At 43.4% G+C, this 144,179-nt stretch overlaps 1 protein-coding gene across 1 annotated transcript; it reads right to left on the minus strand.

The window, feature by feature from the left end:
* Positions 1-51,802: 51,802 nt before the first annotated feature.
* Positions 51,803-117,418, minus strand: LOC126282322 (uncharacterized). The gene is made up of 8 exons (XM_049981979.1): positions 117,299-117,418; positions 104,921-105,131; positions 93,010-93,289; positions 80,010-80,181; positions 71,923-72,186; positions 64,585-64,812; positions 55,806-55,971; positions 51,803-52,181 (listed from the first exon to the last, which is right to left on the minus strand). The coding sequence occupies exons 1-8, from the start codon at positions 117,416-117,418 to the stop codon at positions 52,042-52,044; spliced, it is 1,581 nt and encodes a 526-aa protein (XP_049837936.1). The 3' UTR covers positions 51,803-52,041.
* Between the last annotated feature and the right edge of the window lie 26,761 nt (positions 117,419-144,179).

Genomic DNA, 144,179 nt, shown 5'->3' on the forward strand with positions numbered 1-144,179 from the left:
GACAACTCACATGGCCATTTTCCACATTTTACATTTAAAAATTGGCTGAAATACAAAAAAATTGTAATGTATGTAAGGGATGTAAATTTATAAGTGTATGCGTTTCTTTCAAAACAAATTGCTACGCTTTATATTCTCTCAGCTTACCTCGAAATAGGCAGTAGTCTTTCTTGAACTAATAAAGTTTCCCCGCATTCTGTGTTCTTTTTTGTAATGATTAAGCGATGATTTTCAGCCATCTCTGAGAACAGTTTCTTGTATATCTACAAATTCCTTAGAACTTCGTCTTTTTCAAGTCCTCACGCTAATACGAGAGCTCAGCGTATCTGACTAATTCGAACAAGTGGATGCATTCAAAATACACAACGAGAATATTACGAATTCAGTGGCTTGCCATTGTGGAGCATACGCAGATAGAATTAGCACTTTTGAGTCGGTCGCCAGTCGAAAAAGCGGTACACCAGTGGTCTACGAACGTGCAACAGGGCTTTCATACACGGTGACAATTATTGAGCTATATGAAATAAAATCGTCACAACGTCTGAACGGTTTGCGTTAGGACGTTCAAACTGCACGGTTGGCCACGGGACATGATGGGAAGTAGAATGCGCTGTATGGTTAGGTTCAGTGGCGAAGACCACTTTCATTTGAAGGATTCGTTACTTAGCAAATTTGGCGCATTTGGGAGACTGAAAACCCGCACTTCGCGATCGAGTGACTACGGGTGACTACGTGGTGTGAAATGTGCGGTCACGGAATAATCTATGCGATATTCCTTGATGGCACGGTGACCACCGAACGGTCCGTGAAGATGATTTCATCCCCACTGCGCAAGGTTACAGTGATTTGGACAACATGTGGTTCATGCAAGACGAAGCCAGACCCCATCGAGGCAGGAAAATGTTTGATGTACTTGAAGAGGACTCTGGGGACTGAATTCTGGCTCTGGGGTTCCCAGAAGCGACTTTCATGGTCCTCGATTGGCCGCCATATTCTCCGGATCTGAGCACAAGCGACTCCTTTTTGTGGGGCCATATTAAAGACGGGGTTTACAGCGAAAACCCCAGAACCATTGCAGAGATTAAGACAGCCGTTCAGGAGGTAATCAGCATTATCGATGTTCCGACACTTCAGCTGGTCTTGCAGAATTTCGCTATTCATCTGCGCCACATCGCAAGTGGAGGCAGGAACATCGAACATGTCATAAACTAAATCCGAATAACTGTAGTAACGTTTACGTGTTGGTTGAAGTATGCGCACGGCGTAGTGAGTAAATAAATTATGTTATTTTTTTCAATAATTATCACCCTATACAACTTTATCTAAAAGGTTGCTTTACGGTAGCGTTGCTGTCCGTGGAGGTTGCGTTGCGCCTATGGGCGGATAGCTGTATTCAATCTCGTAATGATATACACTACTGGCCATTAAAATTGCTATAAAAAGAAGAAATGCAAATGATCAAAGCGTATTCATTGGGCAAATATATTATGCTAGAACTGACATGTGATTACATTTTCACGCAATTTGGGTGCTTAGATCCTGAGAAATCAGTACCCAGAATAACCACCTCCGCCCGTAATAACGGCCTTGATACACCTGGGCATTGAGTCAAACACAGCTTCAACACGATACCACAGTTCATCAAGAGTAGTGACTGGCGTATTATGACGAGCCAGTTTCTCGGCGACCACTGACCAGCGGTTTTCAATTAGAGAGAGATCTGGAGAATGTGCTGACCAGTGCAGCACTCGAACATTTTCTGTGTCCAGAAAAGGCCGTATAGGACCTGCAACATGCGGTTGTGCATTATCCTGCTGAAATGTAGGGTTCCGCAGGAATCGATTGAACGGTAGAACTACGGGTCGTAACACATCTGAAACGTAACGTCCACCGTTCCAAGTGCCGTCAATGTGAACAAGAGGTGATTGAGACGTGTAGCCAATGACACCCCATACCATCACGCCGGGTAATACGCCAGTATGGCGATGAAAACTACACGCTTCCAATGTCCGTTCGCCGCGTTGTCGCGAAACACGGATGCGACCATCATGATGCTGTAAACAGAACCTGGATTCATCCGAAAAGATGACGTTTTGCCATTCGTGCACCCAAGTTCGTCGTTGAGTACACCAACGCCGGTGCTCCTGTCTGTGTGATGCAGCGTCAAGAGTAACCGGAGCCACGGTCTCCGAGCTGATAGTCCGTGCTGCTGCAAACGGGTCGAACTGTTCGTGCAGATGGTTGTTGTCTTGCAAACGTCCCCATTTGTTGACTCAGGGATCGAGACGTGGCTGCGCGATCCGTTACAGCCATGCGGATAAGATGCCTGTCATCTCGACTGCTAGTGATACGAGGCCGTTGGGATCCAGCACGGCGTTCCGTATTTAACTCCTGAACCCACCGATTCCATATTCTGCTAACAGTCATTGTATCTCGACCAACGCGAGCAGCAATGACGCGATACGATAAATCGCAATCGCTATAGGCTACAATCCGACCTTTATCGCAGTCGAAAACGTGATGGTACGCATTTCTCCTCTTTAGATGAGGCATCACAACAACGTTTCGCCACCTAACGCCGGTCAGCTGCTGTTTGTGTATGAGAAATCGGTTGGAAACTTCCCCATGTCAGGACGTTGTAGGTGTCGGCACCGGCGCCAACCTTATGTGAATCCTCTGAAAAGCTAATCATTTCCACATCGCAGAATCTTCTTCCTGTCGGTTAAATTTCGCGTCTGTAGCACGTCATCCTCGTGGTGTAGCAATTTTAATGGCCAGTAGTGTACATCGTGTATATTTTCCCAAGGAGGAATAATTGCACTTTTCTCAGAATTTTGTTCCTTTAGCGAGACACTCTTTCGCAGCACTTCGGCACTGATACGGCGCTCATTTTGCCGCTGCGCGCAACGATCGTCTGCCAAATTGGCGGCGCAACGGGAGCCCGGGGCCCGGAGCCGGGTTGCCGCCTCGTCGACCCCATTCCAGCGTGAGTGCCGCCGCCGCCGCCGCCGCCGCCCCGCACGCGCCTCTCGGCGTGTGCTATGAATTCTTGAACAGCCTATCAGCCTGATGTATTACAAGAGCTGCATAGCGCGCGAGCTAGCGATGCCCACAATGAAATATTCAGCGTTCAATAAACGTAATGGGGGTCAGATTCAGGGGTGGCTGGCTGGCGCCCCTGACGAGGTGAATAGGATGGGTCGCGCTGCAGGTAGGGGGCCCGCGGTAGCGCTGGAGTTTGACACAGAGCGGGCCGCGCCCCCCGGCAGGTAACTCGAGGCGACATCCCGCCGCCAGCCCCAGGTCTTGTCTGCCGTGACGTCTAACGTGCAGCCGGCTTCCCGAAGAACCTGCCTCCGACTGCTTCCGCCAAATCAGGAAGTCACGAAGTGAGCAGAGAGTTACACGGCTGTCTCCTTGGTATAATACCTCGCCCTGTCTCGCAGTAAATCGGTGTTCTGAGAGACCTTTGTCTTCTTCAGATCTTCCCGAATCTGTGTAGAATCATTATCCACATGCTGACGATAATGTTTATCTAGCACCCTTCATTATTTCCGTCTATCAACCTCAATGATTATGACTCACCACGGAAGAATATAGACAATTATATCATGGGCCAAAAAGTTATTGGTCGCTACAGAAATCATTACTTTCATCATGCAATCCGCCCCTGGACTTGATAACCGCCTGCATTCGGTTAAGAAGTGTGGCCATAAGGTTGTGCAGGTACACTATGCGATCAAAAGTATCCACACACACACATGAATATACGTTTTTCATACACTCCTTGAAATTGAAATAAGAACACCGTGAATTCATTGTCCCAGGAAGGGGAAACTTTATTGACACATTCCTGGGGTCAGATACATCACATGATCACACTGACAGAACCACAGGCACATAGACACAGGCAACAGAGCATGCACAATGCCGGCACTAGTACAGTGTATATCCACCTTTCGCAACAATGCAGGCTGCTATTCTCCCATGGAGACGATCGTAGAGATGCTGGATGTAGTCCTGTGGAACGGCTTGCCATGCCATTTCCACCTGGCGCCTCAGTTGGACCAGCGTTCGTGCTGGACGTGCAGACCGCGTGAGACGACGCGTCATCCAGTCCCAAACATGCTCAATGGGGGACAGATCCGGAGATCTTGCTGGCCAGGGTAGTTGACTTACACCTTCTAGAGCACGTTGGGTGGCACGGGATACAAGCGGACGTGCATTGTCCTGTTGGAACAGCAAGTTCCCTTGCCGGTCTAGGAATGGTAGAACGATGGGTTCGATGACGGTTTGGATGTACCGTGCACTATTCAGTGTCCCCTCGACGATCACCAGAGGTGTACGGCCAGTGTAGGAGATCGCTCGCCACACCATAATGCCGGGTGTTGGCCCTGTGTGCCTTGGTCGTATGCAGTCCTGATTGTGGCGCTCACCTGCACGGCGCCAAACACGCATACGACCATCATTGGCACCAAGTCAGAAGCGACTCTCATCGCTGAAGACGACACGTGTCCATTCGTCCCTCCATTCACGCCTGTCGCGACACCACTGGAGGTGGGCTGCACGATGTTGAGGCGTGAGCGGAAGACGGTCTAACGGTGTGCAGGACCGTAGCCCAGCTTCATGGAGACGGGCACGTGCACCTTCCGCCGACCACTGGTGACAACATCGATGTACTGTGGAGACCTCACGCCCCACGTGTTGAGCAATTCGGCGGTGCGTCCACCCGGCATCCCGCATGCCCACTATACGCCCTCGCTCAAAGTCCGTCAACTGCACATATTGTTCACGTCCACGCTGTCGCGGCATGCTACCAGTGTTAAAGACTGCGATGGAGCTCCGTATGCCACGGCAAACTGGCTGACACTGACGGCGGCGGTGCACAAATGCTGCGCAGCTAGCGCCATTCGACGGCCAACACCGCGGTTCCTGGTGTGTCCGCTGTGCCGTGCGTGTGATCATTGCTTGTACAGCCCTCTCGCAGTGTCCGGAGCAATTATGGTGGGTCTGACACATTGGTGTCAATGTGTTCTTTTTTCCATTTCCAGGAGTGTATTAAGTGCACTGTGCTGCTACGTACTGCCAGGTACTCCATATCAGTGACCTCAGCAGCCATTAGACATCGTGAGAGAGCTGAATGGGGCGTTCCGCGGAACTCACGCACTACGAATGTGGTCGGGTGTCACTTGTTTCATACGTCTGCACGCGAGATTTCCACGCTCCTAAACATCCCTAGGTCCACTGTTTCCGATGTGATGGTGAAGTGGAAACGTGAAGAGACACGTACAGCGCAAAAGCGTACAGGCCGACCTCCTCTGTTGACTGACAGAGACCGCCGACAGTTCAAGAGGGTCGTAATGTGTAATAGGCAGACATTTATCCACAGCATCACACAGGAATTCCATACTGCATGAGGATCCACTGCGAGTACTATGACAGATAAGCGGGAGGCGAGAATGTTTGGATTTCATGGTCGAGTGGTGCTTGGGGGCTTAATTATATAAAAATGCAAATAATTTTAGTAGTAGTATATCCGGTTACGACGTCTCGTAACCGGTTGTCCCTGAGTAGCGTTAGTACGCAATCTGACTGCATAGAATAACAATAAAGAATGAAAGGAAATTTTCGTTAACACAATTAATTAAATAAATACCCAGCAACTATAATAGCTACGAAACAACGAAGCACAAATGTAACTGTTCTGTGTGTGGAAGTGTGATTCCACGTACACATCTGGCACGATTTTTCCTCAGTACGACAAGATATTTTAAACACCATTTACAATGAAGTAATTGAAAAACCAGAAATACTATAATTGCACATAGAAACCAGAATTACAGTCTAACACTTGAACACAAGCCAGATGCTTTGTAGACTGAACCTGTGACCAATCGGCATTCTTATTTAGGAAATTTGAAATAAAATAATTTATTACCTTCATATATATTGACGAAAAATACACTGTGATCATTGCAACATCCACAATCAAACAGCATCTGCTGCCTCGCCCAACAGAACAACTGCACACGACATGCCCTCAATTACGAGGGTCGGTCAAAAAGGAATGCCTCCCATTTTTTTTCTACTTAAAAAAATTAAGTGAAAAATTTGAATTTGGCGCCATTCCTCAAACCTTCTTCTGCAATCCACTGCAGCAGTAACTTTCTGTGTCAACAGGTGGCAGCACAGCAGAAGTTTGTAAGATGGCCGACATCGATGTTCGTTTGAGACAGCGTTGTGTGATTGAATTCTTGAATGCAGAAGGTGAAACGCCCATACGCATTCATGAAAGACTGAAGAAGGTGTATGGTGTTGTGACAGTGGATGTCAGCACTGTTACACGATGGGTTCGTCGTTGTAAGGAAGCTGAAGGGCAAACACCGTTGACTGACGAAAAGCGGAGCGGCAGGCCGGTGAGTGCAGTGACTCCACACAACATTCAGCAAGTTGATGACATCATTCGTGGTGACCGTCGGGTGACTGCAGATGAAGTGTGTCGCATTATTTCTCTTAGTAAAGGCAGTGTGATCACGATTATTAAACAATTGGGGTACTCAAAAGTTTGTGCACGGTGGGTTCCAAGAATGTTAACCGATCAGAATAAAGAGGCAAGAAAACAATAGCCTCCCAACACTTGCAGCGCTTCCGTTTGGAGGGAGATGAGTTTCTGAAAAAAATTGTGACCGGGGACGAAACATGGGTGCATTTTTTTGAACCCGAATCAAAGAGGCAGTCAATGGAGTGGCGTCACACAAGCTCGCCGAGGAAGAAAAAATTCAAAACTGAGCGATCGGCAGGGAAAGTTATGGCAACAGTTTTCTGGGATACAGAGGGTGTGATTCTGGTTGATTTTTTGGAGCAGGGATGCACAATAAATTCTGTTCAATACGTCACAACCCTCAAAAAACTTAAAGCACGTCTTCAGCGAGTTCGCCCAACAAAATCAATGGCAGATGTTCTTCTTTTGCATGAAAATGCAAGACCACACACCAGTCGTCACACCTCTGACGAGATTGTCAAAATTGGATGGGAAGTTTTGCCTCATCCCCCATACAGCCCTGACCTGGCACCATCAGACTTCCATCTGTTCGGGCCACTAAAAGAAGCTCATCGTGGGATTCATTTTGAAGATGAGGAGGCCGTCAAAACATCCGTGCGTCAATGGCTTAGGAAGCAGAGCTGTGATTTTTACCGTGCTGGGATACATGCCCTTGTTCAAAGATGGACCAAAACTGTAGAGATGGGCGGAGATTACATTGAAAAATGACAAAATGATCCTCAATGTTGTGGTTTTCAACCTATGTAATTGCATTTAAATTTCCTGACAATTAAACGTAGAAAAAAAATAGGAGGCATTACTTTTTGACTGACCCTCGTAGTACTGCTATCGACATCCTCTCAACAAGCACTGCCCACGGCAACCTCTGAACTACTACTGCAGCAGTGGAGGCGGCGGAATCATACTTATTGGCGCAATCTCTGGCGCTGTGACTCAGTGTAGCCACCTTTCAGTGTCTGCTCATAAGCCACGCGTCACGCCGGTAAATGCCAAACGACGCCTCGCTTTGTGTGAGGAGCGTACACATTGGGCGACTGAATAGTGAAAAAACTTTGTGTTGATTGACGAATCACGGTACACAATATGGCGATCCGATGGTAGGGCGTGGGTATGGCGAATGTCTGGCGAACGTCATCTGCCAGCGTGTGTAGTGCCAACAATAAAATTCGGAGGCGGTGGTGTTGCGGTGTGGTCGTGTTTTTCATGGAGGAAGCTTGCAACCCTTGTTATTTTGCGTGGCACTATTACAGCACGGGCCCACACTGATGTTTAAGCACCTTCTCGCTTTCCACTGTTGAAGAGCATTTCGGGGATGGCGATTGCATCTTTCGACACTATCCAGCACCTGTACACATTGCACAACAGTAACACCGCTGTAATGGACTGGCCTGCACAGAGTCCTCACCTGAATCCTATATAACACCTTTGTGATGTTTCGGAACGTCGGCTTCGTGCCAGCCGTCACCGACCGACATCGATAGCTCTCGTCAGTGCAGCACTCCTTGAAGAATTCCGTAAGAAACCTTCCAGCGGCTGATTGAACGTATGCCTGCGAGAGTGGAACCTATCATTGAGGCCAGGAGTGGACCAACACCATACTGGATTCCAGAATTACTGATGGACGGTCCCGCGAACTTGTAAGCCATTTTCAGCTAGGTACCAGACACTTTTGATCACATACTGTATGTCCCATCCAGATTAAACCACTCACTGATGACTTCAAAGCCTAAATTGCGGGGTGCTAACGTCGGTGTTTTATCCGCTGTTCCTACATGTACCACACATTTTCTATGGGATTCAAATCAGATGATTTTGCAGACCAGCCGAGACGTAATAGCGTGAGAAAGTGTTCAGAAAACCAGTCGGAATTCTTCCACCCCGATGGACATTGCCGTTGTCTTTATGTGTCTTTGCAAAAGATGGCCTCTCGTGAGATGATCGACTCGCAAATGTTCATTGCATGCAGTTCCCGTGTCAATGTTCTCTCGCTAACAGGTCGAAATGGTCCATCATTCACTGCCTGCACCAATTCCTGACGGGCTTGGAAACGATTTCGATTCAAAAGCCGCGAAACGGTCTCTGGACCCTCCCAGTCATGCTCTTTCACCGACCACAATTCGGTTATGTTCGGTGGTCACGTGTGCTACGCCACCGCTAGTAGACACTTTGAACTAGCTGCCGTGAAACACCAATAAATCCACCAAGTTCACACACTGCATGGCCACGGGCACGGCCAAACACGGTTGCCCCTTTCTCAAAACCTGAACGTTCTTACATTTACTCATGTTTCCGTACAATGTCCGTTTGAAACATAAATGTCGCAGAAATGGCTGGCTCTGAGCACTACGGGACTTTACATCTATGGTCATCAGTTCCCTAGAACTTAGAACCACTTAAAGCTAACTAACCTAAGGGCAGCACACAACACCCAGTCATCACGAGGCAGAGAAAATCCCTGACACCGCCGGGAATCGAACCCAGGAACCGGGGCGTGGGAAGCGAGAACGCTACCGCACGACCACGAGCTGCGGACGAAATGCCGCACTGAACGCCACGTTCTTGTGGTCACATAGAGGCAGTACGCACATTCTTGAGCACGTGACTCGATCGCTGCGCTATCTGTAAGGATTTAACGACGCAGCTATGAGTGCACGCGGGGGTGAATAATTTTTTATCTGACGAACTTAGCTGAAAGATGGAAATGGGAAACGTTCTAAGTTCCAAATCTGACAATCGTCGAGAGAACGAAAAGACAGTGCATCTCTGTTTGTACATACTGATAAATTGAGACGGTATTCTGATACCACAGAATTATACTACTCACCGCATCCCCACAAATAGATAAATGAAACGAATTAGAAAATAAATATTTTATTAAGAAAGTTCTAATTCCACACCAGGCTCGAAGTGCCAATAAGAAGGTTTTTACAAGGGGATTCTTCCAAAGAAAAAAACAGCAACTAGCCAGTTCTAGTAATGTTATTTATTTACACATATATCGCTGTTACCAATTTCGAAATGACAAGTTCATCCTCAGACGGTCCGTTATGTTCATATTACTTTTTTTTTTGTTTACATTATTTGCTGGAAAAGACAGTTCAGTGAGATACACTAAACATCTAGCTGCATCACTGTTGCACATTCATGCTAGGCACAAACAAAACATCACCATGTTGAAAAATGGTCTAATCTGTAGCTGACTAAGCGTCCGTTTGCTACATCCATCGATAGCGCCACGAGTCGCTATCGCCAAGAGTCGATAGCGCCAACAATTTTCTCACAACATCGCACCTCCAGATGTGGCTGTTTCTTTTATTCTAATGGCTTATGACGTCGTTTCCAAGGTGTCAATATCTACATCAGAATTATAATATGTCTTATGAAAAAGTTAAGTTTAATGTAATTCTAAGACGATCAAGTGATCAGTCATACCACATAATGAATCAGTGCGACCAGAAGACTTCGAAAGCCTCTCAAAAACTGCCGATTCTGTTCCCTGCAATCGTGAGTCAGATTGATAGGGCTGAAATGACTTCACACATACAAAAATAAAAAACGTCAGAATGTTCTTATGATACGCAACAAATGAGCTGTTAGATCAGAGGGTTGAGAAACTCACAGACTGGGTATTGTCAAAACAAAGTCTTATAAGAAATATGTATGTTTCTTCATCGGTTCCAGTTAATTAATACTAATTAAATACTATCTATAAAATAAAACTGATAACCTCGTGCTTCAATTAAAATACCTTAATTACTTCAAAAGGATTTTTTTTTAAAAAAGGAGTCAAAATGAAAATGATCTGCATTCTCGGATCAGGTTTGCAGAATTAGTCCTCCCCGGTTCCAACATCCAGCATATGTGTGTGTGAATTCCTAAGAGACCAAACCGCTGAGGTAATCGGCCGCTAGACTTACACACTATTTAAACTAACTTATACTAAGAACAACACACTCACCCTTGCCCGAGGGAGGACTTGAACCTCCGGTGGAAAGGGCCGCCATCCATTATATGTTAGTCACGCTGGGGATAATTTCTAAAATGGGAAAATGAAAACGAAAACTTAACAACACGGAGAAAACTGGTAAGGTAAATACAATAAAAAAAGTCTATATGGGAAGGGACGGACAATTTTAAGCAATTCTATGCTATTTTGTGCTGGCTGAAAGTGTCTGTTATGTAACCAGAACCGACGTTCAGCACATAGAATTTTAGGCTGCAGTTTACAAAGTAGATTTTATGTGAAGCATTCGATCTGAAAAGATCCAGAAGTCGCAATCGATAGTTTATTTGTGAAAAAAGCGACTATTTCGGTACAATTATATAACTAGCTTATCTATACTCGCAACCCACAATCGTCCAATTCATTGGACTAAATCTCGATTAACAGCGTGCTAAACATCCAAAAGAAAGCCCAAGATACACTAAAATTTCAGACTGGCGACACACGGGGACAGAAGCCCAAGACATTGATACACATCTGTAGCACCAACGCAGTTCCATGCAAACGTATGCAAGAACTCCGTTCCTCCCAAGTTCTACCACTCCCTTCAGATTCTTGATCCTATTTCACTCCTCCTCGCCTTCCCGTATTCGTTTAGGCTTCTGCACAAGTATCCTGTACCAATTTATGTAGTTCGAACAGCTCCTTAAACACATGTAATATCTTTGCCGGTTCCGTGTCGCCCCCTAATACCACGTCACACTTTCTTCACATCTCTACACACTTGCCATGGGTAATTTGCACCACCTTCGCTCCCCACAACATGAAATCCAATCATTCTGGCTATTAACAACTACCCTAGTTGTTATACTCTAAATAGAGACTAAAAGAAGGTCTAAACATTCATGGTGGTGTCTGATTGTACTATATCGTGTCTCCCTACCACTTTCGCGCAACGATGCTCTGAGCGTGCTTTTTTAGGGAATTGACTAGTTTGAACCTGGGACTTGTTGCTGGTAAGGAGACGCCAGACCACACATGACATGTAGAATTCAGAAGAGTTCAGTGAGACTAGCGATGATATAACCAAATACTTAATGATCTCAGCGTCAGCTGCACTGCACTCCCTGTAAAAGAATCTTAATACTAACTAAATTTAGTGGAAGGGGTTCAAGACTTTCCTATTTTCAGTTAGCTGGTAAAATAACGTCGAAAAAGCAGTTGCTCTTACCATTGGAAATTTTATTCTACTCACAAAACATTGTTTATAAATTGCACTATTGATAAAAGGAAATGTTTTAATACAGGATGGTAAAAACCAACTGCGTTCAACAAAAATGTGAACAAATATTCCCTGAATGGGTTTCCAAGTTCTACAATGGATCGAAGGATGACCTATGCCATATCACGTCTATAATCTAGGTTTAAATTAAGTTTCACAAAAGAAAAAACTATCAAAATGGTCTACAGTGACCCTCAATTATCTTTAATTACTTATGTAACTTGTCGTAAGTTACAGTGGCTTCTCAATAACTATATAACAGAAAAATCATCGCGTTTCAGATTACTACTTCAAGTGGCAAATGTGAACACCATGAGCTTTAATTGACGATCGACACTAGTATTACGCAAAAAGTGGGTGTAACAGATGACACTTCTGCAATCCTGAGTGAAGCTTTATGCGCTGTTATGTGGCATCGCGTGCGTTCATTACCTTGTCGGTGTTCGTCAGGGGGGCGGTGGCCGGCGCAGCAGCCATCCAGCTCGCCGTCTCGGAACTCACTAAATGTTTTTACCTAACTTCTCCTTACTACAATTTACCGAAGTTGGTTTTAAAAAAGGTATCTGGCTGTGTTTTCATCTGACCAGTCAGGGCCTCAATGTTAACCGTAAGCTCCGCCTACAAAAATTCTGTCTATCCAATGAGAAACGTGGTGGGGCAATGTTTTTAAAGGTTGCAACGTAACAGTGATGCGAAAAAGTCTCACGCTAAAACCGGCAGCTGGTGTGGTCCTTTTAGCGTTATTGTAAGATCTATACTGTTCTTCTGGAGAGCTCTAGCTTTTAACATGGGCTGGAGGGTGGTCCTTGACGTAACAGAGACGCGAAAAAGTCTCACGCTAAAACGTGTGGGTGGTAGTGGCCCTTTTTGTGTTATCGTAAGATCTATACTGTTTTTCTGGAGGGCTCTAGCTTTTAACATGTGCTGGGGGGTAGTCCTTGACATAACAGAGACGCGAAAAAGTATCACGCTAAAACGTGCGGGTTGTGTGGCCCTAGTGGTTAGCTGGCGACGTGGGTATCCAGTCCGTCCCTTATCGTAGGGCCTTCTAGGTTAACACGGTTCTGCTCTCAGCTTCTGTTCTCCTTTCTCCCCTCGGAACTGCGTCTGTCTCACGGTTGGAAGGTACAGCATGCATTTAGGCATTCATGTGTAAGTCTGTGGTATCCCATTTGTTCACTCGTTACTCGTATTACTTTGCTTAATTTAATGTCACGATTAATTCGGAGCTATGTGACATACTACTGGATTTGCTTATTACGTCAGGGTTTTCGTGGAAGGTATTGGATTTGCCTGACGCCTTACAAAGGAAGACAGGAAGATGTCGTTACCCACTGTCGATGGTTCATTGTGTGAAGTTGCAAAATGAGTCCAAGAGTTACAAAGAAGAGACAATGGCAAATTCAGCGCCTTCAACAAAGTAGTGGAAAATTAACGAAACTGTCTGATGAGGACAGCCGTGAGATCAATCAGTGGAAGAAGAGTGAGAGTATGATACGAGGATTAAGGGGTATGATCGGAGACTGAGGAAGAAGGACTCATTGACAGTAATAAGAGAGCAATGCTGTCTGAGCGGCATCTTTTTCGTCAGATGAATCAATGAGGCTCATGCAAGTGATCTGTGTGCTACTTCGCACAAAGCATTTAAACTTTGCCATCAGTAGGCATGGCGACACCACGTCATATGCACCCGCTGCACATGACACTGACTTGGTTAAGTGGTGAAATGAGGGCGTAAATGACCTCTTACTTACCCAGTTACTGAGTCATTTCAATTCCCAGTCATATCAGCCCTGATATTATATTTGAATTGTTGCTCTGTGAATGATAATGACAATAATAAAAATAAATGTAAATATTTCCAACTATTTATTACTTTTTAAACTACTTTATTACATTTTTGTAACCCAACGTTGGGCGACGTTGTTTGCGTATTAATACCTCAAACTGTTGTTTTGCCGCAGTGGTAACACCGGTTCCCGTCAGATCACCGAAGCTAAGCGACGTCGGTGAGGGCTAGAACTTGGACGGGTGACCATCCCGTGTGCCGAGCGCTGTTGGCAAGCGGGGTGCACTCAGCCCGTGTGTGGCAAACTGAGGAGCTACTTGACTGAGTAGCGGCTCCGGTTTCTAAAACTGACGTACGGCCGGGAGGGCGGTGTGCTACTTACACGCCCCTCCATATCCGCATCCAGTTACGCCTGTGGGCTCAGGATGACACAGCGGCCGGTCGGTACCGTCGGGCCTTCGTTGGGCGTGTTCAGGAGGAATTTTAGTTGTTTCTTTACATTTTCGCACCTAGTGTGGGACCATTTGCATATTAATCTCTCAGTCTGTTTGGTTAACTACAATGTAAAGACAAACACCACTGAGGAAGTAATTCTGTTTACAAAAATAAAGTTTATATGAGGTAACATAACCATACAGTATCTCGTCATCAAGAAATACTGTATTTTACTGACATTGCTTTAGAATATACGAGTGCCGGTCAAAAAGGAATGCCTCCCATTTTTTTTTTCTACTTAAAAAAATTAAGTTAAGTGGAAAATTTGAATTTGGCGCCATTCCTCAAACCTTCTTCTGCAATCCACTGCACTAGTAACTTTCTGTGTCAACAGGTGGCAGCACAGCAGAAGTTTGTAAGATGGCCGACATCGATGTTCGTTTGAGACAGCGTTGTGTGATTGAATTCTTGAATGCAGAAGGTGAAACGCCCATACGCATTCATGAAAGACTGAAGAAGGTGTATGGTGTTGTGACAGTGGATGTCAGCACTGTTAGACGATGGGTTCGTCGTTGTAAGGAAGCTGAAGGGCAAACACCGTTGACTGACGAAAAGCGGAGCGGCAGGCCGGTGAGTGCAGTGACTCCACACAACATTCAGCAAGTTGATGACATCATTCGTGGTGACCGTCGGGTGACTGCAGATGAAGTGTGTCGCATTATTTCTCTTAGTAAAGGCAGTGTGATCACGATTATTAAACAATTGGGGTACTCAAAAGTTTGTGCACGGTGGGTTCCAAGAATGTTAACCGATCAGAATAAAGAGGCAAGGAAAACAATAGCCTCCCAACACTTGCAGCGCTTCCGTTTGGAGGGAGATGAGTTTCTGAAAAAAATTGTGACCGGGGACGAAACATGGGTGCATTTTTTTGAACCCGAATCAAAGAGGCAGTCAATGGAGTGGCGTCACACAAGCTCGCCGAGGAAGAAAAAATTCAAAACTGTGCGATCGGCAGGGAAAGTTATGGCAACAGTTTTCTAGGATACAGAGGGTGTGATTCTGGTTGATTTTTTGGAGCAGGGATGCACATTAAATTCTGTTCAATACGTCACAACTCTCAAAAAACTTAAAGCACGTCTTCAGCGAGTTCGCCCAACAAAATCAATGGCAGATGTTCTTCTTTTGCATGACAATGCAAGACCACACACCAGTCGTCACACCTCTGACGAGATTGTCAAAATTGGATGGGAAGTTTTGCCTCATCCCCCATACAGCCCTGACCTGGCACCATCAGACTTCCATCTGTTCGGGCCACTAAAAGAAGCTCATCGTGGGATTCATTTTGAAGATGAGGAGGCCGTCAAAACATCCGTGCGTCAATGGCTTAGGAAGCAGAGCTGTGATTTTTACCGTGCTGGGATACATGCCCTTGTTCAAAGATGGACCAAAACTGTAGAGATGGGCGGAGATTACATTGAAAAATGACAAAATGATCCTCAATGTTGTGGTTTTCAACCTATGTAATTGCATTTAAATTTCCTGACAATTAAACGTAGAAAAAAAATAGGAGGCATTACTTTTTGACTGACCCTCGTATGATGGTGAAATTAACATTGTTTCTATACAACGAATTCTTGTCTAACTACAGAGGCGGTTTTTCGAACAAAGTTTTCTTTTTTAAATGTATGCAATTCTTAAGCTTTTTAAAACTTAAAAGCTAGTCCCTCTGAAACAATGAATATATTTTAATTGAAGCACAACGTCATTAGTTTTACTTCAGAGATGGAATTATATGGTATTAATTAATTAAAACCAATAAATGTACATCGTTATTTGTCATAGTACTTTTCTTAGGCAGTACCAGTTTCACTTCACAACCCTCTGATCAACCGGAATCTTATTGATGTTAATCACAATAACAATCTCTTTGATATTTATTTCACATTTTTCTATCTATTTTTACATAGTGTGCCTGTAGGCCTTTCACTTACAATAACCACAATAAAATCACAGATAATTTGGAAGAGTTACAAGCGACATTTACCAAAGAGCAAAAGCAGAATTGAATATTGTATAAAAAAGAAATCCATCACTTGCACCCATCACAAGCAAATTATCTTGCGAAATAGCGGATATTTACAGATCACGTAACATTTACATCGCTTTCACAAAAAATTAGTTACTGGTACTGAATAAACAAGAAATACCAAATACTCATACTATTTAGTATGTCCCATGACAGAGATAAGCTTATATAAAAAAGATTGTATTTTGGTTGTTTATTCTGTCGCAGCAACTGAAATAAGTTTATCTTACTCGTTAAGAGTATTTTAAATGTAAACATCTCACTGTCAGTTTGCTGACTGTGATGATATGGTTATTACTGTAGTCTGGGTGCCAGACAAATAAGTTTCGACCAAAAATGTAAGTTAATACAGCATTGAAATACATTAAACATAGGACTGCAACTCACATGAGGTACACAAGAATACAAATTAATCTTTCAGTACATAACCTCAGTGGCACACCGAGCAAATTAACTTCATTACACTTCGGATAAATGTACACGTAACACCGAAACACTTGATAGTGGCATCTTGCTGCCAAAATACGTCATACTAATAAATGTTAGTAAAAAGTCACTGAAGCAGTAGAAATTATTTCATAAAAATGAATCTGTTAAATCGTTTTACTGGGGTCTTTCGTTTATACCTACTTTAGTATGTTTACAAGTTTTGTGTGCTGCGAGTAACTAAATCACTTTCTACTGATGTTATCCCTTTGTATATTAGTTGTGTCTTGATGGTGATGATGATAATGATGATGTGGTGGTGTTGGTACAGGGCAGCAAGCTCTTCAGCGCCTGTAGGAAATTTTATGAATGTCGATGGAATACAATTCACAGAATTATAATATATCAACTAGAATTAAAATTAATAAAACGCAGCAAACGTGTACACACACACACACACACACACACACACACACACACACACACACACCACACATATACACACACACACACACACACACACACACACACACCACAAGGAAACACGAAAACCATGTATTACATCAGGGCTAAAACTTAGTGTCAGAAAGGAGAAAGTGGTGGCAAAACTAGCACAGAATGTAGCCGTGGTTGGCTGATCGCTGGAACAGAATGGATGAGCCTGCTACTATTCAACACATTGGAATATCCAGCTGGAAATGTTAGGATGGGGCTCAGACACTTCATAAAAGTTCAGAACCTGCACCGCACTCTTCTCGTCATCAGCCAAGAATAGAAGAATAGAAAGGAAATATGCAGCCAAAATCGGCATCTGCATATTTATTACAATATAAATGCGGTCAGTTAAGAACTGGAGTATAGTGATTTGCACGCTGCAGGCATCACAGAAAGGGTGGCTCTCTCGCCGGAGTATAAATCAGTATGTGTGGGAGACAATTGCCAATTCGAAGGTGGGTTAGGGCTAATTAATTCCTCCAGAGTGGCCAGCAGGAGGAACGGATAGCTGGCTTCACCAACCTCAGCTTATTTTCCGTCACTGACAGCCATTTCTCCTCCCACAAATGCTTGGATCTCCGACCCACCAGCGAAGTGACAGCCTGCAGAGGAATACCGACAGGATCCATTTAGGCCTCCTTGGCGACTTAGTGTGCCTGTTGGTTTTCCCGAATCCTCGTTTACTTTGGTATGCAGCAGAACGATACCTGCTTTCCTCGCTGTTGAAGCAAGTACAGTTGTCCATGTATGAGCTTGGCGATTTCCTCTGCTCGTTACATGTGCTGTGACCGTTGCAGCACGCTTAGGGAGTTGGAGCAGATGAGATGCTGTTTGCCCTGAAGACACTTCTGTTCCACTGCTTTCAGGATTGTAAAACAGTTAAGATCCTTAGACGCCAGAAAGGAATCTGGCCCGGACGGGATCCTCGTAAGATCATATGTCGACTATGCTACAAATATAGCACCATTGTTATCCATCATCTATTAGAAATCATTGGAACAGCGGAAAGTTCCACGGGACTGGAAGAAGACCAGGTCATAGCAATCTATAAAAAGGTTAGAAGGCCCAAGTCATAGAAATCTATAAAAATGTAGAAAATCGGATGCACATAATTACCGGCCAGTTTCACTGACATCGATTTGTTGTAGAATCATGCAACATATTTTGTGTTCAGACATAATGACCTTTCTAGATTCTGAGAAGCTCATCTGCAGAAGCCAGCACGGTTTTAGGAAGCAGCGCTCATGCGAGACACAGCTGGCCCTCTTTGTGCATGATATACAACAGGCTCTAGATTCCGACTCCCAGGTTGATGTCATATTTCTCGACTTTCGAAAGGCGTCGACTTAGTTTCTCACTGTCGCTTGCTACAAAAAGTGCTCGCTTACGGTCTATCCAGTGACATATGCGGTTGGATAGAAGGTTTTCTAACAGACAGGGAGCAGTATGTCGTCCTGAACGGGGTAACTTCAACAGAAACAAGAGTAACTTAAGGTGTGTCCCACGGTAGCGTAATATGTCGTCTGCTTTTTACGATTTACATAAACGATCTGGTTGATAGTATTGACAGCGGCCTTAGACTGTTTGCCGATGATGCTGTAGTCTACAGGAATGTAGTAACATACGAAAGTTGTGAAAAAATCAATGAGGATTTGCAGAAAATAAATGCTTGGTGTAATGACTGGCAGTTATCTCTCAATATTAGTAAGTGTAACCTACTGTGTATAACAAGGAGAAAATCCCCATTAATGTATGAGTACAAAATAAATGATCAGTCTTTGGAAGAGGTAACATCAGTCAAGTGTCTGGATGTGTCTATTCGAAATGACCTCAAATGGAATGATCAGATTACACAGGTAAAGGGTAAGGCGAACAGAACAGAGGGGGGGATATGACTTCGGCTCGAATTGTGCTCCGCCACACACCGCTTGGTGGCTAGCAGAGTATAAATGTAGAGGTAGATGCATGGAGATCTATGGAAAATATAGTCTAGGCCTGCTTGAGGGGAAGACGAATCCTGAACGCATGCTCCAGTGGGAACCCTACTTAACAGCCAAGGGATTTTCCTTGTTTGCGTTTTATTGGTAGAATCCTGAAGCGATGTAGTCCCTCAACAAAGGAAGTAGCTTACAACACGTTAGTTCGTCCAGTCTTAGAGTATTGTTCGTCTGTATGGGACCCTTACTAGTTGTGTCTGATTCAAGAAATTGAGAAAGTCCAAAGAAGAGCGGCAAGATTCATGACTGGTACATTTAGCTATCGCGAGAGCGTTACAGATATCATAGAAAGTTTGAAGTGGGACACACTTGCAGATAGACAACGATAATCATCATTCAAAGATAAGGGAAATAAGAGCACGTAATAAGGCGTTCAGACAGTTGTTTTTCCCCGCGAGCGATCCGCGAGTGGAACAGAGGGGGAGATATGACTTCGGCGCGAATTGTGCTGCGCCACACACCACTTGGTGGCTAGCGGAGTATATATGTAGAGGCAGATGCACGGAGATCTATGGAAAATATAGTATAGGCCTGCTTGCGGGGAAGACGAATCCTGAAGGCATGCTCCAGTGGGAACCCTTCTCAACAGCCAAGGGAATTTCCTTGTTTGGAGCCATCAGTTTACACTAAAACTGAGATACCTATCTAAAATATTAAAAAAGAAAAGAAGCGAACGAAGCGTAAAACCTTGTTTGCATTTCGTCAAGTCTAAAAGGTGGAGATTTGCTCCAGCCTTACGCTGCTTGTGTTTTATAGTGATAGTCAGCTTGCTACGGCGCGCCACAAGTTGATACTGACTTCTCCGCAGCAAGTGACGCCTGGCGAGTGAAAGCAACCCTGGGTGCCGCACGGACAGCTGCTGCTAGAGAATGGTAGGAGGCAAACAACAGAGTGGAGGGGCAGGAGGAGGCGGTGGAGGGTGGGTAGGAGGCGCAGCGCTTTGCAGGGGCGGCGGCAGACGCTGCGGTGTCAATAATTGAGCAGCACTAGGTTCTATTACGGCCGGGAACCCCGGCTGTGGCTTCGGCTGGGGTGCCGCCCGTGGGTGGCGACCGGAGAGAGGGCGCCGCTGATACCCCACCCCTCTCCCTCACCACCAGACCACACACACCACACCGCAAGACAGTGTGCAGCGACTGCAGTTCTGCGCCATTCTGCTCAGCGTCGCTCATCTCCAGTGGAGCCGGCGTTCGCCTGCAATCAGTGCCAGCGACCACTGGGAAACATTCTCGGAGACTGCAGAGTTTGTCTCATAACCGGAAACATCGGTACCCGAGAGACATATCGAGGATGACAGTGACACCAGGTATAAGCATTCTCGACGAACAATTAGTCATCACGATCAAGTGAATATTGATACTTTTCAAATCAGTTTTCTACCTTGTTTGATGCTGCCCGCCATGAATTATTCTCCCGTACCCATCTCTTTCTCTGATGATAACACACCTTCTTTTCTCGATATAATTCCACTTCCGCCGTCCCTCAGAGACGTAATCATGCGTCCCTGGCTGAACTGCCACAGTTGCTCCACCTCCAACTCATTCACTACCCCCCACCCCCCACCATCGTACAACTACATCGTCCGTCCAAAGCGTTTGGGGCACTGTTTTCGTGGTGTATAAGCGACATCAACGCAGTAACTACAGTGGCAGCTTGAGCTAACAACAAGTGTGATTTGGATCAGGAAGTTGTGAGCTGACAGTATAAAGTGGTGGACATTGACGTACTACAGTGCAGCACCACCATCTGTAAATCGTGTTCAAGATTTTCTCGTGAATAATTCCTTTGTATAAAAACTCATCAAGGTGAAACGTCCCCTTAGAAAACATTAAAAATGACAGTACTGTAAAACCTCTTTCGTTATTTGATTTTCAAACAGCTGAGTAAAACTGATCGTACTCAGATAGTTCCCTCTTTACTGATTCTGTTCATCACTAAACTGACACACAATATTTTTTAGCGCAACGCAATTTGACTTTCGATAATCCCTACAACAGAATGGCCCTGACTAATAGTAACCTATACATTTCATGAATTACTTACCTCACAAAAATCTTCGTTACTCGAACTACTGCAATAGAGCGAGCGCCAGCTAAATAAAAGATTCAAACTACTGAAGACACTAACTACTGATAGGTATAGTTAGTAAATGAAATATTTTGATAGAGAACAAACATCTTATTTACCTTAATAACGTTCAAAAGTCATTATATATATCAATTCATGACATCCATCTTCACAAATTTCTTTTTCTGGCGGACACACGTCCAGGTCGTCCGCTTATAGTGGCGTCTCAAAACTCTGGCATCTCTCTCTCCACATCCACCACTGCTGCAGCTCACCACCAACTGCACATCGCTACGTGCTGTTCATATCCAACAGCTCAACAGTACACAAGCGAATATTCCAACAATACCAACCAGACACAGACTGCACATAGCACAGCCAGTGATTTTCATATAGAGCGCTACGTGGCGTTGCCAACATAAAAACTTAAATAGCCTACTAACAAAGGGTGATGAGACTTGAGGTTAAGAACCAACCACAAATTGATAAAAACAGAAGTCAGTATGAATGATTAACGCTTTGACGACATAACAGACATTAACGTCAATGGGACATGCTAGTAGAACAACATCCCAAAGAGGTACTTTTCAAAATACTCATGACACTGAACTGCATTAACTGGATTTTATTATTACTACCGGTTTCGGCTTTAAGGCATCATCTGGTACGAAAGGCACAAAGCAGTGAATATTTTAATCCCTATGAAGCACCAGCTACTACAAACAGCATAGTGAACGCATTATTCTGGCCAAGGTAGCCACGAAGCCCATGCCTACTACAATAGTACAAGTTTATATGCCAACTAGCTCTGCAGATGATGAAGAAATTGATGAAATGTATGATGAGATAAAAGAAATTATTCAGGTAGTGAAGGGAAACGAAAATTTAATAGTCATGGGTGACTGGAATTCGAAACTAGCAAAGGGAGAGAAGGAAACATAGTAGGTAAATATGGATTGGGGGTAAGGAATGAAAGAGGAAGCTGTCTGGTAGAATTTTGCCCAGAGCATAACTTAATCATAGCTAACACTTGGTTCAAGAATCTCAAAAGAAGGTTGTATCCATAGAAGAATCCTGGAGATACTAAAAGGTATCAGATAGATTATATAACGGTAAGACAGAGATTTAGGAACTAGGTTTTAAATTGTAAGACATTGCCAAGGCCAGATGTGGACTCGACCACAGTCTGTTGGTTATGAACTGTAGATTAAAACTGAAGAAACTGCAAAAAGGTGGGAATTTGATGAGATGGGACCTGGATAAACTGAAAGAACCAGAGGTTGTACAGAGTTTCAGGGAGAGCATAAGGGAACAATTGTCAGGAAGGGGGGAAAGAAATACAGTAGAAGAAGAGGGTTTGAGGGATGAAGTATTGAAGGCAGCAGAGGATCAAGTAGGTAAAAAGATGAGGGCTGGTAGAAAGCCTTGAGTGACAGAGGAAAAATTGAATTTAATTGATGAAAGGAGAAAATATAAAAATGCAGTAAATGAAGCAGGCAAAGAGGAATATGGACATCTAAAAAATGAGATCAACAGGAAGTGCAAAATGGCTAAGCAGGCATGCCTAGAGTACAAATGTAAGGATGTAGAGGCTTATCTCACTAGGGGTAAGATAGATACTGCCTACAGCAAAATTAAAGGGACCTTTGGAGAAAAGAGAGCCACTTGTATGAATATGAAGAGCTCAGATGGAAACCCAGTTCTAAGCAAAGAAGGGAAAGTAGAAATGTGGAAGGAGTATATAGAGGGTCTATACAAGGACGATGTACTTGAGGACTATATTATGAAAATAGAAGAGGATGTAGATGAAGATGAAATGGGAGATACGATACTGCGTGAAGAGTTTGACAGAGCACTGAAAGACCTAAGTCGAAACAAGGCCCCGCCCCGGGGGTAGACAATATTCCATTAGAACTACTGACGGCATTGGGAGAGCCAATCCTGACAAAACTCTACCATATGGTGAGCAAGATGTATGAGACTTAGACTTCAAGAAGAATATAATCATTCCAATCCCAAAGAATGCAGGTGTTGACAGATGTGAAAATTACAGAACTATCAGTTTAATAAGTAACAGCTGCAAAATACTAACGCGAATTCCTTACAGCCGAATGGAAAAACTGGTAGAAGCCGACCTCGAGGAAGATTAGTTTGGATTCTGTAGAAATGTTGGAACACGTGAGGCAAAACTGACCTTACGACTTATCTTAGAAGAAAGATTAAGGAAAGGCAAACCTATGTTTCTAGCATTTGTAGACTTAGAGAAAGCTTTTGACAATGTTGACTGGAATACTCTCTTTCAAATTCTAAAGGTAGCAGGGGCAAAATACAGAGAGCGAAAGGCTATTTACAATTTGTACAGAAACCAGAGGGCAGTTATAAGAGTCGATGGGCATGAAAGGGAAGCAGTGGTTGGGAAGGAAGTGAGACAGGGTTGTAGTCTCTCCCCGATGTTATTCAATCTGTATATTGAGCAAGCAGTAAAGGAAACAAAAGAAATATTCGGAGTAGGTACTAAAATCCATGGAGAAGAAATAAAAACTTTGAGGTTCGCCCATGACATTGTAATTCTGTCAGAGACAGCAAAGGACTTGGAAGAGCAGTTGAACGGAATGGACAGAGTCTTGAAAGGAGGATATAAGATGAAAATCAACAAAAACAAAACAATGATAATGGAATGTATTCGAATTAAGTCGGGTGATGCTGAGGGAATTAGATTAGGAAATGAGACACTTAAGGTAGTAAAGGAGTTTTGCTATTTCGGGAGCAAAATAACTGATGATGATCGAAGTACAGAGGATATAAAATGTAGACTGGCAATGGCAAGGAAAGCGTTTCTGAAGAAGAGAAATTATTAACATCGAGTATAGATTTAAGTGTCGGGAAGTTGTTTCTGAAAGTATTTGTTTGGAGTGTAGCCATGTATGGAAGTGAAACATGGACGATAAATAGTTTGGACAAGAAGAGAATAGAAGCTTTCGAAATGTGGTGCTACAGAAGAATGCTGAAGATTAGATGGGTAGATCACATAGAATTAGGGAGAAGAGGAGTTTGTGGCACAACTTGACAAGAAGAAGGGACCGCTTGGTAGGACATGTTCTGAGGCATCAACGGATCACAAATTTAGCATTGGAGGGCAGTGTGGAGGGTAAAAATCGTAGAGGGAGGCCAAGAGATGAATACACTAAGGAGATTCAGAAGGATGTAGTTTGCACTAAGTACTGGGAGATGAAGAAGCTTGCACAGGATAGAGTAGCATGGAGAGCTGCATCAAACCAGTCTCAGGACTGATGACCACAACAACAATAACAACATGAAACACGAAATAAAAAATAATTATTCTTAGCATTTAAAAGCATATGAATAGGATGACTACTGCAATTGTAAAAGTTTGTGTTTCAATATTTATGACAAATGAAAAGTTTCAAATGACGGTATACTTTTCGACCACCTGACTGCAACTGAACGAAACACAATTTACGTGCCATACGCGTTTCGCCTTTATTCTCTGCAAGGGACCTTCAGTGGCCTGGAATATGTACCTATTTTCACTATTTACTTCAAATTTTTGGGCAATGTACTTACACGTAAGTAGAGTTTAAAATATTATTGCGTCATAGAAAAACCAACCACCAGAACTGGTTTTGAACTATAGATACGCTTCCCGAAAATTTATACTAAATAGTAAACATTTGTAAGTATTCCAGGCCACTGAAGATGCCTTGCAGAGAATAAAGCGAAACGCCTACAACACGAAAACTGTGTCTCATACAGTTGTGGTCAGACTGTCCAAAAGGAAAAATTATCAATATACTGTTATATTACATGCAACCGCGGAATACTGGACTACAAAAGTACCAGACGATGGCTTACGGCCGAAACTGGTGGCACTATTAAAATCCAGTAAATGCATTTCAATGTCACGAGTCTTCTGATATTAGCTGCATTGCGTATCAAGTTACTACGTGTTCGTGGTAACTGAAAATTTGTGCTGGACTTGAACCCGGATTCCCCACTTGTCGCGAGCAGTCGCCTTAACCACTTCAGCTGTCCGAGCACACTTCCAGGACCGACCCAGAATTCCATAATCGTACTTTCTATGATCCTATCGCTCGCAGCAGTACTTGGATTCCCGTTACAGGGTATCAGGGAGAAAAACGTATTCAGTGTACTCCACCTTTTCTAATTGATTCTCAGCTGTGACCTCTCGCTCCAATCCTCAGAGGGCGAAAATTGGTAAAAACGTGAAGCCTTCGGTAGAAGTAGCAAATTTGTTTCTTTACCGGCTCGCTGAACTTCGCGATCCTGCAGTACAGTAACAAAGGAGCAGCAAGATCACCACCGCTGAATATGGGCGAATTGTGTAGGCAGCAGCTGTGTGAGCCAGTCGCAATGTGCCACATAAACCATATTTGTTAAACTACTTTCACGAAATGGTAGTATCGAAATGAAAGTGTGCTATAGGTGCACTGCAGTGGCAGGCCAAGGGAAAGTCAACTAACTTCGTAGCAGCTGAGGAGAGCTCTGCCTACCATCCTCCAAGGAAGCCATGAATCTGAAGATGGTTATATAAATATAACCGAAACCGGTCACCTATGTTATTGAGACATAAGTGTTGTGATCAAGACTGAACTTTAGTTAAAATATAATGTGGCTTTATGTTCTGATGTATAATAAATCTCATTGTAGTATTTAATCCACATATCATTTTGTATATATACGCCAAAACCCACTCAAGCCGTGCGTGTCTCGTGTTCCTGTCATCATGTATTTTACACCCCGTTTTTAACATACTTCCACCTCACTACGTTAATTTAAATTGCTACTGTCACTGAGTTGCTGCTTTGTCCGACGGTGAACGGCGTTAGCACCGCGTATTGATATGCGGCTCAAATGGCTCTGAGCACTATGGGACTTAACAACTGTGGTCATCACTCCCCTAGAACTTAGAACTACTTAAACCTAACTAACCTAAGGACATCACACACATCCATGCCGGAGGCAGGATTCGTACCTGCGACCGTAGCAGTCGCGCGGTTCCGGACTGAGCGCCTAGAACCGCGAGACCACTACGATAATTAAATTTTTGCGAGTGTGCAGTCCTTATTTTACCAACTAGCAGGGTCCACCATCATTTCCTTTCGTTACCGTTGTGCGCTTAATTAATTAGGTGATAGGTAAGGAGGGGGTCGAGGGCATGTCTCGTCCGCATGCATAATTCGTCAGAATGGAAGAGGTACGAACTCTTCTCCACCCCAGTACCTCACATGTTTGTTCTAAGTCATGTCTCCCTACTACTTTCGCTCAATGACGGTCTGAGCGGGTTTTTTAGGGATTTAACTGGTTTGCACCTGGGACCTGTTGCTGGTAAGGAGACGCCAGACCACACATGACATGTAGAGTTCATAAGACTTTAGTGAGACTAGCGATGATATAATCAAATACTTAACGATTTCAGCGTCAGCTCCACTGCACTCCCTGTAAAAGAATCTTAATACTAACTAAGTTTAGTGGAAGGGGTTCAAGACTTTCCTATTTTCAGTTAGCTGGTAAAATAACATCGAAAAAGCAGTTACTCTTACCAAAGGAAATTTTATTCTACTCACAAAACATCGTTTATAAATTGCACTATTGATAAAAGGAAATGTTTTGATACAGGATGTTAAAAACCTACTGCGTTCAACAAAAATGTGAACGAATATTCCCTGAGTGGGTTTCCAAGTTCTACAATGGATCGAAGGATGATCTATGCCATATCACATCTATAATCTAGGTTTCAATTAAGTTTTACAAAAGAGCAAACTATCAAAATGGTCTACAGTGGCCCTCAATTATCTTTAATTACTTATCTAACTTGTCGTAAATTACAGTGGCTGATGTGGCTTCTCAATAACTATATAACAGAGAAACCATCGCGCTTCAGATTTTTACTTCAAGTGGCAAACACCATGAGCTTTAATTTACCATCGACACTAGCATTACGTAAAAAGGTGTAACAGATGAGACTTCTGCAGTTCTGAGTGAAGCCTTATGCGCTGTTATGCGGCATCGCGTGCGTTCATACCTTGTCGGAGGTTAGTCAGCATCAGCGGACGGCGCAGCTCCACACACCCAGCTGTCTCGGTAGCAACTCTCTCTAACTTCTCCTTACGACTGTTTACCGAAGTTGGTTTAAGAAAAAGGTATCCAGCTGTGTTTTCAACTGACCAATCAGCGTCTCAGTGTTAACCTTAAGGTCCGCCTACAAAAATTCTGTCTATCCAATGAGAAACGTTATACTTTTTGTGGTGGGGCAATGTTTTTAATGTTTGCTATGTAACAGAGATGCGTATAGTCTCACGCTAAAACATGCAGCTGGTGTGGCCCTTTTAGAGTTATCATAAGATCTATACTGTTCTTCTGGAGGGCTCCATCTTTTAACATAGGCTTGGGGGGTGGACCTCCAGCGATAGGCCGGCGATGGGGGTGTCCTTTATCGTAGGGCCTTCTAGCCTACACGGCTCTGCTCTCGGCTTCCTCGTTTCTCCCCTCGGAACTGCGTCTGTTTCACGGTGGGAAGGTATAACATGCATTTAGGCGTTCTTGTGTTAGTCTGTGGTATTCCATTTGCTCACTCGATCGTATTACTTTGGTTAATTTAATGTCAGGATTTATTTGAACGTATGTGACATACTGCCGGATTTGCTATCATGTCAGGGTTTTGATGGAAGGCGTTAGATTTGCCTGACAACTTACAGATACTAGAAGCACGTCATTATAAAATTCGGTTGAGAACCGCGAGCTGCACGAACACTCGATTTGGGCCGCATGGAACCTGCGGGACACAGTCTGAAGACCGTTGTATGATAGATTGCTGTAGGGAAAGACGGATTGGCGTACATCCAACAAATAACTGAGGACGTAGGGTGGAAGTGCTACTCTGAATGAAATGAAGAGCTTGAGAGAAAAGAGGAATATTCAGTGGGTCAAATGCTGTCCACGTTCTACCTGCTTGAAATAGAAAGTGGGCAATAGTCACGTTCGGAGGCACTCACCATTTAGTAGTATGGCTATAACAGTAAAATCAACAGAAGTGTAAATGTGGCAGTTGCATCAATAGTGTGACTTCCGCTTTGCGCTTCGAGCGAGCAGGTTGTTCTTACTTCCGCCTGTGCAGCAGCGCCGCGTGATCGAATTTGTGTGTAGCCAGTCTTGTGCTTTTATCGGCCGGTGTCGCGTCGTTATTGCTTGGCGGAGTGGTTGGTTTGTTCTCTGGCGGCGGCGTCCTCTACCCGCGCTATAATGTCTGCCGATTATCCCGAGAATATTACTGCTGCTTTTGTAATGAGAATGACCATCTCAGATCCAGTTGTCCACTCTGTACTACAGTTTTAAACTCGTCCTATGAAAAACGTCGTCCGTGTCTTCACAGTCTGCCGTCAGTACTTCTCGAGTCTTTAGAGGACGTTGAGGAGACATAGCCACGCACTCCGAGCGACTTTCCGCGGTTGCCGCCACGTTTAGATGCGGCTCCTGTTGCCGTTAAGGCGCCGTCAACGGTAGCACAATAAGCGCCGAGGGATCTAGGATGGTGAAGATTTTGAGGTCACCCCTCACCAACATCGCCTGTCCGAGAAGGTGGTGGTGGAGGTAGCATCTTCCTGTGGTGACGCTTCGCACACTGACGTTAACCTTCCGGTGAAACTCGCACGAGCGGACGCGTGCACCACTGACTGCTGCCTCCAGAAAATCGGCTTTTGCTCTCACGTAACAGCCCAGTTTTCGATGTAAGGAAGGTAAAAGCATTTGAAACAAATCGTGATATCGAACTGAATTATATTTTATTATATTTTAAGTCCCATAGCTCTTAGAGCCATTTGAACAGGTGTGCGATTGCACTTTTTTCCTCCACATAGATGACATGGTCCATTTATCCGCCAGGATAGCCGAGAGCGCTAATGCGCTGCTTCCTGGACTCGGAAGACGCGCCGGCTCGGATCGAATCCGACCCGCGGATTAACGACGAGGGCCGGTATGCCAGCCAGCCTGGATGTAGTTTTTAGGCGGTTTTCCACATCCCGATGGGTGAATACTGAACTAGTACCCACGTTCCGCCTCAGTTACGTGACTCACAGACATTTGAAAACGTTCGCACTATTCCATGAATTACACTAGATGCAGAGACATCAGAGGTACACTAATTTCGTCCCAGGGGCCACAGGGTGGCCGCAGAAAGGGCATCCGGCCGCCCCTTTCCACTAACCTTGCCAAATCCGTATCTAACAATCCAGACCCTGCGTCACCGCAGGACGTGGCACCAGTGAAAGAAAGAAAGAAAGATGGCATAGTCCATTTCTTTTGCAGCGTCTGGGACTGTAATTGATTGGGGTTGCTCGCGGTACTTTACAACAAACAGCCATCTAAATTTTTGAAGTATGCACATCTGAGCCCTTATTTTCAAATGAGCCTCTAAAAAAATGGTTCAAATGGCTCTGAGCACTATGGGACTTAACTTCTGAGGTCATCAGTGCCCTAGATCTTAGAACTACTTAAATTTAACTATCATCCATGCCCGCGGCAGGATTCGAACCTGCGACCGCAGACTGTAGCGCCTAGAACCGCTCGGCAGCCTCTAAAAGTTGGAGCGCTAATTCTCTGAGAAGTCGCGACGGCGTATCGTGGATTTGGGGTTCATTTGGAGAAACACCACTTGTGATTTTATGCCAGCCAGGTCCAAAAAACTGAAAAAAGTCATTGAAGGCCATCTCCTTGTTTCCCGTGCAGTTGAGTAAGAAATGCACATTTTATCGACTGTATCGACACCTCCATTGGTGGAATTATAATCGGAATTGATCAGTGGTTTAGCCGTCATTTCATCTGTAAGTTTACAGTCATGCATAGTCGATTGAAGGAGTACACATTTCCTCCGCTTGGTCTGGATGAAAACAAGTGTTTTATCGTACTGAAACCCATAAAGACATGAACCGATTTCCCTTGATTTTGAGATAAATTCATGACGGATTTCTCTTTTATTGGCTTTGAGGGTACCAATGGCAGTCAATCCTTTCTCCAGAAGGATATCAGCTAATGGCAAACTAGTGTAGTAGCTGTCCATTGTAATGTTCCTGTTGGAACGTTGAATATCTTGAAAGTCTTTAAACGACATCGTGGGGTTTATTTGATACATCGTAGGGCCTGACCTCTGATTTACACAGTACACCTCGAAATTTGATGTATAACATCGTTTTAGTGTCACATATTGCATAATATTTCAGTCCATATTTGTCCGGTTTGCGAGGCATATATTGAACAAAACCACATTTACCTCTAAATACGAAGAGCATCTCGTCAGTTGTTGTGAATTCACCATGACTGTAATTATTCCTACAGTTGGTCAAAATCCTGTCATAAATATTGCGGACGGCTGTGAGCCTGACAGTTTTGTCTCTCTACACTCTTGTACACAGATAATCAAACCTCATTGATCGAAACAAGAACAGTAAGCGCTTGTAACTGCATGTTGCCCTTGTCATCATACCTGTTCCATCATCTTCCCATCGCTCTCTGCTGTTCGCACAAGTCCCATGCTTCACTCCAACTAGGAATAAAAGACCCAAAATACCCCTAATCTCATCCCGTGTACTGTCCTTACAGTCCCGATCTCTGGAGTATTTCACTTCGTCCCTTTTCTTCGCAATAAAATCCTTGAAACGGTCTACAGTTGTATCAATAATGCCAAGGCCTATAAATTTTAGAAATGCATTAACGGGTTTCGGAGTATCCCTGCAATTCCGCTTTGGGATGGGAAAATCTCCATTTGATCTTCCTCTTCATAAACCTCTGAACCGCTGTCATGCTCATTTACTTCCACTGCCTCTTCTTCATTGTCAACATCTGAGCCGTCTATATCTTCTTCACTATTCTCACGCTTCTCGCAACCGCCTCTCCTCGTCAACGTCCAACTGCTCAATAAGTCGCCTGATCTCCTCATCGGAAGTGTCATGTTTCTCCCTAAATGCAACATATGACGGTGAAGACTAATAGACAATATAGGTAAATATAAATAGTAGGTGCAATTATCACAAGATATGTAAGTAGTACGTGTTTGCATTACGCTGCTGATACGAATGTAGCAGTATATGGATTGATGAAATGGCTAACCCATCATCATGTATGTCGATTGCATGAAAAACGTTGACCTACGTACATACTTCTACTAAATAATTCATGGTAAAAATGTTGTACAACAACAAAAAAACTATGAGAGCCAAAGCCTCTCACAAAACAATAACCTCGCACCAAATGCGAAAATCAAATTTACGTACATGAGCGGGCGCATGCAGCATGGAGTGCTGCCAAAGTAGAGTATTCGTATTCGACCTTGACTGGTGACTGCTACACGGAAGGAATACGACATCTGGCGCATGGAAAGTGTTAACAGTATAGCCGACTGCAGGCACTGTATGTCCCCAGGTGATTCAAACAGCTTCACTGTCACTAATCACATACACATCCGGTTTAATTGCGGTTCTTGTTTCGCTAGGGATGATGTTGAAATGAATGTTGCATCTGCTTCCTCTACTCCCCACGTAGGAACGTCTGTTCCGGTAGCGTCCAGTGGTTTAGCGGAGACGTCGGCTGCTGTTCTGTCTTTACAGCTTTCTAGTGTCATTCCTTCCTCAGTGTGATACAATGGAGCAACAGTTTACTGTGGATTCTCTTAGGTGTAGTCACATGATGGAGATAGCTGCAGGCGACGCATTGCTGTCTCTTCTGTATTTGATTACGGTTACATTTCTCGCATTCCGCTGAGTGGAATAGCGACGCCTCCCTACTCGCAGGGGACCTTGATGAGCCCACTGTCCTTCTGCGTCAAGAAGTTAACTCGTCACGGGAAGGTGTGAAGCGGGCCGGGGTAACCGAGCGGATCTAGCCGCTACAGTCTGGAACCGAGCGACCGCTACGGTCGCAGATTCGAATCCTGCCTCGGGAATGGATTTGTGTGATGTCCTTAGGCTAGTTTTTAAGTAGTTCTAAGTTCTAGGGGACTGATGACCTCAGATGTTAAGTCCCATAGTACTCAGAGCCATTTGATTTGAAAAGTGTTATTTGATGTGTTTTGTGTCCCTGGGAATTCTACCTTTTTTTTTAATGTTTCGCCATAATGTTGTACTGACGTGGCTGTGATTTATAGGGACGATATTCTGTTGACAGACTTTGAAATGCTTGACGGTGGTCAAGGTATAAGTTGTAGTTTTTATCATCTCTCCTTAATTTTTCTTTATGCTCCATCTAGATAAGGAAGATGCCATTCATTTACTTCGTCAGTACCAGAAAAAAATTTGGATGTGGGATATTTGAGCTGCATCTTACGTCTTGTGGATCAGACTCCCAATTATAAGTATTGACTATTATCGTGAACTTAATATGGTGGCGTTTTTGAGCTGTAGGATGCTTGGTTTTGCAGATATCGAACATTAGAGGGTTTTACGTATTTTACGGTTACTTCTACTAGTCGTTTTTATTTGTCTGTTTCCCTATGTTGCCAGCTTTTGTCAACTAATGTAACTCCTGCAAGCTTCACTGATCACCGTGCTGTTTCAGTGACTCTTAACCATGTCTCGCAGAGGGGATATCTTTCGCGCCCTGTTTGGAACCTAAATATTTTACACCTGGTGGGCTCCTCTCTAGATGATATCATAGCTACCGTATAGGGGCGGGCAAGACGTTCCTAAGTGTGTTATCCCTCAGCTATGGAATTGTGGATTGTCATTGCTAAACATCAGCTTCACACTGCATTCATGCGTTTTAGCTCTGGTAAAGCTGCTGAAATCAGTACGACTCCAGAATTTTACTATGCTGTCCTTCGTGACCTTTATGATAGTGCTCGAGACGTCCGTTTAATAGTAATGGATGTTCACCGCGTGAAGGCGGAACTCCTACAACGCAAAAGACTATATTAACATCGTTTTCGTTTGCTTTTCAAGCCACATTCGATTCTCCAGAATGAGGATCCAATTCGACTTAGAACAGAATCTCAAAAGATGTGTCTATTATTTGTTCTATAGATGGACGTTAGTGGTCATCCCATATTGATATAATGCGCAATCTTTCCGGTATTTTTCCTGTCTTGACAGTGGAGTGGCATCAGACAGTATACCGTCTTCTAATTTGACTTCCTTCCTTGAAAGTGTTGTTAGACCACATCTCCATGAGTTTCTGGCAGCTTTCCACCGTGATGAAATATCTGACATTGTGCTTCGCTCTCCTTCCTGCTCTTTGCCGGATTTGGATGTTTTAGTCCTCGTCACCACTGTTGATTCTTGAACCATAGGAACCAAGGGAGAGGATGTTGTCTGGTGGCCAGTATATTCTATCTACAACATAACTGCACACATGTATTAACGGAGTTCTTTATTTACTTAAACGGGAAGCTACTTAACTTGTACCTATTCCATGAGACAAGCTCTTCTGTAATACTCCACGTTAGGCTCACTGCTGGTAAAGTAAAAGTCCCGCTACAAACACTACGTTGGCCGCAGTGTACTGACAAACGCCCACTTGGAGTTGGAGCTAGTGCGCCAGTAACTGACTGCAAATGTGCCCTCTGGTGTGCGGAGGCGATCTAAATACTTGGAGACGGGAGGGTGTTGGCAGTGTGTTGCTTGCAAGTCTGTCTTTGGCCTCTCTCCTGATAGGTCTAATATCGATCTTCTTGCTATATCTTTGCCGACTGGTGTACGGGCGACAGCATATGCCAGCACAGAATGGGCTTAACCAAGAATTTTATGTTAGGTTTTAATATAGACAGGGAAAAATGTGATGTAGCTGTAAAAGATCTCGGACTATCAGACCATCTCTGTCAAATAACAACAGTAAAATCAGGCATCGAATCATTCCCTAAACTACAAGCCTATAAACGACATCTATCAGAAATCAAAATAAAAGATTTTTCAAAAGAACTAGAAAAACAAAGCTGGGATGAAGTGTATAAGGAAACCAATGTGAATATGAAATTCTCCAAATTCTCCACATTGTTTAAATTGAACTTTGAAACAGCATTTCCAAAAGTATGCATGACTGTATCAACATCTCACAAAAACAGATGGATAACAGCAGGTATTAAGAAGTCCTCCCAAACACTTAAACACCTCAGTTCCATGAAAAAGATTCACAATGATCCAAAATTCTTAAATTTCTATCATAGATACAAAAAGATTTATAGGAAGGTGCTGATTGCTGCAAAAAAGTCATTTAATGACAAAATAATATATAATGCAGAGAATAAAAGCAAAGCAGTCTGGGATGTTATAAAAAAGGAAACGGGGAGAGGCAAACAAACGCAGAATAACATACTGCTAAGGGAGGGGGATAAGGTAATAAATGATCCACAACACTTAGCAAACTATGTAAACGAGCATTTTTCAAGTATTGCAGAGAAGTTACAGCAAAAATTCCCCAAAACAAATATAACACCTGCAAAAATTGTTGCACTAGACACAATGATGTTACTTCCAACCACAGAGAATGAAGTCAATAAAACTGTTCAAAAGCTAAAAAATAAAAAGTCAGACGGCTTAGATGATGTACCAATGTGTGTACTGAAACAATGCATAGGGATTATACAAGGCCCATTAACAAATATAATAAATGAATCCTTCACATCAGGGACATTTCCAGAGCAGCTAAAACAGGCAAGAGTTGTACCTTTGCTTAAGAAAGGTAATGCAGAAGACATAGAAAATTACCGGCCCATTTCCCTGCTGTCAGCATTCTCAAAAATAATAGAAGCAATTATGAAAGACAGATTAATGAATTATCTGAATAAATACAATCTTTTAAGCAAATCACAGTTTGGTTTTCGAAGTGGCAAAAATACGGAGTCAGCCATAGTAGAATTCACAAAAGTTGTACTTAATGCTCTTGATAAAGATGAGTGTGTCACAGGCATATTTTTGGATCTTTCTAAGGCTTTTGATACAGTCGACCACAAGATTCTATTAAATAAATTAGAACCACTAGGAATAAGAGGGGTAGCTAATGACTGGTTTCGATCATACCTAACAGATAGGGTACAAAGAGTAGAGATAACACATACTTCAAATAGATCTAAACATTTAGTAAAATACTTATCAGAACCAAAACATATTAATATAGGGGTTCCACAAGGTAGCATATTAGGAGCAATACTATTCCTGATATACATCAATGACTTTCCCAGTAGTGTTACTCATGGTGAGAAAATTCTCTTCGCTGATGACAGCAATATTATAGTCACTGAGAGAACAAGAGAACTCCTTACCGAGAAAGCAAATGAAACTCTCAAGGAAGTTTACGATTGGTCAATAAGCAACAAATTGACATTAAACATAAAGAAAACTAATGCCATGAACTTCAGTTTGAAGAGGAAAAATGACAATGTTAAATTAGATGTAGATGGCACCTCTATAGACTGTGTAACAAATGCAAAATTTCTAGGAATGAATATTGACTCTCAGCTGAAGTGGTGCGAACACACAAAGGTACTTGCAAACAGAATGTCATCAGCATGTTATGCCCTTAGAATTCTATCATCTGTGTGTAACATGCAGTGTCTTTTAGTTACATATTATTCATATGTACACTCAATTCTTAGCTATAGCATTCTTTTTTGGGGAACAAATCCACAAAATATGAACACAATTTTCAAACTCCAGAAAAGAGCCATAAGAATAACAACCAGAAATAGTAGTCGAGCTCATTGTAAAGATCTGTTCAAAACACTGGGAATTTTAACTGCTCCATGTGAACACATTTACCAGTCAGTTGTACACATCAAAAGTAACATTGGCAATTACTGCACAAACAGCTCTGTCCATGACCATGCAACAAGAGATAGACTCAACTTACATTTACCAAGAAAAAATAAACATAAAACTCAAAACAGCATTTTCTACCAAGGAATAAAACTGTACAATAAATTACCAAAAGAGATTAAAGAAATTTCAAAAATACACTTTTTTAAGAAGGCAGCTAAAAAGTACCTGTTATGCAATACATTTTATACATTGAAGGATTACTTAGATAAAGCAGAGTAGGGGTTTGATAAAAAAATGTTATACAAACAAATAATAATAATAATGATGATTATAAAACATCCAATATTCCACATAACACCTTCACTTTATTATTTTTCTTCTTTTTTCCTTTCTAGAGACACTCTCCCCTCAAGCTATGCATAGCACAATACTAACACCTCTTCCTCTTTCTGAGCTCAACATCTCACTCATTATGAAGGGATGCTGACTCAGTTTTTCAGGACAGCAAATGGTAACTTGCAGTACAGAAAATGGCCCAAGGATCACCTGTGTGTGTGTGTGTGTGTGTGTGTGTGTGTGTGTGTGTGTGTGTGTGTGTGTGTGTATGCAGTGAGTGAAGTGTTATGAAACAATGTGTGTATAGTGTGTGCAGGGACTGATAGTGAAATATGAGTGAATAGTGTGGCATTACATTATTTAATGAGTTATTTGTAAATAAATTATTGTATACCAGGAGTAAAATCTAATGATTGTCTCTAACTAGAAGTCTATAAATATATGTGTATACGAATTAGCTTATTGTAAATTGATCTAAGCTTGTAAATACTTTGACATGTCCTATATCCTTGTAAAAAGAGATCTACGGATGAATAAAACTACTACTACTACTACTACATCTACAGTGAATGAAGTGGCGCCCTCCTGTAAGGTGGGAAAAATTATTTTGATTCCATCGACCAGGTCCAACTGATAATCCTACTCTATTCTATCTATCTATCGCTTGAGCCTTGTCCCGCAGTTACGCAGGGTAAGCCATCGTTAAACGGATTTGGCAAGGTTAATATTTAAGAGGTGGCCGGATGCCCTTCCGGCCACGACCCCCCCCCCCCCCCCCCCCCCGCACGGAATTAGTAGTGCACCCCAACTGTCTGCATTGAGTGTAATCCATGGAATAGTGCGAATGTGTTCAGATGTCTGCGAGCCGTGTAACTGAGGCGGAATGTGGGGACCAGCCCTGTATTCACCTAGCAGGATGTGAAAAACCGCCTAAAAACCACATCCAGGCTGGCTGGCACACCGGCCCTCGTCGTGAATCCGTGGGGCGGATTCGATCCGGGACGGCGCGCTTGCCTGAGTTCAGGAAGCAGCGCGTCAGTGCTCTCGGCTACCCTGGTGGATGATAACTCTTCTCGATTGTGACAATGAAATCGTAGGGCAAACGATCAATAGCCGATTGTCGGATTTGCGTCCTGACATTGTCGTCCATTGTCAAAGTTATCTCCCATGTCGTACTCTCCTGACTCCCATTTCTGAATGTCGTGATCTCTTCTTGATTGCTTCCACTGTTCCTGTGTCGGGAACTTTCTTTTTAATTGATTTCAAACATGTTTCGCCGAGGTAGTCGTGTCTTTCTGTTGCAAGTGCTGACGGCTGTTGGTTTTAATAATGCTGCACGACAGATATCCACCTCTCCAATTACTGATATTCAGACGTCTTTTGGCGTGAAAGGTCATCTTACTCCCCCCATAGAAGTGTGTCGAGGTGTCTTGCAGGGAAGACCCATGTCTGTATAGTTATTCATGCTATTTCTGGAACCGCTGTTGCACTCCATAGCTGGTCGTTGTTGGGAGAAAGGTTCATGGCGCGTATGCCAATGACGTTTTGATACTTCTTCGCACTCATGACGACATGCCGGTGCTCGAGGACGTTTTGGATGCATTTTATTGTTTTGCGGGTGCACAGATTAACGACCGCAAATTTCGGTTACTGAGAATTTGACTAGGTTGATATTCCATGGTCTGCGGTGGTAGCCCACCATCGAACGATGAGTGTTATTATTGTCCAAGGAAGGCGGCTGTGTTAAACTGGAAGTGCGTCACTGACAGGATTCAAAGAACAGTGCGTCGCTGCCTGTTGTTACTTCATAAAGCTCGGATCTTGGAAACATGTGTTGAGCAAAACGTATTTTATTGCATAAAGTTTTCCTCCTCTTGCGATGATGTGCCCAAAGTCACAACGATTGTAAGGCAAGTTTATCTGCCGATAATAAATTTTTCGGATGCGCTATCAGCTTACAGCGAGACACCAGCTAATGGGAGGTTTTAGCCCCCCTGATATTCGTGCCAAGGTTTCTGCTTTATTTCTTCGACGTACTGTTTAACGTGTCTTCGCGTCCATCAATCACTTACATCTCTTTTTTTTCTCCTAACTCCGTCCTGTGAACTAACCACTCCAGTAGATGTTGTCAGAATAAATAATAAACTGAGGTATATTCGGGCATTTTTTTATTGATGTCAGTTACTTGAGGGGCTGATATTCTTTCCCAGTTGCATCTGTATGTCAAAATGGTATCCAAATCGCGCCTTCTCTTTGCATTCCCTATTGCCAGAAACAGATAAACGGTTATGTGGTCCAATAGGGCGTTATGTTCGTTTCGTAGGGAGCGGGTATGAACCGCATCATTGTGCATTTGGTTACGGCCTATTGTACATGGCAGAGGGTGCCACACTATCGTGAGCTTTTTACGAATATGCCGGGTCTGGTACTTCATTATTAAGAAGTTGCACGAAGTGTAGACTCCCTTTTCTGTTCTAATGTTTCATTCCTGTTGATTTGCTTTTGGTAAACTTGACAAGATAGTAGTTGAGTTAATCGGTCTTCTTGGGATTTTCGTCACGATTATATATCACGTGTATTTACTATTTATTTATTCTTCATAATTGCAGAATATTATCTAGAAAGCTAAAATACGCCACACAAATCACGTTACCTTCGATAGTTATAAGTTACATATTAATTACCAGGGTCACTCCAAAAGAAATGCACACTATTTCTTTTTAAATCCATCTTTTATTCTACATGTTTGAAAGTTTTACAGTGTATAGATATATCCTTTAGGGACAATATTTTCATTTCTCCACATAATTTCCATCCCTCTCAACTGCCTTACGCCATCTTGGAACCAGCGCCTGTATACCCGCACGGTAAAATTCTGGACCAACCTGTCGGATCCACTGTTTGGCAGCCTGCACAAGGGAGTCATCTTCAAACCTTGTTCCACAAAGAGAGTCTTTCAGTTTCTCAAAGAGATAATAGTCACATGGAGACAGGTCAGGACAGTAAGGCGGGTGTTTCAGTGTTGTCTATCCGAGTTTTGTGATCGCTTCCATGGTTTTTTGAATGACATGTGGCTGTGCATAGTCATGCAACAGGAAAACATCCTTCTTTTGCCGATGTGGTCGAACACAACTCAGTCGAGGTTGAAGTTTCTTCAGTGTCGTCACATATGCATCAGAATTTATGGTGGTTCCACTTCGCGAGATGTCCACAAGCAAGACATCGAAAAACCGTAGCCATAACTTTTCCAGCAGAAGTTGTGGTTTTGAATTTTTTTTTCTTGGGTGAATTTGCATGATACCATTCCACAGATTGCCTCTTCGTCTCTGATGAAAAATGATGGAGCCATGTTTCATCACCTGTCACAATTCTTCCAAGAAATTCATCTTCAGCATTCTCGTACTGTTCCAAAAGTTCGCTGCATACCGTTTTTCACGGTTCTTTGTGAGCCACTGTCAACATCCTGGGAACCCACCTGGCACAAACCTTTTTTTAACGCCAACACTTTCAGTATTCTGCAAACACTTCATTCCCCTATCCCAACGTAGCGTGACAATTCGTTCATCGAGATGTCTGTCAGCAGTCACCAATTCGTTTCTGCACACTGTCTGGTGTGTGTACAGTACGAGGCCTGCCGCTGCGAGGACAATCCTCAATATTGCCGTGCCCGCTTTCGTCATATAACCTGCTTGCCCACAGACTAAATGTACTGCGATCGACAGCAGCATCTCCATACACCTTTCTCAACCCCTTGTTTCCCACTGCCTCATTTTCACAGCACAAGAATTCTATGACAGCATGTTGCTTCTGACGAACATCAAGTGTGGCAGCCATCTTGAAGACAAGCTGTGACGGCGCCACTCACGGGAACAGGTTGAACTAAGTTTGAAAACAAGTGGGAAGGATGTATCTACACACTGTAAAACTTTCACACATACTGAATGAAAACTATATTTTGAAAAAAATAGTGTGCATTTCTTTTGGAGTGACCCTCGTATTTATTTCTGATATTTGATTATTTTTTAAAAGAAGGGAGGTTAATGAAATTGCAATTACTTCTACTACCACAGAATAACATTTTAACCCTTAACCAATTACCCAGCTACTAATGTACTATAGAACTTGTAATCCGTTTGTTCATTTATTTTGGTGTATTTAATTGCAAATTGTTGTTTCCGCCGCTGGATCCGCCCTCACGGCACACCGGTCAACAGCCAGCTGCTGGACTTCTTGGGCGTCGGGCAGCACGTCAGCAGCGTTTCCACTGTAGCGAGCGATTCCACCCATCACTGTTACCTCTTAAAGTCTGCACTTCCATGAACACTTGCACCAACGCAATATAGATTCTTGGGACAGTATTTCATTCTGTGGTCGTCGACCTCAGTCATCTTCTCACCATCTGTAGAGTATGTTGTTTAGCCCAGACGGTAGCATGACTTACGGTTGAATGGCTCGTGAAGTCTTCCTTGGCCTTCCTGCAGCTGCAGTATCGTCCAAGACGCGATAGGTCGACTCGCTCCTTAGCGCTGCCTCGGGATCCCATATCTTTAATACCTGACGTCCATTACCCGCTGCATCTTCATAGAGCGTGCAGTCCCATAACGTGTGTTCTGGTGCGCCCAAACTACCGCAGGCGTAGTTATCATTCATCTGTCTTCTGATTTTGTATAGATACGTGGCATAAGGGCCATGGCTAGTCAGATAATGTATCAGTCCACTATATGGATTGAGAAATCTGATTTTTAATCCCTCCCTGAAGTTAGGGAGCTATTCGCATGTTCTCCTGCCGGTGCCCGAAGTGTCGCGTTCATTTTTCCATTGTTGTAATATGCGACCTTTTATTGCCTATTTCGTATTGGCCTCCGTTCCAAGCACATTTCGTACTTCCATTTCATTGCCTTTCTTTAACCAGTAAACTGTTTCTCTTCTCCTAATTTATAAGTCCAGCGGGCATATTCCTAGAATTACTAACAAAGCATTATCAGGGTAGTGTAGAAGGCGCCCGTTAATCTTAGTAGGTCGCCTTGTCGATCTCTCCTCACCAGCTGCCGCCTATGAGCCGAGACGCTCTCACCATAGTCTACGACTGATGCTAATCTACACTACTGGCCATTAAAATTGCTACACCATGAAGATGACCTGTTACAGACGCGAAATTTAACCGACAGGAAGAATATGCTGTCATATGCAAATCATTAGCTTTTCAGAGCATTCACACAAGGTTGGCGCCGGTGGCGACACCTAGAACATGCTGACATGAGGTAAGTTTCCAACCGATTTCTCATACACAAACAGCAGTTGACCGGTGTTGCCTGGTGAAAAGTTGTTGTGATGCCTCGTGTAACGAGGAGAAATGCGTACCATCACATTTCCGACTTTGATAAATGTCGGATTGTAGCCTATAGCGATTGCGGTTTATCGTATCGCGACATTGCTACTCGCATTGCACGAGATCCAATGACTGTTAGCAGAATATGGAATCGATGGTTTCAGGTGGGTAATACGGAACGCCGTGCTGGATCCCAACGGCCTCGTATCACTAGCAGTCGGAATGACAGATATCTTATCCGCATGGCTAAAACGGATCGTGCACCCACGCCTCGATCCCTGAGCCAACAGAAGGGGACGTTTGCAAGACAACAACTATCTGCACGAACAGTTCGACGACGTTTGCAGCAGCACGGACTATCAGCTCGGAGACCATTGCTGCGGTTACCCTTGACGCTGCATCACAGACAGGAGCGCCTCCGATGGTGTACTCAACGATGAACCTGGATGCACGAATGGCAAAACGTCATTTTTTTTGGATGAATACTGGTTCTGTTTACAGCACCGTGATGGTCGCATCCGTTTTTAGCGACATTGCGGTGAACGCACATTGGAAGCGTGTAATCGTCATCGCCATACTGGCGTATCGCCCGGCGTGATGGTATGTGGTGCCATTGGTTACACGTCTCGGTCACCTCTTGTTCGGATTGACGGCACTTTGAACAGTGGACGTTTCATTTCAGATGTGCTACGACCCGTGGCTCTACCCTTCATTCGAGCCCTGCGAAATCCTATATTTCAGCAGGATAATGCATAACCGCATGTTGCAGGTCCTGTACGGCCCTTTTTGGATATAGAAAATGTTCGACTGCTGCCCTGGAGAGCACTTTCTCCAGATCTCTCACCAACTGAAAACGTCTGGTCAATGGTGGCCGAGCAACTGGCTCGTCACAATACACCAATCACTACTGTTGATCAACTGTGGTGTCGTGTTGAAGCTGCAAGGGCAGCTGTACCTACACATGCCATCCAACTTCTGTTTGACTCAATGCCCAGGCGTATCAAGGCCGTTATTACGGCCAGAGGTGGTTGTTCTGGGTTCTAATCAGTGCACCCAGGATCTGTGCACCCATATTGCGTGAAAATATAATCACATGTCACTTCTAGTATAATATATTTGTCCTATGAATACCCGTTTATCATCTGCATTTCTTCTTGGTGTATCAATTTTAATGGCCAGTAGTGTAGATTAGTGGTATACTTCGTTTCAAGGGAAGCCGAAAGTGTCTATCTGCAATGGCTATAATGTTATTCGTTACGCTGGTACCTTTCCTGCCTGCTTCCTCTATATGATGTGCAAAATTACGAGGTTATTCCAAAAATACTCCTAGATATATCGTTACTGCGCTTCTCCTAATCGTTACATCATATAATATTGTTTTAGGGTTTCTTATTAGGTTCCCTTTCATCAGGAGGTACGTTGTTTCGTGAGATACCCGGAGTCACCACTTACAACGAACAGCTCGTTATCTGCAAATACCTCCAGCATCATTCGGGGTAGTGTAGTAGGCACCCGTTAATCGTAAGAGCACGCCTCGCTGAACTCTTCACCGCTGTCATGTAACTTATGCAGTATGGACTCCAGTGCTACATCTCAAAACTCCAGACCACACACTGTTCCCTGCTGGCAATCGTTTGTTGTTGTCTTCATTATTTCCATTCCTGGGCCTGTTAAAGAAGCATGTCGCCCGCGGTAATAATCTCTCAGGCGATTATACAGCGTTTCAGAATGGTTCAAATGGCTCTGAGCACTATGGAACTTAACTTAGAACTACTTAAACCTAACTAACCTAAGGACATAACACACGTCCATGCCCGAGGCAGGATTCTAACCTGCGACGGTTCCAGACTGTAGCGCCTAGAACGGCTAAACAGCGTTTCTGGACACTCAAAATCTCTAAGGCGGCCAAAGAAAGACGCCCACCACAGGTTACCGAAAGTGCCAGCAATATCAATCATCATCGGTAGAGCGTACGTAGAATGAGTATCTGTCGCGAGCGAGATCGCCTTAGTAACTGCGTTTCCAGTTGACTTGCCTCTTCTAAATCCGTACTTGTGAAGGCTCATCCTGTGTACCAGTCAGTGATTTTGTAATCATTTGCATAATAGCTTTTCCTACATCTTGCCGAGAACGCTCAAAAGATTAATAGATCTGTAGGATTTGGATATCATTGGATCCTTATCTTGACTTTTACTAATTATTACCACTTCAGAGTTCTTCCACGGTGCAGGATCCCTTCCTTGCAAGAGACACCTATTGTACATATCGCACAAGTAGCTATGTAATAGGCTTGTATTACTTCAGCAGGCATCTCGCCCGATCCCGGATATTTTTTCTTTTTCAATCCTGAAATTATGTACCTAATTTCTTATTGAGCGAAGGGGTGCAGAAGTTTATTGTTCCTCTACTCTTTCCATAACATTTCCTGTAACCTACACTGATCATCTTATCGCCTTCTTCTCCATCGTCAGGAAGTAGTGTCTCCATTAGCAGGGCAGCTGACTGTTCCCAACTTTCTGTTGCCATCCCTTCACACCTTCTGGACGTGGATAAGGCTCTTCTTTTTCCTGTACTGTTACAGACTTGATTTCATTTTTGTGGCTCTGTTTGTCTTGTTTCTTTATTCAGTCAATAAACAAAAATTATTGCGGGCCACGACTGGAAACGATTCTTTTTTCCTTTTTATGTGGCGCAAACTGTGTAGGAATAAGTCTTGTTTTATTTCTTTCACTCTCAGAAGCAAGTTGTAAGGTTTCAACAAAAAATAGGCAGACAAATAAAGATTTAAAAGAAAGAAGGCCAGCACCAGATGTTGGATCGTCACTGTGATTGGGCATCGTGACGAGGCCTCGGGATTCGACCCTTACCCATCTCGTATCCACCCAGCCTTAAGCAGACTACGTCCGTTCTTTCCTGTCGCTACAAGCATAGAAAAAAGTTGTATCATGAATTGTAAGCTGTGAAATGAAAAAGAAAGGAACTGCCTGGCAAGCAAGATATCCCCTGTTCGAATCCCAGTACGACACACATTTTCCCTCGTTGTCACTGATCCGCAAAAAGAAGAAATGAAAAAGCCTTTTGCTGGCGTGAAACGAAATCTCTTTGAGCCTTTGCAGACTTTTTTTTATTTCTGACAGTATTTGCCGACACATTACCTCATTATATCTGCTCCGGTCTCCCCAGAAGACTGACCACTTTTTGGTGAGTTCGTGCTTAACTACTACAGAGCCTCAGTCTTTGAAGCACCTCTTCTCTTCCCGTGCTGCATGTCTGTCCTCCTGCTTTTATTTTTCTCCTCCGTTTGGGACATTTTCGGGAATGCGTTCTGCTGTTTCGATAGCCCGACTACGGAACAATCCCTCATCTGTTTTTCTTTCTGTCTTCGTTGTCCATCTCTTTATCTTCCCCCGCTTTGGCGTTTGAGTTTCCTCGATGTTTTTTCTTCCATGCTGTGCACTCCTGAACGCCGACCCAACGTTTGACGCGTAACAGGGTAATACGTAATACAGAGCCCGGGTCGACACGTATGATTCGCACGTACCCACTGGTACAGGCCAGGCCCAGGGAAGAGTGATCGCCTGAGCTGTTACCTTTCCAATTGCCAATTCGTCCCTCCGTCTGGTGTTTGGGGGGGATCTGACGTCAAGTGTGAACCGTCACCTAAAACAAGTAAGCCCCCTTCTGGGGGGATCACCAGTTGATAGGAACGCGCCAACACACGCTGGCAATAAGGGGATCTTTTCGCTATGAGTCAATCATCATCTCAGTCTACTTCTTCTAAACGTAAACAGAATGAGGCTATAGGAGACTCCCCCAGCTGAACCTTGGTTCCTCGTGGCATTACGTGATGAAGGAGGTCAGTCCTTTGCTATGGTGTGTGGTTTATCCGTTTATTATTCAAAAAGGTGTTGATGCAGTTGCAGGGCCTGTGAAGTCCTGTTCTTGCGTATGTAATGGAACTTTGTTTCTGGAGACCAATTGTGATTTATGAGCCTAAGAACTGCTTACAGCTTCGTTCCTTCACAGCTACCTGTTCGTGTCAAGGCCAAACATACGCTGTTATTTAAACTAAGCTGCTTTATGGTTTGGCCGAGGGAGAAATCCCAACTCTGAGATCAGGGCGTCACTGCGATCCATTAGGTAATTAAAAATGTTGACGCACGTTTGATCGAGTGGTGCTTTGAAGTCATCATGGCCCGATGTGTTGCTGCCAGTGTCAACGCTACACCATACTCACGTGTACTGTCAAAACACGGCCAAATGTTTTACGTGTAGTAGGGATGCTCACGAGGGCTTCTCCCCGCTGTATCAGTTGGAATGGCGACCATCCCGCGTCATCCCACAAACGTCCCGTGTATCTCGATGAAAAGGCCATCGAGAAAGAAAAAGTAGCTTAAACTTAAGTTGTTGGCTAGTCTAAAGTCTCGCATTTTACCTTTCGGCTCTAATAGTATTGTTCTTGCTACGCCTTATTCCATGAAGAACATGGCCATATAGAGTTCTGTACTGCAACCAGTATTATTGCAGTATCCTTGTCTTCTTCTCCTACAGCTGTGGAACAAGCCACCAAATCTTCACCCCTGGTCACGAAATCAGTTGCTACACAATTGACAGGTCAGAAAGTACAAAAGGAGTACTCCCATGAAGGCTTTTACGTCCCTCGAGCCGACAAACGTCTGAGTCGTCGTCTGGCAACCTTAAAGGCTCTTAGAAATCGAATAAAGGCAAGCTGTCTTCTCGTTCCCCTACTCGGCGATCATCCTCAGCAATGTAGCCACCTGATACCCTAGCCCAGCCGACTTTCATTTCGACGGTGCGCACCGCCTATCATTTTTCTGCCCTGGAATCTGCTGGTCGCCCCAGGGAGAATGCCGACGCCTCTGTAGATTTTATGCAGTGAGATCCTCAAGACTCTGTGCTCTGTAACAGTGAGTCTTCGAAGGCTGGCACTCGGCACCCTTCATTTGTTGCCTTCTCGCCATTCCCTGTTACGATTCTTCTGCACTGGAACATACGTGGCATTAGAACCATCAAGGAGGAATTATGGCTGCTGTTGGAATCGCACTGTCCGGTTGTTTTCTGTCTCCAAGAAACAAAATTGCGTCCCCACGAGCACTTTAACCTCTCGCATTTCCTTCCAGTTCGCTTTGACCTTTCTCCCAAGGACGGCATTCCAACTCACGGAGGAGTCATGCCGCTCATCTGGGATAATGTTCATTGCCAAACCATCATCCCATTGACCACCTGGCCGCAAGCTGTTGCAGTTCGTATTTTCATTCCTCGTTTAAACTTTCCTCTTTGTAATGTCTACATCCTTCCATCGTTGGCTGTCACAAAGTCAGACTTCCCCCAGCTTATTGAACAGCCCCCTCGCCCTTTTTGCTGCTCAGCGACTTCAAAGCCCACCATTCCCTTTGGGGCTCTTCAAGAACATATCCGAGAGGTTCCCTCTTGGCTGACCTTCTCAGTCAACGCATCTGCCTTGAACACTGGAGCATCCAAATTCCTTTTAGACTCCACGCACGGCTGTTCCCATTGTTCTCCACTGCCCAGCTTGCCAGTCACCTCGAATGGTCCATACTCTCTGACATGTACTCGAGAACCCATTTCGCATGGGCTGTCTGTTTCCTGACTCCTACCCTACTATTGTGTAAAGCTTTCTAAGGCCGACTGGAGGCTTTACCTACCCTACTATTGTGTAAAGCTTTCTAAGGCCGACTGGAGGCTTTATTCCTCCCTGGCAATCTTCGACGAACATCTCTCCAGTTGTGATGACCAGATACTGTACCTTACCGCCTTCTTTAATCCTTACCGCGCTGTGTCCCGGACTCCTGGAGGACTGAGGCATGTCGCGAAGCGATTCGCGTCCGGAGACGTTCTCTCCGTGTTTCTAACCATCATCCTACGATGACGAACTATATTCGTTGTAAACAATTGCGTATGTAGTGTCGTCGCATTCTTCGGGATAGGAAGAAAGGTAGTTGGATTTCATTTACTAGTTGTTCTAACAGTCCCTCTTCCACCATGTGGGGCAACATATGTAGGCTTTCTGGGATCAAGCTCCATTCCCCAGTTTCTGGCCAGACTGTACCAGATGATATCATTGTGGACCCTATTGCTATCTCCAACACCTTGGACCGCTATTTTGCACATATTTCGGACTCTGCTCACTAACAACCCACCTCTCTCCGTCGGAATCGAGTGGAGAGATGATACCCATCTCCTCTCAGAATCGTGAATGCTACAATTCCGTCTTTACTATGAGGTAGGTAGACCACACTCTCGCTTCATCCTGATCTTCCCCTCCCCACTTCTCCCTCCCCAGGGCGAGACGATGTTCACATTCAGATGTTCCAGCACCTTTCATTTGTAGGAATCACTTTCTTCTTTGTGCATACAATCTGGGCTGGTGCCACGTTGCCCAGACGTTGGCGTGAAGCCACCGTCATACCAGTACCTGAGTCCATTAAGGACAAATACCGTCATTATAGCTACCACATCACTTCCTTTAGCAGGTGTGTTTGCAAGGTGATGGAACATGATTCATGGCCAGCCACCTAACATGGTGGATCGAGTTTCGCAAGCTACTAACCACTGCACAATGTAGTTTTGAACGCACCGTTCTGCAGTTGACCATCTCGTAATATTGTTAACCTATGTCATGAACGGTTTTCTGGAAAAAGCCTACAACACTTGTTGCAGGACTGGTATCCTGTGTCATATTTCTTTTAGGAATTTTTAAAAGGTACATGTGGGCTCGGTCTTCTAGACACCTTTATCCAGGTGAACAGATTGCTTCAATCCTCTGACCTGAGCGTCGTCCTCTTTGCTATAGCCATTAACCCTGTTATGGACGAAAATATTCTGCCAGGATCAAAAGTATCTGGACACCCCAAAATCATACGTTTTTCATATTAGGTCCATTGTGCTGCCGCTTATTGCCAGATACTCCTTATCAGCGACCTTGGTAATCATTAGACATCGTGAGAGAGCAGAATGGGGTGCTCTGGGGAACTCACGGACTTCGAACGTGGTCAGGTGATTGGGTGTCACTTGTGTCATACGTCTGTACGCGAGATTTAAAAACTCCTGAGCATCCATAGGCTCCGATGTGATAGTGAAGTGGGAACGTGAAGGGACACGTACAGCACAAAAGCGTACAGGCCGACTTCGTCTGTTGACTGACAGAGACCGCCGACAGTTGAAGGACGGAATGTGTAATAGACAGACATCTATCCCGACCATCACACAGGAATTCCAAACTACATCATGATCCACTGCAAGTACTACGACAGTTAGGCGGGAGGTGAGGAAACTTGGATTTCATGGCCCAGCGGCTGCTCATAAGCCACACAACACGTAGGTAAATGCCAAACGACGTCTAGCTTGGTCTGAGCGTAAACATTCGACTATTGAACAGTGGGAAAACGTTGTGCGGAGTGACGAAACGCGGTACACAATATGACGAACCGATGGCAGAGTGTGGGTATGGCGAAGGCCTGGTGAACGTCATCTGCCAGCGTGTGTCGTGCCAACAATAAAATTCGGAGGCGGTGGTGTTATGGTGTGGTCGTGTTTTTCATGGAGGTGGCTTGCATCCTTTGTTGTTTTGCGTTGCAATGTCATAGCACAGGCCTACAATGATGTTTTGATCATCTTCTTGCCTCCCACTGTTGAATAGCAGTTCGGGAATGGCGACTGCATCTTTCAACATGATCGAGCACCTGTTGATAATGCACGGCCTGTGGAAGAGTGGTTACACGATAATAACACCCCTGTAATTCACTGGCCTGCACAGTCCTGACCTGAATCTATAGAACACCTTTGGGATGTTTTGGAACGCCGACTTCGTGCCAGACCACACCGATACCTCGTTACCTCTCAGTGCAGGGCTCAGTGAAGAATGGGCTGTCATTCCCCAAGAAACCTTCCAGCACCTGATTGAACGTATGCCTGCGAGAGTGGAAGCTGTCATCAAGGCTAAGAGTGGCCAAACACCAAATTGAATTCCAGCATTACCGATGGAGGTCGCCACGGACTTGTAAGTCATTTTCAGTCAGGTGGCCGGATAATTTTTACCACGTAGTGTATCTCTGTCTCAGTTTTCATCGATGACTTTGCGATCTATTGCAGTTCTCCTCGAACTTGTCTCCTTGAGCAGCGTCGTCAATTATGTCTCGATCGTCTTTACTCCTGGAGCATCGACAATGGCTTTCGCATTGTCACTAACAAAACCGGCTGTATTAATTTTTGGAGGCGTAAAGGGTTTCTTCCACAGTCTTTACATCTTAGGCCTCTTTCTCTTCCTTTCGAAGAAACTACGAAATTCTTGGGGCTCATGCTTGGTAGCAAACTTTTTTGGTCCTCCCTATCGTCTTACCTGGTCGCATTCTATATCCGGTCCCTCAAGGTCCTACGTGTCCTAAACAGTACTGTCTACAGATACTGTCTACAGATAAGACTACCCTCTTCCGTTTGTACCGATCCCTTGTCTGATCTAAGGTAGACTATGGGTGATTGTTATTCGTTTATGTGGGTTCCTGGCCATGAATGTATCCCTGGGAACGAAGCTGCAGATGCCGGGGCCAAGGCTGCGGTCCTCCAGCCTCGGACAGCTTCTTGTTGTGTGCCTTCATCTGATTTTAGCAGGGTCATTTGTCAGCGCATTTTATCGCTGTGGCATGCCGACTGGTCTACACTTACTGAAAACAAGCCTCGGGCCTTGAAACCTCTCCCCACGGCTTGGACGACCTCTTCATGCCCTTCTCGGCGGGAGGAGGTCGTTTTGGCCCATTTACGGATTGGACACTGCCGGTTCAGCCACCGCCATCTGCTGACGGCTGCAACGGCGCCGCTCTGCCCATGTGGGTAATTGCTGACGGTACGCCACATTTTAACGTCCTGTCCGAATTTGAATACACTGCGCATTGATCTTGGCCTGCCATGTACTCTGGATGAAATCTTACCTGATGACTCAGGAGCAGCTACTCGCGTTCTTCGTTTTATCCACTTGACAAACCTGGCTAAGGACATTTGATTATGCTGTTTTCTTGTAATCACTTGCCTATTAATGTGCCTTTTATAGTATTATCCTTTTTAGTTCCTGTTTTAACGTTGTGCCTCGCAGTGCATTCATAACCTAGTCTGGGCGCTAATGACCACTGTAGTTGTGCCCCCTAAAACCACAAAACACAAACATACATTTATTCGTCTGCACGTCCGCCAGCTTAATTTCACACTACGTGCCACGTTCCCAATGGATGTGAACCCACTTGGATTCTTGTGGCGGCCCTTGTTTATCTTGGACTTCATTCGCTTCCTAAGAAAACTGCTCCGTATGGGTTGGTTTAAATTTCTCGACCTTCGCACGCAACTTAGCTACAGAACCTTTGTGTACACTGCTGGTTCTAAGACTGATCATGGTGTGAGGTGTGCGTTCATCAATAGCATCGATCATTTTCGGTATCAGTTTCCAGAACATTGGTCGATTTTTACAGTGGAGCTCTTCGCGCTCTACCAGGCCACCCACTACATACAGCGACACAGGCTTTTCGTCATATGCTCCAGCTCTCTCAATGCTCTTCAGACCCTCTGTGTGCTGTACACAGTCAATTAGTGCAACGGGTCCAGGAAGTCTTCCACTTAATCGCTGTTGAGGGTATCTGGTCACATCGGCCTGACGGGAAATAAGGCTGCTGACGCTGTTGCGAAGACTGCAGTCCTCTTACCTCTGCCTGCTAGCTCTTCCATTCCTTCGGTTAATCTCGGTGTTGCCATCTGTCGGAAGATCGCTTCACTGTAGCAACACCACCCTCTTCAAGGGAATTTAACCTCTCCTACAGGTACAGCTGCCCTCTTGGTACTCTCGTCGCGAAGATATTTGTTAGCTAGGCTGCTTATTGCTCACTGTCTTTTTTACCATCTCCATTTACTAAGAAGTGATTCACCACCACTTTTTACTCATTGTCATCAACTTTTGACGGTTCGTCATTTCATGATCGACTGTCCTTGTTGTAATTGCTTACGTTCCAGTGCATGTTCGCCGTCTGAGTTACTGGCTGCTTAAGCGAAAGACTCGCGGGTTGTCGACCACGTTTTACTTTTTATCCGTCGTAGTAATAAAGTGAAGGACATTTAATCTTTGGCTCGCGACCTTCACTGTCTGTACGGCGTGTTTTGTGGACTTTTCTCCAAAGGGAGGTCCTAGTTTCTAGCTCTCTTAAATAACATATCTTTATTCAAATACTTCTACAGTTTAAAAAAATTCTGTACAGAAAATAAAAGTCCAAGTAGCTTCTTCTGTCTTAGAACAAGTATATTGTCGATGAACAGAATATTATAAATAAGCCAAATTGATGAGAATAAACGCTTCAGAAGAAGTATATGCGCCTCAAGTCATTACACCCAACAAACCAGCTTACTTTTTTCAGGTACTTTACGTGTGACGTCAAAACAGTTCATACGCAAGGCATAACAAGGAATCCGTCCCTCTCACCCATCACGTATGTATTTAGTAGTTAATCAGTTGTCGCTGCACTTTCTCGCTTCTTCAGTTCTTCTATCAGCAGCTTTTTAGAAATTTTTCCTGCAGCAGTCCTTGGTAGCCTGTCGATGAAGAACACTCCGCCTCGTAATTTCTTGTGATCGGAAACTTGACCTACAATAAATAAGAAGACAATGGAATTTAATAAATGAATATGCCAGTAGTTGAAAAAAATAAACGTATTAAAATATGACAATGTGCAAGTAAGAAATTACTGTTGTTATGGTTCAAAAACATTCTAAAACTCTCATCTACACTAATACTGCATATGTGTACTGTGAATCAGTATAAAATATGAGACGGAGTGTGTTTTATTGTGCCATAGGTTACTTTTGTTGCCGTTCCACTCACGGATGTGCGAGCTGTCACGAGTGGCCTGCAACTTCTGGAAACTTTCCAAACATGTTTCGAGTGATACACGTCAGCTTTCTTAAAGTTCTAGACAATTAAGACTTTCTTGCTCCTCAGTTACACTTTCTAATGTCAGTCAAACAAGTCCAAGAAGATTCGTGCCGTCCTTCTCTGAAAACTCTACATGTCTTCTGTTAGCACGGTATGTATACCTCACACTTTCGCAAATCGCGAGTATTATAAATAATTCCTGTAATAGACCAACTATAGTTTCCCAGTATCCTGTCAGTAAATTTGAGTCTCTCATCTACTTCAGAACTGCCAGAGTTTGTGTGTTCGACTCACTTCATATCTCAAAGTGTTCATATTCACAAGGATTTGGCTCATTGTGAAAATAGGTTTTACAGACGATATAAGATCGACGACGTGACAGTAAGTGAACTAGTTAGTAATTTGAGGGCAACATGTATAACAGTTCTTCTACAAAATCCAGTTACTTTCATCTATCTAAACTGCTTGCAAAATTCTGTTGACCAGTTACAGTTCTATACCACAGTGCTTCTATCTCTTTAAGCTGAATGTGTTACACCATAGTCTTCCTTCGATACGAAGTCGAAGTATGTCGATTAATCGGTGTACACTGGCGATCGATTAAAAATTATTTTTTAAAACAGTCAATGCAACTCACCTCTTAGTAAAGCTTTTATAGTGTCGTGCTTCGCTACAGAGAGAAACATCCCTGTGGATAATACTTTTAATTCGGAGTGTGCAGTGTAAGCATCCTGACTTTGGTTTTGCATAATTTACATTACGGTATCAGCGAAATGCATGGGTGCTTCTTTAAAAAAGCCGTTGCTGGCGTTGTTAACGACATGTAAATGATGAAATACTGGCCAGTCATTTAGCGTATTGATGTCTACGTAACATTTTGTAAGAGACTGTTACCTGGTGCAATAAAGTCCTTATTTACTTCAGTATACTGTATAGCTGCATTGGATTCCTTCGCCAAATTGGCGACGACTTTCGTCCCAAACGATGTTATTTGGGGAGGATCGATTTGAAACGTTACTGACGAGGCGCTAAGTTTTAGGCTGTATTTTATCTTTACAAGATCCTATCCTCCTCTAGGCCCCATTGCCCAGCTTTTGTCCCAGCGTCAGCCCTAGGTGCAACGCCACACATTGCGCTCCTGAGCCCAGCTTTACTCCTTCTAAAATTTTCTAGTCGAAGCCAGTATACCATCAGCTTCTGGACATGCAGGTTGGGTATAATTATTTCTTCTTGTAATATTGTAGTTAACCAACATCAACCGATTGTCAATGAGCGATTGACTTCAAAGCGTAGCTTCACGCGTATTATAAGTGGCCGTAAATCCTCTCAATATATGTCTTTTTAAATTAAAGTTCGTCCAAAATGATGAAATATCTCCGTATAAATTTGGTATAAGTGGCTCCATACCACTTCCTATAAGCTGTCGCTGAAACGCAGTTTAAAGTTCGACTTAATAAAGTTCATTTTCATTCAAATTCTCGTCAGTACCAGTAAGTTAGCTTTTGGTGTCAACGTATTGAGAGCAGAACGTAATTCTCATAAACACGACTTGAAAGTAATATTAAGGAAGTCTGTGTTATTCTACCGTTTAGTAAATCGTGTCCCGGAATGCAAAATAAAGTTTTTTGACATTTACCGAAATTATTATAGGTTTATCTTTCTCTACACTTCAATAGAATTCCGACTAAACTCCAGAAGTTACTATAATTCCAGCTCTCCATACACAGAAATCGGCTGAATTCCTAGGCTCACGAGAAGTAAACGGTCTTCAACACGGAGCTACTGGAAACATTACGTTTGATTCGCGAATGGCCCAACGTTTTAACCAGTTGCTAGCTAATGGTACCGTTCCATTAGCACACAAAGCGACGAAGGATTCACTTCCGCATGCTGCATGAACTAGCCTTTTTTCACTTAGTTTCACGTCCTCTTCACATACGCTCGGCTAACGCTCGTACATCAACTGCGACATACGCGTGTCTGACAGTTTGACAAAACATTCAAAGCGTGTTCTTGTGAACTGTATCTCAATCCAGGATATACAGCAAATTAAATCTCCTCTTCAGCAGATAAACTCATTTCGCGTTCGCCAGACCCTTTTAACGAACTATGTGTCACATCTCCGCTATCATAGATATTTGTATTCTGAGACTTAGTTTCTTTACCTTTTGACCCTGCCACCTGTCGTGATAATTATCCACCTGACACGTAATCAGTGTGATATTCAACGTTCCACCGCGTGGCTCTTTATTTATTAATAACTAGCTCATTTACGTCTGTAGAACATTATTTCTTAATTTTGATAAATTTTGTTGATGGAAACTTCTTGGGCTATCAGACGAGTAATGGCGTCGTCCTGTGGAAAGTTTTCTACTCTTTATTTTCTCGCTTCGCCTGAAGATAATGAACAGGATGCTAGTCGAAACGTAGTGAAGAGGTCAATGTTACTCAGCTTAAAACCCGAGGAGATTTACTCCGTGAAATTTCACGAAAAATCACACATTCTCAGTATGCTTATTCTGTGTGCTACGTCAAAAGTTACGTACAGTCTTTTCACATCACAATATATCACGGCATTGGGAGTACTTCCCATATCAGACAATAAATTGGTACAAATTTATTCTCAGTAGCACGTCACGGACTCACCTTCACCAGCAATGGTTTTCTGACAGACCACCACAGAAAAAGTAATAATAACCGAGCTGCACGCCCTAAACCACGGAATTTGTGGCACGAATATGTGATTTCTTTATCACGAAGAACGCAGCCGACTAATTTGCAACCTATGGCAGAGCAGTATGACGCTCCATTCCTGGCAGATTAAAACTGTGTGCCGGACCGAGACTCGAACTCGGGACCTATGCCTTTCGCGGGCAAGTGCTCTACCAACTGAGCTATCCAAGCACGACTCACGCCCCATCCTCACAGCTTTAATTCCTCCAGTACCTCGTCTCCTACCTTCCAAACTTCACAGAAGCTCTCCTGCGAACCTTGCAGAAGTAGCGCAGGCTGTGGCTAAGCCATGTCTCCGCAATATCCTTTCTTCCAGGAGTGCTGGTTCAGCTAGGTTCGCAGGAGAGCTTCTGTAAAGTTTGGAAGGGAGGAGGCGAGGTACTGGCAGACGTAAAGCTGTGAGGACGGGGCGTGAGTCGCGCTTGTGTATCTCAGTTGGTAGAGCAATTGACCGGAAAAGGCAAAGGTCCCGAGTTCGAGTCCCGGTCCGGCACACAGTTTTAATCTGCGAGGAAGTTTCATATCAGCGCACACTCCGCTGTAGAGTGAAAATTTCATTCAAGGCGCTCCATTACTTTGCAACAAGGAGACCAGCGTACTCACTGTCGACGAAGTGTGCCACTTGGTCCTCAGAGGCGGGCTCGCCTGGCTTCAGCACCACGTAGGCCCTGGGCAGCTCTGCAGCCAGAGGGTCCGGCACCCCCACCACCGCCGCCTCCAGCACGGCCGGGTGTCGGCACAGGAGCGCCTCCAGCTGCGCAGATGGCACCTGCAGGGTGACCACCAAGAAGGAAAATGTACTCTCTCTCTCTCCCGTGATGGCGATACACCTGGTGTCTAGAGAGAGTGTGGCTACAGAGTATTTCACAAAGTGACAAATGTGTATCTCCATTGACTGACTGTTCTGTTAGGTCTTGGTAGAGTATTTTATGATGAAAGAAAACACACTCGACCCTTGCATAATAGTCTACAGTATTGTTAATTTAATTTAAAAACCGGGTTTTAACAGTTACACCATCGTGAGGTGGAAAGATAAATGCGTGTGGCCTTGAATTATCTTGTAGGATCAAAGATTTTAAACAAGTCTATCTTCAGAGTAACTCAGTTGACAATTATCAATGTTTGCTTAGGATTTAAGTGAGAGGCATTGCTCAAGTGAAAATCCAGTGTAAAACTGTTGAACTTAGGTAAATATATGAAACATTAAATAACTAAATGTACAACAAATTACAATAATTGTCCTGAGAAGAAAACAAATTGAGCGAGAGGTAAAATGCCCACAGGGGTTCGAACGTAGCTGTGCACTGAAGCTGGTGAATTCATTGCCCATCGAGGAGAACCAATTACATGAATGCGTGGTGTCTATTCTTTTGGGCATGTCCGAACGAAGCTTGACACCACACATACATATAAGAAAAAGCTTTTGACAGGGCAATTGCAACTATAGTAACTGAAATAAAATAAAAAATATGGGGCATGTAGGTAGGAGGAGTAATTTCCTTGAATTTATCCTATTGGGAGACTACCATCATCCTTCTAAGAGAGATGTATTTTCGTCCCACTTGACCATGAGAATAGCAAGTCACTTGTACAAGTACAGTACGATCTGGATTCAATTGGAGGCCAGAAGTTGGTACCAAATCAGAACAGATATTCCTGGCCATCGTACCTATTATCTAATTATGTCATGTTTTCTGGTGATGATTCTTCATGCTGTTTCTTCCTTTTTACACCGTCTCTTCTTTACTTACTCATGAAGTAATTGAAGTCATTTCTTTGTATTAGTCTCCTATTCCGCTTTTCATACCTCCGTAGATACAACCGTCTCTTCATTTAGTAATTTATCAGTCGGCTTCATTCCGCTCCAAGATCACAGAGTAAACCTTTTGAGCTCCTCCATCACTTCCATGCCAAGCTGACTAAAGGAACAGATCAGCTGATACGACACATACCGAGGCATCCAGAAATCTACGTTTTTTAATGAAGGAAAAGCGACCTGGGGGGGGGGGGGGGGGTTTACTATTGAAGGTGAGAACAAGGAGGGAAAACTGCAAACAAGTTTAAATGGATATGGAAAGACTTGTCCAGGATACACTCTTGCAGAGAGCTACATGAAACCAATCTTCGGACTGAATACCACAACAGCAACATCATACCCCATACTAGGAATTTTGTTTTGTCTTTCACTTCAGTTGCACTTTTACTACAGTTTCAAATCAGTGTTTAAAAACACCAGAGCGGTAACGATGTGTAACTTGTCATTGTCTGACATCTACAGCTGTTTCTGCCTTCTCTGATATCTGATCATTTAGTATGCGGTTAAATTCTAATCGCAGTACTTGATCACAACTTGGTTTACGAGCCTCCTCCACCTCTTTATCTGAAGTGCAAATCGTATACGTAATTCAGACTTCCTGCCATTAACTTGTCATATTCTGTAGTTAATAAACGATTCCTATGTGCCTTGCAGTTTAACTCCATTCTTTTTCGGGTCACCAAAATTACTTCCGGTAGTTTTGCACACAGTCAATGTTTAGCAACACTGCCTCCCTTCCAGTTCCTTTGCTTGCCGCACTCATGTGTTTTCATTTAGCCACTTTGCTGTTTGCCTTGATTTATTTTATAAACCATCTGCAATGTTCTGAACTTAACTTTGTATTATTATGTTTCCCCCTTTAGGCTCTACAACTTATTCTCGTGTAAGCTGATTAAATGATTTGATCAGGAGGAATGGAGCTGTAGCTGAAGTTCTGAAAGACGTCGAAATAATTAAAGAGGGGACTGTAGCACGATTTTAGCAGCCCATTTCGAGCGGAATCGTCAAGATGTGGTATCATGTTTCGGTTCCACCCCATAGGAGTCACAGCAACGGAATTGCAAATATCTGTCTGACGGTGATAGCGGTCGCGAGGGTTCTGGCGAACCCCATGGTGTGCACTCACTGAGCCATGCTCTGGACTACGAGCCCTCTGCCGCTGTAATACAGGACGGCCGGCGGCATCGAGCCTCTGCCCCAGTCGCACTTGGAGCGTCATCTTACAAGGGGAGGCCACGACGTTTGGAACGCGGATACTGCAAAATTCGTACACTCGTAGTACTCCATGAGGACAACAAAATGTGTAAGCAGTAGCACACACTTCTCAAGCGTTATTGAGAAAATCCCAAGATAATTTCGGTCGTCAAATATATATATGTGCGTGGCCATTTTACCATGAAGCTGTGGTTAGCGTTCAAGCCCCATAATCACTGGATCGAGTCCCGTTCGTCTTTTTTTTCAATTTTATTTTCAAGAGTCATTTTCTTTACTATTTATATTATAATTGAAATAATGGGGAAAATACGTGTAATCGGATGAACTTTTATTAAATTTACAATGTTATTTTGCAATGTACTAATTTTTACTATCACTAATAATGTAATATTCATAACTATCGGCTAGTAAACGACCAAACGTACAAAGTGATACTGAAAATGTATGCTCGTCAGTGTCTTCAAAACAGTTCGTATTTAATCGAAAGAGAACGAAAAATTGCTTCACGGATGAGGCTATTAAAATACACTCTGGTTTTTTTTTTCAATTTTATTTTCAAGAGTCATTTTCTTTACTATTTATATTATAATTGAAATAATGGGGAAAATACGTGTAATCGGATGAACTTTTATTAAATTTACAATGTTATTTTGCAGTCTACTAATTTTTGCTATCACTAATAATGTAATATTCATAACTATCGACTAGTAAACGACCAAACGTACAAAGTGATACTGCAAGGAGCCCGAAACGACTTAGTACATCCAAGTTTTGACCGGCAGAGACGGCTTTCGGAAGATGTACAATTAATTGCCGCTTTCGACATTAAGAGTACAAGTTGCAGGATGGTATTTTTCGTAAAAACATGGAAAACATGAAGTTAAACGGCACCAGCTGCATTGAATAAATGCGATGTTTCCGCATACGCAAGGTCTTTTGGCGTTTTCCGTGGAAAAACAAATCCCGTTAACATTTTCAAAAACCTCTCTTTCAGACGATAATTTCGAACAAACTATGCATAACTCACTATTTCGTTAAAAATTGGCGCCGATAATTAGTTATGCAGTATCGAGTGTATTTTAATAGCCTCATCCGTGAAGCAATTTTTCGTTCTTATTCGATTAAATACGTACAGTTTTGAGGACACTGGCAAGCATACATTTTCTGTATCACTTTATGCGTTTGGTCATGTACTAGTCGATAGTTATGAATATTATATTATTTGTGATAATAAACTGCCAAATAACATAGTAAATTTAATAAAAGTTCATCTGATTACACGTATTTTTCTCATTATATCAATTGTAATATAAATAGTAAAGAAAATGACTGTGTTGAAAATAAAAAAAACTGACGAACGGAACTCGATCTAGCGGCTTGAACGCCAACTACTTTTTTCTGTAAAAAAAATCTTTTTTGTTCTATATTATTCGTTTAATTTGTTCAGGGCGGACGTCCGATGACACCCGTTCGCTTTGTTCGTCGATCCGTCTGCCCGGTTTTTTTTATTAGAAAGGGCAACTAACGCTCTGACTGAACCCACTTTTTTTTACTCATTTTGTTCGATATAGTTTGTTGCGTTTGGTCTGGGTGGACGTCACAATACATCCGTTCAAATTGATCGTTGGTTCTTCTAATAATTTCCGGGTATGCAGCCGGATCCCGTCGACATTCTGCCACGATATTTCGGCCCAGAGACGTCCGGCCATCATCAGGTGAGTACACAACTACTGAAGAGCCCAGGTGCAGTCGCGGTATTTATACCGATTCTCGCGCACGTGTTGACATGCGCGGCATAGCCGAGTTGTACGTGCTGCCCTCGGTGGTGAAAGTAAAAGATCATCTAGTCATTGAGTATCGAATGACGCTGTCTATTCCGCTGTGAATGTATAATTTTAATAACAGGATTCCAAGTTTTATCCAGTTGAAAGCCGTTGTCACGATTTATAAGATTATCGGCAAGACGTACTTCCACTGATTCCTTGATTACGGAATCCCAAAATCCGGAAACCGGAGCTAAAATTTTTGTTCCATTGCATTCCATTGAATGTCCCAATGAAATACAGTGCTCTGCTACTGCCGATTTTGACGGTTGCCGCAGATGGGTGTATCTTTCATGTTCTGTACATCGTTCATGGACAGTTCTTGTCGTCTGGCCAATATATGCAGAGCCACATTCACAGGGAATTTTGTAGACATCTGCTTTCTTCAGTTGTAAATCGTCTTTAACGGATCCAACCAGGGCCCGGTTCTTTGCTGGTGGACGGAAGATAACCTTGATTTTATTCTTCTTCAGTAATCGGCCTATTTTCGACGACACATTCCCGGCGTATGGAAGAAACGCAGTTGATTTAAAGTCGTCATCATCGTCCTCAGTGCGCTGCTTCTTGTTATGACAGTTGCGCATGGCCTTTCTTATTTGGCGTGAAGTGTAGCCATTCTCTTTAAAAACCTTCTCTAAGTGTTCTAATTCTGCGTGGAGGTTTTCATCGTCCGATATTACATGCGCTCGATGTATTAAGGTACTGAGAACACCGGCTGTTTGTGCTGGGTGGTGGCAGCTTGACGCCTGGAGATACAGATCTGTGTGAGTCGGTTTCCTGTACACAGAATGTCCTAATGACCCATAATTTTTACGGCATACTAGCACGTCTAGAAATGGTAAAGTGCCATCTTTTTCAATCTCCATCGTGAATTTGATGTTCTCATGTAAAGAGTTTAAATGATGAAGGAATTTCTCCAGTTCCTGTCTGCCATGAGGCCATACAACAAAAGTATCATCTACGTACCGCCAGAAGACCGTAGGCTTTAAGACAGCAGACTCAAGTGCTTTCTCCTCAAAGTCCTCCATAAAGAGATTAGCTACCACAGGGGACAAAGGGCTCCCCATGGCGACGATCGTTGGTTTCTTGACTCAGTTTTTTTTTTTTTAATTACAGAGAGCACGCAGCTCTCTGACCGAACACGCTGAGCTACCGTGCCGGCTACACACTGAGCCGCCGTGGCGGGACCACTCGGCTCCAGCCGCTCCATGGTAAAAATCGCCACGCACAGGTGTATATTTGACTACCGAAATTATTTTGCGATTTTCTCAGTAACGCTTGAGAAGTTTCCGCTACTGCTTCCACATTTTGTTGTCCCCATGGAGTACTACGAGTGAACGAAGTTTACAGTAAATCCGCGTTCCAAACGGTGTGGCCTCCCCTTGTTAGCTGGCATTGTGCTACGTTGTCTCTGTTACTTGACGAATAATTTGTAATGCGTCTTTGTGCCCTTGAGGGTATCCAAGTTACATAGATCTTCTTTTTGCGATGTTAACTTCCTCGCTAGTCGTTTCTGCCCCTGTGCACCTTTCCTGCGGCGACAGTTGCCACACCACTCTGCGGTTGTGTACCAAGTCGTACACAACACAAGAACTCTTCGAAAGGGTAACAAACATGGGTGACCCATTGCACAGTGGAGGAGGAAACGCGGTTAGTGCAGTCGTGGACATTAAAAAAGGAAAAAAATCCAGCATTCGATAAAAAAAATTAAGGCATCGTCCTTTTCGAACGACAAGGAATCCTGCTGACCTCAGGTCACTCCAGAAGTAATTTGGAGACGTACAACAAAGGAAAAGTGGAGACACCATTGTTCAAGCAATCATTTTGGTGTTAGCCTGGAATACATAGCGAACACGGGAAAATATCTAAACGACTCTGGCCAAACAAGGATTTGAAGCTCCAATGAACCAGTCTGAAGTTAATTTTTATCTCAGTAACCTGACATATTTTGCTTGTTTTCATTCAGTAATGTCATATGGAATAACGATCTGTTGTAACTCGTCTTTAAGAAAGCAGGTTTTTCATTGCCCAAACACGTGCCGTAAAAATAATATGTGGTGCTCATCTGCGATCATCTTGTGATCTAGAATGAGATTTTCACTCTGCAGCGGAGTGTGCGCTGATATGAATATTTCTGGCAGATTAAAACTGTGTGCCCGAGCGAGACTCGAACTCGGGACCTTTGCCTTTCGCGGGCAAGTGCTCTACCATCTGAACTACCGAAGCACGACTCACGCCCGGTACTCACAGCTTTACTTCTGGCAGTATCTCGTCTCCTACCTTCCAAACTTTACAGAAGCTCGTGCTTCGGTAGCTCAGATGGTAGAGCACTTGCCCGCGAAAGGCAAAGGTCCCGAGTTCGAGTCTCGGTCGGGCACACAGTTTTAATCTGGCAGGAAGTTTCTTGTCGAAATCTGTTTAAGCAGCTTTGTATTCTGACTACAGTTTCACAATATATTTATTGCCTCATGAAGTCTGTTGTAAATTATCCACTACAGGCCAAAAGGAACAATGACGTACATAATACTAGAAGAAAAAATGACATTCATTACTCAACATTAAGGTTGTCTTTAGCACAGAAAGGGGTGCACAACGCTGCATCAAAAACGTTTGATCAATTATCCAGTGACATGGAATGTCTAACGGACAGTAAGGTAGTAATTGAAAGTAAATTGAGAAAGTTTTTCACTGAAAATTCCTTCTATTCCGTAGAGGAATTTCTATGTTTGTAATGTGTAAAAGGTGGTGGGTAGGAACTGCTAACTCAAACCTGTTTTAATTTCAGGAAAAAAAAATAATTATATGGTGATGTTTAGAGTACAAATAGATGTACAAATCAATTTTCAATATGAATGTAAAATGACTCGTTCCACATCACGACGATTTATCCTGCAAAGTAATACATGGAACGTGAAAGTAAGTAACTAACGCGAAAGAACTTCCCCCCCCCCCCCCCCTTCTAACAGCCGTGTACCGCAAGTCTCTAGAGGAACGGAAGGTTCCAAAGGATTGGAAAAGAGCACAGGTAGTTCCAGTTTTCAAGAAGTGTCGTAGAGCAGTTGCGCAAAACTATAGGCCTATATCTCTGACATAGGTCTGTTGTAGAATTTTAGAACATGTTTTTTGCTCGCGTATCATGTCATTTCTGGAAACCCAGAATCTACTCTGTAGGAATCAACATGGATTCCGGAAACAGCGATCGTGTGAGACATAACTGGCTTCATTTGTTCATGAGACCCAGAAAATATTAGATACAGGCTCCCGGGTAGGTTCCATTTTCCTTGACTTCCTGGAGGCGTTCGATACATTTCTGCACTGTCGCCTGATAAACAAAGTAAGAGCCTACGGAATACCAGACCAGCTGTGTGGCTGGATTGAAGAGTTTTTAGCAAACAGAACACAGCATGTTGTTCACAATGGAGAGACGTCTACAGACGTTAAAGTAACCTCTGGCGTGCCACAGGGGAGTGTTATGGGACCATTGCACAATATATATAAATGACCTAGTAGATAGTGCCGGAAGTTCCATGAGTCTTTTCGCGGATGTTACTGTAGTATACAGAGAAGTTGCTGCATTAGAAAATTGCAGCGAAATTCAGGAAGATCTGCAGCGGATAGGCACTTGGTGCAGGGAGTGGCAACTGACCGTTAACATAGACAAATGTAATGTATTGCGAATACATAGAAAGAAAGATACTTTATAATATGATTATGTGATAGCAGAACAAACACTTGTAGCAGTTACTTCTGTAAAATATCTGGGAGTCTGCATACGGAACGATTTGAAAGGGAATGACCATCTAAAATTAATTGTTGGTAAGGCGGGTGCCAGGGTGAGATTTATTTGGAGAGTCCTTAGAAAATGTAGTCCATCAACAAAGGAGGTGGCTTACAAAACACTCGTTGGACCTATACTTGAGTATTGCTCATCAGTGTGGGATCCGTACCAGGTCGGGTTGACAGAGGAGATAGAGAAGATCCAAAGAAGAGCGGCGCGTTTCGTCACAGGGTTATTTGGTATCCGTGATAGCGTTACGGAGATGTTTAGCAAACTCAAGTGGCAGACTCTGCAAGACAGGCGCGCTGCATTGCGATGTAGTTTGGTGTCCAGGTTTCGAGATCGTGCCTTTCTGGACGAGGTATCGAATATATTACATCCCCCTAATTATACCTCCCGAGGAGATCACGAATGTAAAATTAGAGAGATTCGAGCGCGAACGGAGGCGTTTCGGCAGTCGTTCTTCCCGCGAACCATACGCGACTGGAGCCACACCCTTGGGTGGCTTACGGAGTATAAATGTAGATGTAGAACTGTCCTCCGCACCTGAAGATGCATTAGTACGTGTGTGAGTGGGCTTTAAGCCTCGAGGTATAAAGCGAGACGCACTTCAGACGTAGATGTCGTGCACCCATCCAACTTGACTTAGTAGTGACGCAATTCTCTTGCAAGTAATATCACATCCGAGAGAGATACGAGGTCGTAACGACGTGCGTTATTTCCGCTACGCTTACGAGATACGGTACTTACGTGATGTCCTTTGTACTTTATGAAGTCTTTGATGCGGTCGGTTATGAAGAAGAAGCCGTCGTCGTCGTAGTAGCCAATATCTCCGGTGTGGAACCAGCCATCCGCGTCGAAGGCTGCAGCGGTGGCGGCGGGGTCGTCGTAGTAGCCGCGGGTCACCGTCGGACCGCGGAAGCACAGCTCGCCCTCCTGCCTGGGACCCAGTGACTGCCCTGTTTGGGTGTCCACCACCTGCACACACCACCTACCGTTAGTATTTCTAGCTGGGACACCACGTCAAACTCGCGTTATGGTATTATTATCTACTGGCGCACAGTTAAAAACAGCATGCATTATTTCAGCGTGGAGAAGACTTTCCGATGAGTCAGCCCGTAGGAGAGGTTGGACACGCGCCACCTGGTAGGATGGAATAGTTCTGTGAAGAATGAAGCCGTCATGTCTGTAGATGTATGTACGTCTGAGTGGCAGACTCGCACAGGCTTCGCACCGCTTGAAACTTCAATTAGTGTGAGCACCACCAGGTCATTAGTAGGAGGCACTGGCGGTGTATCAGGGAGGTAATGACTTTATAAAAATTTATTAATGGACTTTATGCAGCACTCACACAGTCTTCCTCAGAACAAAAATTATTCGTTACAACCATTAAAAATGAACGTAAGTAATGCTCTAAAATTAACTTAATTCAGCCGTGGCGCGGCTGGCGTCAGTGTTTTCGCACTTGGAATGGCATCGCTACCCATCGATTATAGGGTCACCATCTTTGCCTTCCACGATTCAGGCCGGTGGTCGGGTGGTTAACGGGGAGAGAAAACAGACAGCGGTGTGGATTTGTGGGGTCGGAGATGGCTCGTTGACGTTTACCGTGAGGCCTGTGGGACGACGCCTGTACGCGATGGACAGGGTCAGTGAGAGATCCCGGCAGTGACTTGATGGGACCTCGGGTTTGGTATCGCGGTGGTGCACTGTTGTGTTTTGGGGCTTTTCTGCTGCGAGGGCATGTGTAGGTTCTTATTACTGACCATCGAAATTGAGATGTGTCTATGGCGTGACGGAGGAAATGTCTTGCTCTCCGCTGTTGCATGTGAAAACGCTTCGTCTGCCTTGTGTCTGTGTAGGAAATTATGTGAAGTAAATAGCTGATACCACGCCGACGCCTTGCTCTCACGCCTTGTTGAATATATTTCGGAATTACTGAATGGTGAAGATATCCCGTGTGTGAAGCAAATGAAGCCGTTTGCGCCATAGTAAGGTACTGTTTTATTGTGCTTCAACCTGCGTCAGTTATTTGTGCATTTATATGCCCTTCTTTAGTTGCAGAAGTTATAGAAGTGTGTAAACATAGAGCTATGTGGAAAGGGATGTAAAGTTGTAACCCTTCCAATAAGTGAATACACTCGAACTCTGTATTACTAAAGGTGTCTTTCGATATCAGCACCTACCCTGGGGTAATAAGTGTTATTCGGAGGTTGTCATGGTACTGTTTGTATTCGCGGGTTGGTTACGCTGACACTGTTGAGTTGTAAGACCTATAAACAGGCAAGTCAAACTGAGCATTCTATGAGCTCAAGACGATATTCTATTACGTGGTACCTTAGTTTGTTATAGTTTAGAAGTATTTGGCGTGTTATTAATATTCTTCTGTCTGCTTTCTCTAAAGAGGAGCTAGTTCTGTGAAGTAGTCGTTTATATTTATTAGTGTGTTACGAGTTGTGCCTTATCATGTTAATTTCTTTTTAAGAAGCTACAAATGACTCTGTGTATGTTGCAGGTAGCTGAAACTGACCTGTTCAGGGGGCTCGCGTCTTGACGGGGTTGATAGTGGCCCTTTTAACTACGGCACATCCGGCTATCCTTCAGTACATTTGTCTCGCTTATATCGTCACTACGTTTGTCGAGTGGAATTAGGGCTTACTGTAATCACTTTATATGTTGAAGTTAAGTATCTCCCTTGCCAGAGCGCGAACCTTCGTGGATATAGTCGTATTCTCATCTGTAAAGATTGATAGTGTTATTCATTTGTTCTCGTCACATGTATGATTATTTATCTTATTACATTTAATGTCAGTAAAATGTAAGCTTTAGCGAGGTCGTTGTCTTCTCCTCTTGTGGAAACAAATTTAAGCGATTTCATTCCTTTTTTAAGTAGCCTTTAGATGCGTACATTTTGCTTCCATGTTTGGTGTTTTCATGGCTTCCACGTTAATTAAAATTACAATAAAGGTAAATTTGGCAATGGAGGGTTTCGTGGATTTATTAGTGGCTAAGTGGATCCTAAGGTAAGTACAGGAATCCTACCAATAATTACTATATTTTTTTAATAATAGAATTCAAATGATGTAGGCCGTTTACAGTCTAAGACGAAGGTACCATTTTTTTTTCTTTTTGTCTTGTCGGAACTACTTCACGCGGTGGCTGATGACCTGCCTCTGATCATTTGACATCACCCTCTTGGATTGTGACAGGGATCTCCTACGCTGTTGGACAGTAAATTTTATTCTATTGATCAGTAGCCGAAGATTTCTCAAGTCCTTTCTTGTTTCTTCCAGCCATCCCATGGTGTTTTTTAAATTTAGAAATGAAATTAAAATTTTCCTTAATTAACCTATTGTCATTCATTCAGTAAATACGACCGTAAAACTTCAATCTCCTTTTTCTTATTGTGTCTGTGATTTTTTTTCTACGTTTCTCTATTACTATATCATATACATAAAAAAATTGAAAAAGCTTTTTTCTATGTTCTTATACACTGACATGACAGAAGTCATGGGATACCTCATAATTTCTTGTCGAGCCCCCTTTAGGCTAGTTTAGTGCAGTATTCGACGTGGCGTGAAGTCAACAACTCGTTGGAAGCTTCCTCAAGAAATATTGCGTCATGCTGCCTCTATGGCCGTCTATAACTGCTAAAGTGTTGTCGCTGCAACTGACCTCTCCATAATGTCCCATAAGTGTTCAACGGGATTCATGTTATACGTTCTGGGTGGCCAAATCACTCGCTCGAACTGTCCAGAATTTAGAATGAGATTTTCACTCTGCAGCGGAGTTTTGCGCTGATATGAAACTTTCTGGCAGATTAAAACTGTGTACCGGATCGAGACTCGAAATCTGGACCTTTGCCTTTCGCGGGCTTTCGTGCTTGGGTAGCTTAGATGGTAGAGCACTTGTCCACGAAAGACAAAGGTCCCGAGTTCGAGTCTCGGTCCGGCACACAGTTTTAATCTGCCAGGAAGCTTCGTGTCCAGAATTTCTTCAAACCAATCGGGAACAATTGTGACCCAGTGAAATAGAGCATTATCAGCCATTAAAATTCCGTTGTTGTTTGGGAACGTTAAGTCCATGAAAGGCTGAAAATAGTCTCTAAGCAGCCGATCATAACCATCTCCAGTCAATGATCCGTGTGCATATAGCTCAAACCATTGTTCAGCAAACTCCTGCTCGTACAGAGCCTTGCTGACAGCTTGGGTCCTTGGCTCCGTGGGATATGCACCACGCGCAAACCCTATCATCAACTCTCACCAACTGAAATCGGAGCTCCTCTCAGTAGGCCACGGTTTTCAGTCGTTTAGCGTCCAACCAATGTGGTCGCCAGCCTAGGACAGGCGTGCTTTTACCAAAGGCACTTCCGTCGGTCGTCTGCTGCCATACCCTACTGACGCCAAATTTTGCCGCACTGTCCTAACAGATACGTTCGTCATACTTCCCACATTAATTTCTGAGGTTATTTCAAGCAGTGTTGCTTGTCTGTTAGCACTGACAACGCAAACACCGCTGCTCTCGGTCGTTAAATGAGGGCCGTCAGGCACTGCGTTCTCCATGGTGAACGGTAATTCCTGGAATCTGGTATTCTACGCTCACTCTTGACGCTGTGGATCTGGTAATATTGAACTCCCTAACAATTTCTGAAATAGAATGTCCCATACGTCCAGCTCCAACGAGCATTTCGTGTTTGAAGTCTGTTAATTCCCGTTGCGCTGCCGTAATCATGTCGGAAACCTTTCGAGATGAACCACCCGAGTACAAATGACAGCTCCGCCAATGCACTGCCCTTTTATGTCTTGTGTGCGCAATAATACCGGCGTCTGTGTATGTACTGCACGTATCGCTACTCCATGACTATTGTCACCTCAGTGTGTGACCCTATGTTACAAAAATATGTAGTTTCACCGCCTTTGACTCTCGCGTCAATATCAGTATTTTTTAGTTGATATTGTTGAACAGAAGGCAGCCTGCGTTCAGTGCGCACATGATATATTCACCATATTTAAGGCATCATTGATGGCGGTTTGAAAACGCGATACAAACCTCCACCCAGGCTGATGGAAGTGGTCGATTTCTTGAAAAGTGAAGAAATGTGTTTTCAACAACATTTTGTTGTCTATACCTCACATTTCCCGTCAGAGGCCATCTCAGTATTAGTGGAAACGCGGCGAGATCAAGGCAGGCCACTTGCTTGCCATAAACGTTCCCGTATTTGACTTCTTTTCCAGAGCAGAACTGCTTCACCTCACATCGCAGGTTTTGTTGGAGAACTTGTTTGGGAACTTTCTGGATAGATAGCATATGTACATAGGCCACGGTGCTTAAAATACCAGTGAAATTCGTAATTTTTAACATAATTAGTAGGGCCTGGATTTTAATTACCTAAAAAACAGTGAAATATGCAAGCATTTATGACCTTAAACGTACATAAATATGATCTTAAAACATAAAATATGACTTAATAGAAGTTTATTTAAAGCATTCTTGTTTGTTTACTTAACTTTTTATTCACCATAAAGAAATACAAAATTACTTGTCAAAATATTGTAAGTATAGTTCTTTCTTTCTTTAGGGTTTGTGGCTAATTTGCACCTATTTTTTGAATGTCTGAATGTCTTTCTAAGCACAAAGTACAGTGAAAGGATCATCTATCGAAACAGTAAAACAATGCTTTTATTTCTCCATAGTATTTAAAGCGTTTCACATTATTTAATATCGTATGTCAATCTTCAGCATCTGCAAAGTTGCACTGGATCACGAGGTACATTTTCAGGTTTTCCATTGTCAAAGATCTACGGTTGTCGCTGAAGATAGTTTTGTACCTGTAACAGCTTCTCTCCACTTCACAAGACGTCACTGGAGTGTGTTTGAAGGCAGCCATGTCTCTGGAGTTTAGCTTTGTTTCAGTATCGTCAAATGTTGCGGCATTCCCTGAAAGACTGTCACTAATTTTGCACAGTGTGGAGTATCCAGTATTCCGTTGGAGAACACTTTGCAATTTGGGTTCCACTTTGTCAGCAACATGACCACGAGCTCGATCCAACTCACTCTGCACATGTTGCACAATACTCAGGGCCTCACATTGCTGAGTGCCAACAGCTTCCAGTCGTTTGATGGCTTTTGATATCACTGAAAAAATTGACGTTGATGTATGCCCAGTTTCGAGACAATGTATCTGTAAAAACTTTTTTCACAATCCTGATAGCACTTAATCCATCGCTATCAAGCTCACAGAAGACTGTCTTTATTCGAGTGTAGTTGGTGCAGTAATACTCAGCAACATTAAGCCAAGAACCCCATCATGTAAGAACAGGTTTAGGTGGGAGGGGCGTTGAGGGTGGTTGTTCCATGAATTTCTGCACTCATAGCGGAGCCTTCACATAGATTTTCTTGCCACAGGGTATTAGTTTGTGCAGGTCAGGGTAATTTATCGCACCTCTTCGGCAACTCTACGGAACTCATGTGCAAGGCAAGTGGCGTGCACCATTCTGGTGTAGAGAATCTGTAGCCCTTTGGCTGCTTTAGTCATATATGAAGCACCATCTGTAATAAGCAGCAAAACGTTGTCTCTTTTCACACCATCCGGCTACAGTAGCTTCAGAGAGTTGTCAAACAAAATAGCAATCGTCGAATTGTTTATGCTATCGAGAGCTTCACACGTTAGTAGGAACATATCTTCAGGGCCACCAACTTTTAGAACACCAACAACAACATTTGCAATATATCGCCCACTAATATCCGTAGTTTCATCTATCGACAGCCAGTTCTTTTGCTCAGCAATAGTAATTCGTATTTTCTTGCGAACGTCATTGTAGCATACGGATAAATAGTTCTATCTCAGTGTAGATTCATCTGGAAATGGATGTGTTGTGTACTTCTCCAAGAACCGTCTGAAGCGTGGATTCTTCAGCTTTTCCAATGAGCTGTTGCAGGACATCATCATCTCACGCAAATCCTTGCAGAATGATTGCACGGTTGATGATTGAACTGTCTGTTCAAATAACAGCGTTTGCCTGCTGTTAGTTTGTTATTTTCAGCACTTCGTTTCACACAGCTGCTGTGTTTAGTGGTATTACAGTGTTGTTGCACATTAAAGCGCTTTTCTGCGCCTACTTCACACAGTTTACAATATAATCTTTTCCCGTCAGAACTAAAGAACTTCTCTCCAAATTCTCGAACATATCTTCGCAATTTCACGCTGTCGGAGCACTTTGCTTTAGGTATGTTGAACAAGGTAAAGGCTGTATTCAAACTGATTACTGGGAGCATCTGTGCGACTGCGATGATTATTACGGCAGAAGACGCCTTTGTTGGCTCTGAGAGCGTATTGTCGACTGTGCGCGACAATGTTTTATGTTCGCGAAACTACTGTTGTGGTACACCGATTTGTGCTACAGTCCTGAGAAATAAAGTTGTGTACTAATTTATCTGTTTCTCTCTCATAATAGCACATTAATATTGTCTCGTGAGCAACATATTCATTTCCTTATTCGTGTGTCCCGTAAGATACGAGAAAAACGGTATATGCATTAATGGCTAAAGTTGACGGAAATATGACCTATTATATTAGAAGTTAGCCGCAATATGACCTATTACTAAAATTTGTTGAAATATGAGTTTATATGCACAATCAAAATACATTTTTCGACACTAAAATGCCTAGATTGGTGTATAAATTGTTCTGAAATTCACCTATTGTTCAGAAAAAAATATGACTTGTCATTAAAATCCGGACCCTAATAATTAGTAATATTAGCGAAAGAGTTAGGAACTTGCTTCGATTGTAATGTTCTCGTAACAGAAATGAACAATTTCCGACCCTATAAAAGCATATGTTCCTATGTCCAACTACTCATTCTAAGTATTCTCTGCCTTCAAAAATGTCTGGTGGGAGTTGTACCTACGGAAGTATGAAAAGCGGAATAGGAGACTAATACAAAGAAATGACTTCACTTGCTTCTTAAGTACGTAAACTGAAGGAAAAGTTAGTAATCAAAAAGCTGACTAGCCTTCCCTGTTTAGTCATTTGTGTTTAACAAATGGGCGAGTACTGATGGACAGAGAGTCTTGAGCTGCACATACCTTGACTTCGACGTCCCGCCTCGGTTGTCCCACGGAGCCTAGCGGCGTAGGCTTTGTATAGTCGCAGCCCATGGTCATGAGCATCTCCGTCATGCCGTACACCTGCGCTACCGTGACGTTGTACTTGCTCTGCACCTCCGCTTGCGAGTCAGGGTCCATCACTGACCCTCCGAACATGATGAACTTCAGCGGAGCCAGGTCAGGCCGGGGATTCATTTTGCATAACTTCACCCCGAGGTATGGAGGCATGGTCGTGTTAACTACCTGCAAACAGTTATTATGAACCTGACATTAACTTAGAGTAAACGTGAGGAATGATGTAGTATATATTTTTATTTTATTAATTAACAGATTCAGTTGCACTGTTTGCCTAGAATTTACCTAGGTTTCAGTGGGTATAACCCAGCCTTCTCCCAACTGAAACCTAGGTAAATTTTAGGCAAACAATGCAGCTGAGGCTGTTAGTTATTAAAATTAAAATTAATATTTACACAGTTGCTGACAGGACCACGAAATGTTGAATATATATATATATATATATATATATATATATATATATATATATATATACCCTGCTGTCGAAAACCTGTATGTTGGTTGTGAATCGTCTCGCACCAGAGTCCTTCGTTAGTGCGTTGGTTTGAGCTCTGGGACACAGCGTAACAGTTAACGTATTCTGAGTCACAGTCAGAAATCTGTGATCCATTTTCCTGTCATTGAGGTAGCACTTAGGTTTCAGGCTATTCTCAAGTGATTCAGCAGGCCGTCGTGGTATTACTGCAGAATTTGAACAATATTCCTTGTGCATATCACCGACTTTAATAAGCGGTTTGGACATGCTCACTAAGTTTAATAAAATATGATAAATCGTATCATGCACTTGACACTTTTGCTCTATGTCATCGAAACAACTATCAAGAGACAAAATCAGTTGCAAGCATTTATTTCATTCAGAGTATACTGAAGACACTTTTATATATTTTACAGGTTCTGTAGGAAGAGAATAGGTTTTGTAATGTTTAAAGTGAAAAGTAAAACAATGTTTTAGGAAGATGAAACGCCAACCTACGTATAGCAAGGTAAGGAAGGTTATAGAATGTGTGAACGTAATATGTTACCCATTGAGTTTGACCACAATGCCAAGGAAGAATTCGCTCTTAATTGCTGAACTACTACAATGCCTAATGTCGCTATATCTGAAATGGGAAAGAGGTATGTGCCATCACCAGCCAAACTTCAGAAGCTGCACCATAGTTTTGATGCTAAGTTTGTCCTTTAAAGTGAATTGAACAGGTTTCGCAGGTCCTGAGTTGAACCCAAAACTGGAGACATGGAATAGGCTTGCAATTGGTGACAGGTAATAGTATATGACACCACGCTTTAGAGCCAACGGACTTGCCGAATTGGATAAATCGGTCCTCGTCCTATAACCGACCGTAAGCAGCCTCGAGTCCGGTTAGTACTTAGATAGATACCCTCTGGGTACACCAGGTGCCATTCGCTCACGGACACGTAAGCCAGAAAAGTGGCGTTCAATTGGGAAGACTTGGCACCAAGACGGTGGCCATACAGCGTTATTGTTATGGCAATGTTTGGTTCAAAGGAGAAATTCAATCAAGAATAAAGAATATGAGAGTGAAAAAAATGTAAAACTCCTCCAACAATAGCAAGCGGATGACTCACGAACACAAAAATCTAAATTGTAATCGAAATAGTAGCTATGGCGTCAATAGCGGCAGTCGTTTGAAAATCAATAGGTATAAGAAATATGCATCAACACAATAATGGAAAAGATGATTGCGTACAATTCCTGGTCAGCTGAAAACCTGTCGGCATGACTTACAAAGTCTGACGTCGGATTCTATCAACTTTATTCGCCAAACGTTAACCACTCAGCACAGACACAAACACTGTATGCGTTATTCGCAGTTACATACAGTGGAGAGTTACGAGCATGACGTGACTGCCATGGTCGTGTGAAATAATTTTAATTTACCTAACTATATACAGTCATGGGCAATTGAAGTGGAGACAAGCAGTACCCAAATTTATCGTCTGTCGCGTTGCAATGCCGACACCGAAAGCGGTGGAGTGTCACTGTGACCCCTCAACCGAAGTCGACTTATAACTGACAAAGATCGGCGTATGTCCTACCTCAAGCCGTTCGGACACCATTCGGAACTGATACGATAGTGTTGAAAGTCTCTTCGGGTTTGCTGCCGGCTCCTGAAATCAGCTTGACTCGATATTTCCGCGGTCCAAGTGGTCGCCATCTTAAGGAAAATGCTGCTTCTACTGATGGGTCCCGCTGAGGACACGCCAGGCAGGAAATAGGGTACCGTTCAGTACACGGCTCATGCGCCGCCCGTCACGATTGCTGCCCTTCAAGACAGGGAGGTGGCGCCTACGTAATCATACGATAGTGCACTGTTTACGGGGTGAGGTAATTCAATAAAGAAGAGAAAGGAACGTAGGAGGTAAGAAAGATTGTGGTGTAAAGACGAGGTCATGAAAGACGAAGCACAAACTCATACTGGGGAACGACGGAAAACGGAATTGGCCGTATCTTTTCGAAAGGAACCGTCCCAGCATTTGCCTTAAGCTGTGTAGGGAAACCACTGGAAAATACAAATTCGTTACTCCTGGAAGAAGATGTAACTCTTTTTCACGAATACGAATCTACTGTGTTACCACTGCACCCCAACGGCTGGCTGCGCATGATCATATTGTCGGTGAGCACATCTTCCGAATGTGAGAGGTGGCGAAAGACCTACCTGTGCTCCGATTTTTAAGCCATATAAAAATCTACACTAGTCTATCTGAATAACACAAGCAACTACTCGGTGTATTAGGACAAGAAGCATAGTTATTTCCTCGTGGTAAAAGGAGAATTTTGGTGTGGTCGAAGAGACACTTTAAGGCTTTTGACACGCTTGCGAAGGGGGAACTGGACAACTAAGTATTGCGTGTGGGTCCACTCTAGAATACGAGGCTGCGAGTTAGATCCAGCTGGAAAAGAAAACCGCGCCTTTCCTATCAGGTTAAGGAACAGCGTCATGCGGAATACTGCCGAATGTTCCATAAAGACCGTGCTATGTCCCTGACGAGTATCTCAGGAAGTTTTTAGTGGCTATATTCCGCCTCCGTTCAACATTAGACAGCGCCTCCACCGGACATCATAGACTGAATCACCTCTGTGCAAGAACGGCTGGCCTTAGTGATTGCAAACCACAACTCGTTTCGAGTCCAGTCAAATGTGAACAATAATTACCTATTAGTACGAAGTACAATCTATATGTCTTGTGGGTTCACAGTTTCGTAAAATTGTTTGAAAGACACCGTTTTTGATCATACGTTTATTAAAAATCCACCAATTGCAGTGTCAACTATTTGGTCGTTTTCAAGTGAGTAACAACTGCAAACAGAAAATATACAGCGTTAAACGTACTGTTAAGATGGTGCATACGTATCTAACACTAGGGTTCGAGAAAATCGATTGAAAGAGACAAAAAATCACTTGCGTGCTGTAAAAACGACACGTAGTCCTCAGTAAAAGGAATAACAATCATATGAGTCTCTAGTGTACGTGTCAACAACTCACGCGACCTAAAAAAAAGCATAAAACGCTTTAATATGTTACGAGAATGCATCGTAAAACACACAAATGATTGAAACACTGTTCGCTAAATTTACCGTTATGTCACAGACGAGATGTTTGCACATGAAATGAAACTCTTGCTTGCAGCACATCAGCAGTGTAGCAAACGTAACTGGCACCCGGGACAAGACTACTGACACCCCCCCCCCCCCCCCGTATCGGGACACAACACATTGTTCGCAGCCCTGTCCCCCCTCCCCTCTCCTCGGGGCCTGGGGTACCTGGTACGACACTACATTTTACTGGCACTCCTTGTCCCCCCTCGAGAAACACATATAGTAATATACAAAATTTAATTTGATAATAATATATTTTCCGTAAAATCTTGTTTGTCTTGGAGACCAATTGGCGCCCCTCTGCAAGTGGAACACAGCACATGACAGACTCCCCCTTGCAAACACACCCTCCCCCCCCCCCCCTCCCCGCCTCCTTGCAACGCCACTGCTGCATATATCAGTAACAACATTTAATTGAGGATGTTGCTCTTTTACCGTGTTTGATATGGTCATTGTGCTTGTGTGAAAAATACTTACATTTCTTTAAGACGTTACGCATGGACGTGGCCCATACTGTATACTCCTTCCTATGAGTAAGATTTCATATTGTGTGTACATTTCAGCATTATGAAGTGCTTTACATGTGCTCAAATGAATGAGATTCCTTTCCATTATATGTATGGCTGCTTTTTTATGCTTGTCTGTGTATGCTTTTGTGACATGATATATTTTTTTACTTTATTTGACTTTTTAACTGACATGTTCCTTGTATTATCATGAAGTGCCTTACTTGTTACACTACTGGCCATTAAAATTGCTACACCACGAAGATGACGTGCTACAGACGCGAAATTTAACCGACAGGAAGAAGATGCTGTGATATGCAAATGATTAGCTTTTCAGAGCATTCACACAAGGTTGGCGCCTGTGGCGACACTTACAACGTGCTGACATGAATGTTTCCAACTGATTTCTCATACACAAACAGCAATTGACGGCGTTGCCTGGTGAAACGTTGTAGTGATGCCTCGTGTAAGGAGGAGAAATGCGTCCATCACGCTTCCGCCTTTGATAAAGGTCGTATTGTAGCCTGCCGCAATTGCGGTTTATCGTACCGCGATATTGCTGCTCGCGTTGGTCGAGAACCAATGACTGTTAGCAGAATATGGATTCGGTGTGTTCAGGAGGGTAATACGGAACGCCGTGCTGGATCCCAACGGTCTCGTATCACTAGCAGTCGAGATGACAGGCATCTTATCCGCATGGCTGTAACGGATCATGCAGCCACGTCTCGAACCCTGCGTCAACAGATGGGGACGTTTGCAACACAATAACCATTTGCACGAACAGTTCGTGACCATGGCTGCTGTTACCCTTCACGCTGCATCACAGACAGGAGCGCCTGCGATGGTATAATCAACGACGAACCTTGGCGCACGAATGGCAAATCGTCATTTTTTCGGATGAATCCAGGTTCTGTTTACAGCATCACGATGGTCGCATCCGTGTTTGGTGACATCGCGGTCAACGCACATCGGAAGCGTGTATTCGTCATCGCCATACTGGCGTATCACCCGGCGTGATGCTATGGGGTGCTATTAGTTACACGTCTGTCACCTCTTGTTCGCATTGACGGCACTTTGAGCGGCGGACGTTACATTTCAGATGTGTTACGACCCGTGGCTCTACCCTTGATTCAATCCCTGCGAAACCCTACATTTCAGCAGGATAATTCACGACCGCATGTTTCAGGTCCTGTACGGGCCTTTCTGGATAGAGAAAATGTTCGAGTGCTGCCCTGGCCAGCACATTCTCATGATCTCTCACCAATTGAAAACATCTGGTCAATGGTGGTCGAGAAACTGGCTCGTCACAATACGCTTGTCACTACTCTAGATGAACTGTGGTATCGTGTTGAAGCTGCATGGGCAGCTGTACCTGTACACGCGATCCAAGCTCTGTTTGACTCAATGCCCAGGCGTATCAAGGCCGTTATTACGACCAGAGGTGGTTGTTCTGGGTACTGATTTCTCAGGATCTATGCACCCAAATTGCGTGAAAATGTAACCACATGTAAGTTCTAGTATAATATATTTGTCCAATGAATTACCCGTTTATCATCTGCATTTCTTTTGGTGTAGCAATTTTAATGGCCAGTAGTGTATTTGGATGAAACTCTTTACCGTTACTATTATAATTGTTGTGCTTATGTATCCAACACTCCAGCATGTATTTTCACTGCTTGCGATCTACCTATATATAATGCAAATTTCGGATAACTATGTAATACGAGAACATTTGGCAACTATGTGTTGTTATGGCATATGTCTTCGCAGTTATGTGCTGCTGAAGGTATTCGCTCGTTTATAGGTATGTTAATAAAGTTTAATTGACCTCGGTTTTTCGTCACCATAAGATTAGGATCTACGAGTATATTTATCTATGCTGGCAGAAGTTGTGTATGAGGACGCCTGCGTGAAGAGCCTGCGTTCTTGTGTTTGGAGATGGCCTATGTTGGCTGGAGCTCTTATTTTTGACCGTACACTGTTCGTTAACTGACATGTGCAGTGATCATTCTCTTTTACGTGCACTTATCCTGTCAGTCAAGTAACAGTAAATTAAGTGAAGAGTGTTGCATTCATTTGTGCGTAGCGTACTGACGCGTTGTATACTTTATTTAGATGGTGTATATGACAAGGATGACAGGAGCACTAGACTCTGACATCATTTTATTCATTATACTGATGTGTACTGCAGTGTTTACAGCACGTAACGAATTGTTTGTCTATTTTAGTCAAGTTTTTCGCGACTCCACTGAAAGAAATGTATCTTTAAATCTGTATCTATACTGCTTGCAGTTTTTATCCACTTGAAAATGAACGAAAGACTGAAACTACAATATTGGATCTTTGACTAACGTTCAGTCAATGGCGAAAGGTTAGCTATGTCCGGTAACACTTTTGTTTCATTTATTTTCTTTCGCAAGCTAGTTTCAGCGACTATATCAACATCACCATCAGTGGTTTTTTTTACTCTAAAACATGCTAAATTAGCTTCGTTATAAACATTACTGTTTGGTTCCAGATATTGTATTTTGTGAATACTTTTATTATGCCTTATTTAATGAAGGTCACGGCATGCTTTCTGCATTTATTGCCGTTGTTTCTGACATATTTGTCGTGTCTAGTTTCCTTTTTTTCGGCATCCAGCATGTCATCTGCAACTGTATAAGCGGCTGTTGATAACAAATATGGAAAAATGAACTTATATTCGTCAGCGTTATGCTATTGGGAACTGCGGTTGCTTTATAGATACAGCTTTGGTGCCGACTACGTTGTTACGTATTTTTTCATGTACTCATATTCTTTGGACGTCTTGCAGATGCTTTCAAACACAGAAAAACGTAACTGTTACAACTTGGTCACAGTTCAAAACATTACAACATCATTCGGTTCGTGGGTGTCGCAAGAATCTTGTAAGAATGTTTTGAAAATTGTAGCAAGAGTTCTGACGGCATGTGTGTGTGTGTGTTTTGGTGCTGTTCTGTGGCTTGTGTCAGTTCCCCTGAAGACGTAAAGATGGTGTTAAAGTGTTGTCTTTCATTTATTACGTTTTTCTCATCCGCTACAGCCTTTTGTATGTTATAATTTCTTTCAGTTATTAGTTTTTGGTGTAAATTGTTGCCATGTCACAATTTAATTTATGTAATACATCCTTTTCGGTATCAACATATTAGAAATTCTGTGAATGGATGATGTACGAGGCCCAATGCCCGAGGCCCACCGCATGTCATGTGATATTTGATGCAGATGAGCTTCATCAACGGCAATGGTAGCTTTCCAGACAAGTTGTTTTTCCGTGTTTCGAGCCTCCAATTACGTTGTTATTTCGTAACCGTACTGACCTCTGTCACCTGTGACGTAAGAGGAGGGGGTCTGCATCTTCCCCTATAGGGAGGACGTTGTTTGCGGTTGATATGGCTTTCGCATACCAGCAATGAACTGGCGAACAGGATACTCCTCTGTAGCCCGTCTCTCTACAGCTGCATCGAGCGGTAGTTGACGGTGACGTCTGTAATTATCACTGCAGAATCGGCTGGTTACCCGGAACAGAGATCCTCGTGATGCATTCTGGACAGACTGGGGCATGAAAAGCCAAGAGTGTCCTATCTCACATGTGGAGTAGCCCACGTGTCGCAAATAGATGATTGGCCTAACATCACGTGTCTTCTTGTTCTCCATTCGACTGTCGCGCCGAAACCGATACGAGATACAATGAAGTTAAAGTCACGTAGCACGCCCTATCGTTCGTATTCCCAGGCTCTCTCTCTCTCTCTCTCTCTCTCTCTCTCTCTCCAATTCAGCATTTATTTCTAAATCTATCGATCACATGTACATATTTGTAGAAATCAAACTTAAGTTAAAGGAACTTACGTTGTACTCTCGCAGGACCTTCAGAAATAGCTGTTCGTCGAATCTTAGCAAGGCAACGATCTTAGCCCCGGAGTTGAGGCACAGTAATTGCACCATTATTGACGAAACCCAGAAGACAGGCGACAGAAGCAGGAACGAGCCAAAAGCAGCGTTTATCATCATTCCTTCCTCGCTGCAAATCAGAAAAAAGCATTGCAGTGTTAACCACACAGTGACTTCTATTTTCTAGGCATTACAATAACCAATACAGCTGACAAGGCCGCAAAGGAATGTTGTTTTTGTAGTCAAAAACTTGCGTTAGCAGGATTCAGAGGAAAGAGCTGCGCATTCGATCTAAATAATATTGTTTGGTAGCAGAAGAATCAAAATAGCAGCCCTGTAGGAATAAAGCGCGGTTCAGGAGCTCTTGAGTGGCGCTGGAATTGTGAGGAAGTTGGGACAAGAGGAGCGCAGTGGGTCACAAAATGGGACAGCAGTATGAAACGATAAAATGCACGTTAGAATTTAACGTCTCGTTTGGCACTGGTTCTTCCTAAACAAAAGTAGTTTCTTCACATAGCCTCAACCTCGCTTGATAGATATGTGTCTGAGAAACATTTGAAGCCACTCTCTTTCGATGGCTATATCTGTAAGTTTAATTCCACGGACCATTGGACGAGATGAAGATTAGGTGCCATTATAAAAAAAGCAAATACTGTACATTACCAAAATTACCGACTAAGAATGAAATATTTTAAGTAGAGGAGCGCCTCTAGATATGTTATTTAGGCTGTAGGGTCCATTACAGTGAAATGTCAGAGATATGAGGGTTCCTTATAAACCACTCCGTTCGATGGTCTTATGTTACGCTTAGTTTATGGAATCATCACTAATAAAAAGAATAATCTTCCTGAAGCTTTAAAATTACTTATTTTGGTCAAGAAAGGTGTTCATGGTTCATTATCACATGTTTTAGATAACTTGCTAGCAGTCCTAAAAAGATTAACTACTAATAAGGTGCCGTTTAAGAGGAGTATTAAAGATTTACCGGTGGCCAGCTCCTTCTACTTTGTTGACGAATACCTTAGCAGAGCAAATCATGTGGGTGTTACATAAAATCAGACTTTCGTACGTCGTCAGTGTCGTAGTATCATAAAAATAAATAAGTTTTGTACTCTGACTTTCTCTTCCATTATGCATGGCCACAATAACCTAAGAGTTATCTTATCCACCTTAGTTTCTTCCACATGACATGTATTATCACAAGTTTGCTACTCCCGTTCCGATGAAAATATGTTTAAAGTTTCGTTGATTCATTCCACTTCCATGACGAACGATTCACTGTGGATCTGTGGAAGGTGTGGTGTCACCCAAAGATCGCTGGGACACGCCCAAGTTAGCAACATGCTTCGATATCACAGACATCAGCGATTTGTTGCTGCAATGCGCAACGACGGATGGGAGAGGCTGAAGAAGATTCCCTTTTCTCAAAAAAAAAAAAAAAAAAAAAAAAGTTCTGAGTGCTATGGGACTTAACATCTCAGTTCATCAGTCCCCTAGAACTTAGAACTAGTTAAACCAAACTAACCTAAGGACATCACACATATCCATGCCCGACCGTAGCAGTCGCGCGGTTCCGGACTGAAGCGCTTAGAACCGCTCGGCTACCGTGGCCGGCCCCTTTTCTCAGCACAACAGCATCATCGCATGGAGGTCAATATACAGGGTGTATCAAAAAGAATCATCCGATTAACAAAAAAATCATAACTGTTATGGTATTTGAGACATGTACGTGAACAAAGCACTGTTGAAAAGAGCAGACTCTCGAGTTTTACGTGGTTCCCGCTAGGTAGCAGCAGCGTGCGCCCTCTTCAGTTCTAGTGAAAATGCCGCCGTGACAACAGAAAGCGTCTTGTGTTCTACATTTCTACGTTTTGCGCGAGTGCGGGTCAGTAATAACTGTTCAGCGTGACTTTCGTACCAGGTATGGTGAGGATCCTCCTACAGCACAGAGCATTAGACAATGGCATGAACAGATCCGGGAAACAGGCAGTTTTGGTAAAGGCAAATCGCCGGGCCCTCCCCGAGTGTCTGACACAGACTTCGAACGCATCTGCCATAGTTTCACAAGGATTACGCAGAATTCCGTTCGCTGTGGAGTTCGATAGTTCGACATGCCCCCGATGTCCATCTGGCGTGTTGCGTCGACGTATACACATGAAACCATACAAAATTCAGTTACTGCAAGCTCTCTGTGAAGGTGACAAACAACAAGGTGTTTAGCTCTTCTTCTTGGTAAGATAGTTTTCTTCTGCGCTTAAAGTTTAGTGATGAGGCAACATTTCGTTTAAATGGAAAGATGAACAGTCATAACATGAGAACATGGGATACGGAACAACCACATGAAGTTGTACAACATGAGAGGGACTCTCCAAAATTTAATGTGTTTTGTGAAGTTTCACGGGAAAAGGTGTATGGTCAATTTTTCTTTCCCGAGAATACTGATACAGGAAGCACATATCTCGATATGCTTGAGAACTGTCTTTTTCTTCAGTGGGAGACTGATTCGAACGACTTCATTTACCAACAGGATGGGGCACCGCCACCCTGGCATCTGGAAGTGCGGAAATTTTTATATCAAAGGATTACTGAACAATGGATCATTCGCACTAGACCAAATGATTCAGCCTTACTTTAGTGGCTTCCAAGGTCACCGGAACTGACTGTATGTGATTACTTCACATGGGGGATTATGAAAGACGCCGATACCAACAACAGTGAATGAACTGAGACATCGCAGGTGAGCAGCTGTGGAAACTGTAACTCAAAACATGCTCGGTGCAGTGTGAGAACAATTTGAATACCGGATTGGCATACGTCATGTATCTCAAGGGGGGCATACTGAACACCTATGAAAAGGTATGAAAAAAACTTTTTGAGTTTCCCGTTCATCAAAAAACAATGTTGGTTTCAGAAATAAAGAATTGTCAAAATTGGATAATTCTTCTTGATACACACTGTAGATCCGAACACCGACTTGCTCTCCCCAGTTCCAGACCACCAAGCAGTCAACATCATCTAGTTAGGACCCTAGTGCTATTCGAGTCTCAGATGGAACCGTACTTATGTAAACGTTGAAACTGTACTTCAAGAGAACAGTTTGTAATTGCGTGCATCAAGTGGTGCTTTACTGATCAAAGACAGTTGTAAATATCCGACACAGTCCTATGACGATGGACTGTATAAAGTTAGGTACATGTTTTAATCATTCTTGTCATAAAATGAACTAATGTTTCATAAACTTGTGGTTCTGATCAGCAGTTTCCCAGCGCAATCAATGAACCCACAGATATGACTGCAGCTGCAGTTCCGTCATGTATAACAGAAGGTATATTAGCATATCTCGTTTTCTTTGTAAACAGTTATTGTATACACTAGCTTTATGACTAAAATTCATGAGGATCTCCTCGCTATAGACCTTTGGAACAAAAGGCATTTCCAATCTAATCTAATCCAATATAATGTAATAATCAGGCTGTTTGACTGACGAGAGTGTTACGTAAATGCAAAAGCACCTGAAATGGCAGTCTCTCGAGGATATTCTGCGAATGCATACTCAGAAAGTTCCATGAACCCCAATTAAGCGAGGAATTTAGGAATATACGACAAAAGTTTAACTATGCTTTTCGTATAATAATTGTTCATCTCTGATTATGTTAGGTTTTTGTTATAGCTCGGAGAAACATACTTGTGGCGATCTCTTTCCTGCTCTCTCTCTCCACTTTCAGACGTCACAGTGAAAGAGGAAAACGATGAGAAATTCAGACATAATGACGTTCCTGGTTCTGCTGTTAAATAACTGAGGCGTATAAGTTGTTTCGTCGGCCAATACATGTACCTCGGTTTGAAGCCAGAACAATAGTGTGTGTGTCAACAGTTGCACAATCACATGTAAGAAACTGAACCGTCTGTAAAGATTAACGGATTCGCCAACGTTATTTCATGCACTTTAAACTGTTTTCCTCGTTTTCTACACAGTTCTCACAGAGTGACTAGGCGAAGAAATTACCGTCAGTAGCTGTGTGAAGAAATATATTTAATAAACTAATTGTAAGTTGGCAGTTGTGATACAATATTTATCATTCGGTTCACGTCAGTGGGCAACAGACTGTTTTTTTTTCCATTTCGTAACTCTATCACGTATGAGCAGAAATTATTATTAACTTATGTCATATTATTATGAATGTTTTTAGCGTTTATGAACTGTAATGAGTTCTTAAATTAAGGTATAAGGGCATCTGAGTCGTTCATAAGCGTGTTAATTACTTTGTACACTACACGCTTCGATGGTTGTACTGCCATTAACAACATCGTCATAACCATCAGGTGAAAGATCGTTTTTACGCAACTGTTTCTAGTGAAACACACTGATGACATGAGCAGCTGCATGTTAGATGGCTAGGTGGTTATGGTGTATTTTTCACTCGTAGCCGCAAAAATTGTAAATGTGCTGTAAAATGTGAGATGCACTTACTGCACAATAAGTATGGGATATGCACTGACTTTAGACGCGAAAAATTTAATTTGCTGTTTACTATAAGTTAACTAACTCAACGGACTGTGAAAGTAGTCCACTGGCTTTTTTCATTCCCGTACCACCGTCTACCATAAAACCTTTCCTATGTACATTGCTTGTTAAGCACGAATGTCTCCATTCTTTAGTTAAATATGATGCCACTCAGTCTTCCAGTTTCTAGCATCATTCCTCGATGTACACATTGAAACGCCTTAGTCCCATCAAGACAAATATCATTTGGTGCTGTTTTCATTTCTAACACTGGCCATTATAAAAAGTGCTACATAGGGGTTTGTGGATATTTTGATGAAATATTGTAGATACTTCATTATTTCCCTAAGTAATTCGCGTTGGGTTGCAGGCTTGTTCCTTCGAAAAGCACCCGGCCGCTATGTGTCCGCATCCGTTGCGAAACCGAGCTTGTGTTTCATCTACAACGGCAATTTCGCCGACTGGACGCTAAGCCCTACTCTGCCATCTAGTCTTCGTGAGATTGATTACAATGCAACATTAAAACCAAATTAGAATTTTGGAGTACCATGCGCGTCGACTTTTTTTATTTATTGTTTTATTTAGCCTATCCCCATAAGGTCTTGAGGTCCTCTGTTCCATCTGACCAGTAGCAAAACTTAAGTGAATGGAGATGACTAGAAAACACAGTCCTGTAATACTAGAATACAGTATTAGACGTCTGCTGGTAGATACAGTCACAATCATTTAAATATTTGGGCGTAACGTTGCAGAGCGGTGCGAACTGGAACGAGCACATAAGGAAGGTACAAGGAAGGCGAGTGGACGACTTCGATTTATTGGCAGAATTTTAGGAAAGTGCCCATCATGTACAAACGATCATGATTTTCGATGTTGGACGCTCGACATCATGACCATCACCGCCCGGACGAAAAGTCAGCATCCATTTTCGTAGGGCGATGTAGGGCGACCAAGTTTGTCCCCACGTGCGGAGTAGTTAATATGTAGTAGCGTCCGCTCCTCTGCCAAGCTCTTTAGGTATGAGGACCGACAGTTCACAAAATCAGAATGAGATTTTCACTCTGCAGCGGAGTGTGCGCTGATATGAAACTTCCTGGCAGATTAAAACTGTGTGCCGGACCGAGACTCGAACTCGGGACCTTTGCCTTTCGTGGGCAAGTGCTCTACCAAATGAGCTACCCAAGCACGACTCACGCCCTCTCCTCACAGCTTTACCTCTCCCAGTACCTCGTCTCCTACTTTCCAAACTTTACAGAAGCACTCCTGAAAAAAAAAGTTTTAATCTGCCAGGAAGTTTCATATCAGCGCACACTCCGCTGCAGAGTGAAAATCTCATTCTGGAAACATCCCCCAGGCTGTGGCTAAGCCATGCCTCCGCAGTATCATTCCCGCCACCTCCAACTGTTTTGTTTCTCACCGACTTATTATTCGTCCATCAGGTAATGAAATGTCGGCACGCAAACGGAAGGCACATCGACATACAACGCCATCCTGACATGCTTCTTTGTCTCTTTTCTCGGGTATGTCGTTTCCCTGCACCCTGATGTGTCCAGATACCCAGCATAAGAGCATCTCCTTGCCATTGTGTTGGAGCTGCTGTAAGGAGTCAGTGATCATGCATAAAAGACTGCGTAGAGAATAATAGTGCGAGGTATCCTTAATTACTGCTCGAGCGTTAGGGGCCCCCACCAGATCCGATTAAAGGAAGACACCGAATCAGTTCAGCGGCGTGCTCCTCGATTAAGTACTAGGAGTGTTCGCGAAACACTAGAGATAAAATTTAGAAAATCAACATTTGCGGTTGACTACAGGACGATTCTACTGCCGACAGTGTAGGATTCGTGTAAGGGTCGTAGAGACGAGATAAGAGAAACTAGGGGCCGTCCGGAGATGAACGAACAGCCGTTTTTCACTCCCTGCCATTGCGAATGAAACAGGAAAGAAAATGACTGGTAGACGTACAAGATACCCTCCGCCAAGCACCATATGCTGGCTTGGGACGTTTGTACTTAGGTGTAGATATGAAACACACAAATCGAACAGTACTGCAAAATATTTCTCAATTTCTAAGTGTACTTGTTGCATCGTTAGGTACAACTGAGATATTATTAGAAAATAATTATAATTGTTATTCCCATAATAATGCCCGGAAACCAAGCCAAACATGAAGAAGTTGAATGGGACCTGAACCCCTTAATGAAGACACGCGATATCACATTTCTATTGCACTGCTTTAAAACTCATTGGCAGGCTGTAGCATTATAGAGTATAACTGAATTACACTGATGAGTCAAAACATAATGACCACTTGCTTAATGCTTTGTTTGTCCGTCTTTGGAACGACAAAAGTCACTGATTCTGAGTGTCAGGAACCCGACAACTTGTTGGTAGCTTTGTGGAGGTATGTGACTTTAAATGTCAAAGCAAAGGTCATGTAATCCGCGTAATTAACGGGCTTTTCATTTGCGCACACGATGATGACACCCAATGACGACCCAGATACATTCCATTGGATGTGGTCGCCGAGACATCAACATGACTTCACTATATATACATTTGAATCATCATTCTCACTGGTTTGATGCGGCCCGCCACGAATTCCTCTCCTGTGCCAACCTCTTCATCTCCGAGTAACACTTGCAACCTACGTCCTCAATTATTTGCTGGAGGTACTTCAATCAATATCTTCCTGTACAGTTTCTGCCCTCTACAGCTCCCTCTAGTACTATGGGAGTCATTCCCTCATGTCTTAACAGATGTCCTATTATCCTCTCCCTTCTCCTTGTCAGTGTTTTTCACAAACAAGTATGCTTTCCCTGCGCAGAACCTCTTTCTTCCTTGCCTTATCAGTCCACCTAATTTTCAACATTCGTCTGTATCACTAAATCTCACACACTGGACTCGCATTCGGAAGGACGACGGTTCAATCCCGCGTCCGGCCATACTGATTTAGGTTTTCCGTGGTTTCCCTAAATCACTCTAGGCAAATGCCGGGATGGTTCCTCTGAAAGGGCACGGCCGACTTCCTTCCCCATCCTTCCCTAATCCGATGAGACCGATGACCACGCTGTCTGGTCTCCTTCCCCAAACCAACCAACCAACCAACCAACCACTAAATCTCAAATGCTTCGATTCTCTTCTGTTCCGGTTTTCCCACAGTCCATGTTTCACTACGATACAACGCAGTGCTCCAAACGTACATTCTCAGAATCTATGTTTGATACTAGAAAATTTCTCTTGGCCAGGAATGTCCTTTTTGCCAGTGCTAGTTTGCTTTTGATATCTTCCTTGTCCGTCATTGGTTACTTTATTGCCTAGGTAGCACAATTCCTTAACTTCGTCTACTTCGCGATCGTCAACTCTGATGTTAAGTTTCTCGCTGTCCTCATTTCTACTACTTCTCATTACTTTCGTCCTTCTTCGATTTACTCTTAGTCCATATTCTGTACTCATTAGACTGTTAATTCCATTCAGCAGATCGTATAATTCTTCTTCACTTTCATTCAGGATAGCAATGTCATCAGCGAATCGTATCATTGATATCCTTTCACCTTGAATTTGAATTCTTTTACTTCCATCACTGCTTCTTCGATGTACAGATTGAACAGTAAGGCCGAAAGATTACATCCCTGTATTACACCATTTTTAATCTGAGTACTTCGCTCTTGGTCGTCCACTTCTATTATTCCCTCTTGGCTTTAGTACATACTGTACATAATTCATCTTTTCCTATAGCTTACCCCTATTTCTCTCAGAATTTCGAACATCTTGCACCATTTTACATTGCTGAACGCTTTTTCCAGGTCGAAAAAATTCTATGAACGTGTCTTGTTTTTTTCTTTAGCCTTGCTTCCAACATCAAGCGCAACGACAGAATTGCCTCTTTGGAGCGTTTACTTTTCCTAAAACCAAACTGATCGTCATCTAGCACGACCTCAATTTTATTTTCCATTCTTCTGTATATTATAATTGCAAGCAATTTGGGCTCATGAGCTGTTAAGCTGATTGTGCGATAATTCTCGCACTTGTCAGCTCTTGCAGTCTTCGGAATTATGTGTATGATATTTTTCCGAAAGCCAGATGGTTTGTCGCCAGACATACATTATACACACCAACATGAACAGTCGTCTCATTGGCACATCCCCTAACGATTTTAGAAATATTGATGGAACGTTTCCTATCCTTTCTGCTTATTTGATCTTAAGTCCTCCAAAGCTTGATTCTGGTACTTAACCCCCTAACGCTTTTAAATCGTCTCCTGCTCCTTCTTCTGTCACATCAGGCAAACCTTCCTCTTCATAGAGGCCCTCAATGTACTCTCTCCACCTATCAGCTCTCACCTCTGCGTTTAACAGTGGAATTCCCGTTGCACTCTCAAGTTACCACCTTTACTTTTAATTTCTCCGAAGGTTGTTTTGACGTTCCTATATGCTGAGTCAGTCCTTTCAACAATCATTTATTTTTCGATTTCTTCGGATTTTTCATGCAGCCATTTCGTCTTAGCTTCCTTGCATTTCCTGTTTATTTCATTTCTCAGCCACTTGTATTTCTGTATTCCTGAATTTCCGTGAACATTTTCGTACTCGTACTTTCTGCTCTCATCGATCAATTGTAGTATTTCTTCTGTTACCCATGATTTGTTCGCAGTTACCTTCTTTGAACCTGAGTTTTTCTTCCCAACTTTCATGATGGCCATTTTTAGAGATGTCCATTGCTCTTGAACTGAACTGCCGACTGAGCTGTTGCTTAAAGCTGCATCAACTCTACATGATCAAAAGTATCCGGAAACCCCCAAAAACGTACGTTTTTCATATTAGGTGCATTTTGCTGCCATGTACTCTGTATCAGCGATCTCAGTACTCATTAGACATCTTGAGAGGGCAGAATGGGGCGCTGCGCGAAACTCACGGACTTCGAACGTGGTAAGGTGATTTGGTGTTACTTGTGTCATACGTCTGTAAGTGAGATTTTCACATACCTAGGTCCACTGGTTCCGATGTGATAATGAAGTGGAAACGTGAAGGGACACGTACAGCAGAAAAGCGTACAGGTCTATCCAGTCTGTTGACTGACAGAGACCGGCGACAGTTGAAGAGGGTCGTAATGCGTAATAGGCAGACACCTGTCCAGACCATGACACAGGAATTCCAAACTGTATAAGGATCCACTGCAACTACTATGGAAGTTAGGCAGGAGGTGAGAAAACTTGCATTTCATGGTTGAGCGGCTGCTCATAAGTCACATATCATGCCGGTAAATGCGAAATAACGCCTCGCTTGATTTAAGGAGCGTAAACATTGCACAATTGGACAGTGGGAAAACGTTGTGTGGAGTGACGAATCACGCTACACAATATGACGATCCGGTGGCAGGGTGTGGCTATGGCAAATGCCTGGTGAACGTCATCTGCCAGAGTGTGTAGTGCCAACAATAAAATTCGGAGGCGGTGGTGTTATGGTGTGGTCGTGTTTTTCTGGAAGGGGCTTGCACCCCTTTTTGTTTTGGTTGCACTATCACAGCATAGGCCGACACTGATGATTTAAGCACCTTCTTGATTCCCAATGTTGAAGAGCAATTGAGGAATGGCGATTGCTTCTTCCAACACGATCGAGCACCCGTTCATAAAGCACAGCCTGTGGTGGAGTGGTTACCCGACAGTAACATTCCTGTAATGGACTGGCCTGCACAGAGTCCTGACGTGACTCCTACAGAACACCTTTGGGATGTTTTGTAACGTCCGTCGCTACGGTCGCAGTATCGAATCCTGAATCAGGCATGGATGTTGTGATGTTCTTAAATTAGTTAGGTTTAAGTAGTTCTAAGTTCTAGGAGACTGATGACCGCATTAGTTAAGTCCCATAGTGCTCAGAGCCATTTGAACCATTTGAGCCATTTGTAACGTCCGTGCCAGGCCTCACCGACCGACATCGATACCTCTCCTCAGTGCAGCGCTCGGTGAAGAATGGGGTGCCGTTCCCCAAAAAACCTTCCAGCATCTGACTGAACGTATGCCTGCGAGAGTGGAAGCTGTCATCAAGGCTAAGGGTGGGCCAACACCTTATTGAATTCCAGCATTACCGACGGAGGGCGCATCGAACTTGTAGGTCTTTTTCAGCCAGGTGTCTGAATACTTTTGATCACATAGTGTATAGCCTTAGAGAACGTCAAGCGTATCTCGCCATTCCTTAGTACTTCCGTATCCCACTTCTTTGCATGTTTATTCTTCCTGACTAATATCTCAAACTTCAGCCTGCTCTTCATCACTACTATATTGTGATCTGAGTGTATATCTCCTTCTCGGTACACCTTAAATCTAGAATCTGATTTCGAAATCTCTGTCTGACCATGATGTAATCCAACTGAAATCTACTCGTATCACCCGGTGTTTTCCAAGGATACCTCCTGTTGTGATTCTTGAACAAGGTATTCGCTATTACTAGCTGAAACTTGTTACAGAACTCAAGTAGTCTTTCTCCTCTTTCATTCCTTGTCCCAAGCCCATATTCTCCTGTAACTTTTTCTTCTACACCTTTTCCTACGACTGCATTTCAGTCCCCTATGACTATTAGATTCTCATGTCCCTTTACGTACTGTATTGTCCTTTCAATATCCTCATATACTTTTTGTATCTCCTCATCTTCAACTTGTATACCTGAACTATCGTTGTCGGTGTTGGTTTCCTGTCGATTGTGAGAAGAACAACCCTGTCACTGAATTGTTCACAGTAACACACTCCGTGCCCAACCTTCCTATTCACAATGAATCCTACGCCCCTTATACAATTTTCCGCTGCTGTTGATACTACTCTGTAATCATCTGACCAGAAATCCTTGTCTTCCTTTCATTTCACTTCACTGACCCCTACTAAATCTAGATTGGGCCCTTTTCAAATTTTCTGGCTTTCCTACCACGTTCAAGCTTCTGAAATTCCACTCCCCGACTCGAACGTTATCTTTTCATTGGTTGTTCAATCTTTTTCTCGTGGTCACCTCCCTCTTGGCGTGGCTGTCCTCCTGGAGCTCAGAATGGGGGACTATATCGGAATCTTTTGCCAATGGAGAGATCATCATGACACTTTGTCAATGATAGGTTGCATGTCGTGTTGATACACATTGTTTATCTTTAAGGAGTGGCTTCCATTGGCTTCTGCATCCTCGTACTGTTGATGTTCTGATTCTTTCGCCTTTATGGGCAGCTTCCCACTCCAAGGACAATAGAGCACAGTGGAGCTCTGTCCGCGCCTCCGCTCTCTTTGACAAGGTCGTTAGTAGAATGAGGGTGACTTCTTATGCCTGAAGTCTTCAGCGGCCAGTGATGATCCTTAATCAAAATTTGTGCATTGGCGGGTTTCGAACACCCTACCGAGGTCCTACTTTGAATATTAATCAAAGACACTACCGCTAGACCCCAGGTCACTATAACGCGTCACATGCCACTGTAACAAGGTTCTGGCTCCTAGACACGGACAGTTATATCGCTGAAAGACGACATTGGCGTCGGAGAGGACATCTAGCATGAAGGGATGCAGATGGTTTGCAGCTGTCAACGTGTCTTCGATTACTTCCACAGGTTCCACAGGAGAAGGTCTCCCATAGCGTAATATTGCTCCCACCAGCCTGTGTCCGCGGAGCACTGCAAATTTCGACCCGCCGTTCACCCCAATGGAGATGACAATCGACCTAGCGCAGCAAAAATGTGATTCAATTGATCGACGGTCGAATACCAATGGTTCCGTGCCCACTGCAATCATAATTTCTATGTGATTGCGTCAGCATGTGAAAAAGTAAGAATAGTCTGCTGTGGAGCTCCGTGTTCAGCAGTGTACGACGATGAGTGCTCTCCGAAACAACTGTGCGTGCACCAGCAATGCGCTCTTTCGGCAGAGATGCTACAGATGACCATCTGTCCTACTTTAGGGAGCAGACAAACCTCCAAACCCCATGTTTTGTGGCGATTTTTGAACGTCCAACCATTTAGCGCCTAGTGGAAGTTTCAATGTCCTTCTACCTCTTGACGTAGCTGTTCACGACAGTAGTACGTGAACAGTTGAACAGCTTCTCAGTTTTCGAGATATCCGTTCACAGGCTCAGGAAACAATAATCTACCCTTTCCAAAATCAGTTATATCAATGGATTTCCCCATTTGCAGCGCATATCTTCGCTAGCGTGATCCCCCGTCCGTGTCTGCTCCGCTTACGTACTATTGTTGATCCCGACGGGCCTGCAACACCACCAGGCGGCATCAGACTTGACGGTGGGCAGTGGTCATTATGTTTTGGGTTATCGTTGTATCTCTGCTGCTGATGAGTTGTCCGATGTACAAATGATTGACGAAACACAAGCAAACCAGTAATGCCATGTTACGTCATCCTAAGTAATCTTAACGTCATGATGTCTTCTATCGATGGCGCGAGATGGACTTGAGGGATGACAGTAGTGAGATTAGCGTGCTTACTTGTCTACAGTGAGCAGATGGAGCAGAGCCCTGTGAGAGATCTCTACGCCCTTGGGGTGGCCAGTGGTGCCAGATGAGCAGAGCACCACGGCTGGAGAGTCCAGCTGCGCCGCCCCCACCGGTGGGTCGACGTCGACGTCGCCACCGGCTTTGTCCTCGAGCCACTCGTCCATGTCTGCACCGCTGACCACTGTAGCCGCACACTTCTCGTACAAGGCGTTTGGCGCGTCGGCAATCAGCACACATGGCTTCAGCAATCCCAGCACGTGTCGCATCTCGTCTACACATAGAACATTTAATAAGGTATCAGATGTTTGCCAGTCTAGAAACCTGTAATTGTGAGTGCCGTTCTAACACTACGATGCAGTGTCTAACATAAGAACTTTTTGCATTATTAATGTTGTAATTTTGAGTAATGGAGAATTTTTTTCAATAGACGGCAGTAGCTGCAAGTGGGTTTCAGGTGGTTCATCATAGGTGTAATACAATAATCTTAGGCATCTGTAAAAATAATGTTATGAAAATATCAGTCGATTTGTGAGTGCATCGTAAAGTTATTCTCGAATAAGTACGTCAAGTTACATATCAATTTCTCACCATTTGCGGGAAGTTTTAATTTTCTGCTTCAACATGAAGAAATCTGCGGCTGTGGCTTTTAAAATGCTGGCTAAGACCAATGGCGAGGGAATTATTAGTGTAAGAAGGTGCAGAGAAGGTTTTCAACGCCTTAAGAACGGTGTTTTTGATGTCGAAGACCGGCATGGCGGTGGAAGACACAACGTTTTCGTAGCTACTGAAACACACGAAGACAGTCACAGGACACCATTAACGAAAGCAATTGATGCGTTAGAGCCCAGCACTGAAACACAAACGGCCACAATACAGCGATAGACACGTAAAGGTAATTTTGCAGCAGGTCAGTGCTTGACCCCATGTCGCAAAACCCGTCAAAATATACATGGAAATGTTGAACTGAGAAGTCCTATCCCTCCCGCCGTATTCTCCATACCTTTCTCTCTCTGACTGCCACCTTTTCCGATCAGTGGCATTGAGTCTGGCTGACCAGCACCTCCGATCGTATGAACAAGTGCGAAATAGGAATCGATTCATGGATGCCCAAAAAGACGCCCAGTTCTTCCACCACGGGATTCGTATGCTATCCAAAAGATGGGAGAATGTAGTGGGGATGGGCAACACTATGAATGATAATTTTTTTGTAAGTTTTTCACAATAAAGCCTAGAACTTCGAGAAAAAAAGGCGGAAGCAAAGTTGTAGACCAAGTATATTTTGTCAATATTTTGTAAATCCTTCTGCGGATTTAGTTTTTAGAATAGGCCCGAGGTATTCCTGCCTGTCGTAAGAGGCGACTACAAGGAGTCCCCTACTTTCCGAGCTGATCATTTATGGTTCCCTTTTGGGATCTGACCTCCACATTTTCAAAGTTTTTCAGAAGTGCGGGCCATTTGGAGAAGGATGCCTTACATGGTGCATCGTATATCCATCGCGTGCTGATACATTCTTCTACTCTATTATTATACTGAAAAATTATTCCCATCATCCAGCGTTCTGGGCATGGAAGGCTTTACGGGGTGCATACTTTACATCATTGTATGCTGTCATCTCCTGCACCCACGATAATAATGGCTCCTTTTGTATACAGTATCCAGCGCGATAGCCAATCCATTGTGGGGGATGGGGAGGGGATAGCAGGGGGTCATGTATCCTCTTGGTCGTAGCCACCTGACAACACATGGGTCGCAACGCAGATGCCTGAGCTACATACTACTCACGTATTTCTATGAGTGGATGCCTATCTTCTTTGGGCATCAGGACTCCCAGTAACGGCCACCACGCCAGTAGGCCTCTGTTGTGGCTGGGCCGTGCCTATGGGGAGAGCCCGTCATCAGAGTGGGTAGCATCAGATGACTCACAATGAAGCGAATGAAGTTGTCCGATGCTGTGGTCGAAGGGCCCCAACAGTCTCTAAGCGCGGGAAAGGCCAGATGTCACCCCAGATCGTTCCCTTCCGTGGCTACACGTCGGAAGGAACTGAGGGCTAAGGATAAAGGAGAAACGTACTCTCCCCAACACTTAGTTTGCACAAGCTCTGATGGGGAATCTTTTTTAACAATAAAGACTCTGTTTTTCTTCTGGCACTTAGAAGACAAGTTTGGAGAAATGGGAATGTCCAAAATGAGGGCTGGATCAGTCCTCATTAAAACAGCCTCTCCTGCTCTCACGTTTTTTGCCCGACTGTGAGAAGCTGCCCAGGGGATTATATTCCATAGAAATGTCTTGCAGTCCGATGACGAGTCGTCCGACAGTCTACAGTGAAGTGGTGTACACCTCATCAGGCATGCACAGAGGGGACGTAAGGACATCGAGGTTGCTACCAGTGCCTTCATCTTGATTTTTGAAGGTAACTCGGTGTTTGAAAACGTTAATGTGATGATATACTAGTATGTCATTAAATCCTATTTTCCTCCCCCTATGCAGTACTTCAAATGTTGTAACGCCAAGCCCACATGTCAGGACTGCAGACGTCCTTCACACACAAACGTTTCTTGTGCCTCGCCTCCCATTTGTGTCAACTGTAGAGAGCACCATTCGCCCTATTCGCTGGACGGCACCGTTTTTCAGAAAGAGTGGAAAATAATGAAATATAAAACCCTGGACAGAGTGATTTACAGAGATGCCGAAAAAGGAATATGGCGCATTAGGTCACTGTACGCTGTCGCTAAGATGACTTTTCCCTTCCTAGTTATAGTCACCCCACTAGCTGTGCTTCGTGTAATGGGCCCACAGAACCGCCAGACTACATCTACCCCCTTAATGAGTGAGGCACTCTGTGTCGCATTGCTTCTCTAACATCTACTTCGGGAGCAACCCCCCTCCTCCCGCAAGCTATCGTGGACAGCGGTACCAACCCCTCAGATGGAGAAGCAATTGCCTCCTCTCGCAAGGAAGGGTTCTACTACCTTCCAAGGCATCTACTGCTGTGAAGCGAGACGCCAACCAATTGGTGAAGGAGCCACAAGCTGCTGGTTGTAGGGCTTCACGATCATCTTAGGTTCCTGAGACAAACAGAGGCTCTCCAGCCAGAGAAACCGAAAGAGAAGAGGACAGGAAAAAGAAAACGATAAACAATAAAGAAATTCCGGTTGCCCCTACATCACTGCTTCTTGCAAGTTCCAAAACTGAGGATGGAATGGAACCCAAGACCTCACCAGGGCCACAGAAACAGTGGATACAGCGACCAAAAACCCTCAACAAATGGTAGCAGGTGACGCTGTGGCGTAAACTACCTCCTTAGCCCCTTCACGCCTTCCCAGACTATAGAAAGCGTCGTCCTCCAATGAAACTACGGTGATTTTTTTCCTACACCTGGCTGAGCTATGACAGCTCTTAAGCATTACACATTCATTCTGTGTCACACTTCAGGAAACCTGGTTTCCAGTAATGTCGACCCCCACCCTTCATGGCTATCGGAGGTATTACTAAAATCTCAATGACCATAACAGGTATCTGTTGAAGTGAGTATATTTCTCCTTACCTCTGTTAATAGCGAACCTGTGCCCCTTCACACACCCTTGGAAACTGTGGCCGTTATGGCGAGAACAATGCAGGAAATTAACAACACCTACCTTCCTCCAGATGGTGAGGTACTACAACATGCATTGGCTGCACTACTAAACTCCCCCCACCTTTTCTACTCCTGGCCTATTTTAACGCCCATAACCCTTTCTGGAGTGGAATGAAGATGTCTTGGCAAAGATGTCGAGAATGAGCTAACGCAACTCGACCTTTGCCTACCAAATGCAGGTCCCCCACTCATTTCAGCGTGGCTCATGGCACACACTCGTCAACTGATCTGTTCGTTTGCAGTCCTGGCCTTGTTCAAACGTGATGTACTCACAACTACACAGAACATTGTTCTGACCAGACTAACACTTGAAACGTATTGAGGAGATTGCACAGATGCTGTTCGTGGTCAGATAGAACAGCGCAATCTTCAGGCTTGACTAGCATCTGCATCATGTTGAAGAAGGTATTTCTCGCGGCGTCTCCATATTTCCGTTCAGTCCCAGTAGTCGACTGTAGCGCAAAGTCTGTAGAACGAGTAGACTTAGGATAGCTGTGTGGCAAGACGTGCAGGTGCTATTCCCTCCAGAAGAATTACACCACGAGATCATCGTATGGCTGTTCGACAGGTCCTCACGAATAAATGAATGGCAACAGTTGAAATCTGGCCAGAGGTTACAGACAGTATGTTACCACAAACCGCTGGGAACAAATTACAGAAAGCTTGACTAGCCATCCGGCTGTTACGGCTGAATCTATGCCACAGATAACTGAAACTGGTGTGTTGTGGAGCCAGAGTCAACTGGGGAATTGAGTGGCATTCTGCTGTGTTCTGCAGTGAGTCTTCCGCCTGTTCGTAGTTGTCACATCCACGTCAGCGTGTTCTTAGACTAGGGATGCATGGATCGTTCACTCGCCTGTTCCCCTCATTTGTCACAGAGCACGTTTTTGATGTGCCAAGTCAGCGATCTCCACGATCGCACACGGCATCTCTTTTAGATGTCTGAAGGTATCCCTCAAGATGACACTCGGAGGCTGTTTTCTTTCATGTCACAACTACTTCAAATGTACGAGGAGGGTTCAATAAGTAATTCATTTTTTATGAAAGCAGGCTGGTTTTATTCAGGATTACAATAAGGCATGTTATTGCGCTCTCGTTGGGCTACAGAATCGTCTTCTGCAACATGCGAAGGCCTTACGCCATCTTACAGGGAGGACCTGTATATACGCATGGTACCACTCAACGGCTCGACGTTGGAGCCAATGTTTTGGTGCATCAGTAAACTTCCCATCATCCACGTACTACTTCCCGAGGAGTGACCCTATCAGTTAGGTAGAGAATGGAAGTTGGAAGGCGCAGATCCAGGCTGTAGGCTGGATGAGGTACAATTGTCCAATGAAGTATTGTGAGTTCTTCTAGCGTGCATAGGCTTCTGTGAGGCCTTGAGCCGGCCTGTGTGGCCGTGCGGTTCTAGGCGCTTCGGTCTGGAATCGCGTGACCGCTACGGTCGCAGGGTCGAATCCTGCCTCGGGCATGGATGTGTGTGATGTCCTTAGGTTAGTTAGGATTAAGTATTTCTAAGTTCTAGGGGACTGATGACCTCAGATGTTTAAGTCCCATAGTGCTAAGAGCCATTTGAACCATTTGTGAGGCCTTGCGTTGTCAATGAGAAAGAGAAGTTAGTTTGCATTGTATTGGCAACGAACACGCTGATGTTCAATACTGTAGGAGTCACATCTGTGTGTGGCCAATCGGCAGGTAGGAGATCGGTTTTCGAGAGCAAGTTGCGATGAAGACAAATGCCTCGCCCAGCGATTCACTGCCACGTCTTGGTAGATATTTTTGAAGTGTCTATGAATATGTGCAATGCTCCAATTTTCGGCCAAGGGAAACTCAATGACAACTTTCTGCTTCGAACGCGCCTCCATTAAAGACTCCATTTTGAAGGCTACGCCACCAATCGGAACTTCATGTAACTATAGGCGCTGCTGCAAGAATGTTCCGTGATGTTCGACAACAAATTCCGCATTTAGTCAACCAAAACTGGTCTATCCCGAGGACCCACCTCAGTGTCGCTGTGGCTCCCACTTGGCAGTGGTTCACGTCTTGTAGAACTGTCCAATTTTAGCCGCCCTGAAGCAGACTTTTAACCTTCCCGTAACACTGCCTCAACTGCTAAACTAGTTTTACATTTTATTCGTGAGGGGGGCTTCTATCACTCAGTCTAAGGGTGGGATTCTGGCCTTCTCTCCCATGCCTTCACCACCACCCCCCCCCCCCCTTCCATTGTACCTCTTCCTCGCTCTTTCCTTGCTGTTTGTTTGCCTCGCTGTTCGTCTTGCCTTATCTGTGTTTCTGTAGCCTTGTCTTCTCAGGCTGGAGATTTTGATGTGTTGCAGAGTGCCTGGCAAGTTCTCTTCCATTCTTGCGACCAGCTAGCCCAGGCCATCTGCTATATTATTTTAACACTTTCCACTGCGTTTTTTCTTTCAGTGCATGTTTTCCCCTTTTGGCTTACTTTTTCGTTTTCTCTATCAGTGTGGTTTCCAGTTAGTTTTATGGCTTGTTTACTCTTCCAGACTCTTTCGGGGAATGATTTTAATCCGAGACATGTTTGACTGAGGAAAAAGGGACTGACGACCCTGATGTTTACTTTCTTTACTCTCCAAAGAAACCAACCAACTCACTGAACTCGCAATGTAAATTCGTTTCCACAAAGGTCTGACTTCGTAATGATGTTCATAGTGGACATCAGTTTCGAATGGAATGAAAATTTTAACCATTTAATACCAGTTATATGAGGACCATTTTCTGAAAGTTTGGTAAATATCGCATTGTTGTTTAATGGATTTACACTTTCCATTTCTGCCTCAATCTTGTGCCTGCAAAGGGGCCTCGTGATGTCAACATCGATAGCTGGATGGACAAGAAAATGAGTAGAAAAGAATGGGTAGTCTGTACTTCTCTCCACGAAGAAGAATAACGGTACCAACGGCGAAGCAGGCAGCACACTACACAATGCTGAACCAGCACCAGAAGCAAGGCTGGTGGTCTTTTCAACGTTGACATGCTTACAGATGGAGTGCTTGTTCGGTTGAAAGATAATTATGATCTATAGTAGCGATAGTGTCTCCAAATAGAGTGAGGTGGAGATAAGAAATCTGTATCAGAATAGCACGACAGATATTTTGGTCTCACTTTTTCCTAATCCGATTCGTGTCTTAAGCGATGGGTGACTTAGATCGTTGTAACTGAGGCAGAGAATGTGTACGTCATTGCTGAATGTGGAAGCTTAATGATAACAACGCAACTATGCCTTGTGAGAATATTTACAAACTTCAGTTAAATTGTTAACTTCATTAGACAGTATCAGACTATGTACTTGCATCGGAACAATGAGCAGCTGGAACATGAGATCGTGACGCAGTCAGATGTGCAACTGACCATTAGTAGCACAACAGCAGTCCAAATAAAAATGGCGAGCAATACTTGTGCACACCGAGGAAAGGTGATATACGTTAAAATTCATCGAAAAGCGCCCAGTTTTAATAATAATTAATTCATAGTTTAGTGTCGGACTTTTGGTGCATAGTGTTTACTACAATTTCAACTGTCTTTGTTTTCGTTCCTCGTCTACTGAACGAGGAACCAAAACAAAGATGGCACAAGTTGATGGAACAAATGGACTTCACACATTCAAGCAGTAAAAGCTGGAGTCTCATGAGAAAGCTGGGAGAAGCCAACCACAGGAAGTCAACAGAAGTCAGTACCCACCCAAACGAAATCAGCAAGAAACTCAGGGATAACGCCAAGATAACAGTGACTCCTGAGCAACGAAAAAACTTAGAGGCTCAGATGGATGTGGCACTGCAGGAATGTGAAGAAAAATCCGACATGTTCATGGCAGCAGTCAGAAAAGAAGAGGTGAAGATGGCACTCCAACACACTCGGCAGGGAAGACAGCTGGATCAGACATAATCCTCCGTGAATCTTAGAAAAATCTTGAGCCAAAAGCGCTGAAATGGCTAGGCAAACTATTCACGAGAATAATGGAAATCTCTGAGATTCCCAGAGAATGGAAAACAGCCAGATCACTGCCATACTTAAACCAGGGAAGAATAGAAATGACTCAGGGAACTTCAGGCCAATCTCATTATTGTGCATAACCTACAAACTGTTTGAAGGGATACTGTTGGAAAGACTTAAACCAATGCTGAAGGAACAGCTGCCAGTGGAGCAAGCAGGTTTTAGACAAGAAAGAAGCTGCTGCGACCATTGCTGGCACTTAACACACACATTGAAAGGGGCTGTCAGGAAAAGAGGAAAACAGAGATAGACCTCATTGACCTGACATCAGCGTACGACACTGTATGGCTAAATGGTCTCATGTTAAAACTGGATAGTCAAATGCAAAACAGCGCTGAAGCTCATAAACAACATGCTGAGCGAAAGGAAGTACAGGGTCAAATTAAATGGTGAAACCAGCAAGTACCATACCCTAAAAAATGGTCTTCCGGCAAGGATCAGTCTTATCTCTCTGGCTCTTCAACATCTATATAGCAGATTTGCCTGATCTGCACTCAATTAAATTTGCCTACGCAGATTATTTAGCTATTACAGCGCAAAGTAACTCGTTTGAAAACCTGGAATCAACACTAAATGAAGATCTAGCTACACTGAAAAAATGCTATGACACATGCCATCTAAAAATTAATGCTACAAAAACAGTAAGCACAGTCATGCATCTAAACAACAAAGAAGCGAGAAGAGAACTGCGCCTGTCAGCCACGAGAATTTCCCAAACTATATCGTTATTAAGCTAGATCGCAGCATGGCTTTCAGACAACACCTAACTGACACTGCCCTAAAGCTAAAGACGTGAAATAACCTGCTCAACAGACTGGCAGGCACCACTTGGGGTTGTGATGCTGCCACTCTACAAACTGCTCCGCTGGCCCTGGTGTATAGCGCTGCAGAATACTGTGCCCAGTCTGGAGCAGAAGCCCGCACGCCAAAAAAGTGGATGTACAATTAAATGCCACTCTGAGAACCGTCACCGGCACTCTCAGACCAACCTCCGTTGAGTGGCTTCCGGTGCTGGCAAACATCGCTCCTACTTCCATCCGTAGGTAGAAAGCAAAGCAACCCAGGACATAGTAGAAAAAACTGCAGCAAACCTAAGGCTACCCATACATGCCGACATGGGAGGACCGACGAGACTCAAGTCCAGGAAACCTATCGTCTGGAGCAGAACATTGGGCACAGAGGGTCTCGATGCTGAATGGAAGAATGCATGGCACGGTCTGAGAAGAGGCTTCGTGGAAAACCATCACCTAATCCACGACCCAACCATGAGGGTTGAAGGCTTCAATCTAAACAGGAAACACTGGTCGGCTCTAAACAGGTTTCGCACGGGAGTTGGGCGATGCAGACAGAAAACAACCAAATGGGGATATACAGACGATTCGTGTTGTGACTGTAACGAGGTACAAACTATGGACCATCTACCGGTTTGTAACATTCATGGTTTCAGAAACGGCTCTCTGATGTCACTCCACAAGTTAACGGACAACGTCAGGAAATGGCTTGTTCCATTTAATATAATAATGTAGTTTCCCTGACATAATTGTAATGTAAATACTGATATATCTACATCTACGTCCATACTCCGCAAGCCACCTAACGGTGTGTGGCCGAGGGTACCTTGAGTACCTCTATCGGTTCTCCCTTCTATTCCAGTCTCACATTGTTCGTGGAAAAAGGGTTGTCAGTATGCCTTTGTGTGGGCTCTATTCTCTCTGATTTTATCCTCATGGTCTCTTCGCGAGATATACGTAGGAGGGAGCAATATACTGCTTGACTCCTCGGTTAAGGTATGTTCTCGAAACTTCAACAAAAGCCCGTACCGAGCTACCGAGCGTCTCTTGAGCGTCTCTTCTGCAGAGTCTTCCACTGGAGTTTATCTATTACCTCCGTAATGCTTTCGCGATTACTAAATGATCCTGTAACGAAGCGCGCTGCTCTACGTTGGATCTTCTCTATCTCTTCTATCATCCCTATCAGGTACGGATCCCACGCCGGTGAGCAGTATTCAAGCAGTGGGCGAACAAGAATACTATAACCTCCTTCCTTTGTTTTCGGATTGCATTTCCTTAGGATTCTCCCAGTGAATCTCAGTCTGGCATCTACTTTACCGACGATCAACTTTATATGATCATTCCATTTTAAATCACTCCTGACGCCTACTCCCAGATAATTTATGGAATGAACTGCTTCCAGTTACTGAACAGCTATATTGTAGCTAAATGATAAGGGATCTTTCTTTCTATGTATTCGCATCACATTACACTTGTCTACATTGAGATTCAATTGCCATTCCCTGCACCATGCGTCAATTCGCTGCAGATCCTCCTGCATTTCAGTAAAATTTTCAATTGTTACAACCTCTCGATATACTACAGCATCATCCGCAAAAAGCCTCAGTGAACTTCCGATGTCATCCACAATGTCATTTATGTATATTGTGAATAGCATCGGTCCTACGACACTCCCCTGCGGCACACCTGAAATCACTCTTACTTCGGAAGACTTCTCTCCATTGAGAATGACATGCTGCGTTCTGTTATCTAGGAACTCTTCAATAAAATCACCCAACTGGTCTGATAGTCCATATGCGCTTACTTTGTTCATTAAACGACTGTGGGGAAATGTATCGAACGCCTTGCGGAAGTCAAGAAACACGGCATCTGCCTGGGAAACCGTGTCTATGGCCCTCTGAGCCTCGTGGACGAATAGCGCGAGCTGGGTTTCACACGATCGTCTTTTTCGAAACCCATGCTGATTCCTACAGAGTAGATTTCTAGTCTCCAGAAAAGTCATTATACTCGAACATAATACGTGTTGCAAACTTCTACAACTGATAGACGTTAGTGATATAGGTCTATAGTTCTGCACATCTGTTCGAAGTCGCTTCTTGAAAACGGGGATGACCTGTGCCCTTTTCCAATCCTTTGGAACGCTACGCTCTTCTAGAGACCAACGGTACACCGATGCAAGAAGGGGCCAAGTTCCTTTCGCGTACTCTGTGTAAAATCGAACTGGTATCCCATCAGGTCCAGCGGCCTTTCCTCTTTTGAGCGATTTTAATTGTTTCTCTATCCCTCTGTCGTCTATTTCGATATCTACCATTTTGTCATCTATCCGACAATGTAGAGAAGGAGCTACAGTGCAGTCTTCCTCTGTGAAACAGCTTTGGAAAGAGACATTTAGTATTTCGGCCTTTAGTCTGTCATCCTCTGTTTCAGTACCATTTTGGTCACAGAGTGTCTGGACATTTTGTTTTGCTCCATCTACCGCTTTGACATAAGACCAAAATTTCTTAGGATTTTCTGCTAAGTCAGTACATATAACTTTACTTTCGAATTCATTGAACGCCTCTCGCATAGCCCTCCTCACACTACATTTCGCTTCGCGTAGTTTTTGTTTGTCTGCAAGGCTTTCGCTATGTTTATGTTTGCTGTGAAGTTCCCTTTGCTTCCGCAGCAGTTTTCTAACTCGGTTGTTGCACCAGGTGGCTCTTTTCCATCTCTTACGATCTTGCTTGGCACATACTCATCTATCACATATTGTACGATGGTTTTGAACTTTGTCCACTGATCCTCAACACTATCTCTACTTAAAGCAAAACTTTTCTGTTGAGCCATCAGGTACTCTGAAATCTGCTTTTTGTCACCTTTGCTAAACAGAAAAATCTTCCTACCTTTTCTAATGTTTCTATTTACGGCTGAAATCATCGATGCAGTAACCGCTATATGATCGCTGATTCTCTGTTCTGAGTTAGCTGTTTCAAATAGTTCGGGTATGTTTGTCACCAGAAGATCTAATATGTTCTCGCCACGAGTCGGTTCTCTGTTTAACTGCTCAAGATAGTTTTCAGATAAAGCAGTTAAAAAAATTTCACTTGATTTTTTGTCCCTGCCACCCTTATGAACGTTTGAGTCTCCCAGTCTATATCCGGCAAATTAAAATCTCCACCCAGAACTATAACATGGTGGGGAAATCTATTCGAAATATTTTCCAAATTATCCTTCAGGTGCTGAGCCACAACAGCTGCTGAACCAGGGGGCCTATAGAGACATCCAATTACCATGTCTATTTCTTTCCAAATTGTAAGTTCCAATCGTTTATTGTGAATTATGTTTATCTTATCTGCTCTTAGTATAAAGTATCTGGCAGATCGAATGAGAAAAATAAATAAATTCTCACTGGCTTTGGCGTTGAGTTCCTTTGAGCACCACCTGCTGGAACGCGGGTGGTCTTGTACGTACCGTCATCGAAGCCGGGATTGAAGGGCGCGACGACGGCGCCGACCAGCAGCCCGCCCACGAAGAGCGGCGTGAAGTGCGGCGCTCCGAGGCTCGCCACGGCCAGCACGTCGCCCGCGCGCAGTCCGAGCCGCCTCAGCTGGCTCGCCGCCACCACTGACCGCCGCGCCAGCTCTCCGAACGTCAGCTGCCTGCCCCCCAGCTCTGGGTACACCTGCAGCAAGCGCCGAGGCCTTCAGCCACGTCCACATCCGTCACGGTAACTGCAGTACGAGCCTCTGTCTCGTCAACAAGTCTTTCATCTACATCTATACCTACATCATTAATCACACTTAAGTGCCTCGCGGAACTTTTTCCAAAGCTGTTTCACAGAGGAAGACCGCACTGCAGTTCCTTCTCTAAATCCTCGCACGAACGAAAAAATGGCTGACATAGAAACTGTGGTGTCCATACTGTAAGACCTTCAGTACACACACCATCAGATTATTTGACTTGTTGCTGTAACGAAGTAGGCGAGTGTCAGCAATATGCCTCGTGGTCTTATCATGGCGTGTTTATCTTCTGTCGTTACGTCAGACGACGAAATGCCACTTGCACGCTTAGAGTAGCAGATTGACGGTGACCAACTTTAAACAGGACTTCAATACTTTTCACACACATTTAATAAAATAATAACAAGCATAAAATTTACTTAACTTGGTTCTGGATGCTATTTACAATTGATAATCTGAAGTTCATTTGGTACTGGTACGTTAATCTTATTCTCACATATATCCCTGGTACTCGACAAAAGTGTCTATACATATTAGGAATATGGTAAGCTTATTATGCGCAGACTGTAGACTGAAGACGGTACAGACAAATGTAGAACTCGTACAGACTGGTGCAGACAAATGCAGACTGATTAATCGGAGGTCTGTACACTCGTTATAATACCTCGCGCATTCATGTATCACTGCCCGAGTGTGATCCGCGAGGAGAAAAGGTTCTACGTTAGCAGCAATCTCATTGGCTGCGTTACATATTAATACGCGGATCGGCGGAAGCAGAATTTGGTCCGTCTCTATGGCAGCGCCATTTCATAGTGTGGAGATGGACAGGCGCTGCACCTGCTCTGTTGTGCTTAGTGGGGCGCGCTCTAGTGGAAAATTTGTCTGCGCAATGACTACGCGGAACTATGTACACAACAGAAATAAGTGTCCAAGGAATAGAAAGCAACTGAAATCACTCAACAGAGGAAAGTCCACTGGACCTGATTGGATACCAATTCGATTCTACACAGAGTAGGTGAAAGAACTTGCCCCCCTTCCAACAGCCGTGTACTGCAATCCTCTACAGGAACGGAAGGTTCCAAATGATTGGAAAAGAGCACAGGTAGTTCCAGTCTTCAAGAAGGGTCGTCGAGCAGATGCGCAAAACTATAGGCCTATAACTCTGACATCGATCTATTGTAGAATTTTAGAACATGTTTTTAGCTCGCATATCATGTCATTTCTGGAAACCCAGAATCTACTCTGTAGGAATCGACATGGATTCCGGAAACAGCGATCGTATGAGACCCAACTCGCTTTATTTGTTCATGAGACCCACGAAATATTAGATGCAGGCTCCCAGGTAGACGCCATTATCCTTGACTTCCGGAAGGCATTCAATACAGTTCCGCACTGTCGCCTGATAAACAAAGTAAGAGCCTTGTGGCTGGATTGAAGAGTTTTTAGCAAACAGAACACAGCATGTTGTTATCAATGGAGAGACGTCTACAGACGTTAAAATAACCTCTGGCGTGCCACAGGGTAGTGTTATGGGACCATTGCTTTTCACAATATATATAAATGACCTATTAAATAGTGTCGTAACTTCCATGCAGCTTTTCACGGATGATTCTGTAGTATACAGAGATGTTGCAGCATTAGAAAATTGCAGCGGATAGGCACTTGGTGCAGGGAGTGGCAACTGACACTTAACATAGACAAATGTAATGTATTGCGAATACATAGAAAGAAGGATGCTTTATTGTATGATTATATGATAGCAGAACAAACACTGGTAGCAGTTACTTCTGTACAATATCTGGGAGTATTCGTACGGAACGATTTGAAGTGGAATGATCATATAAGATTAATTTTTGGTAAGGCGGGTGCCAGGTTGAAATTCATTGGGAGCGTCCTTAGAATATGTAGCCCATCAGCAAAGGAGGTGGCTTACAAAACACTCATTCGTCCTAGAGTATTGTTCGTCAATGTGGGATCCGTACCAGGTCGGATTGACAGAGGAGATAGAGAAGATCCAAAGAAGAGCGGCTCGTTTCGTCACAGGGTTATTTGGTAACCGTGATAGCGTTACAGAGATGTTTAGCAAACTCAAGTGGTAGACTCTGCAATAGAGGTGCTCTGCATCGCGGTGTAGCTTGCTGTCCAGGTTTCGAGAGGGCGCGTTTTTGGATGAGATATCGAATATATTGCTTCCCCTAGTTATACCTCCCGAGCAGATCACGAGTGTAAAATTAGAGAGATTCGAGGCTTTCCTCCAGTCGTTCTTCCCACGAACCATACGCGACTGGAAGGGAATGGGAGGTAATAACAGTGGCACGTAACGTGCCCTCCACCACACACATTTGGGTGGCTTGCGGAGTATAAATGTAGATGCAGATGTTTTCATCGAATCACCTTCACAATGTTTCTGTTATTCCACTCTCGAACAGCACGCGGAAATAACACCTATATCTTCCCATGCGAGCTCTGATTTCCTTTATTTTATTATGATGTTCGTTTCTCCCCATGTAGTTTGGTGTCAACAAAACGTTTTATCATTCGGTGGACAAAGCTAGTGATTGGAATTTCGTGAGAAGATACCGTCGCAATGAGAAACTTCTTTGTTTTAATTATGTCCCCAAATCCTGTTTCTGTCCATGACATTCTGTCGCCTATTTCTCTATAATGCAGAACGTGCTGTCGTTCTTTGAACTTTCTCGGTGTTCTATGTTAATCTTATCTGGTAACGATCCCACACCGTGCAGCAGTATTCCAAAACAGGACAGAAGAGCGTAGTGTACAAAGTCTCTTTAGTAGATCTGTTGCGTCTTCTATGTGTTCTGCCGGTTAACACAGTCTTTTGTTCACCTTCCGCACAACATTTTCTGCATCTACATCTACATATATATTCCGCAATGCACCGTACTGTGCGTGGCGGAGGGTACCTCGTACCACAACCATCATCTTCTCTCCCTGTTCCACTCCCAAACAGAACGAGGGAAACATGACTGCCTATATGCATCTGTACGAGCCCTAATCTCTATTTGTGGTCTTTCCGCGAAACATAAGTTGGCGGCAGTATAACTGTACTGCAGTCAGCCTCTAACTTTCCTCAGTAGCGATTCACTAAAAGAACGCTTCCTTTCCTCCAGAGTCTCCCGCCCGAATTCCTGAAGCATTTCCGTAGCACTCGCGTGATGATCAAAGCTACCAGTAACAAATCTAGCAGCCCGCCTCTGAATTGCTTCTATGTCCTCCCTCAATCCGAACTGTTAGGGATCCCAAACGCTCGAGCAGTACTCAAGAATAGGTCGTATTAGTGTTTTATAAGCGGTCTCCTTAACAGATGAACCACATCTTCCCAAACTTCTACCAATCAACCGAAGACGACTACCGCCTTACCCACAACTGCCATTACATGCTTGTCCCACTTCATATCGCTCTGCAATGTTACGCCCAAATATTTAATCGACATGGCTGTGTCAAGCTCTACACTACTAATGGAGTATTCAAACATTACGGGATTCTTTTTCCTATTCATCTGCATTAATTTACATTTATCTATATTTAGAGTTAGCTGCCATTCTTTACACCAATCACAAATCCTGTCCAAGTCATCTTGTATCCTCCTACAGTCACTCAACGACGATACCTTCCCGTACACCACATTATCATCAGCAAACAGCCGCACATTGCTATCCACTGGATCATCTATGTATATAGAAAACAACAGCGGACCTACCACACTTCCTTGGGGCACTCCAGATGATACCCTCACCTCCGATGAACACTCACCATCGAGGACAACGTACTGGGTTCTATTACTTAAGAAGTAGTGTGTTCTTTCCAATTTCAATTGTTTGTAATTGTATTTTTTAGGTCTTTTGTTGAATTAGCGGCCTTTAGATTTGATTGATTTACCGCGTAACCGAAGTTTACTGTACTCTTTTAGCACTCATGTGGATGGTGTCACAGTTTTCATTATTTAAGGTCAATTGCCAATTTTTGCACCATACAAACATCTTGTCTAAATCTTTTTGCAATTGATATTGACCTTCTGATTAAGTTACTAGAACGATAAACGGCAATATCATTTGAAAACGACCTACGACGGCGGCTCAGATTGTCTCCAGAGTAGTTTATACAGGTAAGGAACAGCAGAGAGCCTATAACAGAACCCTGAGGAACGCCAGAAGTCACTTTTATTTTACTCAACGACTTTCCATCAGTTACTACGAGCTATGACCTCTTTGGCAGGAAATCACAAATTCATTCGCATAACCTGTTGTAAACATAGAAATGCGGAATCAATATGAAATCTGTTGTCGATAGCACCCAACACTTCGTGTGAGTAAAGAACTGGTTGTGTTTCGCAAGAACGTGTTCACTGTATGTCAATAAACGGTTCTCTTAGAGGTAGTTCATAATGTTTGAACACAATATATGTGCGAAAATACAGCTGTATATCGACGTTAATGGTATGGGCCTGTAATTTAGTGGATCACTCCTATTGTCATTTTTGCACGGTTTAGCAAGAGCAGACTAATAGATGTCATTATGGTAGGAGCTAATAACCCAGTTGGACAAGGATGGTGGAAGAAATAGCCAATGAATTGTCTAAAACTTAAAGAGTATAACAAAACGCTGGTCTCTATTATATGACTAGTTTTAGCACAAATCAAAGTGAATATAAGCCAAATTTTTTTGCAGTAATTACTCCTTTATGTACGTGTATCCTCGAATCTATCTTCAAAGACAAAGGAACGAAGAATGAATATTACAGTTTTGCTTCATAATGATTATAGGGTTCCTTGAAATGGAGCACAAGTTTGGGCTGAATAAGAGTAGTAATCTACTTGACACTTAGTCTTCTTTTTCTTCTACTGCTGCTACTGAAACTACTACTACACTACTGGCCATTAAAATTGCTACACCACGAAGATGACGTGTTATTGACGTGAAATTTAACCAACAGCAAGAAAATGCTGTGATATGCAAATGATTAACTTTTCAGAGCATTCACACAAGGGTGGCGCCAGTGGCTACACCTACAACGTGCTGACATGAGGAAAGTTTCCAACCGATTCCTCATACACAAACAGCAGTTCACCGGCGTTGCCTGGTGTAACGTTGTTGTGGTGCCTCGTGTAAGGAGGAGAAATACTTACAATCACGTTTCCGACTTTGATAAAAGTCAGATTGTAGCCTATCGCGATTGCGGTTTATCGTATCGCGACATTGCTGCTCGCGTTGGTCGCGGTCCAATGACTGTTAGCAGAATATGGAATCGGTGCGTTCAGGAGGCTAATACGGAACGCCGTGGTGGATCCCAACGGCCTCGTATTACTAGCAGTCGAGATGACAGGCATCTTATCCGCATGGCTGTAACGGATCGTGCAGCCACGTCTCGATCCCTGAGTCAACAGAGGGGGACGTTTGCAAGACAACAACCATCTGCACGAACAGTTCGACGACGTTTGCAGCAGCATGGACTATCAACTCGGAGACCATGGCTGCGGTTACCCTTGACGCTGCATCACAGACAAGAGTGCCTGCGATGGTGTACTCAACGACGAACCTGGGTGCACGAATGGCAAAACGCCATTTTTTCTGATGAATCCAAGTTCTCTTTACAGCATCATGATGGTAGCATCCGTGATTGGCGACATCGCGGCGAACGCACGTTGGTAGCGTGTATTCGCCATCGCCAAACTGGCGTATCACCCGGCATGATGGTATGGGGTGCCATTGGTTACAAGTCTCGGTCACGCCTTGTTCCCACTGACGGCACTTTGAACAGTGCACGTTACATTTCAGATGTGTTACGACCCGTGGCTCTATCCTTCATTCGATCGCTGCGAAACCCTACACTTCAGCAGGATAATGCACGATCACATGTTGCACGTCCTGTACGGGCCTTTCTGGTTACAGAAAATGTTCGACTTATGTCCTGGCCAGCATATTCTCCAGATCTCTCACCAACTGAAAACGTCTGGTCAATGGTGGCCGAACAACTCGCTCGTGACAATACGCCAGTAACTACTCTTGATGAACTGTGGTATCGTGTTGAAGCTGCATGGGTAGCTGTACCTGTACATGCCATCCAAGCTCTGTTTGACTCAATGCCCAGGCGTATCAAGGCCGTTATTACGGCCAGAGTTGGTTGTTCTGGGTACTGATTTCTCAGGATCTATGCACCCAAATTGCATGAAGATGTTATCACATGTCAGTTCCAGTATAATATATTTGTCCAGTGAATACCCGTTTTCATCTACATTTCTTCTTGGTGTAGCAATTTTAGTGGTTAGTAGTGTACTACTTCTACTACTTGCAGTTTGAAAAGTATAAATTTGGAGTTGAGGACTCACGACGGTAACACATAGCGGAAAATAAAATTAAACAACACCTAACAGCACTCAGATCATAATAGCTATGATGGCAGACTGCAGGGTATGATTGTCTCGTAAGCAATGAACGTGTGTCTGAAACGTGCAACTAAAAGCTGAAAATTTCTGTCACTTGTGAGAGAGTGTCTTCGTTGTTTTAATGATGCTGTGCAATACTTTAGTTTCAATTTCTACAAGGGTGGATTGAAAAGTTCTCGGAATCACCGCGAGAGGTCAGCGCTAGTGCAACGAGTTGTTCACGTGAGATTCATTGGACTGTTGCCTGTAAACACGTGCCACGTCAGTTCTTTTGGAAGAGAGCTGTGGCGGTGACGTGGGTCTGTTGTTGTTCCCGTGTAGTGATTTGCGAAGATGGATTACAGCAGTGATTAAATACTTCGTAAAGAAAGTTTGAAAGCAAAGGACATTCAAGCCAATTTCCAGACTGCTCCTTCATATTCAACTGTTGCTAAGTGGATAAATGAATTTAATTTTGGTCGGGAGAGCTTAGATGATGATTCTCGCGGTTGTCGGCCAAGATGTGTTACTACTCAAGAAATCATTGCAAAAGTGCACAAAATGGTCATGGAAGATCGCCGACTGAAAGTGCGGGAAACTGTTCACGCTTGCCAGACGTCATCTGAAAAAGTATATCACATTTTAACTGAAGAATTATAAATGGGAAAAATTATCTATAAAATGGGTGCCGTGACAAGACAATGAGCGCTCACACACATGTGTCGTCGCCATGGCAAAATTACACGAACTGAGGTATGAACTGTTGCCACACCCGCCTTATTCACCTGATATTGCTCCGTCAGACTTCCATCTCTTCCCAAACGTGAAAATTTTTCTTGTTGTACGAAGATTCACTTCAGTCGAAGAATTGATAGCCGGATTTGACAGCTATTTTGCAGGCGTGGAGGAAAATCATTTTCGAGATGGGATCAAGGCACTGGAACATCGTTGGACCAACTGCATTAATCTACAAAGAGATTACAATGAAAAATATAAAAAGTTTCAGTGATTTAAGTACTTTTAGCTATTCCATTCCGAGAACTTTTTAATCCACCCTCATAATACGAGGGCATACAGCAGCAGTTACACACGTAACTCTAAATTTTCGCACACAGGAAGTATGCAAAATAATAATAATAGTAATAAAAATTTTAGTCCAAAAATAATTAATTATTATTTCACTGAAGGTTCGATTTGGAAGAAGTACAACTGCTGTCGTTCAAGTACGAAGCCAAACGTTCGTAGCCGCGAGGGGTATCCGTGCTTTCTAAGGCGCCCTGCCACGGTTCGCGCGGCTTCTTCTGTCGTAGGGTCGAGTCCTCCTATGGGAATGGGTGTGTGTGTGTTGTCCTTAGCGTAAGTTAGTTTAAGTTAGATTAAGAAGCGTGTAAACCTTGGGACCGGTGACCTCAGCAGTTTGGCCTCATAGCAACTTATCACAAAATTTCCCAACATTCATACAATATCACAGAGTATCAAAAAATGCATTTCTTGTAGTTGCTACACAGTCCAGGTAGCGACTTGACCAGCCGATTTTTTTGCTGTACAATATTTTTTGTAGAAACTGACTGCGAATTTCATGATCATAATGTCACCTCTATGTATTTATTTGTTGCGTGTACCTTATTTATCACAGTAAAATAGAATGATACAGAAACATTGTTATTGCATCGACTTGGAATCTTCGAAGAAAAAATTCATTGCTCAGTAAACATAATGCTAAGTGGTCAGCCTTCTCGACGCATACTGAACCAGACGTTTTATACAAGCACGTAGAAGAAAAAAGAAACCACGATGAAAACGTGGAACACCGTCCCTGGCCTTGATAATGGATGATGAGGAGAGTAAACATTTATCTTCAGGTATTCTGTATTCCACATGAAGCCACCCATTGGTTGTTGGATCCGCTAGAACTACCAGATTTCGAGGATGCTGAATGCTACGTTTCACGTGTTGTTTCAAGTTGGCATAGAAATTTTCTATCGGTTTCGAACAGCGTGTTTTAGTGGCAATTACAATGGGGGACAAGACGGTCCACAGGACACTCATCATCAAGATGTGAAGGAAGGGCAACGCTGGCCAATGGTAATACTGAAATGAACATCCTCGTTCATGGTTACGGTAGTCTGAATGAGTGGCCCTAATACTGGTACGAGAAACACCACCAAAACCTCACAGAACCAATGGTCAGCCTTCATCAGCCCCTTCACACAATGAGGGTTGAAGGCCTCATTGTACCGGTAGTCCATTCATAGCCTTACATCATTTGAGTCATTTGGCTATGGTTTCAATCTGAGACCTGTGTGACTAAGGAAATAGGCACTGATAGCGACACAGTTGACTCACTTTAATCCTAAACCAATCAACCACCCATCCTTTTAAAAGTCAGCAGATGGCAGGACATGAAAGGAAAGCAGTGGTTGGGAAGGGAGTGAGACAGGGTTGTAGCCTCTCACCGATCTTATTCAATCTGTATATTGAGGAAGCAGTGAAAGAAACAAAAGAAAAATTCGGAGTAGGTATTAAAATCCACGGAGAAGAAATAAAAACTTTAAGGTTCGTCGATGACATTGTAATTCTGTCAGAGACAGCAAAGGACTTGGAAGAGCAGTTGAACGGAATGGATAGTGTCTTGAAATTAGGATATAATGTTGTGGTTGGCAGGAGAGCCAACACCGTTTTGCTAAAGGAGGCCGAAATGCACGCGTTTTAGCTCACGAAGGCTGGCGTGAGGTCTGGAACATGACAAGGGAATTAGAATTGAGAAAAACGGACGTAGCTGGTGGAATACTTAACTTTAATCCATTAATGACGAACGTCGCTTTTGACGGTACATGATTTACAATATCAATAGAAACTGATAATGGAGCCTTGCTAGGTCGTAGCAAATAACGTAGCTGAAGGCTATGCTAACTATCGTCTCGGCAAATGAGAGCGTAATTTTTCAGTGAACCATCGCTAGCAAAGTCGGCTGTACAACTGGGGCGAGTGCTAGGAAGTCTCTCTAGACCTGCCGTGTGGCGGCGCTCGGTCTGCAATTACTGATAGTGGCGACACGCGGGTCAGGCGTATAATACCGGACCGCGGCCGATTTAAAGGCTACCACCTAGCAAGTGTGGTGTCTGGCGGTGACACCACATATAACATGATCATCAACAAAAACAAAACAAGGATAATGGAATGTAGTCGAATTAAGTCGGGTGTCGCTGAGGGAATTAGATTAGGAAATGAGACACTTAAAGTAGTAAAAGAGTTTTGCTATTTGGGGAGCAAAATAACTGATGATGGTCGAAGTGGAGAGGATATAAGTGTAGACTGGCAATGGCAAGGAAAGCGTTTCTGAAGAAGAGAAATTTGTTAACATCGAGTATAGATTTAAGTGTCAGGAAGTCGTTTCTGAAAGTATTTCTTTGGAGTGTAGCCATGTGTGGAAGTGAAACATGGACAATAAATAGTTTGGACAAGAACAGAATAGAAGCTTTCGAAATGTGGTGCTACAGAAGAATGCTGAAGATTAGATGGGTAGATCACATAACTAATGAGGAGGTATTGAATAGGATTGGGGAGAACAGGAGTTTGTTGCACAATGTGCCTAGAAGAAGGGATAAGTTGGTAGGACACATTCTGAGGCATCAAGGGATCAATTTAGTATTGGAGGGCAGCGCGGAGGCTAAAAATCGTAGAGGGAGACCAAGAGATGAATACACTAAAGAGATTCAGAAGGATGTAGGTTGCAGTACGTACTGGTAGATGAAGAAGCTTGTCAGGATAGAGTAGCATGGAGAGCTGCATCAAAACAGTCTCAGGACTGAAGACCACAACAACAGCTACATGTGACTTTTGGCGCACTGAAGAGGGGCAGCCATGTGCAATGCTTTGAACAATGGTCTTTTCGGAGGAACCCGACTACAAATGTTTATTGCATGCAGTACGCTCGAAAGAGATAGAAATGGACCTGCATTCACAGTCGGCCGCAGTACCTGTAGTGCTTAAAAACTCTTGTCATCGACAAGGCGTGGTACCCACCTACGTTTCCAGTGGGTTACTATAATCTAATTGCCACTGTTCTTACGCCGTTTTATACGTCTGGAAACAGTACATCACGTTGATTCACCAACAGGGTGGTGATGGGCACGTCCAGGTACGATAGCTACTTTCTCCATTCCGATAAATCTTACTTTGATGATGCCGTACAACCGATGGTCACGTAGAGACCGCTTGACTGCAGTAACTTAACGTTGCAGTGGGGGATGACATCAGCTCCTGAGACCATTAGTATATGACCTAGAGAGCTCCAAAACGATCAGCACGCTCATTTAACGTGGTGACTAATTATTTGCCAGTGTACTTATGTCAGCCTAGTCGTCGCTGTCTCCCACTTTAGAAACAAAAAATAAAATGTCGAGATCCAATGTAGATACCCACCCAACGAGTGCAGCTTGAGCACTTCACAGGTCATCTTAGGCGGACATTACGATAAAATTGTGTGGCATACTGCCACGCATGATCACGGTTCACATATGCCTTTCAATATCCTCAGTGATGCTTAACTCGTTGTTGAATGATCAATGTCAAATCGACGCAGCTATGAAGCACTGTGTAGCAACTCTGAAGGTATATTTCTCAGGATATTCACAGACATCGGCCACTGATAAGAGATTAGAGATCGCACCGTATGCTGCACCTTCTTTTAATACAGAGTTGCGGCGTAGTGATCGTAAACAGAGCGAAGGTGACGGAGCATAGATTTGTTGAGCCCTAACTCGGCCTAGCGGGATAAAGTTCAGACAGCGATGCATGTCGTCCGAGTTAGCTAATCCAATACATCATTCCTCTAGTGGAAGTCGCTTCTCCTGTCACCTATTTTCGCTTTCACATGTAATTTCATTTTGCAACAGCAATTTCCCAGCCAAGAACACCATTTTCGGTATCCTGTTAGATTATTTGATCCAAAGACCTTGTCTTCTCAAATTTTTGACGACGCACAATTCATAAACTTATTCCATGCCAATGTTGCAAACTTTCCAGTGGTAGAAATATTACAATGTTCGGAATGCAGCCTTGTATGCATCTGAAATGTGGAGCTTGACAAAACCAAGAAAAAAATTTAAAAGAATGGTTACTGATGAAACACACAATATGCGAGAAAGCGGCCGTGAAAGCTGATTTGGGAATAAAGGAAGGGGTGAGAGGATGTTGTGAAGACGGGTAAAGAGTGTAGTAAGTAGCGCAGATAACTGGAAAAACTAGTATGATATGGAGGGTTGAGTACGAAGAAATCAAGACGTGGTTTAACCAGGGGAAATACTGATCGCAGACAAAAAGGTAAATATTCATTGTGACAGACGTGTGACACTCCATCCGATATTCGCTATATCCGTGTATGGCGGTGAGAACCAGTGACAGTTTACCTGAACGCATGTATTTTATCTGCTTGGTCCTCCCATACGGACCCAAAATTTTCTTTTCATTCCCGTATCGTACTTCCACGAGGTCTCCCCTAGGAAAGAGAAGACGGGAAGGAGAAAGAAAGTGACGGCCATATCACAGGCTGTGAGCTATATTTGTATCACTATTTGTGTACCATTGATACTATCTGCCAAGGTGTCCGATCTGGATTCGGAGAGCGTCTTTATCTAATTCCACATTGTTGCTGATGTACTCCGTCAACGCTGTTCTGCGGAATAGTTGTTCAATGAAGTTATACAGGGAGTGCCAGTACTTACCAGAGCAACTGCGTCTCCGTGCTGGCGCAATTTCTCCAGAGTGTATCGAGCCAAACTCACGGGAAGCGGTCCGTTGCTCTTTGGACCGCGCTGAATTTTGTCGTCTTTCGATTGGACCATAGCTGGTTCGGATTCGGCGAGTGCTAGGAAGAAACGAAGAGTAAACCTTGGTCTCACTATGTATGTGTATGGAGCTAGCAACTAACTGCGATGGTTTACCTTGAGTAAGGCTTTTATAAGTGCACGGTGACTGCAGACCGTGATATAGTGATATCTTGATGTAGTCCATTGACCTTTGGATTTTCGCGTGAATGGATCGACGTTGTCGATAGCTGGAAACAAGCGCTTAATGTGTCTGGCCGTATATCAGCGAGTGCGTTACTCTCCCTATTACATCATCCGCCATTGATAGCGCGGAGATAAGAGATCACACCACATGCTGCACCTTAATACAGAGTTGCGAGATAGTTATTATAAACAGAGCAAAGGTGACGGGACAGAGAGTGCTGAGTCCTTCTTGTTCGGCCTGGCGGGTTAAAGTCCAGATAGCGACGCATGTCATCCGAGTTTACACATCTCGGCTCGAACTACAAGCTTTGCGTATCACTGTCATAAGGATGGTGAAAGCTTTAGATTTTCTTACTCTTGGTTTGCCCACTATAGGGCATAAAAAATGTACTGGAGGTTGCTCACAAATTGCATGAAATCACGATAGGCATGTTTGGCGAAAGCAATATCTGATAGTCCTCAGAAAAATATTCTTGAGACGTCAAATCAAGCGCCACTTAATTCATATTCTCGAATTGAGCAACACGTGCGGGAGTACCGAGGTGCTTGCCAGAGATATAAAAGCATAGGCTGAAACTCTGGAGCAGACAACTGGTATTGAACAATGGAACGCACTTTCCTTGTGAAAATTCTGTTTCCTAATTTAGTGTCGAAGTCACTGAAGACACTCCTTATGGAGTCTGTTATCATTCTTGCATGTATATTATGTTGTCGGAGGAAATATACATCCGAAGACTGTACGTATTTTGTTATTTTTGGCTGAATGATGAAGCATTCAGTGTCCTTACCCGCAGATGAATAATTTACTTTTGTTATACGCTTGTGACCCAAGTATCACGAGGTAGTATACCTCAATTTATTTGCAACATTATCATTAACAGCATTCACGAAAAAGGATTTTAAACAATCTTTTGACATTTTCCCACTTGTGCCAACAACGAAATGTATGTCTAGCGGAAGAGTGGTTTCAGTAGCGTTTTTAACTTAAGGTCCGAAAGTATTTTTCTGAAGACAAATTTACAGTTTCTTTGTTAGGTGTCCACTCATTGAAAATTCAACATCTGTTTTATAAGTATGAGTTGTTTTGTGTGCACACTGGACCAAGGTCACTGTTGATTTTTTCCCCTTTTTCTTAGATAATGTCTGATTAGAAGTTAGTTCATATTTAAATTTTCTTTGACCTGTGTTCCAAATTCATTGTGGTTGTATCTGGAAACAAACAGTTTTGCGGTATATTTCTTCGACAAAACGGACACCAGAATGGTGAATAACTTGCTCTTCCTCTAAGTCTCTGGCTGTCATGAAAGCAGTGATGTATCTACGGCACACTCTACATCTACATCTACATCTACATCCATACTCCACAAGCCACCTGACGGTATGTGGAGGAGGGTACCCTGAGTACCTCTATCGGTTCTCCCTTCTATTACAGTCTCGTATTGTTCGTGAAACGAAAGATTGTCGGTATCCCTCTGTGTGGGCTCTAATCTCTCTGATTTTATTCTCATGGTCTCTTCGTGAGATATACGTAGGAGGGAGCAATATACTGCATCACTCCTGGGTGACTGTATGTTCTCGAAACTTCAACAAAAGCCCGTACCGAGCTACTGAGCGTCTCTCTTGCAGTCTTCCACTGGAGTTTATCTGTCATCTCCGTAACGCTTTCGCGATTACTAAATAATCCTGTAACGAAGCGCGCTGCTCTTCGTTGAATCTTCTCTCTCTCTTCTATCAACACTATCTGGTACGGATTCCACACTGCTGAGCAGTATTCAAGCAGTGGGCGAACAAGCGTACTGTAACCTACTGTTTTCGGACTGCATTTCCTTAAGATTCTTCCAATGAATCTGTCGGGCATCTGCTTTACCGACGTTTAATTTTATATGCTCGTTCCATTTTAAATCACTCCTAATGCCTACTCCTAGATAAATTATGGAATTAACTGCTTCCGGTTGCTGACCTGTTACATTGTACCTAAATGATAAAGGATCTTTGTTTCTATGCATTCGCAGCACGGTACACTTGTCTACATTGAGATGTGCTTTCACAGCTGAAAAACATTTAAACTTGTGTACCCAAATTCGCTTATTTTTTGCATTGCCCAAAATTTCAAGTGCCCGTAATGGACATAATTTCTTTCATTCCTTGCTATGGCAAAATGGAATAGAATGTGTTGTTTTATATCCAGTTCCATTACATAATCAACTATTATTTAGATGTTCAATGTACTTTCTGCAGGCGGATGTATCTACAGTAACGAGTTGCAGGTCGCAGATTTAAGTGGAACTGTACGATAATCGTCAAAAATATGTTCAAGACGTTCTTCAGAAAATTTTGATAAAGTGCTAACAGTATTGGATTTCTTTTCTGGCAAAGAACTGTTAGCTTCTCAGTGAGGCGTAGTGTCGCCGCCACTGCCACTATCACTACAAACTTGACCACTATTAACCCTGTTATCATCTATAAAGTGGCTTTCTTCAGCCACTGCCCTGTGTAATATAACATCGGTTGAGTAGTCAAATTAATATTAACGTTTCTGAACAATCACATCCACCGAGAACATAACGAAAGTGCCATCATACTTTCCTACACCGTCATCTCATGGATAACTCCTACTCTCCTTGGATCCCATAATATTTAAAACGTTCCAAACGTTACTCGTTTCTTTAATTTTTGCTGTACGTGTGTGACAATACTGACGCATGTATATTAAACACGTCAGTTATTTGCTGCTCCTCCGAGACAGCAAGCGCTGTTGAGTACAAACCAAGACCAATACAATTACACGCCGTCGCAGTCGTGGTTAGAAATGCGAGATGTGTCTGCGTAAAAATGTTTACATACAAATTCCTGTTCGAGCTGAGGGATGTCCCTTATCAGTACACTTTTATAGTATTCTTAGTCTTTTGTGTGAATAAAATTGCAATCTAATTGTCAACTGTAGCGTTCAGTTTCAATTAATGTGCAACCACATGTCGCGAAAAAACGTTTGTGTTTTGAGGAATAGTAATTCAGCTTCTCCCTCATAAGAGAGACGACTGCTTTGATTAAACAGAACAAAGTAAACTTGGCTTAACTTCCCTCTTATGTTACCCGATTACAAAGAGCTTTCCATTACATTGTGTGCAGTTACCTTTATACACGCATGCTCATTGTCATCTTATATCTGCTGTCACATGTGATCGGACCCTTATCATTTGGTCAAAGGTGGAATATATCCATCACGTAATGTTTGTGTTTGTTTCAGAGATTGTTTCAACATCGAAATAACCATCGTTTTCTCGTTTTCATAAAGAGATATCACTCAAAATGTACTGTTGTTGTTGTGGTCTTCAGCCATGAGACTGGTTTGATGCAGCTCTCCATGCTACCCTATCCTGTCCAAGCTTCTTCATCTCCCAGTACTTACTGCAACCTACATCCTTCTGAATCTGCTTAATGTATTCCTCTCTTGGTTTCCCTCTACGATTTTTACCCTTCACGCTACCCTCCAATGCTAAATTTGTGATCGCCTGGTGCCTCAGAACATGTCCTACCAACCGGTCCCTCCTTCTTGTTAAGGTGTACCACAAACTCCACTTCTCCCCAATTCTATTCAATACCTCCTCATTAGTTATGTGAGCTACCCATCTGATCTTCAGCATTCTTCTGTAGCACCACATTTCGAAAGCATCTATTCTGTTCTTGTCCAAACTATTTATTGTCCATGTTTCACTTCCATACATGACCACACTCCATACAAATACTTTCAGAAACGACTTCCTGACACTTAAATCTATACTCGATGTTAACAAATTTCTCTTCTTCAGAAATGCTTTCCTTGCTACTGACAGTCTAGATTTTATAACTTCTCTACTTCGGCCATCATCAGTTATTTTTCTCCCAAAATAGCAAAACTCCTTTACTACTTTAAGTGTCTCAGTTCCTAATCTAATTCCCTCAGCATCACCCGACTTAATTCGACTACATTCCATTATCCTCGTTTTGCATTTGTTGAGGTTCATCTTATACCCTCCTTTCAAGACGCTGTCCATTCCGCTCAACTGCTCTTCTAAGTCCTTTGCTGTCTCTGACAGAATTACAATATCATCGGCGAACCTTAAAGTTTTTATTTCTTCCCCATGGATTTTAATACCTAATCCGAAATTTTGTTTCCTTGCTCAATATACAGATTGAATAACATCGGGGATAGGCTACAACCCTGTCTCACTCCCTTCCCAACCACTGCTTCCCTTTCATACCCCTCGACTCTTATAACTGCCAGCTGGTTTCTGTACAAGTTGTAAATAGCCTTTCGCTTCCTGTATTTTACCCCTGCCACCTTCAGAATTAAAAGAGAGTATTCCAATCAACATTGTCAAAAGCTTCTCTAAGTCTATAAATGCTAGAAATGTAGGTTTGCCTTTCCTTAATCTTTCTTCTAAGATAAGTCGTAGGGTCAGTATTGCCTCACATGTTCCAATATTTCTGCGGAATCCAAACTGATCTTTCCCGAGGTCGGCTTCTACGTTTTTCCATTCGTCTGTAAAGAATTCGCGTTAGTATTTTGCAGCTGTGAATTACAAAACTGATAGTTCGGTAATTTTCACATCTGGCATCACCTGCTTTCTCTGAGATTTGAATTATTATATTCTTCTTTAAGTCGGAGGGTATTTCGCCTGTCTTATACATCTCGCTCACCAGATGGTAGAGTTTTGTCAGGACTGGCTCTCCCAAGGCCGTCAGTAGTTCTAATGGAATGTTGTCTACTCCGGGGGCCTGTTTCGACTCAGGTCTTTCAGTGCTCTGTCAAACTCTTCACGCAGTATCGTATCTCCCATTTCATCTTCATCTATATCCTCTTCCATTTCCACAATATTGTCCTCAAGTACATCGCCCTTATATAGTCCCTCTATACACTCCCACCTTTCTGCTTCCCCTTCTTTGCTTAGAACTGGGTTTCCATCTGAGCTCTTGATATTCATACAAGTGGTTCTCCTTTCTCCAAAGGTCTCTTTAATTTTCCTGTAGGCAGTATCTGTCTTACCCCTAGTGAGATAAGCCTCTACATCCTTACATTTGTCCTCTAGCCATCCCCGCTTAACCATTTTGCACTTCCTATCAATCTCATTTTTACGACGTTTGCATTCCTTTTTGCTTGCTTCATTTACTGCATTTTTATATTTTCTTCTTTCATCAATTAAATTCAATATTTTTCTATTAAACAAGGATTTCTACTAACCCTGGCCTTCTTACCTACTTGATCCTCTGCTGCCTTCACTACTTCATCCCTCAGAGCTGCCCATTCTTCTTCTACTGTATTTCTTTCCCCCATTCCTGTCAATTGTTCCCTTATGCTCTCCCTGAAGCTTAGTCAGTTTATCCAGGTCCCATCTCCTTAAATTCCCACTTTTTTTGCAATTTCTTCAGTTTTCATCTACAGTTCATAACCAATATATTGTGGTCAGAGTCCAAATATGTCCCTGGAAATGTCTTACAATTTAAAACCTAGTTCTTAATCTTTGTCTTACCATTATATAATCTATCTGATACCTTCTAGTATCTCCAGGATTCTTCCATGTATACAACTTTCTTTCATGATTCTTGAACCAAGTGTTCGCTATGATTAAGTTATGCTCTGTGCATAATTCTACCAGGCGGCTTCCTCTTTCATTTCTTAGCCCCACTGCATATTCACCTACTATGTTTCCTTCTCTCCCTTTTCCTTCTCTCGAGTTACAGTCACCCATGACTATTAAATTTTCGCCTCCTTTCACTACCTGAATAATTTCTTTCATCTCATCATACATTTCATCAATTTCTTCATCATCTGCAGAGCCAGTTGGCATATAAACTTGTAGTACTGTAGTAGGCGTGGGCTTCGTGTCTATCTTGTCAACAATAAAGCGTTCACTGTGCTGTTTATAGTAGCTTATTAAACCTCCTTCTGCATACCCCTATTTGATTTTGTATTTATAACCCTATATTCACCTGACCAAACGTCTTGTTCCTCCTGCAACCGAACTTCACTAATTCCCACTATATCTAACTTTAACCTATCCATTTCCCTTTTTAAATTTTCTAACCTACCTGCCCGATTAAGGGATCTGACATTCCACGCTCCGATCCGTAGAATACCAGTTTATTTCTCCTGATAACGACGTCCTCCTGAGTAGTCCCCGCCCGGAGATCCGAATGGGGGACTATTTTACCTCCGGAATATTTTACCAAGAGGACGCCATCATCATGTAACCATACAGTAAAGCTGCATGCCCTCGGAGAAAATTACAGCTGTCGTTTCCCCTTGCTTTCAGCTGTTCGCTGTACCATCACAGCAAGGCCGTTTTGGTTAGTGTTGCAAGGCCATATTAGTCGATCATCCAGACTGATGCCCCTGCAACTACTGAAAATTCTGCTGCTCCTCTTCAGGAACCACACGTTTTTCTGGCCTCTCAACACATACCCCTCCGTTGTGGTTGCACCTACGGTACGGCCATCTGTATCGCTGAGGCACGCAAGCCTCCCCACCAGCGGCAAGGTCCATGGTTCATGGGGGAGGGGGGGGCAAAATGTACTACTATTGACATTAGTGATAGCCATGTGCTCGCCGCCGTTGACGTTTGTGACAGTTGAAATACATGTTGTTCCACATTACTGGCTGCGAATTTCATGACGTCACCTCCAGTGGGTATAGCTCTTTTCCCCAATGTGACAGGAATGGGACTCGAACAGGTCTTCCCGCCTATTGTGAGCAGCTACGGTAACCATTTCAGCTATCCGTGAATGATCCCCGGCCCGATACAAACCTTTATATGTCATGTCTGTGGCCTACCCACGGCAGCTGAATCGTTTGGAATAATATTTCATACAGCTGCTGATCTTCAAATTCTATCTATCGTAAGCCGAGACGGAACATAGGTCGGTAAAAACGGTCTCGATTTCTTGCGGCGGCGGCATTCTCCTTCAGCGGGAATCAAATAATGTTGCGAATTTAAAAGCAGACGTAAATAATACAGCGATATAACGACGTGAGCGGCGAACATATGGAGATCTTGATCGGGCTGTTGGGCATGCAAGGATAGTCGAAATGAGTAAGGCAATCACACGCATCAACCTGAAAGTCTGGGTTCGAACCCGCATCCGTTACAAATTTTCTAATGTCTCAGTTGGGTAATACATATATACCCATTGCAGTTGATGCCACGAAACTTGCTTTCAGCAAATAATTTGGAAAGTTGTTTCATATACATGTTGATCGTCAAATGATATGTAAGTTAAATGCGTATGTCTGACCGGGACAGAAACCTGATCACTTTCCCTTCCCATTCCTACCCTATGCGCCACACAAGCACAAATGCGATGCGACCTGGGGTATAAGAAGGATACAGGGGCGTGTAGTATTATCGTTCACACAGTCTGTTCCTGAGCTTCGTATTGACAACACATCGTGTCATAAATGTCACGAAAGCACTTTTAACACATAAATATTCTCCACAATACATATTGATTAAAAGAAATTTTGTCGCTTGCACATTTATTTTTCCATAAAAATCACCGAAAAAGAAACTTGGTGTATATTCATATAAACGAGCCTCTGTGTAATTAGTTAACGATGAGATACAGCCTAAATGAGAATGATTTCTGTTATTCTTACCTACATTGTTCATTATCCTGTAATTGTTCCATAAAATAATCTCAATCTTTAGTTTCTTTAAACTCTTTCAACCATCCACGTGAAATATATAAAACATAGGTAGAGGAATTTGAAATCACGACGTCCTGACATCAGCTATCGATTTGCCAACACTGGCTGGAAGTCCATTGCTGAGCGTCGTGACTCTTTGAAGAAAGCTTACCCATCGTGGGCTGTTACCAACTCTTCTCAGTGTGTACTGAAGTACATTAGAGGTCTTTCTGATTCGAGCGATCCACTTTCTCGCTGTCCGCCCCCCCCCCCCTCCCCCCGCCGTGCCCCCTCGGTTACTTGCACTCTGTCTTTCCCTCAATGATTATTGTCTCTAATATTTTCTCCACCTCTTTTCACAATACGGCTAAAGAACTGGAGAACTTTTGGTTCATAAGAGGAGAAAGGCGCCTGTGGATATTGCGTTGTTCAATAATTGCAAGATTAGTACTTCCTTCGGTCCAGATTACGCACAGCATCTGGTACCAGCACGAAAGCTCAAATGCATCAATATGCTGCCTGTCTTTGGCGTTAAGAGAACATATTTCTCAACCGTAAAAGAACACAGACTACACGAGCGTTTCAAAGTAATAAAACTCTGTTGATGTCGATGTTTTTTCAATTTAGGCCTGGTGAGCTAAACACAGTATAATTACATTTAGAGAGAATAAGCTGCTTAAAATTCTTGCAGGATCACGTTATCTGAAGGGAAATGTCATTCTGGAGCGTTTTGTCAAATAACACGTTATCTCCGCATGTGGTCACAGTATTACACTGCATTTCACTGACAGTTCAACGCCACGAGTTATGTCTGTCATTTGCACCATTCGACCTATAATAGTCACAATTGAAGATCAGATATCTGAACCACCTCGCTGTAGCCCCGCCACTTAATTGAAGAGCCATACATCGTCGCCAACAGAGTATTCCTCGAATTAGACTGCTTCGGAGGCTGCAACACGGTATGACACGCTTGAGAGCCCTGCCTGAGATGGATATAACGATATCGTAACACTGGAGATTCGAACAGGCTTGTGGGAGCGTGATTTTGCCGTGTAAGAGTAGTAGACAGAGCTATAGAACATATCACGGCAACATCCTTTCTTAAACACAGTTACCCAGGTCGATCCACATGGTCAAGTGGCAGGTTCATGAGGCTGGATTGCCGCGCGGAGTGGCCACGCGGTTTGAGGCGCCACGTCACGGACTGTGGGGCCCCTCTGCCGGAGATTCGATTCCTCCCTCGGGCATGTGTGTGTGTGCGTGTGTTGTTCTTAGTTTGAGTTAGTTTAAGTAGTGTGTAAGTGTAGGGACCAATGACCTCAGCAGTTTGGTCCCACAGGAATTCAAACACATTTGAACATTAGAGGCTGGAGTGCAAAGCTCATCAGGAGGAAGTTACGACTCCACTGATTAGCGTTTCCGACTATCATAAGTACTACTTATGTTTTCATACAAATCATTACTTTTCGCAGAGACTTACGGTTCAGTACGAGCGTACGAACCACATGGCGTCCGTTTTGATCCCAAATACAGTACATCCGCGAGTCATCTGGCAGAGACCGTGCTTTTGCGGCAGTTTTGCGGTGGGTGGGTTTCCGTGCGCTTGACATGCTTCACGCGATAGATGACTGACTCGATGCTGCCCAGTACTCTCGTATTATGGGTAACGTTAGTGCGACAACTATATACTGTTTTCAGCGAGATCAGGATTTAGTGCATGTTTCAGCTATGGTGCTTTATTGTTTATTTAGCACAGAGTGAGATTTCCTTTTTCGACTGGCCTCCATCTGTATCACATCCCGTGCTCTATTGAAGGTTTTGAAGGCTTATACGTGGAGACCAAACGAACCATACAACAAAACTTGCCTGACCCCGCACAAAGAATCTGTGCTGACTTTTGGAGCGTCGCTCTAGCTAGCTTAGCAAGCTGATCGGAGGGGACAGAAAATGAGAGGTTTAATACTGGTAGCAGACGGTCACTGAAGTGTAAGGCCTTTGTATGGCATATTAACTGGTGAATAAACAACATTCTGTTCCCTCTTGAGGGCTGAAATAATTCTTATTAAGAACAGTGATGTGTTAGTTCGATTAATTAGTGTTTTCCCTAGATTAAATAAATTTATGCACTAAAACAAAATATAGTTACCAAAACTGAGATTTATCCTGTTCCTGCCGTCGAAACTAGCTTAGCAGTCTGTCGGTTACGAAGTCATTGCACTAGAAACTACGACAATCAGGTACATATTATCATATAACCACATATCCCGACCGGCCGTTGTGGCCGAGAGGTTCTAGGCGCTTCAGTCTTGAACCGCGCTGCTGCTACGGTAGCAGGTTCGAATCCTGCCTCGGGCATGGACGTGTGTGATGTCCTTAGGTTAGTTAGGTTTCAGTGGTTCTGAGTCTAGAGGACTGCTGACCTCAGATGCTAACTGAAACCTAATTACGACAGTTCAATGAGCCGTAACGTCGGAGACTACTGACAACACTAAAAGAATGCTCAGTAAATTTGCGCTGTTGGATACGCAACCTGCAAGAGTGACAGGTGACCGTCTCAAATGGCTCTGAGCACTATGGGACTTAACATCTGAGATCATCAGTCCCCGAGAACTTCGAACTACTTAAACCTAAGTAACCTAAGAACATCACACACATCCATGCCCGAGGCAGGATTCGAACCTGCGACTGTAGCTGTCGCGCGGTTCCAGACTGAGGCGCCTAGAACCGTTCGGCCACCGCGGTCGGCGGACAGGTGACTGGGTGATACCTTTACCTATTTATTATTACAGAAGAAAAGCTGTAACTTGATTCGGATTTCACAGTAAACTGTTGGTCGCCATGTAATTGGCACTCTAAGTGGTTCATAGGGCAGAAGCAGAAATTATTACCACTGCGGACTAAATGACTGACCTGCTCAGATAGCTGCTTCATTTAAATATAAAAATCAACACTCATTCTCTTTTATACTTTCTTAAGCTTAAATTATTTCAAGAATGTGAACTTACATGACTGTGACAAAGTAATCTGAGCGATGAGCAGCTTCCAAGCTTGGTGCATCTTTAAAATTTTATGACTAAAACTAGTCAATTACTCTGAAAAAAAAAAGTGCAGCTTAGCAAATTACAATCACAAGGCTTGTGATACAGTTGAGAAACTTATTTTTATTGAAGATTTTTATCTCGCATTTCGTGAAATACTAATCATCGATAAACTCGGGGGGATATAATCTGCAATCTTACTATGGAGGAATTAAGTACTACACTGCATTACACTCGAGACAGAGTAAGATGATCTTTGAACTCAGGTCGTTTATTGAAGGCCTACGACAGCAATAATTTCGCTGATGCTCTTTGCTCTTGTCGTCGAACTTACGGGGATCACTCGTACTTTGACTTTTCAACTTTGCTCGCTTTCTGATGTTTATCAGATGGAGCCAAAATACTTTTCCCTATACTATAGATACTGAAACTATAGAGGATATTACATTACCTCCACTGTCGCCAGTTGTGTTTATATCCGCTTTTTAAAGATTACTAACAAGATTCCCGCTAACGCAGTACGCAACTGACAGTGGATTCGCCTTTCTCGTGACACTCGCTAAACAGAAAACAACCATTAGACAGGTCAATGGGATGGAGTCAGAGGAATAGCATGCTGCCTTCAGATACTCTGGCCCATTACATTCTCTGCATGTTTCGTCAATTAGTTCAGAATATCACATTTCCATGTATACAAGTAAATCTACACGGTTCAACATTAACGGATGGATATAATGGCGTGTACTGTTTTCTTGCATCAAAGCGTCGATTCGTCGTGGCATGAATTTCAAAGAACGTAGGAAACACATATAGTCACATCAGAGTCCGCAAACCATCTAACGGTGTGTGGTGGAGGGTACGTCGGTTACCACACACTAATCCACTCTTCCTTGTTCCACTCGCGAATGATGCGTGGAGAAAATGATTGTCGGTAAGTCTCTGTGTTAGCTCTAACTTCTCGAATACTTTTTGTCGTCTTCATTTCACGTGATGTATGAGGAAGGAAGTACTATGTTGTCCGACTCTTCCCGAAAAGTGCTCTCTCGAAATTTCAAAAGAAAACTTCTCGGTGATGCGGAAACGCCTCTCTTGTAACACCTGCCACAGGATTTTGTTGGGCGTATCTGTAACGCTCCCGTACCAACTAAACTACCCAATGACGAACCGCGCCGTTCTTCGTTGGATCTTCTCGATCTCGTCTATCGGTCCTACCCGCTAATAATCCCACACTGGTGAACAATATTCAAGAATCAGTCCATCAAACTCCTTGTAAGCCACTTCCTTCGTGGCCGAGTCATGTTTCCTTAAAATTCTTCCTATGAATCTCAGTGGGGCACCTGCTTTTCCTTCTCTTTGTTTTATGTCGCCACGCTAGTGAAGGTCGCTCTTGATAGCTATTCCTGCATAATTTACAGTACTTACTGTTTTCAGGAATTTGTCATTAGTAGTGAAATTTTACAGTAGTGGATTTCTTCTCCTATGCACGCGTCGAATGATACATTTATTTATGTTCAGGATCAACTGCCAGAGCCTGCACCATTCATCAACCCGCTGCAGACCATTCTGCAGATCGATACTGCCTTCTGGCGTTGCTACTTTTGAAACGTCCCCTTTGAACAATTATACATGACTGTGCTTAAACTGACACACAATAGTTTTAGCGCAACGCAGTCTGACTTTCAAAAGTCCCTACAAAAGAATGGCCGTGACTAACACTAACCTACACGTTTCACAAATCACTTACCTCACAAAAATCTTAGTTAATCGAACTACTGCAATACAGCGAGCGCCACTACTGCCAGCTACATAAAAGATTCAAACTACGGAAGGCACTAACTACTGATAGGCATAGTTAGCGAATGAAAGATTTTAATAGAGAACACACAATGTATTTACCTTAATAGCCATAATATATATATCAGTTCATGACATCCATTCTTACAAATTTCAAAACTCCGCCATCTCTCTCCCCACATCCACCACTGCTGGCGGCTCACCTCCAACTGCGCAACGCTACGCGCTGTTAACATCCAGCTGCCCAACGCTACAATGGCGAGTATTACAACAATGCCGACCACCCACTGACTGCACACAGCTCAGCCAGTGATTTTCATACGGAACGCTACGTGGCATTACCAATAAGAAAACCTAAACAGCCTACTTACACTTTTTTATACACAATCGCATAATCTGCTAAAAGACTTAAAGAACTTCCGATGCTTTCTGCTGCGTGATTTATATGCACTGTAAATAGTAACGATCCTGTCACTATTCCTCGGGGTACTACGGAAATTATGTTAACACATGTCGATTTCGTTCCATTAACAGCGACGTGTTGAGATCTATCTGCAAGAAACCCTTGAGTCCAGATTTGTCTGACGCTCAGCAAGTTCGTATTTCTTTCATTAAACGACAGTGAGGTACTGCGCCAAATGTCTTCTTGTAGTCAAGGAACACGACATCAAATTGATCGCCGATGTCTACCGTCCTGTGGAGGAACAGAGCGAACTGAGTTTCACATGATCTCTCTTTGCGAAATTCAGACTGGCTTTTATTGAGGAAATTGTCGTTCTCCAGGACCTCATAATTCTTGAGCATAATCCTTGTTACAAAATTTTGCGACAAACTGACGGCAACACTAAAGAAAAAAATCACTCCATCTTCAGGCCACGAGTGGCCTACCGGGACCATCCGACCGCCGTGTCATCCTCAGTGGAGGATGCGGATAGGAGGGTCGTTATGATGGTATTCTTGACCGAAGCAGCTACTATTCAGTCGAGTAGCTCCTCAGTTGACATCACGAGGCTGAGTGGACCCCGAAAAATGGCAACGGCGCATGGTGGCCCGGATGGTCACCCATCCAAGTGCCAACCACGCCCGACAGTGCGTAACTAAGGTGAACTCACGGGAACCGGTATATTCACTGCGGCAAGGCCGTTCCCACGGCAACAGTATAGGCTTGTAATTATGTGCCTCAGTGCTATGACACTACTGGAAAATGTGAATAACCTGAGCTTTTTTCCTGTCGCTATGTACCCTTTGTTGGTCCAGCAATCTATGACCTACGATAAACTGCTGCTAGAAGTTCACCAATTTATTGCGCACTAACTTTGTAGAATCTTACATGTAACTCATCTGCTCCTGATGCCTTTCCATACATAAAGAAACATTAGCATCTGTACCGATTCAATACTGCTCAACAGATGACTACAAATAGCGAAGACCGCTCATTGGTTGATCAAAGCTGTCTGTGTGCCTGCATCGCCTGTGTGTTCAGTGCGACCCACGTCTAGAGTCCATGAGAAACAGAAGCTACCCAGCATAGCTCGTTAAGATATACTCGGTAGAGCAACTTTAGGTATCGTTCAAAGAGCGGATTAGGTTTCACGTACATAACTGTTTTATTCCATATTTGGGTTAAGATGGGGCGTCCCCAGAAACGGTTTGTAACGCCACTTTCCATTCCTGATACGCCGCTGTGTTGACACTTGCAGTGTATGGTGCCTCATTTGTTACTTAGGACCATAAAGGGTTCAGGCTAACTTCGCAATTACCTGGATCCCAGTCTTCGGTGGAGGCCGGCAACCAACACGTAATTGCTCCTCCTGTTTCCTTTTGACTACACACGTCGAATATGTAGGGTGAGATTCGTCGTCAGCTTTTCGAGAGAAGAAACGCTCTCTGTTGACACGACGCTATTACTTTGTGTGTGGACGAGAGAGTATATCGAACTATATAACACATTTAGAGAAAAGGTTGAAATCATATTATGTTGGCTGGTCGATCTGCCCAGTATGAGTAATTTACACGACGAATTTCGAACAGTCAAGGCGTTTCGTTTTTCTATGTACCATGCAGGTAATGTGACGGTATTGAAGATCAAATCGGTTTGCATGATGTGTCACCGAAAAGTTGACCACTGACAAAATAAATAATTTCCTCTTTAACTAACTGCGCCAAGGACATACGTGAAGTTGTTTATAACTTTTATTTCTTAACTTATTAGTGCGTTTTACGCTGTTTAAGAAATTCTGTATAAGCGCCACTAGAACCGAAACACTTAAAATCTAAAATAAATACCTGCAACAAAGACTGCCTGTTAATTTGAAAATTGCAATGCTGTTTATAAACCAGGTCGGAAATGGAATGGAGAAACATACTCATTGTTCTCGTTTTATGACATTATTTGTAGGACACAATTAGATGTCGTGACAGTTACATCGAATCATATCTTATTTATGAACAAAGGTGTTCAATATGTTTTAAGCGATTATCCATGCTAACTTTTGTGACTTCTCGCGTACAGATATTGCGGGCTTTGTTTCCGAATGCTGCAGTCTGTCTGCTGTGTACATTGATAGCATGGAATATGTGAGACACCATTCTGTCTTCATTATGACTCGTCTTCATTATGACTCAAGTACCAACTGCTGGAAATGAACTGCACCGACGGTGCTGTGACTTAGCTGTGCTGACGACAAGGGGAATTTTGTTGCTGGTACACTAAATTAGAACAACACTGGCGATGCCTTAACTTATTTTCTTGTACCTCGTATGCACAGTTTCATTTTAATGGACTGTTATAAAACATCAGGGCTACTGCAGTAATTGATATCCATGACCCACACGACGCCAGTACACAGTATAAAATAGACACCCAGGAAAATAAGAAAATAATAATGTTCCTATCACCATTTGAACAATAATTTCAGGGTTGTCCCGCAGGAATAAGTAGCAAACTTTCCCTCATAGCCGGTGTCGAGTGCATGCTGCTTTTATTCTTAACTCTCAGCACTTGGTGTGATATTCAAACGCTAATTACAAGAAAACGGAAACATTTCGTTTAATACTATTCATTTTATCCTGTTACGTCTGATGCCAAATGATCTGGGACAGTGATATTGTATTCGCTTTCGGGAACAGGGTGGTTCAAATCTGCGTCCGGCCAGCCAGGTTTAGTTTCTCCTAAATCACATGTCACACGCCGGGATTACTCCTGTGGGAATCACACAGCCGATTTCATTCCACAGCTTTGCCTATCCGACTTTGTGCTTCATCTCTGTTGACGTCACCTCGACAGGACGGGACGTTAAACGCTAATCTTGCTTCCTCTATTTGTTATGTTTACTTTCTTGGAGTCCAAATTCCCAGACTGATCTTTTTTAATAATCAGAGTTGAAGAATAGAAAACGAACACCAATATCAATATCTGTAATTTGGAAGTCACGGTACGGTGCTGTCGGAAGAAAGTTGCTTTATCATAATCACTTTCCCCCTTGCCCGTACTTTCGTGGGTTATGCGCCGCAATAAATATTGTCGGTAACCGACCGTACACTCCGAAATTTCTGTAGTTTTCCCTCGTGGTAAATGTGTGAGATCTATGATGTAATAAATTCCTTCATGTGTTTTACAATGCAAGCTCTCCTAATGTTGAGTGTAAAGCTTCCCACTACAGTTTGCTGAGTACTGTTTTGACGGTCCCACAGTTAGTAAAAGAATATCGTGATGAAGCACCCAGATCTCCTATAGGTCTTCTCCATCTATTCCATTACTCTAACTCAGTGTGCTTCCCACATCGACGAACACTACTCAAAAGTTTATCGCACGATTGTTTCGCAAGCGTTCCCTGCGAGAGTGAATTGTGGTTCCTTACGATTATTCCGTTAAATCATAATCTGCGTTCTGCTGATTGTTCCGAGTGTCTATCCTGCGTCTCTGCTTAAAGGTTTAATTCTTGTATCTTTTTCAAATAAATTGAGATGTTTCCTTGTTACATGTTACAGCGAGCCACAGTGTCATGTTGCTCTAGAACATCTGTTGGTTTTCTCTCATATTCGATACAGCATCGTCGAGTACGACTATCAGTTCGTAACTCCAAATGCATGTTTAATGAGGTAAATTCCTGCAGTTGTGGCCATTACACAGCGCGGGAATTTAGTAGTATTCAACTTCATACTTAAAGCTTAACTGGCGGCATCGTAACCAGTCTTAACAGCCGTCCTATCCTTCGACGAGCGTTAAGTTCTACGTTTCACAACTGCACAGAACTGCAAACATTTACAAACGTGTAGCATCACCCTTCTATGTCGTGCAGATGTTGCTATTGTGACGGTTCCTGTAACCATCGGAAGGTCACCAATTATGTTGCTTATAAACACACACAGTTGACGTCTGCGCTAGCTATGGATAGAACGTCGCAGTAGAATGAACTGTAGTATTTCAGTTGGAAGTAAAGCACCACTAGAGACTCATTAGGGACGTCTGTGCAAAAGTAGAGTGTACATCTACCACGTCTCGAATGACAATCGTGACCAGTGATCGCCTTCACGTCTTCGCATTACGCACTGAAGGCTTGTGAACTAGGTGCCGGCCGATGTGGCCGAGCAGTTCTAGGCTGGAACCGCGCGACTGCTACGGTCTCAGGTTCGAATCCTGCCTCGAGCATGGATGGGTGTGATGTCGTTAGGTTACTTAAGTTTAAGTAGTTCTACGTTATAGGAGACTGATGCCGTTAGATGTTAAGTCCCATGGTGCTCAGAGCCATTTGAACCATTTTTGTGAACTAAGGAATTAGTTCGTCGTGACGACCAGAGCCCAAAGTAATGTGGTGTGGACAGGGAATTGGTTCCAATTGATGGGTAGTGTTTTGAGAACTTACACCGCACAGGCTGCCACTTCGACAACGGCAGTGCACAATCGATGTCTACGACTTTTCAGCCAACGAACCGTGGACTAAATGCTCCAAAACTTAATTGGGCGTTCCAAGAGGCTACTGCAAGCAATTCACCGCATCAAACTATTGGGAGACGACTGAATGATGCGAGTTTCCTTTTCCGACAACCACAGCGAGCACCATGTCGTACAAAACAACACCATAGACTCTGTTACTGATGGGCAAGAAGTAACGCTTAATGGACACCCCCAGGATTGGCAGACGAAATTCGCGCCATTAATACCCCGATTATAGCTGACAAGGTGTTTGGAGAAACAATCTGATAATATCAAACGCCTTCAACACTGTGTGGTACATGTGCAAAACGTGGTGATGGAGTGATGTCCAGAGGTGGAATTGCATGATGCCACCTTACCATATCGTGGTTGTTGGGGATGATTTCGCTGCTCTGCGGTACCCGTTACGAGGTTCTGGAATCAGTAGTGGGCCGGTATCATCAACATTTTTATAACAATTTCGTGTAGATAAAGATGAATGGTAATTCTCATACCCATAGTGCTGTTCCAGTGAACACGTTCCCTCATTATGGTAGAATCCCCAGACAAATTCCATCGAACATGTGTGCCGTCGATTGACACGAGCTGTTATAGGACGTCGACAAAGATCACCTACTCTGCACGACTTACGCAGAATATCAGTTGAAAATTGTGATAATCTGGACAAGGGCTGGCTCAGTGATCTCATCGATGGTGTGCCGCGACGGTTTCACGTCAGCATCCGCGCACATATAAGCGTTGCTCAGGAGCGCTGTGAAAAAAGTCCCTTGTTAAATAGAGCATTTTGTCGTTACATAAGAGGTTTTTTCAGCTGGATTTGTTCACATTGCAAATGAATATATACGCCAGAATCAGAGCTAGTTTTTGTTTCCTGTGCCATGAATTGAGCAACAAGGATGTGAGTCAAAAGTATTATTGATGTGTGTGGGCGTGTGTTCGCTTTCTCTGACATCTTGAATATTCCCTCTGTATGTAGTGCTTGTATGATGCTGTAGCGGCACATTTTGTTGTGTGATAGATAAAATGCCAAATAGCCAATTAGGTGACAGATGAATTATCTCAGGTACAACATAGTAGGAAGATGCGAATTAAATTTAGGAAATGATAGCCATCCACCTAAAGATACAACAGGAGTTACCTAAATGATTTACCCGCCTCGTTTTATCCGGATTATGCTATCAGTGTGCTCTGTGAGCCATCGCCTGATGACAAAGATGTGTTTTTATCTACAGGTATAAGGGGAAATGTGGAGATAAACATGACGGCAAAAGGGCAGAGTTCAAAGATACTTCCTGCTTTATCAGCACAGTAACTGCACGAGGAACTCTAAGCAACGAAACGTACCACTTATATTAGAAAGTGAGTAACTCTTACGTAACAAGTTGAACTATGTAGGTGTTGAATCAAACTTAAAGCTCGAAGACCGGACTGCGTTGTGTCAAACTATTCTAATCAGCCTCAGTATCACTGGCAACGAACGTCTAATATCGATGTTGCCTTGCCTCTGAGCACTATGGGACTTAACATCTGAGGTCATCAGTCCCCTAGAACTTAGAAATACTTAAACCTAACTAAACTAAGGACATCACACACATCCATGCCCGAAGCAGGATACGAACCTGGGGCCGTTGAGGTCGCGCGTATATCGATATTAATAAATGGTCTGTGTCTGAACTACAAGTAAACAGTAGAATGTTTGTGTGTCACTTCGACGCGTAGTGTAGCTTTCAATAAAAATTACTTGACTTATCGTAATATGTGTCACTTTTTGAAATTTTCTCGCAGCGCTGGTACAGCACTCATTTTTATTAGTATAATTAATTCCGGGTAAAAAGCACGCACATTCTGATGTGATTATCTGTATAATACTGACAATTTCTGGGTTAAGGCACTCATCCCCTAAGGTTTGGGAATAACACAGGTATGACTCGAATGTAATGATACTGACATCCTCGATTGAAAATCCATATTACGGTTTTCCATGGCCCTCTTCATCGACTTCCGTTGAAAACAGTACTGCTGACTTCTTTCTTGTACATCTACATTTATACTCCGCAAGCCACCCAACGATGTGTGGCGGAGGGCACTTTACGTGCCACTGTCATTACCTCCCTTTCCTGTTCCAGTCGCGTACGGTTTGCGGGAAGAACAACTGCCGGAAAGCCTCCGTGCGCTCTCGAATCTCTCTAATTTTACATTCGTGATCTCCTCGGGAGGTATAAGTAGGAGGAAGCAAAATATACCTCATTCAGAAACGCACCCTCTCGAAACCTGGACAGCAAGGTACACCGCGATGCAGAGCGCCTCTCAAGCAGAGTCTGCCACTTGAGTTTGCTAAACATCTCCGTAACGCTATCACGGCTACCAAATAACCCTGTGACGAAACGCGCCGCTCGTCTTCGGATCTTCTCTATCCCACACTGATGAGCAGTACCCAAGTATAAGTCGAACGAGTGTTCGGTAAGCCACCTGCTTTGTTGATGGACTACATTTTCTAAGGACTCTCCCAATGAATCTCAACCTTGCACCCGCCTTACCAACAATTAATTTTATATGATCTCTCCACTTCAAATCGTTCCGCACGCATATTCCCACATACTTTACAGAAGTTACTGCTACCAGTGTTTGTTCCGCTATCATATAATCAGACAATAAAGGATCCGTATTTCTATACGTTCGCAATACATTATATATATATATATATATATATATATATATATATATATATATATATATATATATATATATATATGTGTGTGTGTTAAGGGTCAGTTGCCACTCCCTGCACTAAGTGCGTATCCGCTGCAGATCTTCCTGCATCACGCTGCAATTTTCTAATGCTGCAACTTCTCTGTATACTACAACTTCATCTTCGAAAAGCCGCACGGAACTTCCGACACAATATACTACGTCTACTACTTGTGCAATGCCTTTCGCACTAAGTGTCTAATAGGATCGTTTCTTTTATGATTGTAATAATAATGCACCTATCAAACCAGAGTAACATCTGGTAATATCTGCTATTCAGCTATTGACTTACAAATTTCGGTATTAAAGTGAAAGGTAGAAATATTGAAACATGAAAAGGTGAGGAATCATATTTCACACGGAAAGATTTAGGTACTTATTTGTCCCACGTGCTATTCAAGAGTGTAACAGTCGAGAAATAGACTGAAAGTGGTTCTATGAACCCTTTGTCAAGCACTTACGTTTGAATTGCTGATTAGTCATGTCGATGTAGATGCTGATTTATCAAATTTACATTCACATCAGTGGTAAAATTTAACTCGTGTGTTAAATTAAGTAATCTTCCTCGTAAGAATTAGTTTAAAATAGCATGAGTGTGGGTGTCACTAACCCCATTTTGCGCCACTGAGAAGCAGAAGACCGAGCTGTGAACTACACGAAGCGACTGGCGAAAATATCTCAGAAGACCCAGTCGTTTGAATGTCGAATACAGAAATACTGAAGTTCCTTCCCATACCTTGTAATGGTCTGTCTATTTGGATTTGATTTATTGAATTTTCTTACACTGTCTGTCTGTCTTCACACACTTCCAATTGTGGACAAGAATCGTAAGTGCAGTCCAAGTCAGTCTCCTGCAGTAGTCGCCTAAAATACATCTCCAACAAATGCGCAGCTGTTAACTGAAATGATGATCCTAACTGAAACTTCCTGGCACATTAAAACTGTGTGCCGGACTGAGTCTCGAACTCGGGACCTTTGCGTGAGTCGTGCTTGGATAGCTCAGTTGGTAGAGCACTTGCCTGCGAAAGGCAAAGGTCCCGATTCGAGTCTCGGTCCGGCATACAGTTTTAATCTGCCAGGAAGTTTCATATCAGCGCACACTCCGCTGCAAAGTGAAAATCGCATTCTGGATGATCCTAACTAATTATTGCATCTGACTACGTAAAACCTTTGGTAACCTTATGGCCTACATAGGTGATCCGAAAGTCTCAGTTCTCTAAGTGTTTTTATAAAATCCCAGGGGTAAATATTCCGCTCTGTTCGTAATTATTTTCATGTGAAATAAAACTGTTCAGCCAATTAAAATTCAAAATCAGCAGTCACACTGAAATATGCTGTCGCTTCAACCAAGTTCCAACTACAAAACAGAATCAAAAATATCTGCTGCAACGCAGCGGTTCATGTATTCTGAAAACACAGTTTACACTTAATACTCTGTTAATTCCCTCGCTGTCGTGAAATACGTAGAGTAATTCAAATTCGGCGTTAGTTTAATTAAAACTGGACTATCGGAAACAAGAATACAGACTGATCGAATATACATAGTCAGTTTGTTAAATGTTTACAGCTGAAGACCAGAGGTGGCGGGACTTGTTTTGGTTACTGGTGTATTGCCCTCGTGCTGTCGTAGTTCACAGAGCTGAAATGGCTCTGAGCACTATGGGCCTTAACATCTATGGTCATCAGTCACCTAGAACTTAGAACTACTTAAACCTTACTAACCTAAGGACAGCACACAACACCCAGTCATCACAAGGCAGAGAAAATCCCTGACCTCGCCGGGAATCGAACCCGGAAACCCATGCGCGGGAAGCGAGAACGCTACCGCACGACCACGAGCTGCGGACCACAGAGCTGAGTGCCAAGTCACTTCGCCTTCCCCAACACCGCTGGATGCTGCGTAGTCCCGTACAACAATCAGCTCTCTGCAACCATTTCCCACAAACATTAGTGCAAATACACTCTGAGACAAAGAAAAACGACGCACCACGAAGTAATTATCCGAAAGGGACGAAATCGGTATATGTGATGTACGTGTACATATAAACAAATGATCACAATTTCAGAAAAACTGGATGATTTATTGAAGAGAAAGAGTTTCACAAATTAGGAAGCCAATAAAGCATTGATTAGCTCTCGCCGTTATGCAAGTACACAACTGGCCATTAAAATTGCTACACCACGGAGATGACGTGAAACAGCCGCGAAATTTAACCGACAGGAAGAAGATACTGTGATGTGCAAATGATTAGCTTTTCAGAACATTCGCACAAGGTTGGTGCCGGTGGCGACACCTACAACGTGCTGACATGAGGGAAGTTTCCAACCGATTTCTCATACACAAAGAGCAGTTGACCGCGGTTGGCTGGTGAAACGTTGCTGTGATGCCTCGTGTAAGGGGAGAAATGCGTACCATCGGATTGTAGCCTATGACGATGCGGTTTATCGTATCGCGACGTTGCTGCTCGCGTTGGTCGTGATCGAATGACTGTTAGCAGAATATGGAGTCGGTGGGTTCAGGAGAGAAATAGGGAATGCCGTGTTGGATTCCAACGGCCTCGTATCACTAGCAGTCGAGATGACAGGCATCTTATCCGCATGGCTGTAACGGATCGTGCAGCCACGTCTCGATCCCTGAGTCAACAGATGGGGACGTTTACAACACAACAACTATATGCACGAACAGTTCGACGACGTTTACAGTAGCATGGACTATCAGCTCGGAGACCATGGGTGCTGTTACCCTTGACGCTGCATTACAGACAGGAGCGCCTGCGATGGTATACTCATCCACGAACCTGGGTGCACGATTGGCAAAACGTTATTTTTGCGGATGAATGCAGGTTCTGTTTACAGCATCATGATGGTCGCATCCGTGTTTGGAGCACATTGGAAGCGTGTATTCGTCATGACCATACTGGGGTATCACACGACGTGATGGTATGGGGTGCCATCGGTTTCACGTCTGGGTCACCTCTTGTTCGCATTGCCGGCTCTTTGAACAGTGGACGTTACATTTCAGATGTGTTACGACCCGTGGCTCTACTCTTCTTTCGATCCCCGAAAAACCCTACATTTCAGCACGATAATACACGACCGCATGTTGCAGGTCCTCTATGGGTCTTTCTGAATACAGAAAATGTTCAGCTGCTGCCCTAGCCAGCACATTCTCCAGATATTTCACCAATTGTATACGTCTGGCCAATGGTGGCCGAGCAACTGGCTCGTCACAATACGCCAGTCACTACTCTTGATGAACTGTGATATCGTGTTGAAGATGCATGGGCAGCTGTACCTGTACACACCATCCAAGCTTCGTTTTATTCCATGCCCAATCGTATCAAGGCCGTTATTACGGACAGAGTTCGTTGTTCTGGGTGCTGATTTCTCAGGATCTATGCGCCCAAATTGCGTGAAAATGTAATCACATGTCAGTTCTAGTATAACATATTTGTCCAATGAATACCCGTTTATCATCTGCATTTATATTCTTGGTGTAGCAATTTTAATGGCCAGTAGTGTAGATATTCGGTTTGTTCTTGATTGACAGAGTTGTTGGATGTCCTCCGCGGTGATACCGTGCCAAATCCTATTAAATTGGTGCGTTAGATCATCAAAATCAAAAACTAGTTGGAGGACGCTAAACGTTTGAATTGGGGAGGGATCTGGCGACCTCGTGGCCAAGGTAGAGTTTAACTTGCACAAAGTCCAACACTATCCTGTTGGAGGAACATCCGCAACTGAGCATTATACCAGAAGCTCTAATCTCGTATGTAGTACAATGCGCCTTGTACGCGTCCACTGTGGCGCTCGGGAGTCACAGCACCAAGTTACGACACCTAAAGGTGCGCGTATCAGTGCCCGAAACCGGTCTTAAAATAAAAACTGTAGCGGTATTTTCAGCTTCTGGGACAAAGACAAGAAACTGTCGCCATTTGCTGGCGGGCATTATCTTGCTCAAACGTAAGTCCAGGATGGCTTGCCACGACAAAACGGGACGTAGAACATCTTCGATGTTCAGTTATTGTATAATTGTGCCGCGGATAACATTCAAAGGGGTCGTGGTAAAAGCTGAAATGGCACCTCAAGCTTTCGGACCGAATGACACGCGACAGTTCGGTTGCTCTCCCACCGCTCGACCGTACGTAACTACACTTACGGAGAATATGAAGATACAATACCACTGTTTTGCCCAAGCTTAGTGTCCTGTCTATGAAATAAAATCATAACAGTTCCGCTTACTGATCCGTCATGCAAAGAAGATATCCCATCATCGTAGCTACAAACTCCGTGTATTTTCAGTACAAAACAGTTGCAACTGCCGTTGCGATCCTTTTGCACTCATATGTTCGGTTCGTTGCGTGGCCTTTTTAGAGCAACTGATTTGGCGATTTTCTTTCATCGAGCAGAACGAAACAGATTTGTATACCACGGCACAGTTAATGTTGGTATCACTGAACCATTTCGTCCTCGTGATGCGCGACAACAGAAGTTGTCTGAAGCAGAAGCTTTTTATCTATTTAGTGTTGTGTTTATTGTCTAATGTCACCCAGTCATGCCGTTAGTATGATTACTGTATTTGAATGCTCATATTAAACGTGTTGTACTAACAATCAATGAACCAGGTTACAATACAATGTGTCTGTTGTATACAGCCTAAACTAGCTTACATTTTGTCCTTTGGCTGACAGCATAAAATGAGACGTTCTAGATTAATGTTACAAATGACTTCAGATAAAGCAAGAAGGAACGATTTTCGGCAACCAGATTGTTTATCAGAAAACACAAGACATGAACATGTACTATGTAAGAGTAGTCGTTCGCCTAGACAGTAAACAAGCAACAATCAAGAAGGTAATAATATGATTGTAGGCTAAACAATATTGCACAGGTTGGGCTAAATTATTATTATTATTGCAGTTGTTACAGGAATTTCACGCGATTGCTAAAAAGTGCAGGTTCTCGTAATTGAGAGTTCAGATGGGATAGATAATAGTGTTCGTGAGCAGTCACCAACCAACCCTGATGAAACTGTCGCAGCAACTCAACATAAATGCACAGGCAATTGCTATTATGGAGGTATAATTAGCCTGCTACATTCGAAACAGTTTTTTGGATTCTTTAAAGAAATTAGAAAAGAAGATTATCATAAGGGAAAGGGATACATTAATTCAAGTGGAAAAGAAATGCAAGAAAAGCTGATGCGTCTAGGTTGTGGAATTACTGCAAGGTGCAAGTGTAAATATAAAGAATATGGAAGATGGTATTACTTCCAGGAGTACTTGCACTTTGCAGTATACATTTATTTTTGAAAATCAAGTAGTAGAGGTATGCAAAACTGTTTTTGCATAAATTTCGTATTACCGATCAGTAGGTAGAGAAAATTTTAGGGAAACCTAGTCCAGAAGGTGTAGTGAGTGAGAGAAAACGTGGAAAGCACAAGAATCATCAACGAATATCAAATAACATTATGAAAGGTATAAGAAATCACATAGATTCATTTGCTAAAGTAGAATCACAGTATACTAGAAAAAATATGAAAAGTTTTTCACTGCAGAATACAATGGTGGTTTTTCCAACCTAAAAAGGATGCATGTGGTGAATGTGAGGCCTACAAGAATGCTAAACCACAAAATAAGACTGCTTTACAGGAATACATACAATGACATCTGAAAAACATGCATGAGCCTAACAGAAAAAGATGCTGACAAGATGAAGGCGCAAACTGACAGTACATTTTGTGTGCCTGTTTTAATTTACTGTAGGTACTCAGCACTCGACACTGTGATGTATCTTTTCTCTATTACAGAAGAAAGCTGAGCACCTACAATCTGTCTGTATTCAACATGGCAGTACGAAAGGAAAGTGGTAAGTGTTTTACGTGTTAGAAGGCAATTGGACGTAGAGGAAGCTTAGATATAAGTAGCTACGTCTACAGATTCCTAATGCAGCAAAGAGAGAAAGGCTACAAGAATATATCTTTCTTTTATGACAATTGCGTAGTCAATACTGAAACAGACATATTTTTCATGTGTCTGTACGATGTGAGTACTCTATAAATTGATTCGATTACCCATTAGAGACACACCCAGAATAAAGGACATAACATGCACAGTACTGTCGAGAGGGCAAAAGAAGGCGCTCACGTTTTTGTGCCACTGCAGTGGTACACCCTTGCAGCAACACCCAAGCGAAACGGAAAAAGGTGTGATGTACATGGGATGTCACAGAAGGACTGCTTTGGTTTCAAAGGTGCTTCATCGATAGTCCGAAACTAGACTAAAGCTGAAGACGTCGAAAGGGTAAGATGATCTGATATAAGAGCAATGAGAGAGGAAGAACCACGGACGATGTCATCTAAATGTGAACATGACTCATATCACAATACTATTGAAGTAATGCACAAGTTTC

Source organism: Schistocerca gregaria, chromosome 7, assembly GCF_023897955.1.
Source record: "Schistocerca gregaria isolate iqSchGreg1 chromosome 7, iqSchGreg1.2, whole genome shotgun sequence".
In the NCBI taxonomy this organism is placed as follows: Eukaryota; Metazoa; Arthropoda; class Insecta; order Orthoptera; family Acrididae; genus Schistocerca; species Schistocerca gregaria.

Excerpts from the sequence above, each read along its gene's own strand:
- LOC126282322 (XM_049981979.1), bottom strand. The coding sequence starts at position 117,418 with ATGGTCCAATCGAAAGACGACAAAATTCAGCGCGGTCCAAAGAGCAAC. Across the intron at positions 72,187-80,009 it reads AGGTCCTGCGAGAGTACAAC|GTAGTTAACACGACCATGCC; the intron begins GTAAGTTCCTTT and ends AACTGTTTGCAG. Across the intron at positions 64,813-71,922 it reads GGCGGGACGTCGAAGTCAAG|GTGGTGGACACCCAAACAGG; the intron begins GTATGTGCAGCT and ends TGGTGTGTGCAG.